Source organism: Thermobia domestica, chromosome 2 (assembly GCF_964235325.1).
Source record: "Thermobia domestica chromosome 2, izTheDome1.hap1.1, whole genome shotgun sequence".
NCBI classification, from domain to species: Eukaryota; Metazoa; Arthropoda; class Insecta; order Zygentoma; family Lepismatidae; genus Thermobia; species Thermobia domestica.
In genome coordinates, this window is record NC_137455.1 from 370,448,834 (window position 1) to 370,593,012 (window position 144,179).

Genomic DNA, 144,179 nt, shown 5'->3' on the forward strand with positions numbered 1-144,179 from the left:
TGACACTACCAGTTTTTGGTGACTGATACCTACGAAAGAATTAAAATTTTGATTTGAATTGTCAGACCGAAACTGTTGTATAAATGACAGCAGATTTTTCATTTGCAAGATATAGTTTAAACTTCGTTAGGTAGTACAAAAACTGCAGCTTGATGATTCATCAAAGAGTCTCGCGCTTTGTGAAAAGTTGATTTCCAAAATCGAAGACGATAAGAGTTTGTTGGAACTAATAGTCATGAATAATGAAGTAGCATTTCATTTATACGGTAAAGTCAACAGGTACAATATCCAGCAATAGGCACCAAAGAATCGCCTCGCTACCATTAACGTAGAATTGGCAACTTTAAACTGAATGTTCCGTTTCTGAGAGACGTGGGTTTTGCTTTTTATTTTATTTATTTATTTATTTTATTTTTATTTTTATTTATTGATTGATTTATTTATTTTTTGAGGACACTATCGCGCGACAGGTGTACCTTGACATATTAAAAGGCTAGTTAATAAAACACCTTACGGAACAGGAGGAACAGGGCTTCATTTTCCAACAAGACGGGGCCCCTCCACATTAGCATGCGAATGTGTGTGGATACCTAAAATGACCTATTAGGAAAATGGATTGGTCGTGCGAAGGCCGCAGATAACACATTCTGCATATGGCTGCCACGTTTACCGGACGTCACAGTATGTTACTTCTTCTTGTGTATTTTCGTGAAGGACAATGTTTACATCTTGCACTTCCAGTTGAGTTGAAAAAATTAAATGAAATCTTTAAGTTTTACGTCCCACGATTATTCCGGCTAGGCTAAAGGAGACGATGATGATGAGAAATGAGTGAAATGGTGGAATGAAGAAAGTGTAAGGAAACGGGATAACTCCGAGAAAGCCCACGCCCACAGTGTTTATCCACGATTAAGTTCACTTGTCACAAGCTGGGATCGAACCAAGACCCCATGCACCAGAGGTGAAAACTCTACCACTGAGCTACCACGGACCGTCTCCAGTTGAGTTGAGTTGAGAGTAACGTACCGTAATGTAAACCACATGAACTCCTCATGGGAATTGAACCCGGGTCTTGCACGCCAACTTGTATACTAACCGCTTAGCTACGGAGGAGCTCCCCTGCACTTCCAGCTACACTGTTACGAGTATAATTGAGAGGACGCCTTATCGAAAGCATCAAGAACATCACACCAGACACACTTGATAAGGTTTGGCAGGAATGGGTTCATCACTTGGAAGCCTGCCGTAATACAACTAGAACCCACATTGGGTGCATTTGAAGTCAGAATAAAACTTCAAACTTCCCTTTTTCCAATGACAATAAAATCGTGTATTTCACTTCGGTATTACTGAAAATATTGTCTTCAGAAATGGTCCAGTAATTTAGTTGAGTTGATTTTGAGTTTAACGTCCCTTTCAACAGTGAGGCTATATGAGACGGGACTACTGATTAACGTGGAATCCGAACAACATGAGTTCCCGCCGGGTCCTTCAGCCCAAAGGTGGTACGCTAACCACTTAGCCACGAGGAAGCTCTTGTCCAGCAATTCGTAACCACTTTAGGAACGTCTTTCTTTTTTCTTTCTACCTTTACTTAGTGTTTGTAACTAACTCACCTTGCATGGCGCTAACACTTTTCTTAAAGGAATTTTTACAGTTCTTCCTCAACTCGTAGTCAAGAGACGATCTGCGACACAACTTGAATGATATTTCCGAAAGCTACCAACTTTTCAAGTCAAGTCCAACTAAGAATAGTTGTCTTACGTAGTAGGAGTTGATACTGAACACAGGCTTATAAACACTGTTATTAGTAGAGATAATCTTACTTAACACATATAATATAGACTCTTCGTTATCTTGCAACTTGCTACTTTTGAGGCATTCTGGAAGAGACCTGTTTATTACACAACGACACTTAACCTTCCCTATACTTTGACTTTGAAAACAATTCAGTGTTGGTGACGTATTCATAATTAGAACCTTAAAACTTTACATGTCAAAATTTCAAGTTAAAATTGCAATAATTTGTAATCATAGACGCACATTCTTTTTCTGCAGACAAAAGGAGTTTTTCAGGAGTTACCAGGTACTTAGCTTTCAATTATCTCAAATAGCAGATAAAGGTAAGTAAATACGTTTACAAACTATTTAGAATTTTCGTACTACGAACACTTTGAGTAGACTGAATAACATATGGAGAAAATATCTGAAATGAGCTAGTTAATAAGTGGTTGAAAACCAATTTCATCATAATTAACACTTAAGTTGTTTTGAAAACATAACTGTTAAGATTATTTTATTTTTTCTGTTTTTGAGCAAATTGACAAGAAAATAACATTTCCTTTATAGTTTTGTTGGTTAAAAAAGAAATGGAAGAATCTTTTATGTTCTTACGTTTAGAAAAGTGAAGAAATATCTACTACTACTATTGTATAAGATTGTCCATCCTCCTTACTGTCCAATGGCACACTCTCTAAAAAAATTGATCTAATGGACTGGTTCTCAACTGGTATACCGTGGCACGCTAGTATGCCGCGAGATTCAATGTCTGTGTGCCTCAGAACTTTTGATGCAATGTGACAATGAAAGTAGGAAATAACTAAAAAGTAATTTAAAGAAAAAGAACAAGAAAATTATTCCAAAAGGTTAAAAAAAATATTTATTTTCTAGACATATTCAAGAATAGACACTAGGAATTAATGGGAATCTGCTGTAGTGTATCTAACACTTACGTAGTGTTTCGGGGATACACTGAACAAAGAAGACTGTGCTGTGACCAATAAAAGGTCAAAAATCACAAGTTTACTTCAATGCGCGCTAAGCTTGCCTACGCCACAAGATTAAGAGTCTGTATTACTGCGAAATTAAAATACCGCTAATTTTACAGTAATAATGTGATATCTTCAAATAGATAAAAGATAATCGAAAAGTGGATCAAGACCACCCTAGACGATGTTATTTTGCATGAGTTACCGTTATCAAGAGTCACCTAGTAGCTTTTCGTTTGCTGTTATTTAGAAACGCGAAAATAAATGCCGATTTTCTAAATGGCTGAAAATCGAAAGCACATAAATGAGTTGTGATAACGGTATCTCACGCAAAATAATACTGTCTAGGGAGGTCTTGTTCCACTTTTCGATTATCTTTTATCTATTTGAAGATATCACATAATTACTGTAAAATTAGCGGTATTTTAATTTCGCAGTGATAAGGCCTCTTAAGATTGTCTCGTCTCGAAAAGATTCGTGAAAGCGATGTCTCGGCTCGGAAAGTGTACGTATTTCTTTTCTCTTGGAAGATCTCTGTCCACACTAAAGTGTATTATGGTTCCCTACCAGACAAGGAGAGTCGAAACTGTCTTGTCTCGACTAGGTGTTGTGAAAGTGACATCTCGCCTTGGAAAGTGTCAGTTCTTTCCGTTTGATAAAATTAGTTTTGTAAGTAACTTCTGAATGGAAGGACAATTTTAAGTACAGTTTTTGGTAAAATAAAAAGAATGTAATTCTCTGTACGTTGCAGCCTGGGAAACGGTGTGCGTTTCACCATTATTCCCAAAATAAATTTTACAAAACGAAAAAAAAAAAACTTTTGTCGCTGACTGTACAGTTAGTCGCTAAGGTCCACTATACACTATGAGATAAATCCTAGGAAATATCAAGATTTATCTTACGAAAAATGTTACTGCATATCTTGTAGGAAATCGGACCCTTTTGTGCCATACACGTGAAGATTTTTCCTGTTTCAGATCCTCCGAAGAAGTGTTAGGTCTCACAACGCATACTCGGCCAGCAATATTTTCCAGTGCCTTCTGCCTTGCATGTTTGTTGTGATAGAACATTGACTAAGTAATATATAAAAATATATGCTCCTCGTACGCACTAATAAGTGTGCAAATAGCATCTTTGCTCCAGCTCATGATTCCTCGTTAAAGATCGTGCACAGATCACTTCGTGTCGTGGGCAAATTGTTTTCATTTTCTTTCACCAGATGTCGCTTAAATCGAAGTCTTACGAATTTTCTTTCCGGGTGTCTTCCCACTTGCGACAGTCCTATTAGCGACAGGAACTGTTAACTGTCCTATGAGAGACCGATTCGATCTGTTAACTGCCCTATGAGTCACCGATTCGTTCATACTAAGATAATGGAAGAAGAGAAGGTTCTCTCTTCTTTAACTTGTTTTATGGTAATGTGATTTAGAACCTAACAAAATGCACTATGAAAAATTTCGCTCTACCTGAATTTAATACGTGAAAATGCTCTCATTACATTAACAATCTTTTATACGCTTTTCCTAATATTATATTTTTGAAATCATTTCTATGAATACATTAACTCTATCAAGGAAAAAACTAACTAAATATTTAGAATAGCTCCGCTTTTGTCTATGATACTAATATAATCAAAAATTTAATGTTAAAATGATACGGAGCATAAGTTTAGATTGAATATGTTTATGGCATAAGAAACAAATCAGAAAGAGGTAAGGGCGCCCGAAGAAAATTTTCTAGGGAAGGGTATCTCCATGGTTGCTGGGGGCCGCGGCGGCTCCATGGTAGAGTGTTCACCTCTGGTGCTTGGGGTTCCGGGTTCGATCCCAGCCCCTGCCAAGTGAACTTTGTGGTGGACAAACACCGTGTGCGTGGGTTTTCTCGAGGTTCTCCCGTTTCCTCCCACTTTCTTCATTCCAACCATTTCATTCATTACTCATCATCACCGTCTCCTTTAGCCTAACCGGCATAACCGTGGGAAGTAACACTCAAAGATTTCATTTCATTTTTCCATGGTTGCTGTATCACGTCTGGTTGAGTTGAGTTGATTTTAGTTTAGCATCCCTTTCAGCAGCGAGGCTATATGAGACGTGGACCTACTGATTAACGTGGAATCCGAACCACATGAGCTCCCGCCGGGAAGTATCACGTCTGGTATATCTGTTATTTAATATACGTTGTTTGCTATATTACGTATACATTTTTGTGAGCCAGATTGGCGACCCTTGCCTTCCCATCGGGCGCCCATAGAAAAAAGGTGTTCACCATTTGAGGATATCAAAAAAATATTAAAAAACACGGTGTATTCGAAGAAATTATTACACAAGTTACAAATCTCTCGCAGGACTTAACAGTTCGTCTAGTTATAAGGGATTATTTCAGATTGCTACACGACAAGCTTTTATGTATAAGTCAAAACAAGGGAGGAAGGCAAATTAAGCAATTAGTTTACGTTTTAGTAGCTTACAATAGGGGGGGAAGGTAGTTTAAAGAGTTTGTTTATCTTTTGGATTGTTTAGAGTGAACTGCATTGTAATTGGTGGGATTGGTTGAGAATAGCCAATCAGATGTAAGGGATCTCAAAAGCTATCTTTTATCATTGACATTTTTTAAAAATTTTATTCATAGAGTCTTAGGAAGTCTAAAAAGTAGGATAGATAGTTGGCGAAACTGTTACACGTTTAAGTTTTTCAAAATAAAATATATTACTAGTGAGTAATTAGATTTGAATCAATTTAAGAACAGAAAACAGAGCTTTTGAAGAAAGAGGATATTACAACTGGATTTTCAATAATTACATAGGAATATACTTTTCATGGAAATATCCCTGTTGTCTCGTTAAGTTATTTGATATGTTTTATGTCAAATCTAACTCAAAATTAAAATAAGTTTTATTTGCACTCACAGTAGAGGAAATATAAAAATATTTGACGAACAGTATCACTGGCGCGTACATATTTCATACCAAGGTTGTTCGGGCGTTAATAACACCAGAGGCAAACATATTTTACGAGATGGGATCATATCATCTTCCATCATCTCAATGTAAATGAATCGGTCGCTCATAGGACAGATAACAGTTCCTGTCGCTAATAGGACTGTCGCTTCTGTTACTAATTCTCTTTCCGAAATAGAGCATGCTCTAAACAAGAGAAATCTCGTAGGATCATTCAGATCATAGGAAATGAAATGCGATCTGATGCCATACACGTTGAGATTTTGACTAGGAAAAATCGTAAGAGATTTCCTAGGATTTATCTATAGTATATAGCAGACCTAACTTACAATCGATTTCGGGTACAACTGGTCGGTCGTAAGTTAGCCAGTTGGTAGCCTACTACTGCTCTACACACACAGCCCCTCTTCTCGCGAACAAATCGGTTTACAAGTAAGTTTTGTGAATATTTTTTTTCTTAGGCTCACGAACAATATTTCGAGGTACGAACGAATATACACACCTGTACAGCAAACTGAGGCGCTCAGTTGTGCTTTTGTGTGTTTGCCGTAAACATTATTTGTTAGTGCGATGTGCTCAAATATTATATTTTTCTTCTTTTTTCCGTAGTGTTGTTTTAGCCCTCGAAGTGGTTGGGCTAGTGCGAAGTTGGCCCAGCCACTTTTGTTGTGCCCTAACTCCTCATCGAGATCAGCGACAATTCTGAGAATTAGTCACTAATTAGCACTAATTCCGCACTAATTCCTGGCGTAAAAATTTTTCGATTCGCAGAAACTAGTGGGGCCAACTACATATCCATATACTGTCGTCCTTGAAAAAAAAAATCCTTTCCATTGTTATTCTTTACAACAGGGAAAAAAAAACTCAAATATATTTATATATAAAATACAGTACCATGTTGTTTTCTATGGCTGGGACAGATTCATTTCAATGGGTAAAAATAAATTCGGTTTAATGACTCAAACTGGCATTTTAAGTTATTTTCTTTTTCAAAAATAATATGTTGAAATCATACATTCAGTGAACATAATATTGTCAATTGATTTCAGATCTATTACTTTGATAACATTTTTAATTTGATTTTGCAAATCGATTAAGCATAATCTATTAGTTAGCATTGGTTCGGATCAGAAGGCTAGATTTTCTGGCAGAGGTTTAACCAGAGTTTCTTTTCCCAGTTTCGTCGGGCGAATGCTCAAACGTTAATGTTAATAATAGGATCTGACAGTCTTTCCTTTCGTTTGCACACTCACATTGATCTTTTTTACTTCATATATCAGATCCCTGAAACTTTCAAACATGCGAAATTGTAACTTGTACAAATGTTTTCCAACGGTCCCTAGGCTGTGAATAAGCCAGAGTTTGCGAAATGTATTTTCCAATTACAGCAGACCTGAACAAAATATTTTACAATATTGTCATTATAATAGTTTGAAAAGAAATAATAATAGAAACTGATAATAGGAACATAGATGAAGATTATACAATTATTTTTCTAATAAATTATTTAAAAGCGGAATAGCTATGGAAGCAAAAATACATAAAATTAACACACTCATAAATAAACATGTTAGAATACTTTATAGAAAATTATAAAACCATTTTGTCACAGTAATTGACAGTAGGTTTGAAATGACACACTAAAATGCAATTTTTGTGAAATAATACTATATGTTTTGCACATTCGAACCAATGGTGAATTTCTGTAAATCTCCATTCTAGGTGTATCATATAATAATAAGTATCTTTGTCGAGTATTTGCCATTTTTTGTATTAAATTTGAACAGACTCAAAAACGAACTATTGGCATATATATACCTTTAACCATTTTGTATAAAAATATTTGGTAAATTATTTTTTGTCTAGTAGATAATTTGGAATAACAAAGTTCATTTAACAAAAATTTTCATGTAACATACTGTCCTATAGCTAAGACTTGATATTTCAGGAAATATAAGTAACGTAGAAACGTTTCTGAACTGCTTCTATTTTATTGGAATGGAAGAAGGTAAAGTTGTTCATATCAAGAATCCGTATTCCAACTTACTTCTTTACTAACTATAAAATAAAGCTTTACTAGAATCAATTGTTTTAGAGTTTGCTATATGATGAAATGTGATCTCTAAAGAGAAAAGAAGGATGGGCAATTCTTACTCTATATATATATTCGTAATTCTGATATTTATATATTTATGTGGTAAGAGTTAATTACTTAGTATTTAACATCCATATCAACACTCAGGCTGTACAAGACATTGTGTATATTTTGCTCTTTGTGAAGCTTCCCTGTCTTAGATTTTTCCTCTTATTAATTTTCTACTCATGGTTATTCCTCTAGAGCAGTGATCGCGAGCTACTAATAGCTTGCAGGGACGTTTTCCGTAGATTGCGTTAACGCTTCAGTTGGCTAACCTTGATTCCTCCACCTGATAGGCAATAAACAAATGTAAGAATTATAATGAAAAAAATTGATAGTTCTTTCGGTTGGTAACTCAGAGTAGGATTTAAAAACGATTTAGAAACGAGTAACTCAGAGGCTTTATAAGTTTGGCGACCACTGATCTAGAATCATGAGTCAAAATTTGAAAATGATAAACTCCTTTGCTCTAGGTGTTAATTTCTTTCAAACGTATGCACAATTTTTGGTTTGTTTCCACATATTTGAATATTGTAAATTATAGCCATACTTGGTGTGGAGTATGAGAGAAATTTTGATTTGTTCTTTCCATTTTCCCTTTCTGTTTCGTTCTTCCATGAGTGCACTTCTTACATTGAGATTTTCACTAATCTTTCAAAGAGTGTAATTACAGTTTCTTTTATTATTATCATCATAATAGTTCGTATTGTTATTCAGTTTGTTAAGAATTTAAAGATTTAGTAGTGATATTGGATAGAAATTTACTTTATCAGAAACATCTTCAAGTAGCAATATCTAAAGCCAGAAAGAATTTAGGGGAGACCGGGGCTGGTTGTCACAACAGCAATTATTCAGTTTATAGACGACGCAGGGATCTGTGCCTCTCTTCGGTGACGTGTAATTATACAGAGTGCATTGTGAGTTAGTTGCAGGAGGAAGACGCCAGAAGTGTTTGTATGAGACAATAAAAAGTGTTTTGTTAGTGTTCAAGTAATTTTTGAGGCTTAGATTGTGCGTCGTATTTTGCTTTTCACCTAGGAAGCTTGGAAGTTTCAATATGGTATTATAAATGTTTGTTTATAATGCTATAATTTTAATAATTTATAGTTTTTTTTTTATCTCGCTCCATGTTTCGTGGAGGTTGTACAAAAAAAAAAAAAACATGGCGTGTGGGGTTGGTTGTCACGTTCTGAATAGGGTTGGTTGTTTCATGTGACTTTTCCAGAGCACAATGACTCGGAATTTCAAAACATCAATCAAAAAAGGAGAAGTCCCGCCCGATGTTATGTTACCAACAGCTAAGAGTGTTAAATTGGAAGGACGTTCAATTTAACAGGCTGCCAGAGACTTTAATGTGAATTATAAGTCTTTATCTCAATACATACGGAAAATCCCCGACAGTGATCTTAATGATAAGAATGTATCGGCACCAACAATATCCATTGGATACATAAAAACCATAATTTTTTTCCAGATGCCACAGAACAACAGTTAACTGTGTACTTGCTGCGTGCCACCGATGTTTACTTCAGATTGAGTACAAGAGAAGTTCAAGCTGCTGAAGCAAGTAACCTTAAAATGCCGTCAAATTGGCATGAAAATAAAATGGCTGGTACAGATTGGTTGACTGAAGAGGCGTCCTAAACTAGCTCTTCGTGTATCAGAGACAACTAGTTTAGCAAGTACTTCAGCGTTCAACCCCAAAAATATAGAACGATTTTTCCGCAATCTTTCTGACGTCCTGAAGAGGCAGAAGTTTCTGCCGCAAGACATTTGGAATATGGATGAAAGAGGAGTAACAAATGCAGGAGACCAAACAAAGTAATCGTTCGAAGAGGATTCAAGCATGTGGGGACCATTATTTTGGCCGAAAGGGGAAACTTAGTAACTTTAGCTAGAGCAGTTTCAGCAGTCGGAAATCATATACCACGCTTCCTTGTCTTTCCGCATATTTACTTCAATGATCATTTTATTGCACGTGGGCCTCCAGACTTCAAGGGATGTGCTAACTAGTCTGGATGAAAGACGGAATCACGTTTGGTTACATTTATCCAACACTTAGTTTCTGTAATTCGATCCTCATCTGAGAAACCAGTTTTGTTGCTCCTGGACAACCACATTTCCCGCTTAAGCATTGAAGGTCTTGACTTCGCTAAGGAACACGATGTAATGATGTTATTGTTCTCGCCACATTGTTCCCACCGTCTACAGCTCTTGGACCGAACTTTGTTTGGACCACTCAAAAGAACATTAAGTCTGCATGTGACTCTTGGATGCTCAACAATCCTGGTAAGACGATGACTATTTATGACATCCCTAAGATAATGGCTACTTCTTATCCCCTTGCTATGACACCAGCAAACGTTCAATCTGGTTTTCAGTGCACTGGTATTTACCCTTATAATGAACATATTTTTTCGGAAGCCGACTTCCTTCCATTGTATGTAACTGATCGGCCAGAATCACAAATGGAGTTACCTCATAATATTTACAACCAAATTGATTCTGACGTTGGACCTAATCCTGAATTTTCAACTGATGACAACCCTGGCATCCAGACATATCCTACCGATCAACCTCAACTAACGAAGAACTCTGAAATACATAGGCCTACCCAGAATGAGGTAATTTGGCCGAAGATAACCAGTCCAGTTGGAAGCTCTAATGATGTAGTAAGCCAACCACTACAAAAAGCAGAACAGCGTAGTACAAATAATAATAATAATAATAATAATAATAATAATAATAATAATAATAATAATAATAATAAAAGACACTCGCCGAAGAGAAATCGCTATCTTAACAAACACTCCAGTGAAAAGAGAATTGGAAGATGAACAAAAGAAAAGAGAGCACAAAAATAAAAAGAAAGGATTGAAATCAGACAACACTTCCAATGAACAAGGACAAAAATCCAAAGAGAGAATAGCTAAAATTTCACAACAACTTTCAAGAAAACAGTTATTTTCTGAAAATGAAAGTTCATATAAATCTGCAGCCAATTCAGGCAGACGAGATAGGCCTAGAAGGATAAAATCCCTACATAACAATGACATTGACACTGAAAGTGACGAAGGAGAATGTTATTATTTAGTTTTCTAGAATCATAAGTTTCTCCAGATAAGATTGGGTGCAATGTATTGAATGTAAAGAATGGTCGCACGACCAATGTATCCATGATCCAGGATCTAGTTCTTATGTTTGTCATAGCTATGAGTTTCTATTTCTTGCGCAGAATCTGACTAATGGGCTAAATCACAGCCTTTTATTCTTATTTCGTACTTATATTTTAGTTACGTTAGTAGGCCTATGAATCAGGTAACACAAGCTATTTTGTCTTTAAATTCTAATACGCGTTATTTGTCCTTCTACGAACTGCATTATGTCTAATTCACATTTATTATTATTGTAGGCATACAATTTGCTGGTTTCTGGAAGCCCTTTTTTTTTATTGTGGCATAATAAAGGTTAAGTTCAATTTTAAGATCTCTAATCCCTGAAACAACTGCCCTTGCACAAAATATGTCTTTTGTGTTGTGTTTTATAGTTTAAAATTTCTTACGGATGAACAATTTTCTGAGTTTTCTTTGCTGCATTTATGAAATAAATCACGTTTGTTAAAGTTAAAATGTACTGAATTTTCTATTTAAAATAGCTGGGACAACCGACCCTGTTCAGTGAGACAACCAACCCAGAGACGGGGCAGGTTGTCATATACGGAAGACATTTTTTAAACATCAAAAATGCCTCTTTCGTATAATGACATTTATCAATGAAAACCATGGTATTGTGTGAAAGAGATACCAAAGTTAACACAGAACAATCGATACTTTCATAACTTTCTTTCCTGCGGAGTTACATTCCCAAACCCAAAAACTGTGACAACCAGCCCCGGTCTCCCCTAGCTATGTTGAAATGGCTCTAGAAATGTTAGAAATATCAACACTTGTAAAATCCTTTATGTGTATATTATGATCACATTTGGAATATTGTACAGTTGTCTGGAATAGTGAAACTGGATATTTGGTGGTTTTATGGGATTAAATCAAAGTGCTTTCTTATTTCGGCTACGATGGAAATTTAAAGAATTAGGAGAGAATATGAGGAAGGATTTAAAACTTATACTTTTGTCGGATAGGCGTTCTCTGACTTTTTGGATAAAAAAATCCAATATATTTCAATCAAAAATGTTCTTGTAGGCATTATATGGAGAACTACATATAGTGTAGCCATCCCAAACTATCACTTAACTCAGTATGATGTGCTTATTCCGTACAAAATACAAATACGAAAACTAGATTTAGGGGCCGTTCAAAATTTTTGTAGCCCCTGATCCAAAAAGTAATTATTGGTCAAGATCGCAATCTTTTGGTGCATTTTTTGGGTCATTCCCAAAATTCTTGTTTTCACAAAATTCTTTATGGAGATTTTGTTTTATAAAATTTTCAATTAATAAGTGTTCCTTTTATCAAAAAAGAAAGGAAGAAAACTTTAAAAAATGTTCCTTTCATTACCAAGAATTTGTTTACAAAATCTACCATTTGTAATAATATTGTGAAGCAAATACATTTTATTTTGTATCAGACTTGTTTCAGTAGAACTTCGATAAAGTTCGTTTTCAATTCTTTTAAAAATGCTTTAAAAATTAATATTTTTCTTCACTCAGTACTTTTTTCTAAGTATTCTCTCAGCTTGGTGTCATTTACCTGTTTTAATCTGTTTTGTGTTTTTCTTTTACAATGTTAGTAACGTCTCCTTTTTTCATTTTTCTTTTCCATTTTCTTCGTCTTTTACTTTAGATTTAGAACTGAAGTTATATTTTTGAATTGTTTGGTTTATTTCGTTTTAAATGAAATACTGTCTTTGTTTGTAACTTGAATTTTGTGACTGAGTTTATTTTTACTCAATATGTTTTTGTCAGAACTATTTATTTAATTTCGTAATAGAAACTATATGTCAAAAATTGATTACTTTTACTTTAATATTTTGTAAACTTCTTCAATAATATTGTGAATGATTATGTATTTTTTTTTTTTTGTTTTTGTACATGCATGCTTAATTTTTTAGTTTGTAACAGATACTGCATGATTGCTGTTTCTATAATTAGTTTTCTATACATTCTATAATCTAATTAATATTCTGTATAACGAGATGCATTTTATACCTTAGCATGATGTTTATAACCTACTTGCATGCTCCTTATGCTTGAAAATATTATACACACACACACACACACACACATGTGTGTGTGTGTATATATATATATATGGCCGTGCCGTGGAAAATCAGCGCCCGGGGCGAGAGTATACGACGGCGCCCCCATACATATATTCCAAGTAATTTTTCCTTTCTTTTGCACCTTTTTCTCCCGATTTTTTCGTCCTCCCCACCCCCCGCGGCACGGCCCTGTATATTATATACAGGACGCAAAATTTCAAAGTCAGACGCACTCGTCAATCTAAAACTGATAGTCACCAGTATCTCTCACGTACAAGTTATGAGAGTTCCTCCCACCCCCATCCACAACCTTTGGCTTGACAAAGAAAGAGATTACATCAGGGCATAAAATTTCAAAACCAGACAATTAGATTCAGGATTATCAATTTTAAATTGGATAATCCACATACCTGTAAAAAATATCTTACCTTAGGACCTCACGTTTTGGTAACGCTCTCTCTGCACTGAATTACCAGTTGTCGATTGTAGTTTTCGGATCAAAGTCCTTAAGTGAAGGGCCCTTGATGGTCATCCAATGTGTCAGTCTTCAGTGAATTCCTGTAGGTAGTCTTAACTCTGTCGAGATTGCTGAAGCCTCTCTCACATGAAGCAGTACTCACAGGTAAAACTTCACAAAAAGTGACAATTGGAAGCAAATTTGAGAATCTCGTAATGAAGTTTTCGATTGAGGCTGAGAAAGGAGGAGCAAATTACAACGTTGTGAAGACTTCACATTCCGTGTTTTCTCTCACTCACAAGGAGACTTACGGAAGTGTCACTCAGCGATTTGAATGAAACTCTGCATACTTGTAGAACCGAAAAATAATAAATACGCATTTTTTATTTATTTCGGCAATGGTTCAAAGGGTAGAAACCACCCTTCGAACGGTAGGGGTAGTCTCCAAGCATAAACAAAAAAAAATCATTTGATGTAGAAGAAAAAATACTACGAGGAGGTTTTAGAACAGCTGATGCAGAATCTGACGTCAAAATTCAAAATGGCGGATCCAATATGGTGATTACAATTACAAACAATCTTCTCTTTTTAAATGCTCTGCAGTTAGGCAAGAACAATCATAGTTGGGAAGGGTTACTGCGAGAAGGTTGCTGACCGAATTGAAACCCCTTTCTGTACGTATTTTAACGGGATGCTTGATTAAAGTGCGTCTCTCCGCCTCTTACTATTAGGGTGCTTATTTAAAGTGAGTCCTCTCGCCTCTCACTTTGCGGGGTGCTTATTGAAAGTTAGTCCCCCTACCTCTCACTATTATCCAAAACAATATCTTTAAATCTGAAAATGTCCTTATGCAAGCATTAAATTAGGGAATATTAACATCAAGTCTTGTGAGATCATGGTTTCAAGAAGTTTCTCTCACAGCGTCTAATGGAAACTCCATTTTGTTATTTGATTCGTGGAGTGATCACAACTCATCAAGTTTGAACCTATTTTAAGAACAAAAGAGTACCTCAAAATAGAAATCCTTCCTACAGGAACAACTGGTAGGATTCAGTCTCTTGATGTGTTCTTCTTCCACATGATGCAGTAGCAAAACTTCTTGAGACATTATTCTGACATCGTCCTTCTCTACAACTTTAACATAAATTACATCTCCGTAATAATATAAAAAATATCCAATCACTGGTTCCTAATCAGTGTTGTTCTCCCAGATTTGGAGATCTTATTAGGTAAGCATGGTATAAAAGCGGTAATTAAAAAAAAAAAGTTTGAAAATCCCGTAACATTTTGTTTCAAAGATTCAGCAGCATTTTGCGATTTGTTTAGACGTATTTCCGTAATAAGGTGTGCGTGGAGTAAACGATATTCATATATCATACACTTTTTTCCGGAATATCATTACTGTAAAAAGTTTTCTCGATAAATTCATAATTATGACAATTGAGGATATATGAAGTTCTGACGTAGTGAGAGGTTAGGAGACTCACTTTAAATAAACACACCGACTAGTTAAATGCGAAGGAATCGACTTTCAATAAGCACCCCGAATAGTAAGAGGGGCTCACTATAAATAAGTACCCTTAATGAGAGGTACAGAGACACACTTTAATCAAGCATCCCGTTGAAGTATGTTCAGAAAAGGGTTTGAAATTGGTCTGTAACCTCCTTACAGTAACCCTTGCCAAATTGATTGTTCTTGTCTAACTGCAGAGCATTTCAAACCAGAAGACTTTTTGTAATTGTAATAACCATATTGGACCCGCCATTTTGAATTTTGTACTTTTGACGCGAGGTGGGGGCGGATCCAGGGGACGATCGGGGCAATCGCCCCCTCCCAAGAAGGGGAAACTTTCTTATTTTTTTATATATAAATAAAACCAATCCCAAAGTTTGGAGCCCTTAAAAGTAGCAGTATGACAACCCATCGCCCCCGCCCCCAGAAGTCGGTCCTGGATCCGCCCCTGGAGCGAGCTGGGATCGAACCAGGGACTCCATGCACCAGAGGTGAAAAAGTAACCTTTTGTGTTAGAAACTGTATCTATTATATTCACCCGTGATTCATTTTGTGCCTAGAGCAAGATTAGTTCTTTTAGGGCAAAAGCTATGATAATTTTCTTGCAGGAGGAAAGCCACGAAATTAACGAAGAGAAAAAAAGAGGGAATTGTCACGTTGGGGAAAAGTCACGGGGCCGTGTCAGATGGAATCTACTGGTTAAAATAGGAACCATTGTTCAAACGGGACCACTGGCGTAATCCTAAGATAATTCATTGCTTTCTATACATTACTTATATTTTCAATACAGGAATAGTTGCTGCGATTGGGATTAAATTTTGGATCACTGAATCTGAATGAGGAAACCTTTGTGTATATTCCTTACTGCTGTTGCAAAAATGAAATGAAATTTTTGAGTTTTACGTCTCAGGGTTATGCCGGTTAGCCTAAAGGAGACGGTGATGATGAGTAATGAATGAAATGGTGGAATGAAGAAAGTGGAAGGAAACGGGAGAACTCCGAGAAAACCCACGCACACGGTGTTTGTTCACCACAAAGTTCACTTGGCGGGGGCTAGGATCGAATCCGGGACCCCAAGCACCAGAGGTGAACGCTCTACCACTGAGCCACCGCGGCCCCTGTTGCAAAAATGAAAACATTTCAGTTGAATATCCCACGATCGTGTCCTTTAGTATAAGAGAGAGAACGATTAAAGCAACTGAATGATGATGGAAGAATTGGTGGAATGATAAAGTTGGAGGCAACGTTGATACCACGAGAAAACCCATGGACACAATGTTGCCCACCACAAACATACTTGGGCGGGGATCGAATCAGGGACCCTACCCACCAAGAGGTAGATAACCGCTCTATCACTGAGCCACCGCACCCCTTCCCCATGTTCCGTACCATTTTTGGAATGCTACTTGTAGACCTACCAGACAGATGAATGTAATCATTCTTTGATTTCCCATATTTACACTTACCATATTTTGAAAGCCCTAAAAAGTTTTTTTTTTTTTAAGTAAAATAGCTCAATTTACTGTAGGCCTTTAGGATTTACTAGTAATTTAACCTAATTCTCATTTTGCTTAACACTTTATCAGCTATTATTCACAGATAAAAATCACAATCGCTATTTTAGGCGAAATACGATTTCTCATTCTGTTTACCTATTGACACACTGTCAGGTTTTTATCATCAAAAATTCACATCGCAGCCCCATCCGCTGTTATACGACTTTGTCTATTGGTAAAGGGCTGCGAGTTTACTATAGACAGTGGCGTATTTACGATTTTCTTTCAGGGGGGGGGAATGCAAATTTTATTCCTAAAAATGTGACAATTATGCAAGATATTTCATTTACTTTAAAATAATAAATAAAATTTCTAGGGGCTTAAGCCCAGAAGCCCCTTTAAATACACCACTGATTACAGATGTTCACATTTTAACTTACACACACAGGCGGCTCATAGAGAATTACACCGGTAAACATTATTAAAAAAAAAAAAAAAAAAAAATAGTAGTTTGAAAAGTGTACTAAGTACGGTATTGTATGCAATAATTAATACATTACATAACCTCAGTTTCAAGCTAGAAAACTTAAATTTTTATCATTGTGGCTTTCTTCACGACCTGCGTCTGCTGATATTCATTTTGAGGTACGACTTCATTACTCGTTCTAACAAATAATTAATATGTTTATAATTATTTCCTCAAAGTACGAGTACTTATTTCTTGTATGTCATTTCTTGTGCATTTAAAATAATTTGTTATTCGAGTAGCTACTAAAATACAACATGTACTGTACTTATGACAAGTTAATTATTGTAATTGGAATGTTCTCTATGAACGAAGCTGTCACTATCAGTGTGTTATATCACTTATTTATTAGCAGTACAACTTTACTTCCACCGTTTTCCAATAGATGGCTTTAGTGGTAATGGTAATGAAAAGAAACAGATGAAGACGTTATACAATAAGCTTGGGAATTTGTCAACATAACCAGGGATAAAAGTAGATCTCAAAAGGTAGGGGATGCATGACGTCACGTCGTTCCCGGTGCCCGTCTTCGCTCATTGTAATTTTGTAGGAAGTGGAGGGACGCCATAGATATTTTTAGAAGTGGGGTAACGGCATACCTCGGCGTTCCCCCTCACTTTTACCCCTGAACATAACTACATCGAAACATTAGTCGATTTGTATCCGCATTGTAAAGGTATTCTCGATTGAAAATTTCAGTTTACGAGCCAAATTCTCGTTATTTGCGGGATTTCTTCATTATGAAGAAATTTACGGTTGAGACTCATCAAATGCTCTCAGGTGCTTATGGCGAGACCGCTATTAGTGAAAGAACGTTTCGTGAGTAGTTTCAACATTTCAAGAACAGTAATTTTGACATCGAAGACCAGCATGGCGATGGAAGAGAGGTTTTCAAAAATGTAAAATTGGAGGCATTACTTCTTGAAGTAGGGCGAACATACGTCCCGTTTTAGTGGCGCGGCGTGTCCCGGCTATCCCGTCAGTAGATGGAAAAAGTCTTATTTGCCCCGTTCTATGCAAGTGAAACTAAAGTGCCATACTAAAGAGTCGTCTTACATATTTTCCTGCAGTAGTCAGGCCTTTAGTATGACGCTAATCATACGTCAAAACGACTCTGCATAAGGCCCACTACCTCTTCTCCTTGTAAAGGTATTAATAATTAATAACAACAAAGAGGCAAGAATTGAACTGAAACTCCCTACATTCAACATGATCTATAGTTCGCAGTACTGCTCGAAAGGCAGCAGATGTTTTAGCAGTTACTTGTTTGTTGAACAAATTTCAACGTCTGTCCTTTTCGTATCAAATTATTTGACCGCGCCCTGTAGCAAAGAGAGAGAGAGAAACGAGGGGGGGAAAGTTTTGATACCAGGGCGCTGATAAGAGCAAAGGTATGCCTAAAAGTCCAGGGTTGCTAGTTCAGGACCAGTTGCAATCGAATTAGTCCCAGAAGCGACACTCCTATTAGCGACAGGAACTGTTATCTGTCCTATGAGCGACCGATTCATTTTCATTGAGATGATGGAAGATAAGATTCTCTCTCGTGAAATATGTTTGCCTCTGGCGCTATTAGCGCCCGAACAACCTTGCTACGAAAAATGTACGTGCCAGTAATGCAGTTTATCAAATATATTTTCCCCTCTACAGTGAGTGCAAATAAAACTTATTTTAATTTTGAGTTAGGTTTGACGTAAAACATGTCAAATAACTTAGCGAGACAACAGGGACATTTCCATGAAAAGTATATTCCTATGTAATTATTGAAAATCCAGTTGTAATATCCCCTTTCTTCAAAAACTCTGTTTTCTGCACTTAATTTGGTTCAAATCTAATTACTCACTAAGCACAGTAATATATTTTATTTTGAAAAACTTAAACGTGTAACAGTTTCGCCAACTATCTACTTTTTAGACTTCCGAAGACACTGAATAAGATGAAAAAAGTCAATGATAAAAGACAGCTTTTGGCACTTGGCAAGGGAGGGTGTTGGCAACACCGCAAAAGTCAGTATAATACAATATAAATGTATCAGGTACTGCTAAGGTAAACAACAACTAATTTACGCACTGACCGGTTTCTCATTTGTCATGATTTTTAAAAAGCCGGAACCTGTCCCGTTTTCAGCTGAAAATTTTATGGTCACTATCTTGAAATTCTCGGGCAGGAAGAATTGGCAGAATCATAAGTGACTCACGAAGCCATTCAAAACACCTCCAAAAGCCATAGTAATGATTCAGAAAAAGAAAATTGGGTGCCGTATGAGTTGAAGTCGAGATATGTTGAACGGCGTTTGTTTACTTGTGAACAGCTGCTTGAAACTGAAAGGCAAAGACGAAAGGAATTTCTGCAATGCATTGTGTCTGGGGACAAAAAAGTTCATTACGATAACCCCAAGCGCAGAAAATCATTGGGACGTCCTAGCCTTGCTTCCGCGTCGACGGCTAAACCAGGTCGGTATAGTGTATAATGAGATTCTGAAACCGACTGAAACAATCACAAACAATGCCAAGCATTGAAAGACAAACGGCCGTAATACGAGAGACACGATAAAGTGATTGTGCACCATGACAATGCTCGACCACATATTGCAAAGTCGATCGAAACATAATTGGAAACGTTGAAATCGAAAGTTCTGTCCTACCCACCGAAGTCTCTCTAAACATTGCACCATCTGACTATCACTTGTTTCGATCAATGGGACACAGCCTGGCTGACCAGCACTTTCGTTCTTATAAAAAGAAGTCAAAATTAAGATCGATATCTGGTTCGCCTCAAAGGATGAGCAGTTTTTACGACGCGGGATTCGTACGTTGCCCGAAAGGTGGAAGAAAGTAGTGGGCAGCGATGGACAATATTTTAAATCGTAAATGTGTAAGCAATTTGTCTAAATAAAGCCTCGAATGTCGGAAAAAAAAAAACGGCGGAAGCAAAGTTGTACACCTAATAATATATATATATATATATATATATATATATATATATATATATATATATATATATATATATATATATATATATATATATATTCTTCCATATAATTAGAGTTTAACGAAAAGTGTACAGCGATATATACCAATTGATAATAGATCTAATCGAATTGAATAAAATGAAGAAAATGATGAGTTGTAAGAACTCATGCTGAGTTTTCAAAAATAAAATGAAATGAAATCTTTCAGTTGAACCCCCCACGACTGTGCCCTTCAGGCTAAGGGAGACGACGACAAAGGCAAATGAATGATGGAAGACTTGGTGGAATGAGAATCTTGGAGGAAACGGGAGTATCCTGAGAAAACCCAACACATCCCTCGCTCAAAAGAAATAGTAGAGGAGTCCGGAGTTCGTTGTGACAGACAAGATAACTTGCTTTGTAAATTAAATTTTATTGAATTTCGGAACTTTTTGTAAAAAATTGTTCAAAATATCATTAGATATTATTAAAGTTGGATTGTGCCATTTCCAATGAAACAGCTACAGTATATCACTCCAAAAATCCCATGCTCACAACCTGTGCCCTGAAACCAGAAGCGGATCCACGGGGGCGATCGCCCCCCGCTAGAAGAGGAAACTTCCTTATTTATATATAAATGAAACCCATCCTAGAGTTTGGAGCCCTTAAAAGTAGCTCCAACTAGCAATATTACAATCCACCGCCTCCCACAGAAGTCTGTCCTGGATCCGCCCCTGCCTAAAACTGCCTGTGGGCACCCCTGCTTTCATCCAACAATTTCGTTCCTCTAGGTTTATAAACTTTCTCGATCACATCCCTTACTTTATGAATTTGAAATTGTTCATAATTCATCCATTCACTAAATAAATAAAGCAGTAGATTTTTCAGGTTTTATTTTTTCCTTATTAGATACAGTTACAGACCTAATAATAATAATAATGCTGACAACATAAAAATCAAAAACAGCATTTTACACTCTATCGTAGTAGTTTATGTAAAAATATATATATATATACATAAGACACATACATTACTAGGATTAATTGTTCATACATAAGCACTCTTGTATAATGTATACATATAGTCTTTTAAAATATATATATTTTGCATGTGGATTTTTAATTCCACATTTTTGTTTCGTTCTTTGTCGAGCTACTTTGCTCGAGCATACATATTTATATATATTAGTCTTATCACAGAGTTTATTTGTACGTTTCAAATTCGTTGTTGTCAACTTGCCGAATAATTTTTTGAATTTGGGAATACCAAGCACAGAATACCACTTCCTGTAAAGATGGAAAACAAAGTATATATGTTAGTTATTCTCTTGATGGTAAAACAATATTCTTTTTTGTAATTGTGTAACATTTACAATGTGAACATAATTTTTATTGGTTCCTTAATTGACATAACAATCAATAATACATTTTATGTTTCTTAGTAGATTGGAGTTTGCCAACTGTAATTTACACTATGTACGCATATTACTGAGCCTATAGTGTATAATTAGTACTTATCAGGCCCGCAACTAGAGGGAGGGCCTGGCCCCCCTAAACATTTCATGGCCCCTCCAGACCTCAATACAAAATGCTATTATTAATACAAAAATCACAATTTAGATATTTGTAAGAGAATTTTTAATGACTTGGCCCCCCTATCTTATTCATGGCCCCCCAAACTTCTGTGTCTGATTGCGGGCCTGTAGCCTCATAGTTGTTTCAGCATTGGTTCACATTTTAGATTTTTTTTTCAAACAGTAATTCCAAATAGGTATTCTATAACGTTGATCTACGTTTTAGAAATGTTACAAGCTATTTCCTCATATGTCGGTTTAGATTTTTATTATTAGACTTATTAATTACAGAAATTGCAAATAATTTAAATTAAGAGCGAGGAAGGTGGGTCGTAAAGCAATATTAGAAATGTGAAAATATGAAGCAAGTACCCACAGCATGGCAAGGAGCTTTAAGTATTCTGCTCCTAACTTTACGCCTATCACATAAGTAATAAATTTGAAAGCACAAGTTCGGTAGTTACTTTACCCCCGATATCTGGTCTTCGTAAGACTTCTATGACTGGAGATTATCAGATGAAAGTGACTAACGTTTGTCAACAGTTCAAAACATATATACCCACGTCCTGCTATCGCTTACGGCTGCTGTACATGATCCCTTCAAAGGCGATCCTAATTGCCAAGTTTGGAGCAAGAACTTTTTGATAAGATCGTACGTGCTTCAAATTGTCAGGCCACGTGAACAGGCACAAGTGCGTGTGCTGTGCAGTTAATAATCCTTGTGTTACCATCATTTCCTAAGTGAACCAGCCTAACATTATAGTGTGGTGTGCAATGTCCAGTGAAGGCGTTGTCGAATCAGTTTTCTTTGATGAAACTGTGGATTGGGCAAATTGTCTACAAATGTTTCGTGACGAGGCAGTGCCATAACTCAGTACTAGAGTTAACTTCTCCGAACTGTTCTTTTCACCAAGACAGAGCATCTCTCCATTATGCTTTAGCAATAATAAAAAAAAATCTACCTTAACCAGATCTTTCTACAGCGTTGGTTCGGAAGTAGCTGCATCAAATGGGCACTACGTTCACTTTACCTAACACCAATGGATTTCTTTTGAGGGGTTTAGGAAGAAACAACTTTTACGAGAGAAAACCCCATACAGTGGATGGTTTTTTAAAAAAATATCTCAGAAACATATATTGAAACTGATGCAGATAAGATTTTGTGACGTATTGTAGGCCTATACCATAATATTGTGGAAATGTTCAAAGTATGATGCAATGTTGAAGGTCAATTTGAGCACTTAGGAGATTACACTGTATTTAAAAAAAAAAAAAAAAGTAAAGTATTAAGTGAATATACATAGACAGTACTCAACAAATATGGCTGTAACAAATATCTATAAATGTGTCATGCACTGCACAATTATAAAAAGTGCAATTCTATTTTTGGCTCTTTCCGTATAACTACAGGTGTATTGTGACACTTCTTTGGCGGAGCATCAGCGCGTACGAATTATTGTCCTGGTGATGAAGATTTGTTAACTGACATTTCTTGATTCTTAATTCGGACGCAAAACACATGAGAGCTTCAGCTGTCAAATGTTGTCTAACTTGCTGCGACTCATAACCTAAAATTTGGGATATGGTCTACTAACGCCATTTCGTCCCAAAATTTACTATGTACCGTGTATACAGGGTGTTTCAAAACAACACGGACAACGTTTGGGAGGTGATTCCTGACACCAAGATAAAACAAAAAGTACAGACCAACCTGGATGCACAAATGATTCCTTTCGGAGTTATAGGCTGCCGAAAATATGAAAAAATGAACTTTAAAAGTCCATAGCTCCAATACTATGGGACCTACCGTAGTCGGGTCAAGACTTCATTTAAGAACTAGTATGTGCCCTATCCAAATATCCATGTTTCAGAATCTTGCGGTACTTCTGCAACAGGTTTTACAGAGATAGTTGGTGAGTACTTCAAATTATATGTCCTTAGTCAAATTCGCTCTATAAAAATTGTTGCGTGAGTACACTCATATCTTATACCCTCATTTCAAACCAGTCTTCGCAAAGTGTTCGTGGGTAACGATTGGTGATGAGTCTGTCAAGGAAAAAAAATGTGGAGGATAGATAATTCTAAAATAGAAATTTGCGTCACTGATTTCATCTAAAAAAAATCAGTAGATGTGTAGCTATGTCATATCAAATATTGCAAACTAAAAACCAATTTTCGTTGCATTGACGTAAACTGATGTGAAATGAGCCCACAGAGGTCCTTTTCTTTTTTCGATTACTTCGTTTGAAAGTGCAGTTTAGACTTGGAAAACATATTTGCAGTTATGATCATCAAGTTTAGTACGTTATTATGATTATTAAAAAAAAAAAAAAAAAATTGGTATATTTCTTACTTTTCACCACTTCTCGATTTTGATGTCTGTTTTATTTCTCCAACAAAATTGTCAAAAGGAAAAGAAAACCAAGCTGATATGCTTTTAGTGCAAACCCAAATTTGCGTTTTGGTGAAGACCAGAATTGAGAGAATTGAAGAAGCAGTTAAAGGTAGTGAACTGATGTCTAAAAAGCCAAAAAATAATGGTACTGATACACTATGGACTGATCACGGGATCTCCCAGTGGAAGTATGGCATATGGACAATCATACTACATGGATTTAAAAAATGAAACGAAATCTCTCAGTTGACGTCCGACGATTTTATGCCCTTTAGGCTAAGGTAAACAATGATAAAGACAAGTGAATGATGATGAGAGAATCAGTGGAATGAGCAAGTGGTAAGACACGAGAGTACGTCGAGAAAACCCACGATTGCGATGCTGTCCACCATAAACTTACTTGGCCGAGAATCGAACGAGGGACTTCACACACCAGACTTCATTACTGAGCCACCGTACGCCCCTGCCTGGATATCATATGGATAAAGGAATTCCTCATATCTTCCTTTCTGAATTTGTTTCTTTTGCTTAATATGGTTTTCAAAATATTTTGTCTTCAGTCTCGTGTCCCTCTGCATATTTTATAAATTTGACAATTATTAATTACAAGAAGCTTGGTTACATTAATATCATGAAATTGTTTTTATTCAACTTACCTATAAGCATGGCTCCAAATAAAAACATAGGGACGATGCAATTTAAGTCAATGAGGAAACCAAATACCACGTTCCCTAGTAACGCTCCACCTCGTCCAAAGATCAGAGAGAGTGCCACTGCCATTACCCTGAAACAAAGTACAATATGAACATAGTACGTATATACTAGTAGTAGCGTACTCAGAAATCCGTCGGACTCTCAAGTTCCTGTAATATCAGATGTTTGTGTATATACAGCATGGTCCAGAAGTGGGCGTACCCCTAATTGTATTTCTTCGAAGACAATGTTAATGGACATTCTTACCTGGAGATGCTTAGTGGTGATTGGTGCCTCAACTGGAAGAAAATGGTATCAAAGACACTGTTGTGATACAGCAGGATGGATCACCAGCGCACACTTCGCGATTCACGTGCGCAATTACCCGAATCAGACATTTCCTGGCCGCTGGAATGGAAGAGGTTGTGCATCTTCACCAGCTCCCTTTGCCTGGCCTCCAAGAAGTTCCGATCTGACGACACTAGACAATGCTCTCTGGGGTTTCATAAAGCAACAAGTAAGAAACACTCGATATCACACAACGCAGGAATTATGAGTAGCTGTGGAACACGTCTTCCCCTTCGTGATTTCGGATATGTCCGCAAAACATCTGCGAGAGCTTAGCGCATAATTCAGCTGTGTTACGACATGGATAGTGATCATACCGATGTTTATGACTCTTTAAGACTTCAAGATAACTTGTTCTATCATAACATTCTACCATAAGTAACACTATACTGTTGAAACTAAAGGGGGGTAATCCCATTTCCGAACCACCCTCTATATACCGCTTTATCGCTAATCTACATGAAGCACCACTAACACTCACTTAAATGAAAATAAGTTTGTAATTACTTACATATGAAATGAAATGAAATCTTTGAGTTTTACGTCTCACAGTTATGCCGGGTAAGCTACAGAAGACTGTAATAATGAGAAATGAATGAAATGGTGGAATGAAGAAAGTAGAACGAAACGGGGAAATCCCGAGCATACCCAGAACACGGTGTTTGTCCATCACAAAGCCCACTTGGCGGGAGCTGGGACCGAACCAATGACCCCACGCACCATACGTGAACGCTCTACTATTGAACCACCACCGTGTCTTCTTATTTATATAAAATTCACATGTAATTATTTCATGCCAAGCATAATATAGGCCCTAAATTAGAACTAAGCTAGTCATTACATAGAATTCCGTTCAACCACTCAATTTCATTTCCTTTTAGGACAAGCCTGTTTCTAATATACATATATATATATATATATATATATATATGTATTAGTAACTTCCCACAATTATGCACCGAGGCTAGGGAGACAACAGGAACGTAGAGTCCATTAAGACATTAGGGCTAAGGGTATTCAAATATTAAATAAACTCAAAATAATAATCCTAATCATTAATATAACATATTTTATTAATATACGATATATTTTATAATGCTCAGTATACAGGGTGGTTTAAAAGTGCGGTAACACGCAAATAGAATTAAAACCTAGTGTTGCCACGAGACTGACAGAACCATTCGAAACGAGACAAGATGAGACGAGCAAATCTTTTCAAGACGAAACAAGAGATGAGACATGGTTTGCACGAGACGAGACAGAACTATTTGAGACGAGACGAGCATATCTTTCCGAAACGAGACGAGAGATGCTTTGAACGAAACGAAACGAGACAACCAGAATTCTCGTCTCGTCGCAACACTATTCTCTTCTAAATATAAAAATACTACTTGAAATACTGGTTGTGCTTCCTGTCTCTACAGCTTCGGTTGAACAAAACTTTTCGAAGCTGAGACTAATAAAAACATATTTGAAGAACAGAAAAAGATAAAATATGTTGAATGAACTTGCTTTACTATCTATTCACAGAGACTCAATTTTACATATCACTATCGATTGTCATTGACCATTTTACTGGATCTGAAAACGCAAAACATTTATAATTCGTGAAAAAGATACACTAGCAGATTGCATTATTGTCTGTCTAGCACCTTCTTACGGTGACACAGATGCTTCTAACTGTGGCAGATACTTCTACAAGTGACACAGATACTCCAAGTGACACAGATACTTCTACAAGTGACACACAATTATAACAGTCACCCACATACGTTTCTTGTAACAATAGCTAATAAATGAAAAATATGACCTTACCTGAGACTTGTTGGAAATATGTCGACCATAATACAGTAAATGGCACTGGAAGCGAGATTGGTAAATGCTCCAAATATGCAGGAGAGAACAAGATTTTGGTCGGCATTTTCGACGAAATACATTCCAAAGGCACAAGCACCAGATATAATATAACTTAATACTGGAAAACAAACAAACAAAAAAAAAATCATTAAACTACATCTTCAGCACAGTCTTAGCATATTAAAAACAAATAAGGCCATCTTGTCTCGAGTTATTTATAAGTATGTACCAAATGTTTTTAAAAAAATGTTAGTTTCAGAGTTCACGTCCTATCCACCAGCAGGAGAAACATGAGCCAAATATAGTAATAAAGGATATCTTATGTGTTTCACTAAGTAATTGGACTTTTATTCACTGGCTGTGTGAAAGAACTTCTCTGTGTTTTCTGAATGTTGACATCAGTCACAATATGCTCTGCTGAACATGGTATTTTCTATACATCTTTTTTTCTTTGTTGCAGGGCGATCACTACGCGCAATGCTGACCACTGCTTAACGTGATGCCACTCAGCAATGTCTACCTACATGTGTTTTGTACGTAGAGCTGCAACGTAATTTCCTGTCAAGTAATATCAGATCTAAGAATAAGACGATATGGAAACTAGTAAGTTCAAATGGACTGGTATGGTTACTGATGAGCAACGAGAGATCCGGAGCAGATGTGGAAGTAGCACGTGAATCTACTAAATGCAGTTTTAAATCTGTACGTTCTCTCGCGCGAAAATTAGTCATCTACAAATCCACAGTGAGTAACGTACATCACCTGTACAATGAGGTCTGTGAGGAATGTGTGTGAATGTGCATTGATCCGTTAGAAACCCTGTTGACCGACGAATTAATAAGACATGTGCTTTTCGGCAATAAATCTATCCTCCATTTAAATAGACACGTCAACCAGCAAAATTATTGCATTTGGAGCGACAGACTATAAGTGGACTTTATTGAACACGTATGAAATAGTTCCGAAGTCAATTTAAAGTGGGTACCACACAGAGAAAAGTCTATGGACCATTGGTCAAGAAACTGCGTTATCTGGACATTCTAACCGAATTCATGTAACCTCAAGTTGAACATGATATCCTTAACACAGTTGTTTCAGCAGGATGGTGCTCCTCTTCATTACACTGTACGGGATTATTTCAACTAAGTGTTTTCAAACTGCTGGATAGCTTGAGAAATCATGAGCAGTGCGGTCACTCAACTTTACCTCATTTTTGTGAGAGGACTTTCCCAAGTGCACTCTACAACATATCGCATATACCGGTACGTACAGTACATCAATACCTTTGAGAACCTCAAAGATCGAATTTGTCATGCAGTGTCAGTGGTCATGCTTCCACTTCTGGGAGAAGCATTCCGTGCAACCGTAAATAAGTAGAAATCAGGCAAAGACCATTGATGGGACATATGCCGAAGGAAACATGTAAAGTTATTACCCTTGGAACGATTATCAGTTATTTCAATGTTTCCCCTTAGTAACCGTTCCTTATTTTTGGAACACGCTGCATGTAAAATCAAACTAGTTAAATTAAAATTTCTCATATTTTGGGAGAGGGTTTTCCTTAATCATTTTGGTTAAACTTTAGCGTATGAAATATTATTTAGGCATGGAACTTAAAGAAGATGGATTAAAATCGAAGGGCATAAATAACTATTTTAATTCACTTGTTTTAATATAATGCTTATAATTATGCAATTCTTCACAATAATTAACAGCAACAGTTGAGTACCATCAGCAATAGTACCTCAGACAATTAAGTACACACAACACATCGAAAGCAAATACCAACATGCTTTAAATTAAATGAATTTACCTAATTTAAACAGATAAATGACTTTACCTAGTTTAAACAGATACAACTGTTTAAATTATCACAACCTGCACTAATTGAGTCTTCCAGGTAGTAATAAACGTGCTGTACCATTAAATTCAGTAAATATGTTGTACTAGTAAGTTTTTTTTTTATACATAGTAAATATGTTGTACTACTAAGTTGATTATTTGTCTTACAGTCTGTAATAACATTTTTGGATTTAAGTCTTATTTTTAATGATTTGTATACCACTGCAAATAAATACGTATACATATACAGGATGGCACCGACCCGACTGATACATTTCAAACTTGCGCAAGCGTAATAGCTTACATTGGTTGGCTGGAACACAGAACATTGTGTTACCTCAGTTCGTAGTAATTACGAAACGAAGTCTGTGCCAGAATGCGGGGCTTCAATGTTGGTCGACTTGGCTCTGTAGGGATGCGCACGAGACAAGATTTGTGGCTGTCTCGTCTCGAAAATGTGCTGTAAAAGTGATGTCTCGACTCGAAAAATATATATTTTTCTATTGGAAGAGCCGTGTCTCGACTCGAATTTTGTCACGAAAATCCTGTCTCAACTCGTCTCGTGCGCATCCCAATTGGCCTGAGTGAAGATACATCCTTGGTTTGAAGAAACTGGTAATGTATTGGATGTGAAAGAGAGCTCCAAGAACAGTGCAAACTTCTAAGAATGTGGAGAGAATGAGAACGTGCCGAGACCAACATTAAAGTTTCATCTGAAAAAGAAAAAAACGTTGCACTTCTGGCACAGACAGTTTCGTAATAACTACGGACTGAGGTAACACAATGTTCTGTACTCCAATGCCCCATTGCGACTGACCATATAACGTGTTCTTTCCTCTTTCGGTTTCCATCTCGCCAACCAATAAGTTATTATGCCTGTGCAATATTCAAGTTTGAAATGTGTCAGGGCTCAGCGCCACCGTGTAATTCTTAAAAAATAGTACAGAATTTAAAGACTATATTTAATACATTTAAATTTCTATTTTATGTTAGATGTCTCCTCGGTGGAAAATCAAACCGCCGTCTGAAGTTTTTGACTCGTGTTTATTATAAAAATCATTTTCGTTTACTTAATATGAGAGATCAACTCTCGAAGTATTTTTCGAGTATTTATTATTACTATTAACAATACAATATTGTGTACTACGTAATAGTATGTAGTATTTATTAATAGAGTTGAGTTGATTTTAAGTTTAGCTTCCCGTTCAACAGCGAGGCTATTTGAGACGTGGACCTACTGATTAACGTGGAATCCGAACCACATGAGCTCCCGCCGGGATTTATTAATAGAATTAGTATACTGTAGAGTCCCTAAAACTCGGCACTCTATAACCTCGCACTCGGGATGACTCAGCCATACACTGTCAGGGTGAAAAAACCGCACGCGCAGACTCGTTCAAGGTCATTTCCCGTGTGCGTGGGTCTCCACTTCCTCCCCCATCATCATCATCATTATTATTATTATTATTATTATTATTATTATTATTATTATTATTATTATTATTATTATTATTATTATTATTATTATTATTATTATTTTCGCGTCACACTCCCACTTCACCACCATGTCTGACGCCAGCGCGCGCTCAGCCGTTCAGTCTACCTGCAACCTTGGAAGGATTAGTGGATTTCGTAACCGCGTTGCGTAACTCGATGTGAGTGAGTGTACTGTATTGTTCAGAGTTGTTTCAAAGTGTGTGGGTGCTGTACACTACAGTATTGTATTTTCTGAGGAAACAGTCTTACTTATTCTTTTTTGACCCCATTCCCGATAACCCGGCATTTTCACAAACTCGGCCACCCTTCGGTCTACATTAGGCCGAGTTTTCGGTACTCCACCGTACTATTTAAAATGCGGAATCGAGCCAAGTTTTGCCAGAGTCCGAACATAACACGTAAGTTATAATTCCCTAATGTAACATCTATCAAAAAACAACCTCGCAGTGATTCCTCAAATACACGACTGAGGCTTCATTATCTTCAGAGGTCGGGATTTTATGCTTCACTTTGGCTGCACAAATGTATTCAAGATTTTTTTTCAGTCCTTTGAGCTATTGACGGTACATTCGACGGAATGATGAATGTGGACGTTGGCTCTTTTTAGTGTTCCGTTCTTTAATATTTTCATGTCATTCATTTACCAGTAATTACGCTATGAGGAACTTCATTCTATTCGAAATCAAATATCGTATGTTTTCCTTTTCTTTTTAATCCATATTGTTCCACTTTCCTAGCTGTTGGCGGTATATTTGACAGAACGTTGAATTCGGACTCTTACTCAGCCGAATGTATCATTCCAAATCTTTCTTTCACGTAGTTCTGTTTAATATATGAGGATCCTAAAGCAGTCTCTCTCGATTTTTTAGGGCCAGGGTATGGCATAATATCCTTTATTAAGTGTATTCGCGGAACATTAATATACGTGTTAGCAAGACTGCGACAGATTCTCACTAATTACTAGTGTCCTATCTTAAGCATCTGTTGAAAATAACTAGTTTTAGGCCTTTGAAAATTTTATATGCTATCTTTTTTTAAAATCTATATTGTATTATTTCCATTTATTTTTCCCTTTCATTGTCACATTTACCTCAAACGTTCTACTGTACGACACACCAGTTGAGAATCACTGTCCTAAAGCATCCGTTGTAGTTAAGAGCATCTCCTACAAATGATGTTAAAAATACGTATAGAACTATATCAAATTTAAAATTCTTCAAATTCATGTTGTTGAGTTGAGAATAGGTAATCGTGGTGTCGATTCAGATACTTTAAGCAAAAGGCAGGCCTGTTTGCTTAAAGCCTATTTTGTTCGAATTTTTCCAATATTTTTTCACTCTTATTATTAATTCACATTTGTTTTCGATCGAAAGAGAGTAGTAGTAGTAGTAGTTGTTGTTGTTGTTGTTGTTGTTGTTGTTGTTTGTTTATTTCTGTGCTTTCAAAGTACAGCAAATTTTAGACCTGTTTCAATTTTACATGAATCATGTAGCTGTCATAAAAAAGTCTTGAAACCCTATAATATTTCTCTATGTAAACCTAGTATTGAAAGGGAAATACATTTTTTCATCTTGCAAGGAGTTAAACCATGTGCAACTTTCTGGTTCGTCTTGCTTGCTATCTGCTATCGCCATCTCGCTGAGAAAGGAGAAAGAAAAAAAAACAGTTTCGCTGCTTCCGAAACAACGGAATTTTTTGGACAGGAAGGGAAAGCGTGCCAAAATACACGTTTTTAATGAGAAGGTACACTATTTGTTCTCTAGAGTGTAGTGCTGCATGGATGGAGATACCTTTCTTGCTTTCAGAAAGTTGTAATGTGTAAACAGTAAATAGAAAGATCTGGTTGCAAGATTTTTTTTTATGACAGCTACAAGATTCATGTAAAATGGAAACGCGGTCTTAGTACCTGAAAATTTACAATGCTAACGGAATATACCCGTGTTGTTATCTGAACTTATGGTTGGGAAGGAAGGAGGGTGATTGATTTTCTCCCAGTTTTTAAGAATTTTTCCCTTTTTGTGATTAATAGTTGGGAGAAGGTTTTGTATCTCGTCTCATCAGGTATGATAAATGGAAGGTAGCATTAGAATTATGTTCCCTTTGTGTGTCAGAATATACCAGCAAACCCACGTTGAGCATAAACAGAAATATGTCTTCTCGGGAAATTTTATAGCAATAGAGGGAGAATTTTCTTCCAGACCACTTCCTGAAATAATTCTTTTAAGCCTTTTTCTCCCAGTTAGCAGGGATCGACATGTTGGATCGTTGTCCTCCATCTGTTTCTATATAGTGTAATATCCACTGTGGCACCCCACTGCACCATGTGGTTCTTAACGCACTACTTTGGCCAGGCTCAGGCTAGTTTCTTCATTCAGTTCTATAGCATCCATTCTTGGAACTACGTATTTTCCAAAGGTTTTCTTACATACTCAAACGATCGCAGTCTACTTTCTTGCAGTTTCTACTACCTTTATCTTTCACCTTTACTGTTCCTAGGATCACTTCATTCTTAATTTTGTCCTTCCGCGTCACTACACACATCCACCGCAGCATCCTGAAATTAGCATTGCTTATATGGATGTCAAAAGAAGTAAAAAGACGAGGAGAATAAGAAGGTAATTGGTGTATGACAAAGGGCATTACTCTTACATCAAAACCAAGAGGACATGCTTCTGAATCCGAAACATGTGATCTGCCATTGATTGAATAAACTTAGTACTGGTACTAGTAGTAGTAGTAGTAGGAGAAAGAGGGTGGTACTAATGATTATAATTAGTACAAGTAATATACATACCTAAGAAGAATTTTATGCCAAGCTTATTGACACACAAAGGAAGCCAAATACTGGGAGGTATCGAAGCTAATCCTACAATAAGTGTGTTTCGATAAACAGAATTTTCAATGCTGTCTGCGCAGAACATCTCCTGAATGTCAGTCGTATTCTTCAACACAATGGAAGCCACCTCACACACGGAAGCCGTTCTGTTTGGATATTGTTGATAGAATGCGTCAAATCGCTTAAACAGTTCAGGAAACCATAACATCAGTGTATAATAGCTGAAAAAAGAAAAGCAGTGTTAAACACAATGGCTTTTGTTAAATCTTATGGTTTCTTAGGAACAACTTTGGACATAACTCAAACTCCTGTAGTATTAGATCCGTTTTCCACACTGTTTTATCTTAACTTTCTTTTCGAAAAAAGTACATTAGGAAATAATAGAAGCATATCAATTGTTTGGTTGAAGGCTTACGTTCTGAGATAAGATTGCGTATATTGCTTCATATGTGATCCAAGCCACGACTCGGAAAGATGGAAATGAAATATTCAATTTTACGTCCCACGATTAAAGGACATTGGTAATTTATGAGAGTGAATAATTATGAAAGAATTCATGGAATGATAATATGGAAGGAAACTAAAGAACACAGAGTAAATCCACATATATTATGATGTGCACCAAAAATTTGCATAGTCTGAGGTAAGCGCTTTACCACTGAACATTTCTACGGTCAATCGCTCAAGCACCGCTCTTACAATACCGGTGGATCTACCTTTAGATGTAAAATGATAAAGTATTTGTCATGCGTCATATTACGATGAATTTCAATTTAGTTATCATTATAATTATGTCCTTATTGAATTAGTTACTTTTCACTGGAAGACAGGATGAAATTTGAAAGCTTCAAATCAACGTAAAGTAGGACAACTTAAAGGAAAAATAAAATAATGTAAAATTCGACTGTCTCGAAAGTCCTACTGCAATTAGTATAATTATAAATACCCAAAAGTACCTGAAGACCTATTTTCACTTACAAGACTCAGCTCATGTAACAAACGAAAAAGAAAATGGAGGCCTTGCAAGTAAAACGTAGACAAATTCACCAGTGTTCAGAAAATGCTGTCTACAATGCACTGAGCAGAGTAGTTCAGTGGGTCAGAATGGGCCACATCTTGTTGACTCACGTACCACTGACCCACTCAGAAATCTTGACTCACTTGACCAACGACCCACTCCGTCTCTGGATACGCGTACAAACAGATAGGTGATAAGTACTGATGAATAAGGACTGATAAAATTAGTTGGTGTGGACGGATAAGAAACATTTCTTAGAAAACTTATAAATATGATATCGTCCACCAGTAGTTTCCATGGGCTGGTTTTGAACCTACTCGTAAAACAATCGCGCCTAATGTGAGAGCTTTACTATTGGTGCAGGAGATCCTGATTCGTTTCTCTATGAAATCCTAAAGAGAGTGGATTGCAAGTTAATCACAAATCGATGCCTTACAGATACAGGTACAAGGGATACTTATTTTGATTCGAATCAACCAACCTTCTTGAACTGAAATATTGTACCTCAAATGCAGGGGCGTCATTTAGGGGGGGCAGGGAGTGGCATTTGCCCCCCCCCTGAGTTTGAGATGTATATAGATTTTATCAATAGAATAATAGTAAATCAGTGAAAAACGCGAAATTTTACTTATATCAAGGGGTCTTACCCCCCCCCAAGCAAAATCTGAAATGACGCTCCTGCTCAAATGCATACCATATGACCATCAGTTTTAAAACTTGCACTATTTATATTTCCTCTAAAATACCTTCATAATCGGTTATTGAAAGACTTTCCATAATCTTTAAAAAAAATTATAACTTCAGAAGAGTAACATTCTACGAAGAAATTATCTTTCAGCTGAGAAAGCGAAACAAGATTTCACCCACATTGTCATGGAGAGTTACCTACCTTGCCTATAATGTAAATACAGTAATGTAAGAGTGACTTTGGTCTGACAGAATATGATCCTGTTAGGGTCGCCATTTTAACAACTGATGTGGAGCCATTTAGGCGACACTTACGGAAGTACTCTTATATACTACTGAGAATCTCACTCAATGATCAAAACTTTTTCTACTGTTTATAAATACATATCATAGAAACTGAGTAAGCGATTGCGGCAAAATTTCTTGAAACGAAAGGTAGTGTTTCAAAGAGTAATCTAATTTTAAAAAATCCATTTCTAGGACAATTCAAACTATTTATAAATAGATTTCAATTATATGATCTTACCTTGTCATCAAACCAAATTGTATTGTGCATGTAAGTACGGTCCATTTTATCATTGGATACTTGAACAACCCTTTGCTTTGTGTCCAAATATCTGCTAACAACGAACATGCTGCCTTCTCACGCTTTTTGCAATGTCCAAAATTTGAATTTTTGTCGACTGGTACGTCCTTCTGGAGATTTTTAATCTAAAATAAATAAAAACAATAAAATATAAATTACTCTTTTCTCAGTTCCCACTTAACTAGTCAATACAATGTATTAAGTTTAAATGTTCAGAATTTTAAAGTCACGTAATGTCGAAACATTTTATACGGTTTTATAGTTCAACCACTAGAATCTTCAACGAAGGAGTAACTAACACATAAATATACTTTGAATCTTTATTATATTCTCCATATTCATAATATTCAGCAATTGTCAGGGAGAAGGGTCGCTGAGATGAAGAGTGACAGTTCCGATGACGTTTAGCCCACAATATTAATATTTAATTTTTACTGTCATTTTTACGAGACACATGACGTAAGGAGTTGTGTATTTCAAGTTTTTATTTCAACCCAGCAAAGCGGGTAATCAACACTAATGTATGTACCGTATAATTTGTCTGTGCAATGGACTGTTTTGCCAGTGCTTGGATATGTGACAATTTGTTACAACAATATGGTGCTTACAGTTTATAGTTCATATATCGTGTGACGAAAATTGTAGAGATACTTAAAGAAACAAAACACTCTTTTTAAGATGTCCCGTTTCGTGGAACATCTTAACTTAAAGTTTGAAATTACGATGTAAGCTCTTTGAAGTTCGTCCAGGAGGTTAGATATACAACGGTATTGTATATCTATGCAATAAAATACTTCAATTTTCGTATCTTGATTTTGGGCAACGATGCGTAAAAGTACACAATCTGTTGAGTAGAAGAAGAAGAAAAGAGATAATATGTTGTTGATTCTAAAATATAAAGAAATAAGATTTAATCGTAGTAGCTGAAAATCTATGTTTGTTTTAAATGTATAAACTGTATTCCTAGTTACCGTAACAGTAAATAGTTGTTTAAAGGTTGCTATGACCACCGAAAAAGATGATTATTAATGTGAGTTATTGAAAAGAATAATAAAAAGGTAATAGAGATATAAGTGACGTGTCTGATTTAGAGTAATTTAATCGTGTTGATATATTTTTAAATCTACACGAAGTGTGGGCTAAATGTAACGCGTAAGAATAATAAGTTAATAATCGTTACATTTTAGATGGTAGTTCCTATACGTTACAGATACTTAGTTGAGACTTGCAAGTGAAGATATTTGAAGTAGACTACACATTTTTAACGTGATAAATATGTTATAAAAAGATACGTTAATATAGTTATTAATTCAAAGTTCACAAGGCATAAAATAAGGATTTCTTTCTTTTTTTTTTAAATAAACTATCTGTATCAAAGTACTAAGAAAATAATCTTAAGGAAAATAAGAACACTTACTGGATACCAATCTGCAGGATTTCCCGTATTAATACTGTAGATCCTCCTGAAAACCATAAGAGCTGCTGAATATTGTCCACTGTCCATCAGAAACTTTGGTGTCTCTGGGAGGAACGCAAGACACACGGCAATCACCAATGATGGAACAGCACAAACAGCTACAAACGCATTCCAGGATTTGAACATAAAAATCGTAGATTGGTAACTCCAATCTTGAGGAATAACAAGCCATGCAAGTCCTGAAAAATAGTTAAGAAAGAAGTTGTAGATACAGTTTTATATACTCCTTAGTGGCTGATGAACTCAATATTACTATCCAATCGAAATAAGCGTAATATGTAGCTATGACTTAACTCCTAAAAAGATACATTGAACATGTTTTTATAATAAATACAGACAGAAATAACCTATCCCTGTGGTTAATACGAAGGGCAATGAAAAAGTTCCCGGAATTTCGTTGTATAGGAAAGGGGGGCAAGAGTACGCAAATTTTAATTAAACTTATATATTTTGGTAAAAAATAGTTACAACTGAAAACTTTTACATGGAACACAAAACTTGAACTCTCCTTTACCAAATATGAACTCAACTTTTATATACCTCTGTCCTTCGAAGAACTATAATTCGTAAAATGAAAACATTCAAATTCGTACTCTTGCCCCTATATGTGGGGCAAGAGTACGAAATCAAAGGGGCAAGAGTACGCACCCAAAAGAGCATTAACAATTATCACAGATGAAGGTGCCTACTCCTTTATATGATGTGCATTGTTCATGCCACCATTCATGGCATCTTGCGCACTTGATCCAGTCTTCTATTGGTGGATCACTGTAGATGATATTGCATAATAGACACTCGTATACTACTTCCTCACTGACCTGAGTTGTAGCTACAACTTCGGTTGTAACTTTCTTGGTGAAAGATGATGTTTACCTTTGCTCTTTGGAGGGTGCCGTTTCGGAAGTAAGTTCTGCTTGAAAGGAGAGGATGTCAGAATCTCTGATTGACCCCGAGAAGATCAAGGTTTTTTTTGGTTGAGTCGGAGGAGGACTGACAACCACCAAAGGAGTGCATGATGTGGACGGTCCACATGGGCCCCTGCTTACCTCCAGTGAAGATCCAGCTTTACTGGTTGGAGGTTTGGTAACCGATGAACGAGCAGCCGGCAGAGAAGTGCATGAGCTGCATGAGTTCCTGCTTGCTTCTAGTGACAATCCAGCGTTACTGGTTGAAGTTTAGGTAACAGATGAATGAGAACGAGCAACCGGCAGAAGAGTGTTTGAAGTGGACAGTTCGAACGAGCTCTTGCTTGCTTCTAGTGAGGATCTAGCATTACTGTTTAAAGGTTTGGTAACAGATGGAGGAGGACGAGCAACTGGCAAAGGAGTGTTTGATCTGGATGCACCGCATGGGTCCCTTTTTACTTCCAGTGAATTATCGGATGAACGATTTTGGGCTCTATTCAGGTCTGATGCTTGATTTGTTGCTTCAGGAATGCTTTCGTCTTCAGACCTGGCTTTTACATTTAAGTCTACCACATTCACAATAGAAGGAAGAAAATCTTCTTCAGTGAACACATATGGATTCAGTAGGACAACTCCAGATTCTTGAAGGCTGGATACCAATGGTTTCAGCTTTGCAGTAAGCCTCAGTAAACAAACTCGCAACTTGGAATTAGGCGGGATGGATGATTCCTCATCCATTTATCACACTGTTGAACACCAGGATTTCAGCGGGTCCAAAAAGGAGCGATCTAATGGTTTCAAATTATGACTGGGATTTGGTGGTAAACTCAACAATACTATCCCATTTTGCCTACAGAAATCAATCGCTTCGATTGAAATACGAGAGGTCTGATTGTCAACAAGTAACAATACCTTTTTCGTAACCGAATTTGATCGTACATGTTGGTGTAAATAATATAACCATTCTACGAAAAGTTGTGAGTTGATGAACCAGAATTAGATATTCCCACAGAACCCGGCGGCGAGCCATCGAATAATTCTTGTTTCATTTGTTTTGTGGGAAATATCTGGGGAATAAAGGAACCAGATGCACTCACCAGGAAACAGCTGTTATTTTAACTCCAAAATTACTAGATACAGTTTTATTCACAACTGATTTTTAGTCGACTTTTGGAACTTTATGAGGAACCGTATTTATGAGAGTTTCGTACATGTTGTAGATATCCCGTGGAGAAAAGCCGTTTTGTCTTACAAGATCTTTTAGACAATTAAAAAAACATTCAACTTGTGGCTTGCTAAAACCACGAGCTCTCCCCAGATCAGTCTTTGAAGGCTGTCGCAAAGCAATTGTTAAATGTCTACGAGGGAAAGACTCTGTCCAATCTCTTCCTGCCATTCGATTCACATGGCTAAAGGATATGGGGCAAATAGTTACGTTCAGCAAAATTATATGCCATTCTTCTTAGATCTTTTAAAGTTGTCATAGAAAAATTAATCCAGTAATGTGATATATTCCACTAATTCGTTCTCCATTTCTTCGGTAAATAGGCCTACTGGCTTTATTGTACATAAGACGTTGCAGATTCTCATTTAAAAAAGAAAAAAATCCTTAATTCTCCTTATATCAGTAATGGGAATGCATAGGATACAAATAATCAGATAATATTTAGACCCTTTATAAAAATATATTTCCAAATTCACTTTATTCCTTCAGTTACAGAATGCTTGTCACCTACGACGGTAACTTGAAAACTTCTCGACCTATCCTTGATGAAGCTACATATTATCAAATGTTAGGTTAGGTTAGCTTCATATATCTTTATAGGATCCCATACCAATCATTGGACTGATACCGCCTTATACAGAGTCGTTTTAACGTATGATTACTAAAGGACTGACTACTACAGGAAACATATGGTAGACGAACATTTTAGTATGGCACTAATCACGCGTCAGAACGACTCTGCATAAGGCCCATTGAAATTTGTTACTGAAAACTACTGACATTTAAGATAAAAGAGGACAAAGCATAGCATTTCTGAAACCTGAATAAAATAAGCAAGCGTAACGTTATTCAATAACTGCAGATTTAACTATCTCACACGGTAATCTGTTTCGAAAACTCAAACACCACCTTAGATATTTTATGTAAGGAGTGGTATTTAGAATAACAATTTATCCCTCGTACATAAGAAAATATTAGGATTCTTCAGAATTCTTAACATATGGGAACCAGTATTCGTAAAGTTTGCCGCCACTCTCTATTACAACGGAATCCACATTCTTTTTTGATTGTTAGATCTACATCAAATTGGATTCTTTTTCATAAAACAGAAGGGGCAAGAGTACGCACGCGTACCCTTGCCCCGTAGGTATCTGCGTACCCTTGCCCCCTCACTACACAATTGACTTTCCCGTGATGTTGTACAGCCAACTGTTGGAAGAGAGGCAATTTACTCCATCCTGTAAAACAATGGATATGTTAGAAACTAACGTTTTATAGTCCTTTGAAATCGTGAAAAAATTGTATAGGTTATTCATTAACTACTTATGTCCCAATATTATATCAAACTATTAGAAAAACATAAATAGTTACCTAGATAGCTTGTAGTTTGCAGCAGCACACTCAAACTTGTTTAGGTTCTAGACGCCATTAACATCAAACTCCACGTGACGCATTATTGCCATACGCGAATATATTCACCTGATTTTAGGGAATCGTATCCTTACCCCCCACGTACTCTTGCCCCCCTCTACTCTAACTATATTAAAAGAATATAGGCACTTAATCATCTTCAAGATAGGGTTGTTGAGAACACACACTCTTGTTACACCGCTTTTGCCATTGCTGGAAACAATGCGTAAGCTGGATCACCACCCGGAAGTCAGTAGATATTTTAGCTCATTGCCTTAACTACTGCGCAATGAAACGTTACATCATATTAATATTGTACTATAAGATAGAGTATTGTTTCAGCTACATCACAAGACCCTGATCCATTTGGTTGTCTCTCCTAATATCGAAAAATGTAACAAATAAACATTCGAAAATATTTAATTCGTTTTACAATGAGCACACAAGATGGCACTTGCTGTAAGATCTTATTAAAAGTGCTCAGTTATACGAAATGTTTATTTGTATGTGTAAAGTATTTTAAAATAACGACCTTATTACGAAATAGATATATTGTTTGACCGTTTTTCGTGTTATGTTTCATATTTTATTTAAATATTAATTTACATTTAAGGAAATAGATTTTGAGACGAAATTTGCGCAGAGCCCCATAATGCGGGAATGTCAAATTTGTACATTTACTGTAGTAGTCAGAATAAGAAAATTCCTGGATTCTAGGGTTGCAGTTCGAGAAGAGGAATTGCGGTAAGGGTCGAAAAATAATTTCTCCAGTAAGTATCTAAGCAGAATTCCATGATTACTCCCTTTATTATCTAAAATCAGCAAATACTCGACACTATCTGGCAATGCCGCACTATTCAAGCAGTGTTTAGCATAGCACAGAGAACACCTAGGGATCCACCTTAAAGCCCTATTTTGGTATGTTCCGAAGAACGATGGCAAAAGTGCTCGCAGAAACGAACATCCCGGATTTAGCAACAGCGGATTTCTGGCTTTTTCCCTGGATCAAAAAGGGCCTCAAAGGTAACAGTTTTGTCACCGTAGAAGCCATCCAAACCAAGGCGACGGCTGTAGTTCGGAACATTCCAAAACAGAACTTTCAGCGTGGTTTCCAGCAATGGCAGTTGCGGTGAAACAAGTGTGTGTGTTCTCAAGAAGTCTATTTTGAAAGTGTGGTGATAATTAGTTACATCCGGGGACTTTTTACTGCCCTTCGTAGATATCCTTTCTATCTGCATGTAGAGAGATCTGTAGTGTTTGGTTGAAATCACATCCTTCGTTAGGCCCAGTTATCTAGTTCATTTCCTATTTCCCATTTGTATGATCATTACAGTAATATCAAAATCAGAATCTTCCATACACTTTGATTCTCCAATAACATTACAGTTATTTCAAGATTTGATCTTTATCTTGCATAGTTTTTATATAAATTATAAATACCTGGTAAAGCTATAATTCCTGCAGTCCAAAACATCTGCAACCAACATAGGACTGTACTTTTCAGCCTTGCAGGTTGAAATTCTCCCAAATATGGAAATACAATACTTGTGGCTCCTGACACACTGAAAAATAAGATTAAACCTAATTATTAATGGGAATTCTATGGATATTTCTCTAACACTAGTTTTCAAGACATGATTTTAGAAATAAACGCATTGATTGTCAGACGAAGCTAGATTAACATAATGTTCAAACATTTATTGACGTATGTACGAGTGTACGAGATGCGTTCGGAAACTAACGTCCGATTAGTCACTGTGCATGAAGTACTGGGTGCAGCGCTATCATCTTTGCACAAACGTGCGCGGTAGATCATTCCGCATCCAGTCGTGGTAGAGTGAAGGTTGTCTGATCACTAGTTCCACTTTTATAGCGTCTCAAAATGTGTGACGTAATAGCAAACCATGCCAAGTGAGACATGTTATACGTTTTCTTACGGCTTAACAATGTTCGGCAGCAGCAATTCATCGGAAACTTTGTGCCGTGTATGGACCAAGTATGATGAGTGAAGGAGTTGTTCGTGAATGGGTTCTTTCATTTAGTAGTCACTGATGAACTCGTTCAGAAAATTGATGGAAAAAATTCGTGATAATCGATGTTTCACAATCTCGGAGCTTTCCGATGAATTTCCATAAATTTACAGGACTGTGATATATATATGACATAGTGACACAGAGGTTAGGTTACAGAAAGTACTGTGCACGATAGATGAGGAGTTGAAAGATGCGGTCACAGGCTGGCTCTACGCACAGACGGGAGATTTTTATGTTGATGGGATATTTAAGCTAGTGAAGAGATATCATAAGTGTTTGAATGATTTTTGGAAACTATGTTGAAAAATAGAACAAAGAAGTTGTTTTCAGATGTAGGTAATAAATTCTTATTTACTTTGGTGTTTCTTTCTTAACCAATCAGAGGGTTACTTTCCAAACGGCCCTCCTATTTTGTCATCAATGATATTTATTCGTAATTTTAAAAATAAGTAATTAAATCATCAAGAAGGCTTTTAACGAGTTAAATGTACTATAATATCGGGGAATTTAAGATGGTTAACTAAATCCACAGCAAACATGGATGAAAATTATGCTTATTCTTTCCAAATCCTGTAGGCATTCTTGTTCTTGGTTGAAGCACCCATTATTACAGGGATGCAAATAAGCAACAAAATTTTACTAGCCAAAGAAAAAAGCTTCTAGCCCACATCCCACAGAAATAATTTACGAAATAATTTATTTCGGTATGATATTAAATACTCGCTCGCACCGATGAACCACTCGCCCCGGTCGAGCGGGCAAGTGGTTATTTGGATCCCTGCATTATTATGGCCCAACTTTCTCATCTACCCACTCTCAACGCTTTTACACTTCTTTGCTGCGATTAAGTCCTCTCTGATTCTGATGGTCGCTTCTACGAATCAATGTTACACCTGCTGACTTGTAATTGCATTTACAATTCACACCAGCACTATGAACACTGTCATTCAAATAGAAATAAAACAAGTAGCCGTGTCACGTGTACAACACGTGTAAAGTGTTTTGTTTCTTTGGCATGACATTGTCTTAATATTGAAATCAGAAGTGATACTAGATCTCTACCACTTCCGGTTTTAGTAGAGACAGATTGAAGATTATTCTTTGGGTGCTTAATTGACTGCAGAAAACCAATTCTCGCTATCAATTACCGTTCATACTCTGCAGCGATCAACGTTGATATCGGAAGTAGTTGATTTATGTCACTTCCGGTTTTAGTTGAGAGATTACAGTGAGGATGGAATTTATTCTTAAAACGCTCAGTTGATTGAAGAGAACAGGTTCTCACTATCTATTACAATCATAGGGGGATCCAGTTGGAGGGAGGTCATTCTTCGGCAAAACCACCAGTGCTGCAAAAGCCCGGTGACAGAAAACAGAATCTTTCACCACCACCCGCAAGAATTCGTCCTAGATCCGTTCCCCGATTAGTTTTTAGTCTACAGCGATTAGCGTTAAAATAGGAAATGGTTGATTTCTGATTTTGCAGCCACTTTCGGTTTGTATAGAGGCTTAAGAGATAAGTTGGTAGTCATTCTTTGAACGCTAAAATTGGTAGCAAAAACCGCTTCTCGCTCTCTCTTATCCCTTTGGCTCTGTAGATCTATATAAAACCAACAGTTGTAGCGGATATCTATTATTCCCGAATGTATTTATTTAACAATCACCAGATACAGTACCGATTAGAAGCCATTTTATACTGGATACCTAACAACAAAACAATGGAAAGAATTTAGGCAAGTTTGGGCCAGGGCCTGTTTAGTAGGTACCATCCCGCCATTTGCCTAGTAGGACAAGTATAACCTGGAAAACCGTAGTCAAGATGATCGGCAGCGGGAATCAAACCCATGACCTCTCGAATGCGAAGCTAATGCCCTACCACTTAAGCTACTTTGCTCGGTAATTTTTATCTAGAAAGCTAAAGATGGAGACAAAATTTATTCTTAGGACGCTTAAACGATTGTAGAAAACAGTTTCTCGCTATTTATAACAGTTCTTGCTCTATAATTATGAACGCTAAAACCGGAAATGGTTTATTTCTACCACTTCCGGTTTAAATATCACCTTCTCAAACAAACTATGTTCTTAGCCTTTAAACCTCTACATAGGAGCTAAAATTGATGGTGATCTGTCAAGTATTTCTCGAGATTCATTGTCACTTGGCCGGACGGATACATGGATAAACTATAAATGTACACTCATGTCCAAAATTATTGTCGCAGATCTACAACAACTGTTGTTCTACGAATATAATTTGATAACTAATTCGCCCGGAATTTCTTATAATGTTAATATGCGTATAATCGGCAAAGACATGTATGTGGTAAATTTCATGTCAAAAGAGCAGTAAATAAGAACAATAAAACGAAAACAAAACTTTCTTCTCCATTTAGCAATATTTTGTCTTACTCATTTTAATTTTCGTATTTATGATTCTTTTTTATGAAATTTATCACAAGTATACATTTCCCGATTATAAACATAGTATCAGTATTAAAAGTGCCCTGCAACATCATTATCAAATTATATTCTTACAAGAAGATAGTTATAGATATGCGACAATCATTTTGGACATGAGTGTACATAATTGAGCTTTGGTAAACCACATTCCTTAAAAGTTACTAAATGGTTAAGTTTCTTATTAAATATGTTAACAATGACTTACGCAAACCCATTGAAAAATCTGAAGATGAGGAATAACCCAAAATACTGGGAAATGCTTGATGCGAAGCCACAAACTGCATCCAACATTAGAGCTCCGAAAAGAAGCCACTTGCGTCCTTTTACGTCAGCCAAGGAACCCCAGAAATACGAGCCCATAACCATACCTGTATGGAGGAAAAGTAATAACATTAAGTTCAACGAAAATTCATTAATTTCTTTTCTTTTCGCAGGAATTGAAAAATAAAGATTTAAAAACGAAAGGAAATTTGGATTTGTTTAACCCTACGTACACCAAGGGATTACGCGTAACGCTGCACACCAAGGGACCGTTTAAAAATGTCCACCACATGAATCAGTAAATGTAATATGTTTCTCTAATTTGTGCCTCCAGCTTTATAGTTAGTACATAATGGAGACGAATATTACATTTTCTGGGACAGAAAATAATGATTTATGTGACAGACACTTTTTAACACTTCCTTGGTGTCAGGCCCGTAGCCAGCCCAAAAACTTAGGGGGGGGGCGGCTGAAGTTAGGGGGGCCCGATCCAACCATATGATAGTTCATCACCATATTATAGTTCCTTTGCAAGCCTACTGTAAAACTTTTAGGGGGCCGGAAAAAATTTAGGGGGGCCCGCCCCCTGGATACGGGCTTGCTTGGTGTGCGGTGTTACGCGTAACACCCTTGCTGTACGTACGATTCCACTATTAATATCATTACTCTGAAATCAGAAGGTTTTTTCCGTTTAGGGTACGATGCTTTGCGTCAGCTGTACCCGTAGCGACGCCTAGTGTCAATCTTCAACTTTAACTGGATATAATCTCATGCACATGATGGTAACACGTTACAGCAAGGGAGGGTATTTTATGTTCACCATTATATACATATTTTTTTTTTAAATTTCGGGTTATTTTCTAGAAAAAAAAAAGAAATATTGAATGCCCGAAATTAAAATTTATATTCTTTTCGACACAGAATTTAAGTTACTAAGAACATGATACTAAAGAAACATCCATAAAAATTCTTATCCTAATAAAAGTGACTTTTTAACCCACCTTGGTGTACGTTGGGTTAAGCAACATGTACTGTAAAAGTACTTTATTTTAGTTCGGGGGAGGGAAAAACGAACAGTGGTGCAGGAAAGACTACCCCGAAAGTATACCCCGACTAATCTTGGAAAATACATCTCTGTATTAAAAAAAAAAAAAACACTGTCTTGTCTCGTCTCGTCGCATCTCGTCTCGTCTCGTCTCATCTCGTCTCGTGGACAACCTTGAGTACTCCCCCCCCCCAATATTTTATTTTCGCCGGCGCTTATGACTAAGAATTATTTAGAGAAAAATCACACTGAGAGCCAAAGATCATTCCATTTATAGATGAGGAAGACGATATAACTCACCTAAAAGAGGTGCTGCATTTAGCCATCCTTTATCTTCTGACGCCATCCGGAAGTCGCATTGTGCTGATGGCAATACAAATGATAGAATAGTGATTCCTATTGCACTGTTGAAGTACACAGCCCCGCATAGCAGAAGTAACAAGTAGTGAAATTTTCCATATTCTGAAATGAAATTATGTTTTTTTTTTTTTTTTTTAAAAAGCAAGAAAAAACATGAAATGTCAATCTTTTAAAACTTGTAATATAGTGTAAAACTGAAAGATTTGAGAATAACCTCTTAAAATGTATCTTTCCTTACGAAGTAATATTTGTAGAACTTGTGATGCGAATTATCAATTAAATTAAGTACGGCAAGAATGACAGAGCCATGGTGGCGTGGACTGTAAGGCACGCACTTGGCAGTTGGGCAGCTATTTGTTCTGCGCCCAGTGTACGGGAAGCAGTAATTTATTTTCACGATCTACCATAGTTCCAATGTGGTTCAAGGGTTAGTCAGAATCTGTAAAATGTGTACCTGAGACCGGATGGGTAAAGGCCATGAGAGGGTAATGCTGAATTGCTGAATACGAGCGTGTTTCCAAATGTTTCTGGTCTGACATTGAAATATTATGCCACAGATAATAAGCTGTTCATAGTATACAATGGAAGAAATAATGTGTCAGTTTCAACTGTTTAGCTGAGTCAGTTCCTTGGAAGCAGTCATTTAAGTTATTCGCTGTTCGTTGAACTTGTACCCTGCATGACAATGCTCCAGTTCACACAGCTATCATCATCATCATCATCATCATCATAGATATTCTGCCTTTATTGGCAGGTCACTTGCCGCAGCTGAGAAGCTTCCATGCTCCACGATCCTCCGCTAACCTTTTCGTCTTCGCGTATGATCTTTCTGTTTTAATATCATCCATTAATTGTAGTCTCCTTCGCCCCCTCCGTCTCTTTCCCGCCACCATATCCTCTAGGACGTCCCTCATGATACAATCTCTTCTTAGGCAATGTCCCAACCAGTTTCTCTTCCTCTTCCTAATAATATCTAAAAGTGTTCTTTTCTCACCCACGATTTCTAACACCCTCTCATTCGTTTTCCGCTCTACCCAACTAATTCTTTCCATTCTTCTCCACACCCACATTCGAAGGCTTCCAGTCGATTTTCGTCACCTTTACGTAATGTCCACGTTTCCGCCCCATACAGTACAAGGGCTACAAATATTCGGAGATTCATCACCCACAATACAGCTCAGGTTTAGCACTATAGATTTGGCAACAACAGCTGTGTAGACTGGAGCATTGTTATGGAGGAAGCGAGCTCAAAACACAGCGAATGATTCAAAAGACTGCCTCCAACGAACTGACACAGCTGAACAATTGAAATTAATTCATTATTTCTTCCATAGATGGCACCGTATGCCATTAACAGCTTATTATCAGTGGCGCGTATTTCAATGTCAGGGCCGGAAACTTTTGCATGTACTGTCGTATATCACCTCCTGGTGCGTGAAGGTTTACTCAGTCCTAATTCCAAATAGGAGATATATTTTACCTTTCAAGGCAGGGGTGTCAAACAATGGAAGATTATGATGAAATAAGGTAAAAAAAATAAATAAAAGGAGTCGAAATAACTAGTTATAACATACAAACCGGTTAAGTAATAAACTGTATAAAAACTATAGTTTATACTGCAAGAGAAATATGTTTTAACTAATACCACGCCCAGGGATTGAAAACGGATGATATAGGAGACTGGAACCATAGGATAAGTTTAAAAGTGATATTGCTTTTCGGGAGGGGGGGGGGTGAGAAGCATTTCGAAAAGAATTTAGAGGACACTATATTTGGAATTTTATGTATGGATATATATGAAACAGTAATTGATTTTTTTTTTAATTTTTAAAATTTACTATCCCATTCAGCACGCTATATAAGACGTGAACTTACAGCTAAACCTGATATCCGAACCATATAGGTGTGTATGCTAATCATACACTCACAAGTGAGTTTCTATGAACATTCCCATTTATAATTTGTTCTAAATGATTTCCACGTTAGAAATACACGGATGTATTGTGATTCAGTGGTAGGTCGCTTTCAATTCACATGCCTTGGGATCGAACCGGGGTGAAAGAGATCTCTAGTACGAACTATTCCAGGCTATATGCGTCTGTAGTGGACTATATCCTGCCTGTGTGTTATCTTAGATTACTCTTTTCCAATTTCCATAATGATTTATTTTCATTGATTATCGGTCTCCAAACATGAAACGTAAAACTAAATATTTCGTTCTATTTCATGTTTACTATGAAACATAATGGTAGAACTATATGAAGTGCTCTCGGGGGCCGCAGTGACTCTGGTAGAGCCTTCACCTGTAGTGCATGGAGTCCCTGCTCCCGCCAAGTGAACTTTGTGGTGGACAAACACCGTGTGCGTGGGTTTCTTCTGGGTTCTCCCGTTTCCCCATTCCACCATTTCATTCATTCCTCATTGTCACAGTCTCCTTTAGCCTAGCCGGCATAACCGTGGGACGTAAAACTCAAAAATTTCCTTTTTTATATGGTCCTCGTTGTCAATCTTTTCTAAATTAGGACTTACATTGAACGGTTTTAAATATCATGGGACCACACAAAAAATCAAATGAAATCTTTGTTTTACGTCCCACGGTTATGCCGGTTGGGCTAAAGGAGACGGTGATGATGAAAGATGAGTGAAATGGTGGACTGAAGAAAGTGGGAGGAAACGGAAGAACCCCGAGAAAACCCACGAGCACGGTGTTTGTCCACCACAAAGTCCACACGGCGGGAGCTGGGATCGAACCAGGGACCCCAAGCACCGGAGATGAACGCTCTACCACTGAGCCACCGCGCCCCCACATATGGGACCACACAAGCTACATTATTAGAGTTTGAAGTATAAGCAACATTAAAACTAAAAACATGAAAAAATTAAAAGATACTGAAATTTAAAACTAATCATTCAACGAACGAGTTTCTTATTCATTAGTTATAGATTCGATAGAGCTTGTTATGTCTTGTTGGTTTATGCTAGAATCAATGGCGCTAAATTTAACCAGTAACTCTGAACTAAAGCTTGATATTTACTTGATAAATTTAAGTGTGAAATCCCTTTTCACACCGTATAACGTAGAAAAGAAGAGTTACTTCTTGAGCAGTTTGTCGAACAGCCATTGTACAGTCCGCAGCAAAAAACCCTGCAACATGAACATGTAAGTTTATTGTGAAACGACGAAGTCATTTGCTCCAAAATAAGTGTTCAGGGGAGGGCTCCGAGGTTTCTCCTGGCCTGATTCATGCCACTTAGACGTTATGTTGATTCCTTGCGCTGTTAGCCGTAGTTTCACAATAAACTTACATGCTCATGTTGCAGGTTTTTTGCTGCGGACTTTACATCTGGGTTGTCCATGATGGTACACTTCGTTATAAAGTTAGAAAACTGTCAATACTACAATTTCTTTCAAAGTGTATAAGAGCGAACACGTGTAGCCCTTTAGGCTAAGCGACACTGATGATTATTGTAAGTGAATGATGATGAAATCAATGGTGGATGAGAATGTAGGAGGAAACGGGAGTACTCGTAGAAAACCCACGACCACCATGTTGTCCACTACAAACTTACTTGACCGGGGATCGAATCAAAGACCCCACGCGCAAGAGGTAAGCGCTTTACCACTTACCCACTGTACCTCTCTAAGTAGGACATAAGAAACCAAAAGTTTACACAACCATGTAAACAAGTTACAGTGTAGAGAATTGTTAAAATTAAGCATACCTGTGGAGCTGATAGCAGTTTCAAAATCAGCACCGATCCCTTCTGAAAAAAAGATAAAAATATGAGTTTTAGGTTTTACAAGAATATTTTTACAAGAACATAAATAAAAGTCACTACTCCCATATGCTCAACCCTTAATAGAATTTCAGTAACCCAATAAATAGTCTTCACTATCACAACAGTTTTATTACTTTATTTTTCTGTTTGAGTTAAATCTTGAAATTCAGACATTTCGATACTAATTGCATCTGTCAGAAGATATTACAATATTTTTTTTTTTACACATTTTTGCTTTACCTTATCATTTTAGTACAAAATTACATAACTTCTTTGAAACTTTAGACGGCGTATATACGTAGGCGACAACAGATAATTAAGCATTACTTCAGTAGATGACAGCGTGGTTCAGTGCTGATCAGAGTAAATGGAAGTTATACTAGTAAAGACGTAGTAGCCATTTGCGGGGTGTCTGAGAATTGTTACGGGACATCTTGATTGGCTAATCGTCTGTTTCAGCATTCATCACCGACCATTCCATTCTCGAGTGAAGAATGGATTATCATTACTCCTACAACTTCCATTTACTCTGGTGCTGGTTAGAGACCTTTATGTGGCGTCTGTAAGGGAAAAGCTTGGAGCTATCACCTTTCACAACAGCTATTTTTTTACTAAGTAACTTTTCTGTTCGTTTGAAATAATTAAACTGTTATAAGTATTTTTAATCAAGCGGGCTGTAGCCATTATATCAGGTACTATCCCGACATTTGCCTAGTGTAAATAAGAAAACCCCAGGAAAATCTCACTCAGGATGACTAGCCTGAAAAAGCTGTTACACTTTTTCGACCGAGTATTCCTACCAGGAATCGAACCCCGGATCGCTCGCACCAAAGGCGAGAGTGTTAGTGATTACGCCACCTGGGGCTACTCAATGATAAAGAATTTGTTTATTTCTTGTTTAAAATATAAAATTGGAATTACAAGGCAGTGTGTTAATTGTAAACAAAGCTTTTTAAATTGTTCCATTTTTATCAGAGGGGCAAAATACATAATCTGACCATTAACATTAAAATTTGGTCCCCGTTCATTGTAGGGGAATGTCCGATTTGTTTTGAATATACTCTCCAGTGGCGTATTTAGTGGGGTCTTAAGCCACCCCCCGAACTCTTACTATAGTAAAGTATATGAAATATCTTGCAGAATTTTCACAATTTCAGGCAAAGCCACCCCCGAAAGTTAGCAAAGCCCCTCCCGAAACAAAATCGTAAATACGCCACTGATACTCTCAAATGGGCGGACAAATGAAAATAGCCCAAGAAAACCCACCGACACGGCGTTGTCCACCATAAACTCAATTGGCCGGAGATCGAACCGGACTCTCCACGTACCAAAATTAAGCACTCTACCACTGGGCCACCGTGTCCCCTTTATTCAGAAACAGACAAATCTGAGGAAATGCTTAAGTTGGAAGTGTGAATTTGGTACACAATTTCTTCATTAAAAATGGCCACTTCAGTGTTAAGAGGCCTCATCACTATTGTAAAATCAATTAATAACATTCATAATATTCTTGCTATTCAACTCTGTGTAGGTTCCAAATTAATTACATTGGTAGGCGTTTATAATCCACACAGAAGTAATCAGAAGTAATATTGAAAACCTTTTAGGAGACCTTGAAGAAATAACTCATTGTTTTAGTAACAGTATAATGTACATATTAGGTGATTTCAATGTTGATACATTAAAACCAAAAGAGAACGAAACTATATATTATAATTTGTTTATTAATTCAAATGGTTTATGTCAGGCTAATGTAAAATACCCAACAAGGGTTACTGATAAAAGTGAATCTTTACTTGACCATGTCATTATTAACAAACTGGAACATGAGGTGCAAATTAATAATATAGCAATAGATCTTAGCGATCATAATATCTTAATTATGAACACTAACTTAACTCAGGTCCAGTCTTCAGCGACTAAGCTAGAGGTTCAAAACAGTTGTGCTAAAATTGATTTTAAGAAAGCAAATGATTATTTTTTAAGAAAGGAGTTGACTTTTGATGGGAATAACATCGATGAATGCTATAATCAATTAATTTCGTATATAAATGTTGGAATTCAAAAAGCTACAATTAATCGCAAAAATATAGTTAAAACTCGTAAGTATTACAAAAATAGTTGGATGGCTGAACATTTATTATCACTAATACGTAGAAGAGAGAAATATTTTGTTCTTACAAAAAAAAAATATCCTGGAAATAATTTCATACGTGAAGAGTACAAGAACGTGAGAAATTTAGTTACGAAAGAGAAACGAAATCTAAAAAATGCGTTTTATCACGAACAAATTATGAATAATATAAATGACCCTCGAAAATTTTGGTTAGTAGTTAATGAGATTTTAACAAACACAACCCAGCATAAAAAATCAGAAGTGGCTAAATTACGTGTTGGTGAAATAGAAATAGTTGACCAAGAAGTACCTAACGCACTTAATAAATATTTCACAAATGTAGGAATAGACTTGGTATCTCAAATCTCTAAAGTACATGACCAAGAGTACGGTAATCAAAGCAGAGTTAATTCGTTTTACTTCGAGCCTGTGACTGCTGATGAAGTTTTAGCTGTTATTAACTCACTAAAGATGAAAAGAAATACGGTAAAAGATAATCTTACCAACGAAATTTTTAAAAAATGTAAAAATACATTAAAGTACTGTTTAGCTGATTTCATTAATCTTTCTTTTGAGCTTGGTTCATTTCCGGCTTTGTGTAAAGTAGCAAAAGTTGTACCAGTTTTTAAAGGGGGTGATAAATTACAACCAGGTAACTACAGACCTATTTCCATTCTAAACTGTATGTCAAAAATAATAGAAAAGTGTGTATACAATAAGGTAGTTAGGTATCTGGAGTCATTTAACTTCTTTTACGAACACCAATATGGATTCAGGAAAAAGTGCAGTACATTAAATGTAACTGTTGATTTAGTAATTGAAGTAGAAGAGGCTTTAGACAACAATAAACTAGCAGCAGGGTTATTTATTGACTTAAAAAAGGCCTTCGATACAGTTGACCATGCAATCTTGCTTAAAAAATTGGAAACAACTGGAATAAGAGGAGTGACTCTGAAATGGTTTAAAAGTTACCTGAACAATAGAACACAATATGTGTATGTTAATGGTCAAGAGAGCATTGCATTACCAGTTCTTCATGGTGTGCCACAAGGGTCAGTTTTAGGTCCACTATTATTTTTGATTTATATAAATGACATAAAGGAGTTAAACCTCAAAGGTAAACTTGCCTTATTTGCAGATGACAAAACAATACTTTATGTTGAAAACTCTGTCCAAGAACTATTGTGTAATATAAAATATGATTTAAACATTTTAAGTAGGTGGCTTTGCGAAAACAAATTGGTGCTTAATCCCTCCAAAACAGTGTTTCTAGTGTTTCATAAGCCTTCATTTAAAACACGGATCCCTGACAAACTACAGGTAGATGAATTGACTATACTCAGAGCACGTACTGTAAAATACTTAGGTCTGGTACTGGATGAAAATATGAAATGGGACAAACATATATTAATGTTAACACAGAAGATATCACCAGTTGTGGGAGTTCTCAGTCGTTTACGTAATATCGTACCAAATTCAAGTGTTAGAGCAGTATACTATTCACTCATTCAATCCCACCTATCTTACTTATCGGTAATCTGGCAGAATGGTAGGCAATCAGATATAAAGAGATTAGCAATTCTCCAAAAGAAAGCAATAAAGTCAATGTATGGATTACCTCCCAGATATTCCAGCAATAGTTTGTACATGGTCTCAGGAATATTACCACTAAATTTAATTACAAAAGTTCAAACAAGTATTTTAATCTACAAAATTATAAATTCCCAGACACATATTAATCTCAGGCTTCAAAAAAATAACGATATTATGAATACAATACTAGACGTAGAAATGCACTACATATAAGAAGAATGAACTCAACTAACTATGGCCCAAAGAGTGTCAAATACAGGCTACTCAAAACGTATAACGACCTTCCAGATAAACTTAAAAATTGTTGTAGTGAGTATATATATTTAAGAAACAGGTGACACAGCATTATTGGGAGCAGTTTATAGCTCATTGTAAATAACTGTCACGCTATATGATATTTCCCTAAATTTGTTGTTAATGTAAATTACATATATAATCCATAACTATAAAAGTTTCTGTTCATGTATTTCATATATTGTTATTCAAGTTAACATCTTATGCAATATTTTGAATTTCTATTATTGTTCCGTGTATTTAGTAGTTACCATGTATTTCCTTTTATATATATATAATATACTTTATTTCCATTATTGTTTATTTTTTTCTTTATTTTATTTGTCTCTTTTTAGTCTATGACAAACATATATTGTCATGTTATATTATTATCGAAGTATGTACGTATTGGATTGTACTGCCCCTTAATGTGAGCATTAGCTCGTTGGGGCCAAAAGAAAGTGAATAAATAATAATAATAATAATAATAATAATAATAATAATAATAATAATAAAATTAAAATACCGCTAAGTTTACAATAATTATGTGATATCTTCAAATAGATAAAAGATAATCGAAAAGTGGAACAAGACCTCCATGGACAATATTATTTTGCATGAGATACCATTATCATGACTCATTTATCTGCTTTCGATTTCCAGCCATTTAGAAAATCGGCATTTATTTTCGCGTTTCTAAATAACTGCAAACGAAAAGCTACTAGGGTGACTCGTGATAACGGTACCTCATGCAAAATAACATCGTCGAGGGAGGTCTTGATCCACTTTTCGATTATCTTTTGTCTATTTGAAGATAACTCATAATTACTGTAAAATTAGCAGTATTTTAATTTCGCAGTGATAGGGACTCTTAACAGCTTTTCTTGAAAATTCCGCTTCTGAAATTGGAAACTAGCAATTTCTACAATATTCAAATCTCCGGTTTTATACCGGATTTATTACACCTTATTCTCCTCGTGTTCCCATGAAAAGAACAAGCACCTCCGGGTTAGTTGTTTATAATTTCATAAAGAATGCTAAAATACATTACAATACGGTTCTAAACTTTTATATATGTTCGTTATCAAGTTATCTGCTCTGTTGACAATAATAATTGACTCATACATTTTTTTCTTCAATAATAACAATTAATAATGACATTGACTGTGTTCCTGACTTGTAAACTTGCTGAAATCTTGTATGTAGTTATCAATAAAAGTAAGAATATATGACGTACTCATTGAACTTTACATTATCTACGTAAAAAAATGTTCAAGTAACAGGAATTGCACAACATTCTTTAAATACTTATGTCGTGAAACATGGAAAGTATAAAGTAGCCTAGTTTAGGCTTTTTTTTTTTTTAACTGTTTAATGTTCACAGCGTGATAAACACAGATGAGGTATTTTAGTTCGATTATGGTCGAACAGGTCTTATATCTGTTTCTATCCACTTTTTGTCTTTTTTCATAAAGAATGTTACAAAACTTTCAGTTCTCAAGTTTAATTAGCAGAAGACAGTGGCTTCGATTACTGACACCAGGTTTCATATCGCTTTCTTTAAGTAATCTAATCCTAATCCTATTCTATATATAAAACTACATGAGCTGACAAATAATTGAGCACGTCCTGTAGGGTTACAATGATTAAATTTAGCACGATTGTTGCTTTCCGGAACTAACCCACAGGAAAATTGCCAAAAGTGAATATTTTTAATTTTTAGGGAGTCTAAAGAGGGGATGAAGAATTTCCCTATGTTATTTAAATGGGCATTTTTTTGGACCTATAATCTCATGTTTTAGGTACTTAGAATTAGAATAAAAACTTGAAATTCGGTATGCCTGTACGTTTTCGTTAGCACTACCTAAGTAAATAAGTAAAAATAAAAAATCCAATTTTAGAGTGGTTTTATAGGGAACTGAAAAATCTTTCTCATGTTATTTATATGGGACACACTTTACACTCCCAAATTATTAAGCACTTCCTGTAGGGCTACAATGATTAAGGGGGAAGACTACTAAATATTTTTCAAAAGCTAATAATTTTTCTTTTGCCCATTTTTTGTAAGTGAAAAGAGATAATGAAATGTAACTTACCCCAATAATAGATATGCTAGTCTACGCCCGAATATACAAATCGGAAGAGTTTTCAGTGTTGCCATCCATAGAAATTACGGTGTGACCAGAATTTGAATTACCCAAAAATCTAGGTTAAGACAGCAACTAGAAAAAAAAAAGTCAACGGTAATTGATGACTTATCAACCTGTCTGTTTCTTATCTACTTTTTAAATAATATTTGTATTTGTTCTGTAATAAGTTATTTATTCTGTAATAACTTGTGTAAGTTATTACAAACTAAATACAAATATTATTTAAAAAGTAAATAACAAGAAACATAGCCAGCATTATAAGTCATCAATTACCGTTGAGGTCATTTTTCTAGTTGCAGCCCTAACCTAGATTTTTGGGTAATTCGAATTCTGGTCACACCGTAATTTCTATGGATGGCAACATTGAAAATTCTTCCGATTTGTATTTTCGGGCGTAGAATAGCATTATCTCTTAATGTGGTAAATTACATCTCATTATCTCTTTTCACTTACGAAAAACGGGCAAAAGAAAAAGTGTTAGCTTTTGAAAAATATTTAGTAGTCTGCTAGCTTAAATTTGGCACGATTGTAGCTTTCCGGAACTAACTGACAGGATAGTTGCCAAAAGCGAATATTTGTAATTTTTAGGGAGCCTAAAGAGGGGTGAAGAACTTCCCCATGTTATTTAGATGGGCCTTTTTTGGGGCCTATAATCTCATGTTTCAGGTACTTAGAATTGGAATAAAAACTTGAAATTTGGTATGCTTGTACGTTTTCCTTAGCGTTACCTAAGTGGATCATCAGAAATAAAAATTTCCAACCAAAGAGTGGTTTTATAAGGAACTGAAATTTCTTTCCCATATTATTTATATGGGATGTCTTCTACACCCCAAAATGTTTAGGCACTTCCGGCAGGATTAGAATGATGAAATTTGGCATGATTGTAGCCTTTCAGGACTAACGGATAGGAAAATTGCCAAAAGTGAATATTTGTCATTTTTTAGGGGTCTAAAAGGGGATGAAGAAATTCCCATGCTATTTAAATGGACGTTTTCTTGGGATACAAAATCTTATCTTTTAGATAGTTGAAATAGGAAAAGACAATATATATATATATATATATATATATATATATATATATATATATATATATATATATATATATATATTTATTTGAATTGTGGGTTCAAGAGGTGCGAGGCCGTGGGCTGACTAAAGACAGCGAGTGGGGGCGAAGCCCCCGGATGGGCAGATTCAGGAAATTTGAAGTGCAAGTTCACGAAATTCACTGTTGATACAAAGACCGATAGATAAGAAATGTGAAGCAGGAGGCGGGGCAGACTCGGAGGTCTGGGGGCAGAGTCCCCAGCTAGCCAAAAGCGGTGGGGTGCTGACTGCCACAGCCAATTATTGGTGCTGATTGCCACGACTGGCGCTAATTGCCAATATCAAGGTGCTGACTGCCACGATGGCGTGCTGACTGCCACGAGCCTGAGAGAAAGTTGCTAGGCGTAACATTACCGGACGCCAAGAAGCATGAAAGAAACTAGATCCTTAGGATCGTGTTGTTCAGACCAACACCTAACAAAGGTAAACAGGTCTCTGTATGTACACTCATGTCCAAAATTATTGTCACACGATTATAAATATGTTGTTCTAGTAATATAATTTGATAACGAATTCGCCTGGTATTTCTTATAATGTTAGTATGTGTATAATCAGCAAAGACATGTATGTGGTAAATTTCATGTCAAAAGAGCAGTAAATAAGAACAATAAAACGAAAATAAAATTTTCTTGTCCATTTAGTTACATTTTGTTTTACTCATTGTGATTTTCGTATTTATAATTCTTTTCCTATGAAATTTATCACAAATATAAATTTCCTGATTATACACATAATATAAGTTTTAAAAGTACTCTGCAAAATTATCAAATTATATTCTTACAAGAAGATAGTTATAGATATGCGACAATAATTTTGGACATGAGTGTACTTTCAGTTTTGTCAGGGAGGGTGCGTACAAAATTGGTACGATTTATGTATTCTCACTTGAACTCCCTATGTCAGAATGAACTGTGTACAGCTGCGCAAATTGTTTCGTGCAGCTCTTGAAAGTTCTATCAAAAAAGCACTGCTGGCTGTACCTCACAAGGGAAGTTCAGGAGAAAGCACTCGCCTGCAGAGAAACTAAGCATGCCATTTGAAGTCCCAATTTATGCTGATTATAACAAGGTAATAAAATTTCTGTACGGTTAAGAACGGTTCGAGATATTCAACTTGGAAGTTTATATGAGAAAATGAGGATATGCGCATTTATACGCGTTAAGTACAACATAATTAGTTACGAATATTGACATACGAATTGAAAGCTATCGGAAGTAACAGAAAAAAAGTGTTTCGCAATAACTAACGGGTTTGTTAGATACAATTGGTCATTACATTGTTCACAATAATCATAGGTTAGAGATGAAAATTGATCACTGTTGTTCTTCTGTTTTATGAATAAATGACGCAGGTAAAATACTCCCTTGCACCATGAACATTTTATATGTGCAATTGTGTTGCATCCGGCAAGAGAACAGTTCGCAGAACTAAAGCAAAAAGCAAATTCGACAAGTGATTCAAAAGTTAAAGGCCTATAATTTGTTCGTAACCTGCCTTGCAGAACGCAAACTGAAACAATCCTATGTATCGCGGTGATCGGAAGTGATTCGTATGGACACGAACTTTATTTGATTGTTTCGTTGGTACATTATAACGTCCAGATGAAGAAGATTCATATTATGTACAAATCTCCTGCTATAATCTTTGATTGATCGGAATCAAAACACATCAAATGGTTGCACAAATCGTGTGCAATTCTTTGGTATCTTCTCAACCATTAGGTCTTTGCCATCCGTCATGCAACTTGTAATGGACAATTTGTCTGTGAATGGACCCCAGTGATCAAGCAATAGCAAGTTCAAACCATCAGGCTTCGCCATGGGTGAGAATACTTAACGTATTGAAACGTGCATCCACTCATTTTCTCATATAAATTTCCAAGCTGAATATCTCGAACAGTTCTCAACGTACAGGAGTTTTATTACCTGTTGTAATCAGCATGAAATGGTCCTTCAAATGACATGCCTATTTCTCTGCAGGCGAGTGCTTCTCCCAAACTTCCCTTGTCAGCTGGCTTCAGACCATCATATCCATTAAATAATACAATAAAACAATTAATATAAACAATGAAATGTGCAAATTGTACATATAACAGAAAAGACAATCCCTTTATAAACATCCAAGTGTATGTCGTTCCACTTCGTGAGCAACTTTGTAACTTATAGGATGCCACATAGATTTGCTGTGATGATTACTAAATTAATCCCTACTAAGTTAATTAATAATCATAAATTTAGAATGAGTATTTAATTCCTCTCTTTCCAGATACAGTTCCTCCCAGGCTCGTGGCAGTCAGCACGCCATCGTGGCAGTCAGCACCTTCATATTTGCAATCAGCGACAGTCGTGGCAGTCAGCACCAGTAATTGGCTGTGGCAGTCAGCACCCGTGGCAGTCAGCACCTATCCGCCAAAAGCTAATCTAATATATAAAATTGAAAGTGACTATGTGACTTCGTAACTTCTTGAACCACTTGACTGATCTCAATCAAGTTTTCAACATGAGGTTTAGAACTGGGAAGTTATTTATCATTTCATTTTGACGGTTGAACTTAGAGACGGGAGGAAAGATACATAAAAATAAATAAAACTTAACTCGAACCACCCGACTCATTTTGATCGAACTTTCAACATAGATGAGCTTCGAGCCTATAATGATTTTCATCATTTTACTTTGACTGTGCAACGTAGAGAAAGTGGAGCGGAAGATATATTTTTGAAATATGAAAATGAAAGTAAGTGACTGTAACTTAATGATTCTTGAACCACCCGACTGATCTCGGTCAAATTTTAAAAAGTAAATGAGGTTCGAGCTGGGATAGTTTTTATCATTTCACTTCAACGGTGCAACTTAAGGGAGGGGGAAATATATAAAATTGATTGAAAATAACCGATATTAGTGTCGAATGTATAGTTTTCGGGGTCGTTACGATGAACAATGACACTTCAGATGCCGTTTAAATCCACATTCAGCTCCCATTAGTACCTCTAAGGGAGGACGGTGACAAAAATAAAATAATTGAAAATGACCGATATTCGAACTCATAGTTTTTGGGGTCCTTAAGTTGATTGGTGATTGTTTAGGTACCCTTTATGTCCAAAATGAAACTTATCCTTCCCGTGCGAAGAACGGACATTCTGCTAGTGCTATGTAAATAAATAGGAAATTCTAAAAGTCAATATTTTAAGAATTTTCATCAGTTCTCCAAAATTGCTTCTGGTATCAGGTAGCGTTGTCACCTTTCTAAAGCAAACTGTATCTACAGTTTATGCAGGTCACACCGTTATAATTTAAATTATTATTAATAAAAATGAAGCAAATGTGTCGCGATGTCGTGGACTTTCAGTGCCGTCAGTTAAGAAAGTTTGTGAACCACTGGATAACCTTTTTTTCAAAGCACATTTCATTTTATCTTTTTTTTTTTTTTTTTTTTTTTTTTTTTTTTTTTTTTTTTTTTTTTTTTTTTTTTTTTTGTAGCGCTTATGTCACTACCTATGATGAAGTTAAGGGAAATTACTGGTATTTTGTTTCTGTTATGTTTAGTTTGAAGTTATGATGTTGATAACTTTTCAAACTTTCGTACAAAAGGGAAAACTTCAATCAACAGTGCCAACTTTACAGACACATTTCATATCTCGGGAATAGTTTGAGATATCAAATTGATGTAAGCAGTATTATGTTTCTTACATTTACTGAAAGTCATTTACGTGATTTAATTTTATTAATTTATACATTTTTCTGTGCATTACTGGCATGTATGGCCTTAGCCCCGAGATGCATGAGGGATGACATTCCTCGGCAAGCTCAGAGCTCCTCCGTGGCTAAGCGGTTACCGTACGCGCCTTTGGCGCGGAAGACCCGGGTCCGACTCCCGGCGGGAGCTCATCTGGTTGGGATTCCACGTTAATCAGTAGGTCCACGTCTCATATAGCTTCGCTGCTGGAAAGGGACGTTAAACTCAAAATCTGCTCGGCAAGCTCGGGAAGGGAGAAAGAAGGCCTTGGACTTGTATGTTAGATACCATCCTGGCATTTACCTGGTTTGAATGAGAAAACTCATGAAAATCTCTCCCAGAATTGCTTACCTGAAAAAGTTGTTACACCTCTTCGACCAAGTGTCCCTACCTGGAATCGAACCCAGGCTCGCATCGAAGATGAGAACGTTATCGACTATCGTAACACGGGGTCACTATGTGATTGGATGTGATACTTATTTAAGCACTTGATACAGGGCCCACTTTTTGCGGCCATTTTTAAAACGGTGGCCCAAATCGAAAATTGTTTCCTACAAAAGTTGTTTCGTTTTTTAAGGACTACCGAATGAGGTATGATTCAATACATGTTCCCATTTGAAAATTTAAAGTTGGGCCCGTTGAAGGAGGGCCCTGGGAGTCACCACAACAACACCATGTGAATATATATATATATACGAGGAAGGATCAGAAAATAAGATTAAAGGCCGATATTTCCTGTTATAGAGGAATGAGGAGTGAGAGGTAATTTTAATACATGGAGTTGGCAACTGTGCAGTTTCAGCTATCCGCCACCTACGGCGTTAGTTGTAGGTAAACACAAATGTCGACTGGAAAACTGGTCTGTTCAGTAATTCGATTTTTGTGGGTGAAACATGTAACCGCGACTGAAATTCACCGGCAGCTGATTAGAGGTTTACCGAGAGACTGTAATGTCTCGTCAATATATCGCGGAATGGTGTCGGAAGTTTGCGGCTGATAGAGAAAACATCACTAATGAGGAGTGCAGCCCAGAAGCTGCTGTTGAAGCAGTTTCGTTGGGACATCATCGATCACCCTCCCTAGAGCCCGGACCTCGCTCCAAGCCTATTCCCGAACTTGAAGGAACATCTAGAAGCACGTAGCTTCGCTTGAGATGAGGAGCTCAAGCACTTTGTGACAACTTGGCTGAACACGTAAGTACAGGATATTTACCAGAAAGGAATCTTCAAACTCATCCCACGATGCGACAGGTATCTTAACCGATATGCAGACTATGTCGAAAAATAACTTAATCTATGTATTATCTGTTGGCTGTATTCGTTGTATGAAATAATATTTACACGTTTGACTGTAATCTTTGTATCCTTACTTTCTGAGCACTCCCTGCATGTTGTGTTGGTAACACTATTAATATTGATATTGCTTAGTATGTCGAACAATGTTCCCCTGTCAATATTAGCATGTTTTTCGTCAATCAATTTAAACTTACAAGGTTGTTTGAAGACAATTGGTTCACCCTGATAAGGGCTTCTTGATACACAGAACCATATTCACTTCCATGAATGCTCAAAATTAGAGATGGACACATTTTTTTCGAAAAATAATTTTTCGAAAAACGAAAAATTTCTCGAAAAATAAGAAACGAATTTTTTTTGCGGGGGGGGGGGGAGAACGGAAAATTTTTCGAAAAACCTAAAAATGAAATTTCCAAAAATTGAAAACCAGATTTTTCAAAAACGGCCAGACCCGTTTATGGAGCTTCAGAAAGCTGTTAACAAGAATTTGCACAGTCAGTGACAAAAGTTCTTTCTGTTTGATGAAATTGTTTTCGTAAATAACTTCAAAATAGAAGGACAATTTGAATACAGTGTTTTTCAGTAAAATAAAAGGAACGTAATTTTCGGTATGTTGCAGCCATAGCACCGCTGATTAAAGAACTAGCACCGTTAGTCCCAAAATAAATTTTACCAAACGGAATGAACTGTTGTCCCTGACTCTACATTAGGTAAGCTTGCTTTCGTTAGTTTGTAACAGTAAAATTCAAATTTTTACCGATGTGACCCAGGGGCGTCATTTAAGGGGGCAGGAAGGGCATTTTCCCCCCTGAGTTTGATATTTATATAATTTTATCAACAGAATAGTAGTAAGTCAGTGAAAGACGCGAAATTTTACATATATCAGGAGTCTTACCCCCCCCAACCAAATCTGAAATGACGCTACTGATATGACCTCCCTTAAAAGGGGGCTTCCCAGGCGTCCCAGTTTACCCAGTCCAGCCCCTGGATTTACATCTGACATTTCAGCAAGAACCAAGTACATAACTATGAATATATTGAAAATTTTTGTAGAGTGCCCTCAGTGACGTGGATTTCCGTACAACTTTGAGGAGGGACGTTCAGATATGTGTATTTCATTGTCAGATTACAAGAAATCAATGAAAATTTTGTTGTAAATACGGCAGCCTCAGAAAACTTTAGGGACGCCAAGGCCCCCCTCGACCCTCCAGAATTGGCGCTCATGGATGTTCCGGTTTTTTAATTTAGGAAAATGAGAACCCTACTCAAAACCCGACACTGGTTATGAGCAGAGGAGTCATTCGGTGCTTCACGATGGTACCCCCCGCCCCTAAAATTTAGATTATACTATAACAACTAATGCTATAATAATAATATGGTATTGAAACACGTGAAATTCTACGAGTACTCGTATAAGAGAATCTTGCAGCAGGATTCTAAAACACTGGTCCGCATCCCCATGGAACCATAATAAAGGAGGTAGTCAACCTGCCTTCACTCGCTAGGCATTACTACTGTATGCGAATAGAGTTGAGTTGATTTTGAGTTTAACGTCCCGTTCAGCAGCGAGGCTATATGAGACGTGGGCCTACTGATTAACGTGGAATCCGAACCACATGAGCTCCCGCCGGGAATCGAACCCGGGTCTCCCACGCCAAAGGCGCGTACGCTAACAGTATGTATGCGAATAGAGTATTGAGCTTTGATAAAGAAACCATCCTGGATACTAATCCACTTTTAGCTATGTATGTGGACCAGAATTGTAAAACCTTCCCTTCCCGAGTCTTGCCCCCCCCCTCCCCCGCAAACAAACTGAAATTACGTTGTTGTTTAAGAGTAACCTTAAGTTATTGTAAGGTTTTAGCAAACTAGTTCTCCCGAAGACATTAATTTTGTAATGGATAGTGTAATGTTTGAGGGGTTTTCCGGGTTTTCTCCATTTCCTCCTTCCCTAATCGTACAATATTATTAATCATGAGTCCAGGGGAGTGAACATCCCCAAATCATACCTTCTCCCCAAATTTATAATGTTACCCCTCAAATTAAACCTTCTTTCCCCCAAATTTACTGTTTCTCCTCTTTCAAATTAACCACCCTATTCTTAGGTTTAACACTCTTGAATTTAATTGTGCAATTTTCAATAAAAATTATGTTCCTCTTGAAATAACCTCATGAGCGCAAACTGTTAACTAAAACCCATTTGTGAGCAATTCCTGTATCCGTTTCCTTTAGCACAATAGAGGTAAACATGTGCCATTAAGCTAAATAGTATTTAATTTTAGTTTTGGTCTAACTAACACCGCCATTTCAGAACAAAATTACATTTAAGTTAATACGAGGTCTAATATCAATACTACAGAGTTTTAACTAATTAAAAATAATTTACAGCATTTCTTTTTTTTAAAAAAATAGAAATGTTTGTTAATATTTTACAATAAAAATAATTTAAACTAGATTATTTTCTCAATCTTACGTACTTACCCATGTTTAATAATTTCGTTAAGTCGAGCGTTGACTCCGAGATTGATAAAAAAAATTTCAAACACTTTACTTTTAACACAGCTACCTCAACCGAAGATGTGTTTCCACTGGTACGAGTACTCGCTTTGATTTCTCACCAATCACAATCATATTTCGTTTCGCAGGGGTCTTGACGTCATCGAATGATCCATGTCATTAAAACGAAAACTTTTTTGTTGTTATTCTGTCCTGCCCGTTGTCGAAGAAACAACGAAAAAAAAAAGCTGCCCTTTGTAATAAGGAGTGTTTGTCCTTTGGTTAAATGCCTTGTTTAAGATAGACCCCTGTTAATAGGTAGTTCTGTTTTCTTCTGTTCTTGTGTGAGCTGGAAAGAAAACAATATGTTAAGTAGACGGTTGACATAAAGTGTTTATATTTTTTAAATAAAAACTGCTTGCTATTGCACATCCTACTAAATTCTTTTGTCTGGCAGGTTAGTACCAGTTATGAAGGTCAAGCAAAAAGAATAAAAAAACTATTTTAATAAACGTGATATATATTCATATAAACTAAGCATTAAAATACCCTTAAGTTTAAAACTTTTATTTAATAAGGAATTGTTTTACGTTGTTATCTGTTGTTTATAATAACAAAATGTCTTTAAATAGACTGTGTTGTAGTTTTTTAAGGTTGATTGTTTTTAGTCAAAGACGATATTTTATTCTACTTGTTTTGGCTGTGAATGGATTACATCAGACCCAGTGCTGAAATGTGAATTTAATTTCGTTACGACATTTTGTGATTTAGAAGCAATTTATATCTTTTTAAAAGGAGTCACGTTGTGAAATATTTTCATTTCACATCGGTTAGTAGTATCTTGGGTTATTGTGTTTGCCTCTATTGTCAGTGGCGGTGCTGCTCTTAAGTACACTTTCTGGAGCTACCTAAGTTTGACTTCCGAGGGTAATCAGAATTGTTGGGAGACCCAGCATTCTGAATTGTAAATTAATTTTAAAAAAATGCAATTTTCAGTTTAACGCAGGGCCGTGCCGTGAAGGGGGGGGGCGAGTGGGGCGACGGTTCCGGGCGCCGAAGTAAGGGGGCGAAAAATTCGGGAGAAAAAAGGAAAAAAGATAGGAAAAATTGCTTGGAATATATATGTGTGGGGGCGGCGTCGTATACTCTCGCCCCGGGCGCTCATTTTCCACGGCACGGCCCTAGTTTAACGTCCCATAAATATGTCTGTTAGGCTAAAGGAGACGGTTGATTAAGGCAAGTGAATAACAATGGAATAACTGGTAGAATGAAAATATGGGAGGAAACGAGTGTCCCGAGAAAACCCACGGACACGATGTTCACTACAAACTTACTTAGACGGAGATGGAACCAGGAATCTCATGCATAGGAAGCAAGCACCCTACCTCTTAGCCACTCCCCCATGAGGTAATTGTGAAATTACGAGGTAACAACACTGGTCTTCAAGACGGAAATAATAACGATGAGAAAAGCTGATGTTCTGACTTAAGACGCGGGAGACCACTGGCGTTGTTAGCTTTTTAAATCGGGGGTGGTCGGACGAATCAAAATCAAAATCCTCTTTCCGACAAAACTTATATATACACAAAGTAGTATGGTTTCTTTAAATATATTTGACTAAAATCTAGGAAGGATGCGTGCCCCCGATTTCCCCACGCTAACGACGCCCATGGCAAGACCCGGATTTAATTCTCGGTGGAAATTCATGTGGTTGGACCACGTTACATATACCGGTAGTCTCGGTGTTGAAAGAGACTTTAAATTCCAAACAGTGATGATTTCAGATTTTCTCTGGGAAGGACTTCACATAAACGGGGCGAAAGTAGTAGTCTAGTGCAAGAATACTAGTAAGCCAGGTTGAGCCCGATCAGAGAAATGGACTGAGAGAATTTCGTAGCTCCGAGGGATTCACCCGGGGATATCCCTGAAATTATCATTCGCACTTAACCGATGTCCTTATCACAATAAAATGAGTGTCTCCTTGTAGCCCAGTGGGTAATGCACGTGCCTTTGTGTTCTCGTATAAACTTGGGTGACCTAGTGTTCCTCATGAGGCTCATGAAATCTCGTCTCCTCTTGCTTCTTGTCTCGAAAGCGAAAAGTGAATTGTCATACTTTTCGTCTCCTCTTGTCTCGAATTAAAAAAGAAATCTTATCTCATTTTCGAGACAAGACCAGAAATATGTTTTTTGAGTAACACTAGAGTACGTTTGTTTTATCTTGGCACGCTTCCCACTTAAACGAAGAATCTGTTTGCAACGCGCGTTATTACCACGCCAAGATTTAAAAAAATGAAATGAAATCTTTAAGTTCTACGTCCCACGAATATGCTGATTAGTCTAAAGGAGACGGTAATTATGAGAGATAAGTGAAATGGTGGAATGAAGAAACTGGGAGGAAACGGGAGAACTCCGAGCACGGTGTTTGTCCACCACAAAGTCCACACGGCGAGAGCTGGTATCGAACCAGGAACCCCAAGCACCGGAGATGAACGCTCTATCACTGAGCCACCGCGCCAAGATTAAGTTGACAGTTACAATGCCCTAGGAAACACAGCAAAATGCGACGCCACTCACAAATCAGTGTAACACACTTGTTCGCGTGCGGCAACTAAGAACTTCAACTACCCGCCAAATATCAATGACCTCATTTGATGGGCTGGCTGACAACTAACGTCACCTAGATGAGAAACGTCTATTGGATTAAAACGTTGACGTGAGTGCTAGCAGAAAATACTTTAAAAGCCAACCAAGTTCACTGGCGGGAAGCATGCCAAGATAAAACAAAAGTACTCTAATCATAAGACAACTTTTGCACATCCAAAAAAGAAATGTTTCAACATCATGAAATCAAAGGCAAACCCAACGGATGTTCCCGTTACCCTTAGAGTTTCTACTGCTAGTCTGAGTGACAAGGATAGGTGCTGACTGCCACGGGTGCTGACTGCCACAGCCAATTATTGGTGCTGACTGCCACGACTGTCGCTGATTGCAAATATGTAGGTGCTGACTGCCACGACGGCGTGCTGACTGCCACGAGCCTGGAAGAAACTGTATTTCGAAAGAGAGGAATTAATCCCTCATACTAAATTTATGATTATTAATTAATTTAGTAGGGATTAGTTTAGTAATCATCACAGCAAATCTATGTGGCATCCTATAAGTTACAAAGTTGCTCACTAAGTGGAACGACATACACTTGAATGTTTATAAAGGGATTGTCTTTTCTGTTATATGTACAATTTGCACATTTCATTGTTTATATTAATTGTTTTATTATATTATTTAATGGATATGATGGTTTGAAGCCAGCTGACAAAGGAAGTTTGGGAGAAGCACTCGCCTGCAGAGAAATAAGCATGTCATTTGAAGGACCAATTCATGCTGATTACAACAGGTAATAAAACTCCTGTACGTTGAAAACTGTTCGGGATATTCAGCTTGGAAATTTATATGAAAAAATGAGTGGATGCACGTTTCAATGCGTTACGTATTCTCACCCATGGCGAAGCCTGATGGTTTGAACTTGCTATTGCTTGATCACTGGGGTCCATTCACAAACAAGTTGCATGACGGATGGCAAAGACCTAATGGTTGAGAAGATACCAAAGAATTGCACACGATTTGTGCAACCATTTGATGTGTTTTGATTCCGATCAATCAAAGATTATGGCAGGAGATTTGTACATAGTATGAATCTTCTTCATCTGGACGTTATAATGTATCAACGAAACAATCAAATAAAGTTCGTGTCCATACGAATCACTTCCGCTCACCGCGATACATTGGATTGTTTCAGTTTGCGTTCTGCAAGGCAGGTTACGAACAAATTATAGGCCTATAACTTTTGAATCACTTGTCGAATTTGCTTTTTGCTTTGGTTCTGCGAACTGTTCTCTTGGCGGATGCAACACAATTGCACATATAAAATGTTCATGGTGCAAGGGAGTATTTTGCCTGCGTAATTTCTTCATAAAACAGAAGAACAACAGTGATCATTTTTCATCTCTAACCTATGATTATTGTTAACAATGTAATGACTAATTGTATCTAACAAATCCGTTAGTTATTGCGAAACACTTTTTTCCTGTTACTTCCGATAGCTTTCAATTCGTATGTCAATATTCGTTACTAATTATGTTGTACTTAACGCGTATAAATGCGTATATCCTCATTTTCTCATATAAATTTCCAAGTTGAATATCTCGAACCGTTCTCAACCGTACAGGAATTTTATTAGCTTGTTATAATCAGCATGAATTGGGACTTCAAATGGCATGCTTAGTTTCTCTGCAGGCGAGTGCTTTCTCCTGAACTTCCCTTGTGAGGTACAGACAGCAGTGCTTTTTTGATGGAACTTTCAAGAGCTGCTCGAAACAATTTGCACAGCTGTACACAGTTCATGCTGACATAGGGAGTTCAAGTGAGAACATATAAATCGTACCAATTTTGTACGCACCGCTCCCTGACAAAACTGAAAGTACACTCATGTCCAAAATTATTGTCGCATGTCTATAACTGTCTTCTTGTAAGAATATAATTAGATAATTTTGCAGAGTACTTTTAATACTTATATTATGTGTATAATCAGGAAATTTATATTTGTGATAAATTTCATAGGAAAAGAATTATAAATACGAAAATCATAATGAGTAAAATAAAATGTAACTAAATGGACAAGAAAATTTTATTTTCGTTTTATTGTTCTTATTTACTGCTCGTGTGACATGAAATTTACCACATACTTGTCTTTGCCGATTATACACATACTAACATTATAAGAAATACCGGGCGAAATCGTTATCAAATTGTATTACTAGAACAGCATATTTATAATCATGTGACAATTTTGGACATGAGTGTACATACAGAGACCTGTTTACCTTTGTTAGGTGTTGGTCTGAACAACACGATCCTAAGGATCATCTAGTTTCTTTCATGCTTCTTGGCGTCCGGTAATGTTACGTCTAGTAACTTTCTCTCAGGCTCGTGGCAGTCAGCACGCCATCGTGGCAGTCAGCACCTTGCTATTGGCAATCAGCGCCAGTCGTGGCAATCAGCACCAATAATTGGCTGTGGCAGTTAGCACCCGTGGCAGTCAGCACCCCACCAGTGACAATGGTATATAGTAATTATAAGAATATGAGGGACACCAGGGCCGCGGTGGCTGAGTGGTAAAAAGTTCACCTCTGATACATAGAGTTCTTGGTTCGATCCCAGCTCGCACCAAGTGAGCTTTCTGGTGGACAAACAACGTGTGTGTTGGTTTTCTCGAAGTTCTTTCGTTTCCACCTACTTTCTTCATTCCACCATTTTATCGTTTCTCATCATCACCATCTCCTTTAGCCTAGTCGGCATAGCGTGGGACGTAAAACTTAAAGATTTCATTTCTATATTCATACTTTTACACTACAAAGGAAAAGTGCTTCTGCTATTTGGATGACGACAGAGAAAGACATGGCGTGGTAAGAAACGTAGTATGGATTTGGAAAAGGCAAATATAAATTCAGCAAGACTGATGAAGTCAGTTGACCTGTTCTAGTTAAACTACTTACGTTTGCTGGCTTACGTTTTATAGTTGCAGTAGCAAAACATCAAAATGCTAACGAAATTGAAGAGAGTTTTATTATAGGCAATTGAGACATTTGTTCAAACACGTGCACCGTTGAAGCTGAATATTTCTTCTCGTACTTATTAACCTTCTGAAACTGGTATTGCTATGAGACAATGCGTAGTGGATTACCAAATGGAATTACAAATGGATAACTTTAAGACATAAATTCTTCTCGGGGATGTTCTCAATATATATATACAAAGAACCATCAATAAGTTTTGCACAAATGGTTATAATCAGGGGTGGATCCAGGACGGACTTCTGGGGGGGGGGCGGTGGGTTGTAATACTGCCACTTAGAGCTACTTTTAAGAGTTCCAAACTCTGGGATGGGTTCTGTTTATATATAGAATAAGAGAAAGTTTTTCCTCTTCTGGGGGGAGGGCAATCGCCCCGATGGCCGTTCCCCCTGGATCCGCCCCTGGTTATAATATTTTTATTAGTTGCAATAGGATGATGAATTTTTACGTGCACATATTTTTATCCTTTAGCTACAAAATGATGATAATTATTGTTTCCTATTCTTCACAGGTAAATCCACAATGGCCACTGAAGCAGACATCAGAACTAGACAATAGTGAGTAACGGAATTCCTGTTCAAAGCGGGTGATGAATCGGCCACATCAATTCATAGGAAGCTGCTTCAGGTTTATGGGGATCATACATTGGCCAGAATCTAATGTTGGTAGCATTGGTTTAAAAAAAAAAAATCTTGACTTTCCAGATCAAACCAGAAAATTATGGCTTCCTTTTTCTGGGATCAGTGCGGTGTCATTTTTATAGACTTCATGGAACTTTGCTCCACAATTAACAAGGAGCGTTATTGTTTGTCACTGAATAAGGTACGACGTGCTCTCCAGACCAAGAGACCGGAGCTGCAAGATAAGGTCATCAAACTCCATCATGGCAACGCCAAGCGTCATACAGCCATGATGACACAGCAGAAAATCATTAATATGGGATGGAAAGTCATTCTTCATCCTTCTTATAATCCAGACTTAGATCCTTCAGAGTTCTTCCTGTTTGGTCGTCTGAGGGCCCACCTACGAGGAAAAATAGTTGACAGTGACAAGGCTGCCATTTCTTGTGTGAAACAATGATGTAAAAGGCAGTCACCTCAATTTTAGCAAAGTGCATTCAAGGCATGGAAATAAATCATTGAACGAGACGCGTCATAGTAAATGAAGGTCACTTTGAGTGACGTGGTCTTGTAGCCAAAGGATCAAAGTATGTTCACCTAAAAATTCATCATCATGTTGCAAATATAAAGGTAACCAAGAAAGTTAATCCGCTTTTTCTGGAGGTCTGTGTTCAATTGGCCCTCACACCGCGAGATGAATGCGAATGGAGATAAGACAAAGGTCAGTTGTCGATGTGAGTATATCCAACATACTACTTGGTTGTGACAGTTCAGTTACACCGTGAACTTGCGTAAAGACAGAGTGAACGCGGGACCTCCACAGAGCGTCATAAGGGCGAGTATGTTGTACGAGTTCAAACTGGGGTCAAAAGTCACTGCAGCGGGGAGGAAGATATGCCAGGCCTTTGATGAGCGTGTCGTGAGTACGCGGACAGTACAGCGATGGTTTAACAAGTTTAAGAACGGTGACGAAACACTTGAAGACGCATGACGTGAAGGAAGACCACGCATGTACAAAATGATCTTCAGGCAATAATTGAGGTGAATAATGACCAAACATGTAAGAAAGCGGGACTACAATTCAGTGTGAGTGGAAACACCATTCGGAAGCACCTCTATCAACTTGGGAAGCACTACAAGTTGCGTCGGTGGGTTCCACATGATTTGACTCCGAGCCAGAAGGCAACGCGAGCATACATCTGTGTTTCTTTGCTGTCTCATCCGAGGAAGGAGTCATTTCTGGATAGGGTTTGACATTTGGTGAGAAGTAAGTCCTGTATGATGTTCCACGGTTGGAACCATCTGTCATCATTGGTTAGCATCCCATGAACCGATTCCTAAACAGCCGAAACCAGCATTTCATCAGAAGAAGGTCTTTCTATATGTTTGGTGGACTGCTTGCGGCATCGTGTATCGGGAACTGCTACCAGCTGGTCAGAGCATCAATGTAACTGTGTACTATCAGCAGTTGAGCCGTGTTCAAGAAAAACTCAAAACTCAGAAGCCAGCATTTCTGAATCGCAAAGGGGTCTTCCTGTTACAGGACAACGCTAAGCCCCACGTGGCTAGATGACCTGGGACACCATTCTACGCCTTGGATGAGAAACGCTATTGCAATCGCCATACTCTCCGGATATTACAATGTCCGATTATCACCTGCTCCATTCCTTGGACAATCCCCTTAGAGGACGCCAGTTCAAATCCCTAGTAGATTTCCAAAATGCACTTGATACCTTCTTCGCTTCACTGTCCGCAAAGTTCTACCGCGACGGAATCCATTGCCTTCCAGAACGTTGGCAGAAGGTTTCGATGCTGATGGGGACTATTTTGATCTTCCAGGTACGTCTTAGGTGACATCGATGTTCGAAGGTGGTGGGTGAAAAAGTGACAGAACTTGCTTGGTCACCTTTATAATAACAATATTATAACGATCTGTGCAAAACTTATTGAACACTCTTTATATTTTATTTATTTATTTTGCCTATTCCATCTCCACGGATCACCTATTCTTGTTCCCTTCGAGAGCAAATTTATCATGCCTCCAAACCATATACAGTGAAACCTATGAATAACGGCCACCGATGGAAAACGATTATTTGTCCGTAAAAGAAAAGAGAGATTACACAAATTTAGTTTAAGTTACTCAAATTTTCAGCTCAAATGGCAGTTATATGCATTATGCAGTAAACACTTGAGACGTAAATGTAAGTATAGGCTAATATCGAAATACTGAATTCAATTGTTCGAATTACTGGTAGAGTGAGGGAACCCCCACTCTCCTCCTTAATAATAATAATAATAATAATAATAATAATAATAATAATAATAATAATAATAATTTATTTGTACATTACACCCAAAGGCAATTACAAAGTACAAAGTTTGTACATCATTATCGAAGGATATGCAACCCAACTCCAAATATGGAACTAACATTGGTAACACGAAATAGTACTATAAATCAGTGGTGCCCACCCCCCTCATGTCCATGACGCACCCCCCCTCAATTGTCTATCCGTAGGTGTTCTTCCATGAAAAAAAAAAACTTTTCAATTAATTTTTACCCCAACTCAAACATATTTATATAGATTTTTACCCCCCAAATATTTCAATGACGCAGTTTGCGTCATACCCCCCCCCCTTGTGGGCACCCCTGTATAAATATTTTTTTCTCTTTCCATATGCTGTACAAAAATATTTTACAATTTATTATTTAGTAGCTGAAAACACTTTCGCTTAAAGGTCTTAAATTCGTACTGAAATAAATCAAATCCCATAGACTCAATTTTGTTACTTGCATCACATAATTTACCCAGTGGTGAATTCCTGTTCACATTTATTCTGTTTTCAGGCATATAAAAAACCTGTCTACCTCTGTCTACCTCTCCTTTGTAAAGAAAGAAAAGAACTCTGGGGGAAATGTGTTTGTATAGGCGTGCACTACAAAGTTCTTTTGTGATCATTTTCTTCTCAAGCACAACTCATGACAAAGTACTTCAATAAAGTTATTTAATTAGCTTTCTGCCATATTAAAAATAACCCAGTAAGAACATGTATTATTGTCACTATTATTATTATTATTATTATTATTATTATTATTATTATTATTATTAAAAACTGGAAATGTAGACAGAATGAACCAATCATGACGGTTTATGAATTTCTTTTAAAATAATAATAATAATTGTCTGCCGATATCGCTGTGGTCAGAATCTTCTGATCGAAATTGCTTGTAAGTGATGAATTAGTTGAAGGGATTAAGTGTAGATTTATTTTTACTTTGCGGAAAGTATTTTCTGTAGCAAATAACTATGAGTTGAGAATAATTTAGACCCTATATCCATTATGAAGATCATCATCATCATCATAGGTGTTCTGCCATTATTGGCAGGTCATCTGCCGCTAACGAAGAAACTTTCATGCTCCACGGTCTTTCGATAACCTCTTCGTCTTCAGGTACGATTTTTCTGTTTTGATATCGACCATTGAAATTACTTGGATTGAAATTACTTGGATTGAAATTAGAGATAGCATTAAAAGTTCAGCAATAGAAAAATTGGGACACGCGGAAATACGTAGGAACAAACCATGGTTCGACCAAGAATGCATTAAACTAGCAGAGAAGAGAAAACAGGCAAAATTACGGTGGCTACAAAATCCGAATGAAACAACTACACAAAATTTCGCAGATATCAGGCGGGAAACTTCCAAAACGGGATTTTTTGAAAGCTAAAATTAAGGAACTTGAAGATAATAGTAAAAATAAAAATATTCGGGACATGTATAAGGGGATCAGCGAATTTAAGAAAGGCTATCAACCTCGTGCTTATATATTAAAGAAATCTGACGGAACAGTTCTCACCGATACGGATAGCCTCTTAAATAGATGGAAAGATTTCTTTGACGATTTGCTGAACACGCAGCCAAAAACTAATGTGCGTGGAGAAAAGGAGATACACACCGCAGAACCGTATATTCCAGAACCCAATCGAATAGAAGTGGAAGCCGCTATAAAGAAATTGAAGAAACATAAATCTCCGGGTGTAGATGAAATTCCGGCTGAGTTAATTTTAGCTGGAGGCGAAAAATTGTGGAACAAGATACACAAACTCATTCTCCTTATCTGGAACAAGGAAGAATTGCCACAAGAGTGGAAAGAATCAATCATTGTTCCAATTCACAAGAAAGGCGACAAAACTGACTGTAATAATTATCGAGGCATTTCTCTTCTGTCAACATCCTATAAAATACTTTCAAATATTCTGTTAGCAAGATTGACCCCATACGCAGATGAAATTATTGGAGATTATCAGTGCGGATTTAGACGAAATCGATCAACTATCGACCAAATATTTACCATTCGCCAAATACTCGAAAAGAAGTGGGAATACAATACCCCGGTACATCAACTATTTATTGATTTTAGAAAGGCTTACGACTCGGTTAGGAGAGAAACATTATACAACGTTCTTACAGAACTTGGAATACCGAGAAAACTAATTAGATTAATTAAAATATGTTTAAGTGAATCCCAAAGTAAAGTCCGCGTAGGAAAATTTTTGTCCACGAGCTTCCACGTCGAAAATGGCCTGAAACAAGGAGATGCGTTGTCGCCATTATTATTTAACTTTGTGCTGGAATACGCCATAAGGAAAATCAAAGATAGCAACCAGGGCCTAGAGTTGAACGGCATTCACCAGGTTATGGCATATGCTGATGATGTAAATTTAATAGGGGATGATAGGAGAACAGTAGAAATAAATGCAGAGATCTTATTAAACGCTTGCAGGGACATGGGTTTAGAAGTAAATGCAGAGAAAACTAAATACATGGAAGTGCGTCGGGACCGTAATACGGCAAATTGTGGAGGCGTTAAAATATTAAATAATGCTTTTGATAAAGTGGATACTTTCAAATATTTAGGATCAATATTAACGGACGGAAATTATATTCACGAAGAAATTAAATGTCGACTAAAAGCAGGGAATTCGTGTTACTATTCGGTTCAAAATCTCTTGTCGTCGCGAATTCTGTCGAGGAATTTGAAGCTTAAAATATATAAAACGATAATCATGCCTGTTGTTCTGTATGGTTGTGAAACATGGTCGCTTACTCTGAGGGAAGAACATAGACTGAAAGTATTTGAGAACAGGATCCTGAGAAGAATATTCGGACCCAAGAGGAACGAGAATGGGGAATGGCGGAAACTTCATAACGAGGAACTACATAGTTTATACGGTTTACCCAACATTGTTAGGGTCGTCAAGTCTAGGAGGCTTAGGTGGGCGGGTCATGTAGCTAGAATGGAAGAAAGTAGAAACGCTTTCAAAGTCTTGACTGGTAGACCCATAGGAAAACGATCATTAGGAAGACCTAGGCGCAGATGGGAGGACAATATTAAGTTGGATCTCGCAGAGATAGGAATACAAAGTAGAAACTGGATGCAATTAGCTAAGGATAGAAGTCAGTGGAGAGCTTTTGTGAACGCGGCACTGAACCTCCGGGTTCCATAGGCCATAGAGTTAGTTAGTTAGTTAGTTAGATATCGACCATTACTTGTAGCTTCCTTCTCCCCCTTCCTCTCTTTCCTCCCACCATACCCTAGTATGTACCTCATGATAGAGTTCCTTCTTAGCCAATATCCTAATCAGTTTATCTTTCTCTGCTTAGTAACATCTAAAATTATTCTTTTCTTTCCCACCATTTTTAACACTCATTCGTTTTCCGCTCAAACCCAGTTAATTTCTCACCGCTCTTCTTCACACCCACATTTCGAATGCTTCCAGCCTTTTTCATCATGTTTGCGTAATGTCCGTGTTTCTGCTCTTTACTGTAATGTTGATGTAAAAATACAATATTATCTGTGTCCATATCTGAGACTGCCCGTAAAAGGTAATGTTTCCACATTATTATCGTCAACTATTAACCAACTATTAACTATTAACTAGCGCAAGAGTCTTGGTCTTGCAGTTTTTGCAAGAGTCTTGCATGCAAGACCAAGACCAAGACCAGGAATCCCGATGCAAGACCAAGACCAAGACCAAGGGGTGCAAGACCAAGACCAAGACCAAGACCATACCTGCAAGACCAAGACCAAGACCAAGACTCTTGCGCAAGAGTCTTGCACAAGTATGGTACTACTTGATTTTTTATAGAATGTAAAAAGGAAGTGGAAAAATCATTACATCTTTCACGTGAACTTCTTGGCTCCAGTAAAAATACCGCCGGAGTGAATGTGTTCCCAGTAGTTTATGGAATCCATGTGAGTCGATCTGCTCCTGTAACATATAGCTACAGTATGTCGTTTTTTGAATCGGTTGTTCACGAGACGACCGACACATAATTCTATGAATTGTTACAAGCTATAATAACTTCAGTGTCATCATTTGATCATTCACGACGGCCCATGATTAGATTTTGGGAAATCATTCGAAGAATAGTTGTGTCCATAAGAAGTGGATAAGCAAAAATAAACTAGAGCATGTTATGGACACGGTAGCTCAGTGGCAGAGCGTTCATCTCTGGTACATGGGGCCCTGGTTCGATCGCAACTTGTGCTATTTAAATATGTGAGCTTCTTTGGTAAACAAACACCCTGTGCGTGGGTTTTCCCGTTTCCTCGTACTTTCTTCATTCCACCATTTCTCATCATCACTGTTTCCCTTAGCCTCAGTGTAATAATCGCGGGACGTTAAAGTAGATATTTCATTTTATTTCAAAATATATTAGTGGTGTTCTTCTTCCAAAACTAAAGAAATGTAGTATTGAACATCGGCAATTCCGTACAACATAGGTGCCGACTACATGGGTATGGCCTTGGCTCTGAGGTTCAAGCATCCGTTGGAAATTTTTAATGTGTACTTATAAAATTAATATTGAAATAACATTTTCATGACATTGACAAAAAGTTAGCGCATGTGACCGCAAGTTTGATTTCATAGGTGGATGCTTATACGTTGAATAATTGTTTATCAATATAACTTATAGCCCCCTTAGGAATACGGCATATCTAGGATTCAACGATATAACATTATACAACAATAAATAATCTATATTCACAACTGAGAGTGATTTCGTACTTATTTCAAATAACTTGAAGTTTGATGCCGTTATTATGTATTTCTAATGTAGGTCAAAAGTATTTATATAAATTGAGTTTACACAAAAGACATAGGCAGTTGTCGTTTTCAGTTTTCACTCAAATTATTCTAAACTATTGGGGCCGCGGTGGCTCAGTGGTAGAGCGTTCAGCTCTGGTGTTTGGGGTCCCGCGTTCGATCCCAGCCCCCGCCAAGTGAACCTTGTGGTGGACAAATACCGTGTGCGTGGGTTTCCTCGGGGTTCTCCCGTTTCCTCCCACTTTCTTCTTTCCATCATTTTCATTCATTTTTCATCATCACCGTCTCCCTTAGCCTAGCCTTCATAATCGTGGGACGTAAAACTCACAAATTTAATTTCATTTCATATTCTGAAATATGAAGAGGTTTAATTATTATTATTTTTATTTTTTCTCTCTTTTTTGGTCAATATTGCAAAACATATCGTCATAATAATAGCTATTCTGCCATTATTGGCAGGTCACTTGCTGCAGCTGAGAAGCTTCGATGATTGTGGTCCTCAGCTAGTCTCTTCGTCTTAACGTAGCAATTTTCTGTCTTAGTATCTTTCTTCAACTACAATCTCCTTTGCCCCCTCCCTCTAGCACGTCCCTCAGTTCCTCCTCAGCCAATGTCCTCCTCTTAATTACATCTAAAATTCTTCTTTTCTCCCCTACTGCTACTATTTCTTAAACCTTCGCATTCGTTTTCCGTTCACCCCAGCTGATTCTCTCCTTTTTTCTTCATGCCCACATTTCGAAAGTCTAATTGTTTCATCGTTTTTGCGTAATGTCCTTGTTTCTGTCCCATACAGTACATATTAGAATCAGTAAAACAAAATTTCAATATTTAATTGGGAGTTCGTTCAATACAAAGATGAGCTAATCGTGGTTGGAAAGAAAAAAATCTGACGCCTTTAGAGTGTAAAAATAATTTTGCAATTATGGTATTTCAGTAATCTGTGTCGTCTTGATTTTCTTTCATGCGTCTCACTGTCAGGAGTAGCCTCCCCAGTTTGGGAACCAGTGGAGTATTGGATCTGTTAAAACATAAAAATATTACGAAATATTGTGATTTATCTGATGTATATAGTGAAGCGTGATCACCCATTGATAAAAAAGTAAAGGTCATCGCCTATGTTGTACAGTATCATCACACTTACACGAAGGTCAAATATATTACATTTAGAAACATACATTGTATTTCCCTCACTATTGACGCAATGTAGGATTTATTATCCTTTATATCCAGAGTAAAATTTACTTATGAAAATCATAGATTTCTTAAAAGCAAAACTTGCAAGACTCTTGCAAGCAAGACCAAGACTGGGTGTGCAAGACCAAGACCAAGACCAAGACTAGGTGTGCAAGACCAAGACCAAGACCAAGACCGAGTTTTCCAGTGCAAGACCAAGACCAAGACCGCATGTGCAAGACCAAGACCAAGACCAAGACCACCCGGGTCTTGGTCTTGGTCTTGCATTTGCTCATCACTATGCGCATCCCTACTTGGCTGGGGATCGAATAAAGACCTCACGCGCAAGAGGTAAGCACTCTACCACTGTGTTACCGTGTACCCCGTTTTTCAACATAGATAGATATATATGGAACAACTGTGTTATTAAACGTTAAGTTGCAGGATAAGAAAGTACTAAAATAAATAAATAAAATAAGTAAATAAGACGGTTAATTGGATATGTTTGCTTTTTTTTTTTTTTTTTTTTTACAAAAGTAGGAAAAAACAAGTATTTAATGCAATTTTTCTCTGGCTATTTGAATATAATTTTACACGCGTGGAGAACGTCTACTGATGTGATTTTATGATTATTAGACTTTCGAACTATACTATTCATAAGTGTCTTATAAAACGGCTATGTCCGTCCGTTTGTTCATCGGTCTATCCGCCTGTCTGTCTGTCGACACGTTTCAGAGCAAACACGATAAAATATATCGAGAAGTGTTTTTTTTTTAATCCATTCAGCGACCCAATAATAGGTTCCACCTCCTTCGTTAACATTCCTTATCAAACCGGAAGTGAATGAAATTAACCCTTTCCGGTTTCAACGTTTATTGCCATAGAACTAAACTGGCAATACGCTGCTGAAGTCGTCTGCTGTGAATTTTACTGGGCGCAGCCATATTGGTTACAAACAAACTGTTTCTAAGGTGGTTGCTAAGGGCGTTTCAATGGCGTCGTATGTAGCACCTGGGAGTCTTGTGAAATAAACTTAAAATTATGAAGAAAAAACGGCAATTTTTTCATGAATAGTAATGAATATATTTACTCTATGCGTATAGGAAAGCTATATTTATCATAATATGAAAGAAAATTACTCTACATTTTAATTGCTGCGATCGCTAATATCTTGCTGCCGTGATTGACAAGTGACTGGCAACCCCAAGCATATACACGAGTGCCTAATAATAATTATTTTAGATTGAGATTAATTAAAATTATGGAAAATTGACATGCTACATACTTTTGTCATATTGTTTGCTTATCTTCAGTGAAAATGTTTAATATGAAAGGAACTTGATTTTTTTAAATTAATGATCAGATATTCGGAGTAAAGGAGTAATTTCAGAGCTAGAATAACCAATGCATTTTAAAATATACAATTATGAATACCTAATGTCAGAAACTTAGCATCTCTTTATGAGAATAATTTCCTAATTTATTCTTCATTCTTTTGTTAGCGAGTGTCCATACCCTGCATTGCACGGGTAAAGTTGAAAGGCGCCGCCAGAAATAATTATTGAATAGGTATAATTCTCTAACTATCCTATCTATACGTCTGCCACGAACGGCGTATAGATTTGTAACATGCCAGATACGCATTATTAAAACTCATAAGGAAAACACGTACCAACTTACGCTGGGTGGTCACTTTACGTAACACTAAATCTATGATGATTCAGGGCAGTTGAAGCTCGAGCGCATGTAAGGATGCATCTGTAGGTAGCAGGCGGATCAGTGAAGTTGGGTATGCGTGGAAAAAATGGTACGAAAAGCGTACACCAGTCTGGGCAAGTAATCACCACAAGTGGATTTGCATTTCAATTTCTTAGTAACCATGTCACTTTTTTTTAACGCTGTTCCTATGCTCTCCTTCTGCATAAATACTTTTGTTGCACAGAACTAATTTTATAGATTAATTTTCGAAAAATAATCCCGTATTCTTCATGACTACTTAGTGTAGATCGATAGGATGGAACAATTATAGTTTATATCAAACGAAATCAGAAAAATTAACAAGTCCGGTTTAAAGTTTACTATATTGCCTGTACTATACTCTTACCAACATTCATATGTGGTAAGGTACGGTTAGGTTAGCTTGTACTTATTTAAATGTGATTGTTTTACATATATATGTAACGCCGATTTACCAATTTTAAAATCATTCCTTGCCTGCAAATCTCAATTGTTTCAAGAGTTTCAAATGTTTATGTCTAAATGTTACCACAAGGGTAAAATTATCAAACTTGCGGTATTGACGTATCACACTCCAAGCTGGGGCATACACTGTTCGAAGATTATAGTAAGTTAAAAAAAAAAAAAACGCGTGATTCAGTTATCACTACTAAGAAACGATATTACAGTGTTCCAGGTATTAATATGTATTAAATAGTTTGTGAAATTAGCCTTAAAATGTCATACAAGAAAAGACAGAGCAAGGGTGATATTGGTAAGAAGAAAAAAGTATTTAAATTTCTTTGTGGCAGAATATGCAAGGAGAGAAAGTGTCTAAAACACTGAGATATTCATTTGTTCACCCAATCGTTTGTTGTATAGTGTGGCTTTGTTATTGTTCCTCTCGTATATTATATAGTACAATATTTCTAATTTCATTCTTGATATAACAAAAAAAAAAATGCATGTATCTTAAACTATTGTGGTTATATCCGAAAGCGAAACAAATCATTTTCAGAGGCGAGTACATAAACTTCTTTATATAGCCCGCTCGAAGCTGGTTTGTTTGTAACCAGCTAGCTAAACAGGAAGCGGAAATGACGTTTTCTTCACCAGCGTATAGATAGCGACTTTTTTTTTCAGTCGATTCAGCATTTCAAGAGAACATATCGTCACCACCAGCAACACTCCTCTAACAAAAGTTGAAGTGGTTTAAGTTTATTATTATTTCCGGTTTCAATAGTATTATTTTCGGGTTCAGTAGGGCAAAAACCGTAAAAATATATCGAGAAATGGTTTATTGCAATCGATTCAGCATCCCAAGAATAGGTTTCATCTCCTCTTTTGATCCTCTAATAAAACCGGAAGTAATAGAAATTAACCATTTCCGGTTCCAAAGTTGGTCCAACAAGAATAGAAACGGTAATAGATATTAAGAAGCGGTTTTATGGGATCGATTCAGCGTCTCAAGAGAATATACGGTCATTACTCATAACTATGTACGGAAACCGGAAGCAGTTGAGATTAACTAATTCCGGTTTCAATATTTATCACCATAGAACAAAAGCTATAATAGATAGCAACATGTGGCTTTATTTGCAATCGATTTAGCATCTCAGACAAAGTATTATCACCGCTCGCAACACCCTTAACAAAATCAGAAGTGGTTGAAATTTACTCCTACTATTTCCGTTCTCAATACTTATTTCTATAGAACGAAAATGATAATATATTTCGACAAACTTTTTTTTTTTTTTTTACACAGATTCAGTGTCGCGAGACTGAGTTTTGTCTTGACTTTCATCTGTTTGTTAAAACCGGAAGTGGTGAAAATTGCGATTTTTCGGTTACAACATTGATTGCACAATGGATAAAATAGAAATAGATAGCGATGATCATTTTTTTTTTTAATATAGATTCAATACCACAGTATATGTTTCACCTCTGATGTAATTCCTCTATTGTAATCGGAAGTGACAGACATATATTAGCACTTACGATTTCAATATTCATCTCCATAGAGCCAGAACAAAAACGAAAATTGAAATGAAATCTTTACGTTTTACGTCCCACGATTATGCCGGCTAGGCTAAAAGAGACGGTGAGGATGATAAATGAATGAAATTGTGGAATGAAGAAAGTAGGAGGAAATGGGAGAACCCCGAGAATACCCACGCACAAGGTGTTTGTCCACCACAAAGGTCACTTGGTGCAAGCTACGATCGAACCAAGGACCTGATGCACCAGAGGTGAACGCTCTACCATTGAGCTACCATGGGCCTCTAGAGCCAAAATAGTAAGAGATAGAGAGTAATGGCTTTTTTGATGTACTATATCAAGTCTGAGTATAGAATTCACATGTTTTGGAAGGCTACCGTAGTTTTACATTGTGATACGAGACTCATTATTATTATTATTATTATTATTATTATTATTATTAGTAGTAGTAGTAGTAGTAGTAGTAGTAGTAGTAGTAGTAGTAGTAGTAGTAGTAGTAGCAGCAGCAGGCCGATAACCATCCTAAAATTGTAGTAGGGGCCGCCTGAAGTTAGGGGGGCGATCCAACCATATTATAGTTCATCACCATATTATAGTTTATTTGCAAGCCTACCGTGAATTTTTTGGGGGTAGCAAAAATTTAGCGGGGCGGCCCCCTAGACCGTCCCTGGATGTGGGCCTGAGTAGTAGTGTTTGTATAACTACGTATGTTTAACACCAATGTAAATATTATATTTCACGAATTACATAACTAAGGCTTTACATGTCAATATTAATTACGTTAAAATTAAAATTCAAAGGATTGAACATAATCGTTCATTTCGAAAATGATCAGGAATTATTATTGTGAAAGTACACCGTAATAAAAAAAATAAATAAAATAAAAATAAACAAAATTTCACTGCTAAAGTTTAGTTGTAATAGCCCTCATGTAAGCGAAGCACTATTCTCTCAATTCTGAAGAATAATTTTAAGGTATAATGAGCGAAACATTCAGGATGACGGAATTGGCTAAATGAAATGGCATGAAATGAAATATTTTAGTGGAACATTCTACGTTTATGTCCTTTAAGCTAAGGAAAACGATGATTAAGGCAAGTGAATGATGATGGAAGAATTGGCGGAATGAAAACGTGAGAGGAAACGAGGATACCCCGAGAAAACCCGCGGACACGATGTTGTCCACCACAAATTTACTTGGCCGGTTATCAAACCAGAGGTAAACGCTCTATCACTGAGTTGTTGAGTTGAATTTCAGTTTAGCGTCCCTTTCAGCAGCAAGGCTATGTGAGACGTGGACCTACTGATTAACGTGGAATCTGAACCACATGAACTCCTGCCGGGAATCGAACCCGGGTCTCCCGGGCCAAGGGCGCGTATGCTAACCGCTTAGCCACGAAGAAGCTCAGCTCTATCACTGAGCCGTCGTGTTCCAACTGACTAAATGAATAAGGATTCTTGTTAGAAAAAATGAAAAAAAATGAAATGAAATCTTTAAGTTTTACGTCCCACGGTTATGCCGGTTAGGCTAAAGGAGACGGTGATTATGAGAGATGAGTGAAAGGGTGGAATGAAGAAAGTGGGAGGAAACGGGAGAACCCCGAGAAAACCCACGAGCACGGTGTTTGTCCACCACAAAGTTCACTTGGCGGAGGCTGGGATCGAACCCGGGACCCCAAGCACCAGAGGTGATTAGAAAAAATGAAATGAAATCTTTAAGTTTTACGTCCCACGGTTATGCCGGTTAGGCTAAAGAAGACGGTGATGATGAGGGATGAATGAAATTGTGGAATGAAGAAAGTGGGAAGAAACTCGAGAACCCCGAGAAAACCCACGAACACGGTATTTGTCCACCACAAAGTCCACACGGCGCGAGCTAGGATTGAACCAGGGACCCCAATCACCGGATGTGAACGCTCTACCACTGAGCCAGCGCACCCCCAAGGATTCTTGTTAGAGGGAGTTACAGTTTGTCATTTTATCCACCAGAATAAATTCGCGAATTTAGAGAGGAGAGTTGTGACTTGTTAAGTTCTTTTCTGATATAGTCTTGGATTATTATTTCGTTATGTCTATTAAACAAGAAATATTTTCTTTTTTTTAGTTTAACGTCCCACAATTATGCTCCGAGGCTGACGGAGACGGTGATGATGATCATGAATGAAATGGTGAAATGAAGGAAGTGCACGGAAACGAGAAATTCCATGCACACGGTGTTTGTTCACCACAAAGCCCACTTTCGATCAGGAACCTCACACATCAGAGACAATCGCCCTACCACTAAGCCACCACGGCACTATAAAGTTGATTAAAATGTATCTGAATCCATAAGGACTCCCAATCCAAGACGACTCCCATATTTTTAATAAAGGTTTACGAAAAAAAATACTGTGTGTACAGCACAAACTGGATATACATAGTATATTTTAGAACGTACTATAAAACTATACTAAAAACCAAATCAAATACAGTTTCTTTAGCCTTTCTCACTGGAAGGAATTCACTGAATCTGCGAACGTTTAAAATAGTAGCCGAGGGAGAGGGTAAAGTTAAAGCTTAATACCGTAGAACTTCGTTATTCTGATCAATAAAGAAAAACTCCACATCATCGTATGTCGCGAAAGCATGACAATCCCATAATTTCGGGCACGAAATTATAACAAAAACTTTTTCGATTCAGAAATACTGTATTTTGTTCTTACAAGGAGAATAAATAAACTTTTTTATTCCATTGCATGTGCAAGAATATGTTATACAGGCCTTTCTAAATAAATAACCTGCTTACTTCATATGGATATGCGCGCCCCACATAAGAGCCTTTCGTGACTACCTAGATAAGAGGTGTCGTCTTTAGTACGGAAAACTCAAGCATGATTCCCGGTATGAGCTGATATAGTTCAGATCCCACGTTAAAAATGTCGCCGCACTTCTCATAACTATGGTGCTAGAAGGGACACTAAATCTCAAACTGACTGTCAAGTGATTCCAACCTGAAACCTTCTAAAATCCCATCTTGAAAACCAGAAATTCCCATTTCGCTTTTAAATTTCCCACGAGTTATACTAATTACAAAATTTTCAAAATTTATAAGATATGAAAATTGAAATTACTGTATGTCACTTGTTTTCAATATTTGAGTGGATTGTTTGTAAAATTCGATCTTCTAAATTCCTAATAAATAGTTTCTTTAATTTAAAAAAAAAACTATTAAAATTGTTGATGAAAACATTTTTCTGTCAGAATTTAGTATTTCCATCACAGTTTTGTGTTATAATGTTCTACTGAACGTAATGAAACTAAATAAACAACATTATCCAATTATTCCGTGTGAGACGTTTTACAAATTGATTGTTTTCTCATTTGATAATTTACTTTCTTCGGTTCACGATTTTTTAAAAGAAAAGTCCAGAGTACAATTTACGTTCCTTGTTGCTTGTTTATGAGATTCACAAGTTCGTGTATAAATAACTTTCACACCAATATATACTTTCTAATAACAACATTTGGCAATTTAGTACTGATTTCAAGTTGATTCAAAAGTCATTAGCATACATCCTCCTCGTGGAGAGTTTTGTTGCATCGATGAAGTAAATATATGAAAAATCTCGTCTGTGATGCCAATTTTGACGAAAATTCCTTTTGGTAAAAAAAAAAAAAAAAAAAAAAAAATCCCACAATATACAGTTTTCCCCACGGGTTGGCATCACTGTTCCTTTGCGGCCAGTCAGTGAGGCGAAAACCATTGGGAGTATAGGAGTTTTTAACTATTTTCGAAGTTTTCGTGTTTGTCTGTCTGTCATATTGGATTACGTAAATAGTTAAATAAGATTCATTAGATAACCGTGGATATAAGCTTCCCAGTTGGAGATATTTTTTTTTTTTTTAATTTAAAAAAGAGACAAAAAGTCACTTCTGTGCTTGCTGTTTAGTTCGCGGGTTCCGGATTCCCTTCACGATGGGTTGTTTGCCACGACACTGAAAACTGACGTCAAGAAACACTACAGTCAATCAAAATAGAAACAAACTCCAACGCCATATGCAAGAATACATTGTTTTCATAATTATTATGTAGTATGTAAAATGTTACCTTTTAAGTGATATTATTATGTCCTCTTCTTAAATAACAACGTGATATTCCTTACAGTCTTTCTTCTAGAAATAGCTGTAATACAAGAAGTTCCGCTAAATTTTCATAGTGATATCAGTTGCTGATTTTTAATTTGTCTTAATGTGTTTCTATTGCGTTTCTATAGCAAAATATAACTCACAAATACGAAATTATTTTAGAGTACATAACTTTCTGATTAATTTCGCATTTACACTTCGTTTTGTATCACTTAAAACTTTACACTCGGACGCCTTGATTTTTAGTTAAAACTAACACACAAATCTTCGATTGCTCGTTTGGTGTCAAATGCCTTGATCCACTTGCGTTTTATGTTGATTCGATAGATCTAGCTAGCTACTGGAATGGGACGAGCCCATCTGAACTAACTGGTTCTAACTCTGGAAGAACCAAGATACGAATCATTGAAAGAAATACAAATACAGTCACTGCTCATTGTGAGATGATGGCCTACGTGCAGGTACAACATTTCCTCAAGGCTTCAAATGGCAAATTTCACTTCCTCGGAACGGAATTAACACATTCTTTTGGGAACTCACTCTTCTTCAAGCAGCGTCCCGTTATGTTTTACTTAGGATCTCTGCAGGTGGGAGGGTGGATAGTCATGTTTTGTTTAGTTACGGCTAACTCTATCGTGTTATCAATCATAGTTACTTGTTCCGGAGTTTGGCATCCTTTTTATAGTGCCGAGGTTATATGAGACGTAGAGGTGCAGCTTTTAGACACATGAACTTCCACCGGGATCTTGAAAATGAAATCTTTCAGTTTAACGCAGGGGCGGATCCCAGAAGAGGAAACTTTCTTATTTTTATATATATATATAAATAAAACCCATCCCAAAGTTTGGAGCCCTTAAAAGTAACAGTATGACAACTCCCCCCCCCCAGAAGTTGGTCCTGGATCCGTCCCTGGACGTCCCACGTTTATTCATTCTAGGCTAAGGGAGGCGATATTTAAAGCAAGTGAATGATGATGGAAGAATTGGTGGAATGAGAAAACGGGAGGAAACGGGAATACCACGAGAAAACCCATGGACACGATGGAACCAGGAACCCCACGCACCAGAGGTAAGCGCTCTACCACTGAACCACCTTGCCCACGGGAATTTGAACCTGGTTCTTTTATGTATAACGCGAAAACTCTGATAATTTAGCCATGTCACATTTCTATTGTCAATAATTGTTTTTGTAATGTCAGTTGATTTATTTATTTATTTATTTATTTGAGTGTTCTATCCAAAGACAGGTTCTATTCCATTTATCCTACTAACGTGAGATGATAGGAGCGGTAGATCTACCGCTGGTTTAGTGACTAGCACTTCCGCCTTTGATGCACGGGTCCTTGGTTCAATTGCCGGTGACAAAGCACTTTAAGTCATTATGGTGGCTTGGATTCCACCCTAAACTTTAGTTCTGCGTCTCAAATAGTCTCGATACCCAAGAGTAAATTTAAGCAAACAGACTTACAGGATGGCCAGTTTGTTTCCTCCTGATTCCACAAGATATATAGAAATCTGAAAATTTAAAAAAAAAAAAAAAAAGTCTCACTCGATAAATTCCTCACTCACTCGATAGTCAGAATTAGGATTAGATTTGATTTGGGTTTAGCGTTCCTTTCAGTAGTGACACGATATGAGATGTGGACGGACAGCTTAACGTGTGATCCGAACCACATAAGCTTGCATCGGGAATCAAACCCTGGTCTCATACGCCAAAGGCGCGCACGCTAACCACTTAGCCATGAGAGAGCTTAATTAGGATTAGAAATTAACACTGCGTAAATTAATACTTGTTCCATGTAAAGACTTCTTATAATAACGCACTACGAGATACTTGATAGTGTAATAGAGGCCACGGTGGCTCAGTGGTAGAGTGTTCACCTCTGGTGCATGGGGTCCTCGGTTCGATCCCAACTCGCGCCAAGTGAGCTTTGTAGTGGACACACACCGTTTCCTCGGGGTTCTTCCGTTTCCTCTCACTGTTTCATTCATTTGTAATCATTATCGTCTCCTTCAGCTAACTGTCATAATCGTGGAGCGTAAAACTTAAAAGATTTCATTTTTTTTTTTTTTTTTGGATAGTGCAATAAGTAAGAAATTGTAGAAAATACACTAAAGTTAAATTGTTTATTGGCAAATACACTAAAAATTTTATATTTTATTTATATATCACACGATTTATCGTATTTCATTTCATTTGCATGTTTCATTAGCTTAACAAAACACGAGAAATTCTCATGTAGGCATTACAATAATTGTCAAAGTTTAAAATCAAAATTAAAAATGCATACAATAGTGTCAAGTAGCAGAGGTACACATCATATTGTATCTACGTCTCTTTCTTAAATACAAAACCATAAAATATGATGTATGAAGTATATAAACATGACAATTTACATCGTAATTAGATAATCGTTTGTACCACACCGGGCATGAACTAGGAGTAAGTATCTGTTACCAATTCTTCATTTAATGAATCACTTAGATATTCCTTAATAGTATAATAGCACTTTGTACAAGTAGGTTAAAGCTTCTTACGAAAAATGAAAACATTAATCATATTCCTCAAGTACATAGGAAGTTTATTATACAGCCTTTCACAATTCATGTACACGGTTTTACTTATATTAGCATATTTTTGATTCAACACAAATATGACTACCTTGTCTTGTATTATGGTTATGAACATTTTTGTTAAAGATAAAAAAGATGCCTGTTTTTTTGCAGTAACAAGAAATTTAGGAATGATCTAAAAAAAATGGATCAAAAGATTGCGCTCTTGGCTAATAATTAGTTGTTGGATCAGGGATCAGTGAATTTTTTTTTTTTTTTTTTTTTTTTTTTACGGAATTAACATATAATACTGAGTTAAGTGATAGTTCGGGTTTAGCTACACTGTATGTAGTTCTTCAGATATAAGGCCTACAAGAAAATTTTTGCCTGAAATATATTGCATCTCTTGATCCAAATTTAAAGAGGAGATATGAGAGAACCGTGAGAGATCGTCACTTATGATTACACCTAAAAGCTTTGTTTGTGGTACAAGAATATTGGAGTAACTGAAAAGATATTTTTTTGTTGGTGGTGGTGGTGATATACGCGGTTTCCCTGGAAAATAAAAGTGTACGAGAATCGATTTATCACGATTTATAATTAACCTGTTCGCTGTTAACCATTTTACTAATTTGTAAGTGAAAATGGCAGATTTCCTCTCAACTTCTTCTATTGCCTTTCCTGATATAATTATATTGATATCATCAGCATATAGAATACATTTTGCTTGGTACATATCGTCACATGAAAACCAGAGGAACGTAACTCCAAAAATGCTGTTTTCGTTTTCTTCATATGTTTGGACATAATTTTGAAAGCCCCACTTGGTGTAAATCGAACGTAACGCCATCTGTTCTCCTTGTCCATCATCTGTTGTAATGTAGCTCAATTACCATCTTATTAAAAACACATCTTTCTAAGGAAATAATATTTTTGTCCTCTCATCTGTAAACCTACAAAAATGGAGTTACGCTCCTCTGGTTCTCATGCGACGATACATTCTAACACGTCATTTGTGTATCAAAAAGAGAAGGGACCCAAAATGGAACCTTGGGGAACACCTCTGATTACAGCTAATAAGGACGATCAAGTTGTTTGCACCCATCTACAGCTAATTTTGATATTTGTACTGCTTGTTGTCTACTGGATAAATAAAAGAGAAACCAGTTGTGAGCTACACCTCTAATGCCATAAGCACCTTTCTTATATGGTTGAAAACAAAATTAGGAGTCAACATTAATTAACAAGTTCAATTAATACATTTTATTATACATCCATAGGAAAGAAATATATATAAAATGGACACGAGTTCAGTTTACTGGTGCTTTTAGAAGATTCCCCTCCCTTACTATGTCTTCAAGCGTTTGATATATATATATATATATATATATATATATATATATATATATATATATATATATATATATATATATATATATATACACAGGGGCGGATTCAGGATATGATCAAGGAAGGGGCTAAACCATATTTTGCAGTTTTATCCAGTGTAAAGCAGGATTGAAGCCCATTTTATCCAGTGTTTACCTCAGCGTCAAGGGGGGGCTACAGCCCCTATAGCCCCTCCCTTGGATCCGCCACTGTATATATATATATATATATATATATATATATATATATATATATAGATATATAGATAGATAGATAGATAGATAGATAGATAGATAGATAGATAGATAGATAATTCAACGATATGGTATAAAAAATGCATTTTTGCGGTTGCATTGGCCTGTGATCATGAAAGAATTATTAATTCAATCATGTGATTACAGTTTTCAAATATGGGTTGTTTACTCAGCGGAGTATTTTGTGGTTATGTAAAACAATCAGCCCGTATCCAGGGGGTCTAGGGGGGCCGGGCCCCTCTAAATTTTTGCTGGCCCCCTAAAAGTTTTACAGTAGGCTTGCAAAAGAACTATAATATGGTAATGAACTATCATATGGTTGGATCGAGCCCTCCTAACCTCATCCCCCCCTAAGTTTTTGGACTGGCTACGGGCCTGAATACAATCCTACCGTTTGTTCAAGATTTTGTCTATCTTCTGTTTTGAGTTTGAAGTTTCTGCTATTTATTACATTTTAGAACCGTACGAACAAAGTATTTTCTTTTATTTCAGGTATCGATAAATAAATTGGAATAATCGTGGAGAGAAAATTTAGTACTATAGACGTGAAAGCTCCTGCAAGTAAGAAGCAAAGGACAGTTAAATGGGAACTGTGTGTCTATTTTGTCAGCAAAACACGAAAGAAAGTCTTAACGTGCCGTGCAAACATACCAAGAATTGGAGAAGGCTATAAAAAACCCTAGCACTTAATAGGGTCATTAATAGGAAAAGTTCCAAGAAGCTGGAGTGTTGCCTAGTGAAATAACTTTCAATGTTCTAGTGCTATTCAACATTTTTTTTCTCGCGTACCCTTAGACACAGTTCGCCATACAATTGTGTACCCCTGAAGCTGTTTGAAAGAAATTAAGTCGAAATGTACTTATTAATTTAATACACATCGCCTGTTTATTTCAAGAACGGCATAATTCAAAAATCGCTCTTATTGACTTATGGGTACAAAATGAAGGCTAATTTTGATGTCTCTCTCTCGTTAAAAAAAAAAAAAAAAAATATTCACAGATGTGCTTCCAAAGCGCTAGAGAGCACTTTGTGTCGTTCTTGCGACCACTTGTTTTCATTGCGTTTCGAAACTTTAAGGTTAAAGTAAAGGGACAAATTTTGCCGTTAGATGTCACTACAGTCTTCGTATCACTCCCATGTATTTGGTCTAGGAATTAATTCGTGCGGTTGGTACGCACACATTGAAGCTGTAGTACAAACACAAAATACATAAATACCTTAAGAAAAATATTGTCCATCGCTAGCCACCACTTTCGCCCATCTGTCAGGCAATGTACGGATTCCGTGGCGAAAGAAGTCCTCATCCTTGGAAGCGATCCAGTCAGAGACCCATGTTTCGATATCTTCTGAAGAAGTAAACCGCTGTCCAATCAAATCGTTGTTCATGCAATCGAACAAGTAGTAGTCCGAAGGAGCAACGTCTGGTGAATACGGCGGGTGGGGTAAAACTTCCCATCCGATATTTTCTAAATAGGTTTTGACCGGTTTTGCGACATGTGGGCGAGCGTTATCATGTTGAACAATAAGTTTATCATGTCTGTTCTCCCATTCTGGTCGTGTTCTGGCCAGAGCTTGCTTCAAACGCATTAATTGTCGTCGATAACGTTCTCCATTCATAGTTTCACCCGGTTGCAGCAGCTCATAGTACACCCCACCTTTCATATCCCACCATATGCACAGCATAACCTTTGCACAGTGAATATCTCGTTTTGGTTGTGATGGACCTGGTTCACCTGGTTTCACCCAGGCCTTTTTTCGTTTAGGGTTCTCGTAATGGATCCACTTCTCATCACCCGTAATAATTCGATGCAGAAACCCCTTTCTGCTCTGTCGTTGAAGCAGCAATTCGCAAATGTTTTTTCGTCTTTCAACGTCTCTGTCTTTCAATTCATGTGGAACCCAATGTGACATCTTTTGAATCATTCCCATGGCTTTCAAGCGTTTGGAGACTGTTGTTTGATCAACGCCTAATGCTGCTGCAAGTTGTTCCTGCGTTTGACACGAATCCTGCTCGAGCAATGCTGTCAATTCTTCGTCTTGAAATTTTTTTGGCTGTCCAGCTCGCTCTCGGTCTGCCAAACCGAAATCACCACTTCTAAACCGTGCAAACCACTTCTGACACGTTCGCTCAGCTAGAGCATGGTCACCATACACTTCCTCCAAAATACGATGACTTTCAGTCGCACTTTTCTGCATGTTAAAGTAATGCAGCAGGACACCCCGCAAAAACACTTTATCAGGCACAAATTGCGCCATGTTCACTTAACTACAAACTGGTGTTGTTGACGCTTTAATCCACTGCCCTATACTACGAACGATACGCGATGACAGGGGTTTGCAACACATGTGTGGATACACGGAAGTGTGGGACGCTCCGTTCGTTGCGCCATCTCTTGTCCACCCGCACGAATTAATTCCTAGACCAAATATTTTTTTTACCTTTCACAAAAATTTACAATTTCTTTTACAAATTTCAACGTAGAGACTTCAAATTTTTAGAGAAGAAACTTCATAACCTATTAAAGGGAACAATCCGTGCCGATTTTTTTATTTAGATTTTTCTTCATTGTGGAAACAGTTTCATTGCTAAAGGTTTGGATATCCACTTCAACAATCAAGACATTTCAACAATGAAGACAATTCTAAATAAAAAAAAAATCGGCACGGATTATTGCCTGTAATAGATTATGAAGTCACTTTTCTAAAAATTTGAAGTCTGTAGGTTGAAATTTGTAACAGAAATTGTGAAATTTCGTGAAAGTTAAAAAAAAATACATGGAAGAGATACGAAGATTGTACTGCCATCTATCGACAAAACTTGTCCCTTTAAACCAACCTTAAACGCTTCTCCTGAAAAGTTGGGAATTTTTAGTTATGACGTTCTCGAAATAAACAGGCGACATGTTCTGTTGATTAAAAAGGGGACAAATAGAGACCCAACAAAAGAACAATCGGTGTACCAATCAAAAGACTATTTACAGGGGAACAAAGTGCACATCCGAAAAACTTAATATTGAAAACTTCAAAACATATGGGAGACATCTAGTTCTACTGAGGAGGATTTTCCCCTCATTCTCCCTGATAATTCGTGCACTGAGGACAATGTTAAAAATTCAAAAACTGAAAGTAACTTTAGAACTAATCTGTTAATGAGATGACTGAGCTTGTTTCTGGGACGACAACTTCTCGATTCTTGGTTGAATCTTCAAGAGTGCGAGAATCAGAGCTGATTTTGGATTCAAGCTGTTTCTGCACTTCGTTTTTATTGATGTTAATGCAGAGAAACCCTGTTCACACAAATATGTTGATGAAAATGGAAGAAGTTGTGAAATAACCTGTTACTAATTTCATTGTACTTTTTTAGAGTATAAAAAACAACATTCATAAATTGACAAGTTATGGAATTTCATTTGCAGTGAACTGTCAACAAACATTTACAGCAAACCCCCACAAGCGGCATTACGTACCCCCAGAAACATCTTCATGCACCCCAGGGGTACACTTACCCTCGGTTGAATAGCACTGTTCTAAATAGTGGATCATTACTAGTAACTCCATCCACCTTGGCTCTGAAATTATTACTTTAATAATTATTGTTTTTCTGACCAGAGTATGTACTTCTTTATTAAGATAAAAATAAGTCGTAACAGTTTCAATAACAGAATGTTATCTTCCTCAGACATTACGTTATTGAAACTGTTACGACTTATTTTAATTTTAATAAAGAAGTACATGCTCTGGTCAAAAAATATTATTTATTTAAATCATAACTAGATAACCTCTAAAAAAAATTCTGCAAAATTTCATAAGAACTGCCGTGCAAAGTTTACTAAATATAAACTGAATAGACTGTTACAAGCTAAAAGTCGACAAAGAAATAGTTTAAGCAGGATGTGTATCTAACCATTTCACTAGGTCAAAAAGTGAGACTGCAAATTATATTAAACAATGTTTTTGTGAGAGGGACGTGTACTACATGCAGTAACAACCAAGCATTTGTGGGACAAAATTTGTTCATTTGCTACTGCTATTCATGACCAGAAGTTTCTAACTAAGGTATGTGAAGGAGACTTCGTTTAAAATGAACCACATTGCGCATGGAACGCTTGAATAGTTTTTTTTTTTTTTTTTTTTTTTTTTAATAGGAAGCGGTCTTCAGATAGGGCACAAACAAATCAATCTGACAGTGACAAAGAAACATTTGCAATTGCATTAGCGGAACTGTTATCATATGTACAGGATGTGATTATTAACAGTACAGTGATTCCCATATTTAAATATTAAAAAAGCTCAATTGAACTGTTTGAAAATCGCTTGGAACAACTGACAGGAGAAAAGTGACACATTCAGGACAACTGACACATTCAGGACAACTGACACACTCAACTCGTGTCAAGGACAAACTCCTTGAAGCGATTCCTGATCTGACTTCTTTCAACAAAAGCAAAGATATTTCTGATCACTTTGAAAGAGGGAACGGATAAAGCAGTACATAAAGCTTGTGAATTTGATGTGAAGTGGGATATCATGAATACTACCAAACTAATTAGAAAAATACGATCACAAGCTTTTGACATGCAATCAGACAACGTTTGCCCATTGGATGAGACATACCAATTAAAAAAAAAGTGTCCCCTATTTTACTGTAATTGGTAAAGATGCTTTTATATAGTCCAAAAACGTCAACAGCAACTGACTTATCGGCTTCAACATGAAAACTAATACCCCTTCAAATGACAAGCTGCGTCACAAACGTTGTAAAGAAACAAAATTTTTCATTTACATATGTGTCCATACATATGTGTCTTACATATGTGATACAGTCTAAAACAAGAAGGAATGATCTAGTTGACAAGCTGCATATGTTCGGAATAGAAATATCGTATGCTAGAATGTTGCAAATTTCCTCTGATCTCAGCATGTGAGTATTTTCAAGAAATAGGAGTTGTTTGTCCTCCTCAATTTCAGAAAAGAATATTTACCACATGTGCCATTGATAATATAGAGCACAACCCTTCATCCACAACCTCTGTTAATTCTTTCCATAGGACCGGAATTTCACTTCAACAGCATTTTATATAAGATAGAAACAAAATCGATAGGCCACAAGTAACGTTTAGAGAGCAATCAACTTCCAGAGAAGTTCCACATCTTCCTGAAAACTATACAATAGTTAAACCACTCTTCCAAAACCAGCAAATTACAACTATGACAAAATGTGATAAGCCAATACCTATCAGCTATATTCAGTATGATTGTTTACAACAAACAGAAAAGTGTGTTCAAGATGTAGTGTGAGATCTCAAAAGGTGCACAACAACCTATTCAGAGTATTTCGTGGGGGAACATTTTGTGCTAGATCACTTTTGGAGGACAGTAGAGAAAAACATTTAACTCACTGTGGATTACTGTGTTTTCAGACGTTGCGCATTCACCTGCTATGATAAACCATTCATTGTCAGTAGTAGCGGATGCTGTAAATGATCTCAATGAAGGACAAACAGCCGGTATTACTTGTGAGGTTCCCCTGTATATTATTGCAAAACGTATTCAGTGGACATTTCCTGAAAAGTTTGGTGAAGACAGATATGTTGTGATGATCGGGGGCCTATATCTGGAGAAGGCTATCATGAGTGTACTCGAAGATCTTTAAAATGAATGTGAATGAATTGAATGTATCACTGAAGCTGGGTTATAATCTTCGGGTAGAGCTCAGTCTTATATCAAAGGGCATCATTACAAGAACAGGTACGCACATCAGGTGATATTATGTGCTCTGAAACAACAAAATTGAAAAATTTGTTGTTTTTGTATGGTAAGTCATCATGTCATAGCACAGTTAATGTGTTTAGGAAAAAGCTCTTTACAAAGAAAGCATGTTCCATGGAATGAATACCACCAACAAAAGCAGATTTCAACATGTCTTGAGGAGTGTTTATCAAGCTCAGGCACGTAGCCAAGGGGGGGGTCCGAGACCAGAAATGAAAAAAAATAAGGAAGGATAAAACGAAATGAAATGAGAAAAAGAAGAATCGGCGTTAAACATTAAAAAGAAAACTACAGGAAGCTTTTGCTTACTCTTTCTTACTTGCAATACATGGTGGCGAGGTGAGTGGGTTATCCGGGAAGAGTCAGGGAATTTGAAATTTCTGGAAGTTACGCAATTCTTAGAATTTCTGCTACTAGTCAGGGAGATTTCAAGCTTCTGAAAGCATAATGCCGGTTGTGTAACAGCGTGGACAATTTTGATCATAATTTTTCGTCATCGCATCCTTGCAGTATCAAACATGTTATTTCAAAAAAGCAATTTTCTACTACTCCTTTAACCTGTCATTTGGAACAGACAGAAGTTAAAGGAATAACAAAAACAGAAAATTATGTGAAAAGAAAGATCTGTTAACAGTTCATTCAACAGAGAAAGGAACGCAGATGTTGTAAAATATTTTACAATACATTATTGAGTTTGTACACTCATGTCCAAAATTAATGTCGCATGTCTATAAATATGTTGTTATAGGAGTAAAATTTGATAACGAATTCGCCCGGTATTTCTTATAATGTTAATATGTGTATAATCGACACGGACATGTAAGTGGCAAATTTTAACAAAAGAGCAGTAAATAAGAACAATAAAATAAAAATAAAACTTTCTTGTGCATTTAGCAACATTTCGTTTTACTCACTCTAATTTTCGTATTTATAACTCTTTTCCTGTGAAATTTACTACAAATAGGGTCTATACAATTCCCGATTACACACATGGTATCAGTATTGAAAGTACCCTGCAAAATCATTATCAAATTATATTCTTACAAAAAGACAGTCATAGACATGCGACAATCATTTTGGACATGAGTGTACTTTTTATAATACAGTACAACTCCTCAAATCCGAATCCCGGAAATCCGAAAACCCGGCAAATCCGAACACGTTCTCAGGAGAAAAAAATAACTACAGCTGGAAACTGAAAAAAAAATAAATAAAATAGATTTAATCACACAAATTTAGTTTTTAAAAAGGTTTTAACATTTTTAGACTTAATGCTTATTCTAAATCATTATCTAATTATATTCTTACAAGAAGACCGTTATAGATATGCGACAATCATTTTGGACATGAGTGTACACCCGCCAGTCAAGGTCACTGCCCTTTCGACCACTGGGCCACCCTGTCTAACCTCAGTCGTTGTTTTACCGCCAATTCAGTGACGAAATAAGTACGTAATATTATTTCCCGGGTAATCCGACAACCCGAAATCCGAACAGGCTTCAGCCCCAATTAGTTCGGATTTGAGGGGTTGTACTGTAGTGAATATGTACTTTTTATAATAGTTGAGGTTATAATGAAAGGAAACTTGTTATATTTGAATGAACAGAGGAAGAATGTAAATATTGTAAAATTATTTTGAATACTTTTTTTTTTTTTTTTAAATTTTACTCGAGATTTTTTCGTAGTTTGTTATTAAAATACTTACCAACAATTCTTCCAAACCAATATATGTGGATAGTAAAGTAGTTTAGCTTGATTGGGCCTTCAGTGTTTCATGTCACGTCCCCCCCCCCCCCCGATACGAAATCATGACTAAACGAACCAGTATATGTTCCAGTAAAATAGTTTAGAATGATCAAGCCCTTGGTGTGAAGACCACAGTATTTTATGTCACGGACCCCCCCCCCCTTCACGAAATCCTGGCTACGTGCCTGTCAAGCTGACTGTTGTTGGGTACAGTGCTTGGTTAAACAACCTACCTTACCTAATCCAGGCCTTTGGGGTTGACACAGATATAAAACTGGAAGCTGGGAGCCAACCTGGACAACTCTTCCTGGAGCAGCTCGTGCATGTAGGTAAAAGAATGTGACGAACAATGATTAGCAAGTGTACTGACTGTGAAAAGGAAAGTGAACAATTCGAGCTTCCTACTTTTGTTGACAGTAGTGATGATGATTTTAACGGCGTTGAGATTGACATTCAATGTGGTTTGTTACACGATTGCATAAACTGCAGCACGTTGCAAGAACAAAAGTTCATGGATGCAGTGTTCCAAGGCTTTGCAGGTGTGCTCACTGTGGAAATGAAAGTTAACAATTCGAATTTTCTACTTGTGTTGACACTAGTGATAATTTTGACGACGTTGAGACTGACATTTAGTGCGGTTTGTTACATGATAGTAGTTTTACTTTTATTTTAAAAGTTTTTTAATCTCTAATACTTCACGTTTTCTTTCTAATGTGTCAGATAAGAGCAGAGGTGTTTGTTGTGCCACAGTAAAAAAAAAAAATAAATAAATAAAAATAAAATAAAATAAAAGATAATAAATAAATAAATAAATAAATAAAACGCGAAGAAATGAAATGTTATAAATAATTTTCCTTTATCTCTCCAGGTTTCAAACTAAAAGGTGTCAAAAGACCCACCCTAATGTACAGTCCGCAACAAAAAACTTGCAACCTGAGCATGTAAGTTGATTGTGAAACGACGGTCTTTTGCTTAAAAAAAAAAAAAAAAGTGTACAGTTGAGGACGCCGAGGTTTCTCCTGGCGTGATTCGTGCCACTTAGCGTTATGTTGATTTCCTGCGCTGTTAGGCGTAGTTTCACAATTAACTTACATGCTTATGTTGGAGGTTTTTTTTTTTTTTTTTTTTTTTTTTTTTTGGCTACGGACTGTACAATTGTATAATTAAGAGGATTGGAAAATAATTTTACACTACGTTACTATATAAGATATTGGAATGATATCTGGCAGAAACATTTTCAATACCCCAATGTACTTTTCAGGGTACATTAAGGTCACGTGCTTTCACCCGGGACCATCATCTAAAGGTTTTCATATATATTTCCCGATTTCCTCCAAATTTCCCTTTTCCCATACCTCACAGGAGCATGGACAATATTGCAATTGAGAAGTTGTATAATTTTAAAGAAAATGCCGCACTAGCCATGAAATTCGTCGGAATATTAATTTATCCAGAATTTTTTTTAGATCACAATTTTCCCTATTAGTGTTAGTTTTCTACTTTCAAACAGGATTAGGATTTTTTTCTCACGTCATTATATAGGATATTCGAATGTTATTTGGCAAAGAGATTACCATAACTCCTTTATATTATTTCAGGGTATATTAGGGTCACGTACTCTCATCTGCGGCCGCTCTAGGGGAGGGGGGTTAAACTTCCAAAAAGGATATTTTTAAAAAATAATTCCCAATTTGCTTCAAATTTTACTTTCCTTGTACGAAATAAGGACATGTGCCATGTTGCATTTAAACTCCTTTTTTTATTCTGAAGAGAATGACGTATTAACCATGAAATTCGTATGAATAGTGTTGAAGCAGTAGCTACTTGAAATGGATATTCAGAAAAATGGCACTATTTCTTAAGATGGCGGCCATTTTCCAATATGGCTGCCAAAAACTTTGGGCCCTATCTCTAGATTTCTTTTGCCAGGTGTAAACCAGTATTCTTGAAAGGTTCAGCTTTGTTTTCCAGAAGTGCATAATTGTTATAGAATTGCCCACTTTAGCTCCGTTCTAATAAGGATACGTCTGCCAGACTCAATGGAAAAATAGGTTTCATTGATCATCTGACCAGCCCGATATTTTTGCTCTCCGCTCATAATTGGTGATGAACAAGTGCTTTCGTTCTAAAAGCGTCACGGCGAAAAATTGTGAGAGAATTAGGGTTGATTGTAATGGGGATACATACTGAGGGAGATTGGATTGAGGGTTTCTGAAGAGACTTTGTAGATTCTATATTCAGAAAGCAAATTGTCCTAAAATGGATGGAGCATAGTCAAAAAGCACGTAAGATCAACATTAATGTCAATGGAAAATAAATGAAAAAGTGAATTCGTCCACATATCTCAAAAACTAATATAATGAGATGGCTAATTGAAAACTTATTGCGAAGATATAATGAAGAGCTTAAAAAGGATTATAGCACGCAAGGTAAGTATGCATAGAACCATTGTCAAAAGTCAAGTTATTTGAGTAAAATCTATAATAACGATAAAGTATATGCATCTTTTTGGAATAACTCAGGACGCCTCATGCCGAGGTCACGTGCTTGAAATATCTCACACTTGGGTTTGAAATCTCCAGACTCGAATTAGTACGCAACGTGACTTTTGACCTGATTGCTTGACACAATATACTCCTTACGGCAAACTGGATAGGCCCTTTGTTCTTTCTGTGATAGCCGTACGTACAGTTATGTAAGCTCATATATTTAAACTAGGAATGCAATGTATATACCCGATTGCAATGAAATGAGCTGAGCGAGCTTAAACTACGTAATCAGGAAGCGTTTTTCGGTGATTATTCCTCGATGGTACATCGGATTTTTGATTTCGACCTATGTTGTCACTCAGCACGACATACTCTATCAGCGTGCTAAGTTTGGTTGAGATCGGCCAAACGGTCTAGGAGTAAGCGTTTTTTGGTGATTATTCCTCGATGGTACATCGCATTTTTGATTTCGACCTATGTTCTCACTCAGCACGACATACTCTATCAGCGTACTAAGTTTGGTTGAGATCGGCCAAACGGTCTAGGAGGAGTTCGCGGACAACCAAACGGCTAACCCGAGTATAAGAGCTTCGCTTCGCTCAGCTCAATTATTATAATTGTGATTGTTAGTTTTGTAACATATAATTATTGTCCTTATTTTTATATTGAACTAAATCACTGTTTAATGTTACTTACGTCTTTATGAGTCCAACAAACAAACAAAAGTCTTATATACTCTAATATAAATTATCAGTAATACAAATTAACAGTAGTCTACAAAAAAATCCCTACTGGAAATTTCCACCAACGGATCACAAGAACACAAAGTAGGCCTTAACCACTTCACAAACAAGGAAAACTGTGAGAATATCAGTTTTGCCCAGTGATTTAGTATGTATAACCTAGAAGTTGCAATACCGGCATAAGCTTCGTAAACAACTTCTATCTACAACTTACTTCTCGATCATCTTAAAGTTCATAAACAGTATTGCCAAATAAACAACACTTACCATAAAATTAGGATATTAAATGAAATGTAATATTTTCAGTTTATTGTTCCGCAAGTAATAATGGAAAGGAATATTTGATGTCAGTATTTCCCAACTAGTGGTCCGCAGATCCTTGGCAGAGATGGAGTGGGTCAGTGGGTTCTGGGTTAAGTGGGTCAAGATTAGTGAGTGGGTCGTGGTCAACAGGATGTGACCCACTCTGACCCACCACCTACCGTGACCCGCTCTGCTCAATGCATTGCAGACAGCACCTTCTGAACACTGGTGAATTTGTCTATGTTTTACTTTGAAGACCTCAATTTTTCTTCCTTTTTTTTTTTTTTTTTTTTTACCTGAGATGAGTATATCTAAAGGAAAGAAGAACTTCAGGCACTTTTGGATATTGATATTTGTAATTGTAATAATAGCAATAGGACTTACTGCTTGGCTTTCGAGGCACAGTAGATTTTACAATGTTTTTCTTCTTCTTTCTTTCCTTACATTCGCCTACTTAACCTTGATTTGAGACTTTCAAATTTCATCCTATTTCCCACTGAAAAAATATCTGTAATTCAACAAATTCATCGTAATATATAATCCATGACAAACACTGTACCATTTTATATCGTAAAGGTCAGATCCAACGTAACAGAGCAACGAACGATGGACCGTAGAAATTCAAATTCCGATTAGTGATAATTTCATAGCCTTGTTTTATTACAAGTGTAAACTCACTAAAGTCAGTGGAGAGGAATGTGTATAGATCATGGGTCAGAGTTGATAACGATATGTTTTGGTGGGTCAGAATGGATCATGATGGGTGTGGGTCAGAATGGGCCATAGTGGGTGGTGGGTTCAATAGGTCGTGGGTTACAGGTGGTGAGTCATGGGACAAGTTTTCATTGACCCACGCCGTCTTTGATCCTTAAAATTCCTTGCAATACATTAAGAGATTCGTAGTATTCTTTACATCATACGTTAGATTTTTTAAGTAAGCACTGTATATTGTATGCTTATAACATAAACAAAGGTTTGTTACATACTTTTCAATTACTATTACTACGCAGATGCTACAAATTAAAGGTGTGGAGCTCGTACCTTGCCTTAAAAGTAAAAAGAGATTCGGCCACTCTGCAGTAATTCTGAACCATTGCTCTCTGCAATAAAATCTAAAATAAAAGATACGGGTCACCGTACGAAACTATTCGTTTCCACTTCTGAAGTTAAATCATGATTCCTGCAATATCGTAGGACTATTAATGATTTATTTTTCTTTTATTTATTTATTTATTTATTTTAGAGAAGTATGAGCAAAATCACCAGATTCGCCTTCAAGAAAATTACATAGAAAGAATTCCTGATTTTTTTAACTTCGAAACTATGCAATGCGTAACTGTCAGAAGGATTATAGAACGACTTTCTCCATCCGTCTGTCTGTCTCTCCACAGGATCAGAGCAAAACCAGTAAGAGATATCGACATGCTGTTTGTTGGAATCGAGGTATAATCCCAATGATATGTTCCGTCTCCTCCGTTAGCTTTCTATTCTCCGTTAGCCGTCTCCTCCGTTAGCTATAAGTGGTTCAAATTGGCCATTTCCTGTTTCAACCTTTGTTGCCATAGACTGAAAAGCATAAGGCATAACAAGTAATGGCTTTCTGATATGGATTAAGCGTTCGAGAAACAGATTCCATTTTTGATGTTATTTATTTATTTAACAATCACCAGATACAGCCATTTTACACTGGATATCCAACAACAACAATATCAATGGAAAGGATTTGGGAAGGTATCGACCAGGGCCTGTTTAGTAGGTACCATCCCGGCATTTGCCTGGTAGGACTGAGGGAAACACTAGAAAACCTCAGTCAGGATGGTCGGCAGCGGGATTCGAACCCACGACCTCCCGAATGCGAAGCCAACCCTCTACCACTTGAGCTACTTCGCTCGGTAAAGTAGACTAATGTTACTAATGTACTGCAACCAAAAGTGGAAATTTAACTAAGAACCATTTTAAAACTAGTTTTGAACCGATGTAACGAAATTGTGCTGCCTGAATTTTCTCAAGTCCTTCGTTTACAAATGCTCCCAGATTCGATTCCTCGTTTTGGGACAAAGCTCCTTTCGGAGCCATCTAGGTGCATGGGTGGTGTGAGATGTTTAATATTTGAATTTTTGTTTTACTTCTTCCATGCGCCTGGATGATACTTGCAACTTTTTTATTAAACAAAAACTACAGGTACAAAATCAATAAATATTGGCCTTATTAAAGAATTTTAGAATAACGCTATAAGATTTACATGTTATTACGAAACAAAATGCTAATAATATGATAATATTCATAATGCCATAGTAAAATACTTAATGATACAGGTCTAAATAGACACAGTTGTAATATACCGTATGGATATAATCACGCTGTAAACAGGGTACGTAGATTTGCATTACAATTACAATATTATTTAGCTCTTGTTTTGATTTCTTTATTTACTTTTGTGTATTTTCTTGCCCTTCTTTTTCTGTAGATGGTTTCATATTAGGGATGGGCAAAACCGGTTTTTATAAAACCGAAAACCGGTTTCTATAAAAACCGAAACCCAAAAAACCGACATTTCGGTTTTCACCGAAAACCGGTTTCGGTTTTCTCCAAAACCGGTTTCGGTTTTCTCCAAAACCGGTTCGGTTTTCACCGAAACTAGTTTCGGTGAAAACTTTTCTAAAACACATAAAACTATTTGTGTGGAAATGGGTTCGGTTTCCGGAGAACAACGAAACACCATTCTGGTCAGAAATAGAACAAATTTTGGAGAAAACCGGAATCGGTTTTGAAGAAAACCGAAACCGGATCAGGTGAAAAACCGAACCGGTTTTGGAGAAAACCGAAAACCGGTTTCGGAGAAAACCGAACCGGCTTTGAAGAAAACCGAAACCGGTTTCGGAGAAAACCAAACCGGTTTTGAAGAAAACCGAAAACCGGTTTTTTGAAAATTTTTAAAAACCGGTTTCGGTTTTTCTAAAAACCGAAAACCGAAAAACCGGTTTTTTGTGCCCACCACTATTTCATATACAACAAATCATTTATGCATGTAACCTCTATATAGTTTTATTTTGTACAACCTTCTTACCTTCTTACCTAAAGTTATTAGACCTCAATTTTCCTCATTTTACATTTTACGAAACACGTAAAAATTGGAAAGGAGAACAATCTAGAACAGTGCTGTTCAACCTTTTTCCCCGCGTACCGCTAAAAATTTAGAATTTTAGAATAATTCATCGCCATCCAATTATATACTCCTGAAGCTGTTTAAAAGAAATTAAATCGAAAGGAACTTGTTAAACTTAACACTCATGTTCTGTTGATTAAAAAGGGGGACAAATAGCAGGACAGTCAGTGTGCCAATCAAAAGAAAAATTGGAAGAAATAAAATGGAAGTTTTACGTCCCACGCTTATGCCGGTTAGGCTAAAGGAGACGGTGATGATGAGAGATGAGTGAAATGGTGGAACGAAGAAAGTGGGAGGAAACGGGAAAACCCTGAGAAAACCCACGAGCACGGTGTTTGACCACCACAAAGTCGACACGGCGCGAGCTGAGATCGAACCAGGAACCCCAAGCACCGGAGGTGAACGCTCTACCACTGATGTCAATCAAAAGACTATTTACAGGAGGATAAACTTTACATCTGAAAAATTAACATGGGAAATTTCAAAATTTTCTTCAACTATGATCACTCAATAAATATTGGAAATATGCTTATTTTAGGATTACATACCCTCAGAAACATCGTGTATCCCCGGTTGAATAGCACTGAATGCTTTAAAATAGCGAGGAAAATTTCGAGACTATTTTATCTTGAGATACAGGCCTACAAGAAATGAGCTATGTCATCATATATTATCATGTCATATTTCTAAGCCAAAAATAGCGTGAGAAAATTTGTTTCTACTTTATTTCGTAATACATTCTTATAGACAAATTTCTTTTCCAAATTCTAATATTGTCTTTTTGTTTTGCAGAAATTTTGCAAACTACAAGGGATCATTATGTCATGGATGTGGCGAGTGTCTTGGTATGAGATTATATGCATTTATAATTAAAAGGGTAAAATCTTCGACAGCATATAAATTTCTCTTGACACAATATCCGATACCGACAGGAATGTACAGTCTTTTGAAATCGTATTCGATTACGAACGAGGATCATTGATCCCAAATTGAGATATAACCCGAGGTATCAGTGAACTACATTTGTAATCCTGTTTCTGTTGGTCACGTGTAAGAATATGGCTCTGCGTAGCGTAATCACTAACGTTCTCGTCCTTGGTGCGAGCGGTCCCGGTTTCGATTCCCGGTGGGGACACTTGGTCGAAAAACAAAGCTTTAAAACAGTTGTAAAAGCTTTTTTCAGGCCAGTCATCCTGAATGAGGTTTTCCTGAATTTTTCTCATTTTCAGGCATATGCCAGGACGGGTCGTAACATAAAGGTCCCAGTCCACTTCTTTTCTTCCCTTTCCTCGGATAGTCTGATCGTCGAGGAACATCATCCGTCATACATGACGGATCTAACTCCTAATCTTAATCTTACACTGAGAAAAAGTGTAGGTGGCGTACTTAAAAAGATAGGTTACATGCGTAATTCCTGTAGTTTTTGGACTTAACGTACAGCAGTCGTATAACTGAAAAACGCATGTTTTATAATACATTCCGTATAAGTGTTCCAACTATACGTAGGTCTACTTTCCGTATGAAACAAGTAGGCGGTCAGGATCTCACATACAAATGAACGTATAAAACATATAGCTGAGGAATGTAACTGAGATATACGGAAAACTGTTAGATGTCAAACATCCTCCAACGGCATGATGTAACATCTAAGGGCAGTGCGTATGTAGCATACGGATAACGTATGCTCCATACTGATTTCTGTAGTAAGCAGGAGGATTCCGTATATTTGTACAATATACCGCTGTCCGGAGAACACATTTTTCTTAGTGTAATCAAGTGTAAGAATGACTAATTAGAAATAAATCGTTTACGATGTATTACGTTAGAGGACCTAACATAAGTTGCTACAATAAGTTAGTTTGAAAAGAAAAATTTTCTTTCATGTGTGAAATATCACTTCTCACTTCTCATTGATAGATTGATTTCCCTCGTTATCTTCCAACCTCTATACCACGGATCCTACTGTTCAAAGCATGATACAAACAAATAGAGTTATACTTAGGAGTGCATTACCGTGTTAAGGGCATAGCTGCATTGCCATTTCTCATTTCCTGAGAATAGGCGTTTTGACACTCGAAGTTATATTTTTCTTCAGCTGGTAACATTTTCAATGCTGGGCATTTTGCCACGAATCAGATACATTTTTAATGTATGTGCATTCTGTCACCAAGTCATTACTTTTATCTCTCCTATCGTTGCTCGAAAGTAATAAATAAATAAATGAATTAACATGTGTTTTTCAGCTTCTTTTGTTAGATTCTCTCATATTACTGAATCTAGAAAGTTCCAACAAAGAAAATATGTATAATGTATTTTAGGGTGGGATAGCAATACTGATTGTTTTTGGTGTTTCCTTCTCTATGCAGTGGTGTGTCCATTTGTGAAGTTTTCGTAATGCTAACTGCTAAATTGTTTGCTCTCTAAAATAACGATATTCGTAAACATTACTTGAGAAGTGAACTTGATTTTGTTTTGCGTTATTGTGTAACAGTTGACTATATAGGACAGGCCCCGTAATTAGGAGGAGGTCACAATCACTGTGATTCAGGTTTGTATCCAAAAGGAGATTTTGATGAGATGAATGAAGTAGTTAAGGCTTAAATGGGAAGTCAGCAGACTGAGACGTGTTGTCCAAATATCCGAGATAATATTTATTTATTTATTTAACAATCGCCAGATACAGCTCAGAGGCCATTTTACAATGGATATCCAACAACAACAATAACAATGGAAAGGATTTGGGAAGGTATCGGCCAGGGCCTGTTTTAGTAGGTACCATCCCGGCATTTGCCTGGTAGGACTGAGAGAAACCCTGGAAAACCACAGTCAGGATGGTCGGCAGCAGGATTCGAACCCACAACCTCCCGAATGCGAAGCCAACGCTCTACCACTTGAGCTACTTCACTCGGATATAGTATATTTCCCAGTGTTTGACCCTTGAGAACACGCGCACAGCAAAAGAATGTGCTAGTCAGGGGCGGATCCAGGACGGACTTCTGGGGGGGGGGGTCGGTGGGTTGTAATAATGCTACTTAGAGCTACTTTTAAGAACTCCAAACTCCGGAATGGGTTTTATTTGTATAAAATAAAAAAAGTTTCCTTTTCTGGGGGGAATCGCCCCGATAGCCCCCCTGTATCCGCCACTGGTGCTAGTTAGAAAACTAGTGCAATTACTCCTAATAATATAATAGGCTTAACTCTAGTAAATTTTGCATATTTCTCTAACGCAGTGAGGGGCACGGGCTCAGTGGTAAAGCTCTTTCCTCTCTTGCGTGCGGTCTCTGCATGGATTCACGCCCAAGTAAGTTTGTGGTGGACAACATCGTGCCCGTAGGTTTTTTCAGGGTTCTCCCGTTTCCTTCCACATTCTCTTATTCCCACAATTCTTCCATCATCATTCACTTGCCTTAATCATCCGTTTCCCTTAGCCTAAAGGACATAAACGTGGGATATTTCTCTTACCAGGCAAACCCGGAAACTTTTGCTAGGAGTGGTCCAAAATTTTAGTGGGGGTTCAACACAATAACTGTTGGGCGGAGTCCAAATTTTTTATTAGGAGGTAGTATTGAGCCGTTGTTATAATTAAGACGATAAGTAATTAAGACGAAAGTAATTAAGTAATAGATAAGCCGATAAGTAATTAAGTTCAACAGGCAGGGACGTACGTAGGGGGTGGGTCCTGGGGTCCGGACCCTCCGAAATTTCGACTTTTGGTAAATTTAGCCTAAATTTAGGGAAATTTTAGAAATTTTAATATAAAATACCCACATATTGAGTTTGCACCCTTCCCGAAATAAATTCCTGCGTACGCTACTGACATGTATAACCACATACAATCTCAGGGGAAAAAATGTTAGAACTGGGTTGTTTTGCATAAGAAAAGAAAGAGTACAGTTGAAGTGTTAAATCAAATCTTTATGCCACATCAACTATTTCTCTCTTAAACAAGAATAAATTTATTAGGAAAATATACACATATATGCCGAGTTACGAAAATTTTTTTGCGGGGGGGGGCGCGCATGAGTGCGTCTCTACTGGTATTCAACCTTTTAACGCATATCCCTAACGACACGTTTTCATTCAAGCAAATTTAAGTTATCCTCTATTCAAATTGTAGGTAATACACGAAAATTAAAATAGGCCTATCGAATTCATTACTTATTCTCGGTAAAATTTTGGATCAAAAAAAAAAAAAAAAAAAGATTCGCAATAAAGTAATATTTAAAGAAGTACAGCAACGCGCAGAGTTCCGCGCAAGCGCAAGAAAATATGTTAATGTGTTTAATTCGCTCTAATTACAGTAGTTACTAATTAGCTGGCTTATTTGATTATTTTTAAAAAGTCATCCTCTCCCACCCCCACCCCAAAGGTCGAGATGAACTTAAACATCATGAAAACTGATACCATTAAACCATGGGCGCCCGAAGAAAATTTTCTAAGGGGGAGGGGCTCAAATCCCTGGTTGTTATAGCATGTATGGTACTTTTTATTTGTATTAAGAAAAATCTTAAGAAATTTAATATATTTTCGTGAGTTAGGGGGGTCTCGGGCCCCTCCCTGCCCTCCCCTTCGGGCGCCCATGCATTAAACTCAGCGACCTCGAAAACTATGAATTCAACACTAATATCTGTCGTTTTCGTTTACTTTTAAAAGCTCTCCCCTTCCCTGGGGAGTGATGTGTGACCTTGAAGTTGAATTGGATTAAAACTGTCACTATTCATCTCAGCGCCCCCAAAGCTATGAATTCAACTCTAATATTGGTCGTTTTCGCGTGGGGGGGGGTATTTTATGCTGTGGCGGCAAATTGTTTAAAGCACAGGGGCGCACAGTATATAAATACGGGGATGTAAATACCTGGTCGATACTTGATCGATTTCATAAGAATCTGCACTGATAATCTCCAATAATTTCACTTGCATAAGGGATCAATTTTGCTAATAGAATGTTTGAGAGGATTTTATAGCATGTTGACAGAAGAGAAATGCCTCGATAATTATTATAATCAATTTGTCCCCTTCCTTGTGAATTGGATACCTTTAAGCCATATCTCCAATATTTGTTTCAATTCATATTAAATAATTAAAATTGTAAATAGCAAATTTATTCATTTTTCAGCTTCAAAAGCTGGAAATAGGGCCTAAAACTTCTACCCCCAAAATTAAATTATTTTAAATTAAATATTTCAAAAGGCTTCAGTTTGCTTGCTCTAAAACATAACAGCAAGACCGTCATGTTATAATAAGGACGCAAAACAAGAGCTGAAAGACTTCCTATTCTGAAGATAATTTATAGTGTCCCCCATGATTGGTCTAAGGGGAAAATTTTCCACTAAATTATTGAAGATATAGGTATAGCGTGTAGATATATATTTTTTGTATCAGATAAATATTTTTGTACAGTTTATGTTTCTTCATTTTTCGAAAATGAGATGAAATCTTTGAGTTTTACATCCCACGGTTATGCCGGTTAGGCTAAAGGAGACGGTGATGATGAGAGATGCATGAAATGGTGGAATGAAGAAAGTGGGAGGAAACGGCAGAACCCCGAGAAAACCCACGCACACGGTGTTTGTTTACCACAAAGTTCACTTGGCGGGAGCAGGGTTTGAATCCTGGACCCCAAGCACCAGAAGTGAACACTCTACCACTAAGCCACCGCGGCCCCTGTTCATTTTTTCGAGTCTCCTGTTAATGATTTTTTTTCATTTTTCGCTAATTTTTTTTTTTTCTTTCTTCATTCACGGTATCATTTCTATATTTCTCATTTACCTTGTAATGCTGAGAGAATGTTACTAAAAATCCCTAGAAAATTCGATATTTTTTGAGAGGCTAAACAGTCAACATTGTGTAGGAGCACGACGTAGAGATACGTATACGTATATTGATGTGGTGCGCGTTTCTGATTTGCAACCGGGAGGAAGTTGAATACCTCTTCTGGCCCGTCCAATCTCCGGACGTGAACATAATTGAACATTTATGGTGGCGCTGAATTTCGTCTACTCCAGTTACTATCATTCACGAACTTTAAGTTGATTCCATTTCACGTCCCACAGGAGTTATTCTGAGGGTGAAAGGTGGTCCAACGCCCTGTTATTCTTATATATTGCATTTTTTCAGGTAGTTCTATTAAATCAATGTCTATGTATTGGCATTAGAGTTGCCAACTCTGGAAAATAAAAAAAAAAAACCGCACTCCCTCAAAATTACCTATGATATAGGTCTACGTGTGAAGTATTTCTGTTCGGACCCATCCATGGGAAGGAAATGTAATACTATTGTGGACAAATTGCATTAGCACCTGTATTCTGCATAACCTTAGTACATTCACTAATAAGCTTAATAGATACATTGTGCTATAAAGGAAAAACTGAAGTCCGTATTAATCATTTTATTGTATTTAGCAGTACCGTAACTGGCGCTTCTTTAAAATGACCGGAACAGATGAACAAAAGTATATTAATCTTTACGTGACAATTTTGGATTTAGAAAATGAAACTTATTCTTTAAACTTATATTTCAACTACAGTAAATTGCTTTAAGAAGTCCTTTTTCACTCTCAATAAATGTATAAAACTTCTTACAAGTAAATTTCAATTTTTTCTGATACAGTCCCTGTCATCTCTTTTAAATTATTTAAACAGATGAACAAAATATATTAATCGTTTATAGATGGTGAAAGGTGACAGTTTTGGATTTACGGAATGAAAGTTACTTTTTATACTTCGAACCAGGGGCGAATCCAGGGGGCAATCACCCCTTCCTACAAGAGGAAACTTTCTTATTTTATATATATAAATAAAACCCATCCCAGAGTTTGGAGCTTTTAAAAGTAGCTCTAAGTAGCAGTATTACAACCCCCTCCCCCCAGAAGTTCGTCCTGGATCCACTCCTGCTTCGAACTAGATACAAATTAAAAAAAAAAAAAACGGCCATAAAAGGGCAGATAAGAAGTTTGTACCGGTTACAGGTTTCAATCAAGATAACAGCAATATTTCCGGTGAAAAACCGGCCAGTTGGCAACCCTAATTGGCATGAGCAAGATTCGAAGGCGCGAATTTCTGCTCCAGACGTAAGATATATCTCTGAACTACCATGAATTTCTGTGTGTACGTGACCCATGACAAGTAAATATTTCGTGAAGAAAATAACCCCCTAATGACACAGATTATTGTGAAAGAAGTCTTGTTTCGGCAAAGTAAATTTTAATTGATTTTGAGAGGCTCCCTACCACCTTTAGATTTACCTGTCATCTTTCAACGCTGATTTCCTCTTTAGGTGAAAGTCTATGCGTGATTTTTTTTCTTTCACTCTCAACTGTAAACATTAAAGAGAACGGTTAGGTGGTCAGACGACGCGTAACGGTTTTGTTGGTCACTGGAGACAGCGATGAGAAATCGAAGATCAAAGCATTCGACTCAAAAGGGAGCCGATACTTCACAGGATTGTACTCGTCTCAGCCGAGTGACGTATTAAGCAATTTGTTTTGAAATGTTGCTTAACAGGTATTCGTACGATACTTCTGTATTTTTCCAGCATAATATTGTTGCTGCATAATAGCATCAAGAAATATTTATTTATTTAACAATCACCAGATATAGCTCAGAGGCCATTTTATACTGGATATCTAACAACAATAACAATATAAAGGATTTGGGAAGGTATCGACCAGGGACTGTTTAGTAGGTACCATCCCGGCATTTGCCTGGCAGGAGTGAGGAAAACCCTGGAAAATCCCAGTCAGGATGCTCGGCAGCGGGAATCGAACACGGGATCTCCCGATGCGAAGTCAACGCTTCATTACTTGAGCTACTTCGCTCGGTGTATAGTAAGTATTTAAATTTGCAATATGATATCATTTACACTTTGTATTTATACTAGGGATGGCCATTTCCGGGTTTCCGGAAATCACATTTTCCGTTTTCCGTTTTTCAGGAAAATTTTCCGTCTTCCGAATTTTCGGAAAATTTTCCGTCCTCTATTTTCCCGGAAGATTTTCCGTCTTTCCTTTCTAATTTTCCAGTTTCCGGAAGAATTATATTCCGTTTTCCGTTTTCCCTGAAAATGTGGTCATCCCTAGTCTGTAGGAAGTTTAACCTTTTTAAGAGTTCTGGTATATTTATATACCATAGCGTACTACAGTCTCTGACCGCTTATTTAGGTTCTATAACAGGTATTTAAGCCGGGATTTTTTTTTAATTTTTCAAGTCAGGGATGGACCAAAGAACACCGCAGATGCGTTTTGGAACCGGATGGTCAACATGGCGGCGCCAAGTGGTACGAAGGGACGTGACTTTTTTTCTTAAGGCAAATTTCAAAACTTTTTCACGCCTTTAGCTTTCAAGATATCAGATTGAAACTTTGCATAAGGATTGTGTGTACCTTTGGGTATTTATCAATTTTTTTTTTTTAGATCCCTACGTGAAACAGGGGCCGGGCCCGATGGGCGCAAGTGTTACGAAGGGGTGATTTTTTCAGAAAAATTCCGTTTTTTCCCGATTTTTCCGGTTAAGCTTTATGATACGGACACGTGGTAACGTTGGTAAGTATGCTCTATCGTGAGAAAAACGAGGTATGAACCATGATCCTACGATAAATAGTAAGGAAGCAGTAGCTGTTTGAGTGAAAGTCTAAAATTTACGTCAGAAAGTGGAAATCCTTAAAGGGTTAAACTTCTTGCAATCTGACGCCTTTGTTACATTTCTATCTGCTAATTCATTGTTAAGAGCTCTTCTTTGTTCTATCAATCTCTCAAGCATTACATGTACGCTGTTCCACCGAGTTTTAACTTGCTGTATAAGGAAATGTACTGCCAATGCTAATAACCTTTACTGTTTTTCCAGTTCTGACGTTTCCAACGTACTATGTTTAAAGTGGGAAACAATGCGACTAGCAACACTTAACATTTTCTCGATTTTTTTCTATTGCAAGACCTGTATTTATAGAGAGTTATAGGGTCCGTGCAAAACAACATATGATTGAATGCGGAAGTTCTCGTACCGCACTTGTGATATTACTAGCATTGTCATAGACAATTGCATGTGTTTTATCTGAAATGTTCCACTACTCTGCAACATGTGCTAAGTGCTGAGTTAGGTTTACCCTTATGTGCCTCACTTATATTTCAATTATTTGAAGGACTGAACTTATTGAACTTAGATGGAAGCATATAGTGGACTGTGATTGTAATATAACTTTCCGTAGCCTGCGAAGTCCAGCTATCTGTTGTCAAATCAATCGATTCCGCAGCCACACTTCTCCTTAGAAAACAAGGCTTCAATACGGCGAGTCTCAGTTTGCCTGGAGGTGAGTGGTAACTTGGTTCTACTTCATTCATAAATTCAAGAAACCGAATTGCTTCAACGAAAGGCAAAGGAAGAAGATCTTTTGATACCATATTACTTGTTTTACTATCAAGCACCTCTGCTCTTGCGGAAGAACAAGGTTAGGGGCTCTGAGATAAGACAGAATTCTGTTTCTTACGTACTACTATGTTCCCTTATTTGTAAAACATTTTTCCTGGGATCTTTCTGTTACTTTAGATGCATTTGAGCGTGCGCCAGGCGAAGCGATAATCTGAGATATAGAAAAAATAGAGGTAGCAGCACCTAGATTATCATCTACGTTTCTGTAATAATAATAATAATAATAATAATAATAATAATAATAATAATAATAATAATAATAATAATAAAAGAAACACTTTGATTACATTAGGAGTTCACAATTTAGTAACAAAACATGAATATAGAATAATAAGTAAAGCAACCCACATTATGCTTTATTTTTGTTTAATTATGCTTTATTTTTTTTCCAAATTATGTTTTATTATGCTTTATTATTAATTTCAATCATTGTTTTACATTAATCGTGTATAACGTATAATATTTACTATACATTAAATATTCTAAATATCTTGATCTATTTATTAATATTTTATGCTACCAGTTTCTGTCATATTTAATGAACTTTCTACCTAATGCACTGTAAAGAGATGAATTACTCGAGTCTTTTTTTTTTTTTTTTTTAATCACTTGTGTGCGCCTTAGAGCTGCATATATACAGAAAGGGAAAGTAAAAGATGCCACCAAAAAGTACAGAAAGTGCTCAACTTCAAGAGGTACACATAACAATATAGAGTGTTCTTGTGTACTATTCATTGTTGGCGGAAGTTTTTTTCTTCTTGTCCTTTTTTTTTCTTTTCTCCACGTCAAAAGATTAGACCAAAAAGTTTACAGAAATAAAAATAAGCTTTTCATTGTTGCATTGTTATGTTCTCAATGATTTTGCATTGTAAATATTGGTTTTTAAAAATATTAATACAATATGTTAAACTTGTAGTTAAAGAGATTTTTTAAAGAATTGTGCTATATCTTTTAAATTATGCTTTATGCTTTATTTTCTAAAATTATGCTTTTAAAATTAATTTCTTCTGGACCCTTAGACAGCCACAATCATGTTCAAGGTACCAATCATATGTGTAAATAGCTATTATGCTTTGTATGCTTTCGGGTTGCTCTAATAATAAGTAAAACTTTCAAATGCATACAGAAACATAGATAATAAGTCAGCATTGAGAACTGAATTGATGTATGACTAGGTGGAATCGTCCTTCAGTTTAAGAGAAATTAGCGGAAAAAGTTACCAAGAGAATTATGTGGAATAGATCATTATCTGAATAGCTGGCGCTAGTTTCAAGTAGTGCTACATACTATGGTATTTATAGTCAATAGTACCGGTATTTGGAATTTGTGACGCTTATAGTTGCAAGATAGTAACACTAGGGTAAAATGTAAAATTGAATTACATCAGTAGAATTGAATTTATCTCAGGGTTAAAAAGTCTATGGCACAGGTCGGATGTAACTGAGTAATAAACTTACAGAAAAAAGGAAAACAGTCGGGACGGTAGGGCGCTCGAATCGAACATCGGTCTTCTAAATGTTAATCCGATGTCCTAACGCCTGAGCTCAGTTGGAATACGTAGTGTACTCCCGCTCATGAAATAATACAAGACTACTGCGTATGGATTCTATAGAATCTAGGGCGCCGATTTCTCTGTATCTTTGGGGATCCATTCAGATGCAGAAGATATATATGAAGGTTTTAAGACAAACTGAATTCAAATTGTGCAAAATATTGTATATTTATAAATACAATGCGGGTCCACATGAACTTTGAGGGGGCTGCCCCGGCCCCCCAGGATCTGTGACCTTGACAGATCAACGTCATGATAAGCAATGAAGAAATGGTTGGAATAAAACATACCAGTTGTACTATAGATATGCTACATTGATTTGATCCCTAGTCTTCCGTTGCAAGCGCTGCTATCGGCTGAAGGAATTCCACTCGCTTTCTCTCGCTTAGCAACAGCTGAACCCTTATTGGCTCAACGCATGGGTGTGTGAGGGTGTGAGCGTTAGTTCGCATTTTTGCCACGGCTCAAGACATTTTGGCAGCACAATAATAACACACTGCCAGCTCTCTTTACTTCTAGGGTTCTGCCCTCAGGTACACGCATAATCGGGGGTTCCCCGAAACACACGCATGATCGGAAAATCCTGGTGCAAACGAATGATCCGCAAGCCCTCACGTAAATAAAAAAAAAAGTACATGATTAAGCAAGTGTACAAATAGATGTAGCAGGAAGGAATGTTTCGTCGCTGATTTACTCGACCTTTCCTCTCCTATCCACTGTTAAGTTTGAGTTGCGTTTCTATAGCACTAGATGGTGAAGAGCATTGCCTCATTTACTTGTTTTCGCGTACCATTTTTCGTTATTTTTCTTAATGTAAGACGACCAATGTCACTATTCCAAGTGAACATTTTCATTTTCCAGAAAATGTTTCGTCTTCCGTTTTTCCGGAAAATTTTCATCTTCCGTTTTCCGGAAAATTTTCCGTCTTCCGTTTTAATTTTCCGGTTTCCGGAAAAAATATTCTCCGTTTTCCGTTTTTCCGGAAAATGTGGTCATCCCTAATTTATACTGTGCCAGTGGAGTAGGGAAGGGGGAAGTTTCAGGGTTTAATCTACCCTCTTGAGTAAGACATTATGAAAAAATAAACATTTACCATATTTAGATATACACATACACAAAAATACGCTTCTCTTAAAAGGACACGATATTGCGTGCTTGAACTCCCCTTGGCGAAATTCTGCGTACGCCACCGTGCTGCTGGGGTTTTGTTTCTCTTTAGTCTAAGATAGAATAAGAGCCACCTTTATGGTTCACCGGGAATCGAATCCGGGACCGCGAGCACCAAATTTGCGCCACTAGGCCAACGGGGAGGGCATGTTGCGCTTTCTTAATACAATATTGTTAGCTGGATGACATAAACTGTCACGTGCCTTAAACTATCTTATAACGACCACTAAATGTGTATTACTATGAAAATCACCAGTTTGTAATTTGTTTAATGCTTGTGTTGCATATTTTATATGTCGTTATAGCCCTCAGTCCGTATATTTACATAATCTAAGTTACTGCTTTACCAAAATCCATCTAAACATTTCATTTAGATATTACCTTTTTTATTTGTAGTACGTAATAAGTTAAACATTTACACACTTTTAAATAATGTATATGTATATATCACAAGGTGGATTCTCTATATATTATATGTTTTCCGTTGCTCTGACGACTTACAAAACATGTCATATCACTATCACAAGAGAGCGTCAATCATAATAACAGAAAAGAAATTACATCTATTTCTCTTTTTAATTTCTTCTTCTTCATTTGAACAGCTTGTGCATATTTTAATAGCACATTTTGCCCGTAAATACAAGTTATTATATAAAAATTGCACAATACCCTTACAATCTCATTTCAATTTGGAAGGTTTTTTTTTTTGTTATATGTAAAGTCAGTGCCCATCATCATTAAGGGTCTTCACTACAGCAAAATTAAACTACCGCTAATTTTAGAGTTTTTCTGTAATATCTCCAAAACAAATAAAAATATTCGAAAAGTAGAAACGTAGTGAACTAGACAATACAATTTTGCACGTGATACCTATCAATTACCACAATTCACCTATCTGCTTTTTGTATGCCGCTATTTACAGAACCCGTAAAAAATGCTAAATCTATCTACAGTTGCAAATCGAAAGCAGATAGATGAGTTGTGATAACAGTATCACATGTAGGGATGCGCACGAGTCGAGACATGTCTCGAATCTCGACTCGACTCGACTCGAATTCGAGTCGAGATTCGAGTCGAGACACACTTTGTAAAATTCGAGACGAGTCGAGACAAACGTGTTTCTCGACTCGAATTTTCGAGTCGAGACAGCTCATAAAAATCTCGACTCGACTCGAATGTCTCGAAAATTTTTCTAAAACTTTTAATATTATTATGAAGAAATTATTCACTCAGGAACAGCCTTGAAACCAATACCAGCATTTATTACTTTAGAAAGGTACAGAACGTATAAATTTAATAGTTAATCTTCCGAGATCAAGATCTAATTTTCAGCTCAATTCAGTTAATTAAAACTAGTAATTAATGTCGTGATATTTGATTGTACTTCAAATATAATAATAATAATAATAATAATAATAATAATAATAATTGATTATCTAGTTTGTATAAAACTATTATCCGTAGCCTATATCTAGTCTGTATAAGAACATTGCAATAAAGTGAACATCATAAATTGTCTGAATGAGCAATTGGCAGTCTATAGTAATTTAGCATAGTTATAACTATTGTGTTTTTATTTCCAAGAACGATATAGGGCTACATAACTTCTGGACAGGGCCAGATTTAAGGGGGTGCAAAGGTGCACGCTACCCCCTTTGTTGTAAATATACCTGTCTAAAATGAGAAGCTAGCAGTGAAAATACCGCGACATTGGTGTGTCGTGAATGGGCCACTGATGTACCGCGAGCAGTGTTGAATTCAGACATTTTCACCCGGGGGGGAATGTGAACTCCTCGGGGGAGGGTTGTTTTTCTGTATTTTTACAAGAAAACAGCATATTTAACAATTTCATTCACATGCACATCTTAGCTAATACTGAGACTAATTGCTGATGAATGTTCAATGTGAGATTATAATTTTCAAAAAAATCCTCTAATTTTATCTAAAACATTAAATAAAGACTGGCAAATATATTTTTAGACTAACCTTTAACTGCTATTTACAGTAGCTATTTTGGTTATTTTTCCCCTATATTCAGTAGTTACTGTTTGTTAAAAAGATTTTAAAAAGATTTAAATTAACTCAAATATTTTTTGTCCTAAAACAAATATACATAGGACTATCTTAACAAAAAGTAATCATTTTTTCTCACACTTCTGATTCTAAATCAAGTATATTAGCCTTGGTTTCTTCACTGCACACACATCAATAGTTTAGTTTACGAAATCTTCAGTAGGATTAGTGCCGTGTCGTGCGCTTGGGGCGAGACTATATGACGGCACCCACGTACATATAAGTGAGGTCGACAGACCAGCTGCGAAAGGTGAGAAAGTTTTAAAAAGTAAACCCTGATTTTCCTTGATTTTGAGCACTTTTTAGTACTTTTTTCCTTTCATTTTATATATGTGCACATGTGTTTCATTCCTCTCTTTTTTCTTTCCTTCTTTTCTTTTCTTTTTCCCTCCCGATTCGTAGTAGTAGTGGTCCGCGTATGGCGAACTGAGTCAGCAAAAATTTTTGTGACGTCATAGGTCAAAGGTCAATGACCTTGGCCCGGGGTCAATGACCTAGGGGTACCTAGGACCACCCCCTCTAAATTTTGGCAGGGGTACCTTGGCCCACCCCTTAAATTTTGGCAGGGGTACATAGGACCACCCCCCTTAAATTTTGGAAATTGCCAAATTTAAAAATTTGGTATGGTAGCCTAGGACCATAGTATGTACCTCTATCAGTATTGGGTGTCTATGTCGTTCCCTTTCATGGGTAAAAAATTGCCAAAAATTGAAATTTCGGGGGTTTTTGACCTAATTTATCCCCTTTGATGAGGTGTTATTACCTTATATAGTTATATGGGCGTATACAGGGGTTCATTACCTTTTATAAGACATGGGTATATTTGTGCACCCCTTGAGAAATTTGGGAGGGGTACCTTGGCCCACCCCTTCAATTTTGGAAATTGCCCAATTTCAACATTTGGTATTATAGTACAGGACCCTAATATGTATTATGATAAATTTGGATGGTCCACCTCGTTTCCTTTTAGGGGTACCAAATTGCCAAAATATAAACGTAAGCAATACGTTGTACCACGTGTTTGGTTTTTGGCTCAATTTATCCCCTTTGATGAGATGTTATTACCTTATATGGTTATATGGTCATGTATAGGGGTCCATTACCTTTCATAAGACATGGGTATATTAATGCACCCCGGGAGGGGTACCATGGCCCACCCCTTAAATTTTGGAAATTGCCCAATTTCAACATTGGGTATTATAGTATTGGACCCTAACATGTATTATGATAAATTTGGGTGGTCCACCTCGTTCCCTTTTAGGGGTACAAAATTGCCAAATTTTAGTACAACCACATGTTTGGTTTTTTGGCTCATTTTATTCCCTTGGATGAGGTCCTATTACCTTATATGGTTATATGGTCATGTATAGGGGTCCATTATCTATTATAAGACATGGGTACATTGGTGCACCCCGGGAGGGGTACCTTGGCCAACCCCTTAAATTTTGGAAATTGCCCAATTTAAACATTTGGTATTATAGTACAGGACCTCAATATGTATCATGATAAATTTGGATGGTCCATATCGTTCCCTTTTAGGGGTACAAAAATTGCCAAAATATAAACGTTGTACCACGTGTTTGTTTTTTTGGTCCATTTTATCCCCTTTGATGAGATTCTATGATTACAGGGGTTCATTTCTTATCATAAGATATGGGCACCCTTCTTAAATTTTGGCAATGGGGGTCCACTGAAATTGTCCAATTGAAGCATAGTACAGGACCTCAATATGTTTCGGTGGTCCTATTACCAAATTTGTTTAGTACAACCACGTGTTTGGTTATTGACTCAATGTATCCTATTTGATAAGGTATTATACCCCTTTCAATTTGGTAGGACCCTTCGGGTGTAGTACAGTCACGTGATCGATGATTTGGTTTTGATGCGCGACGAGGTCCCTGGTCAATGTTCTCTAGGAATTAGGTGGAAACTTTGAACAAGATTCTCGTCTTATATCGCACAGTTCTTTAGGAGAATCTGATAACGTTGTATGTGGAATGGACAATAAAAACACATAGGTCAGCTTAAATTGTATTTTATTTATATTTCTGGTTTCTTCTTTTTCTTTCTTATTGACAATGTTTGTATATTGAGCTGGGTTTCTTCATTAGACCGCCTCCTCTTCTTGATTGTAATGATTTGTTTCCATGTTTTGCAGCATAGCACCCGTTTGCAAAGCTTCGTATTGTGAATTCTGTAAAAAAGAACGAGGAAAAAGATGATTAGTATAGAAATAGATGATGATTAAACAAATACATTTGCAATGATAAATATGATAAAATTACCTGGAAGGTATATTGCAACAGTCTACGATCATTAACCGTGGGTACTGTTGTGAACAAATATTGAATTTCACGCAGAGATTTTCCTTGGGCTTTACAGCACAAATAAAAATAAGCATAATAGCCACATACGGATGAACCAAGACTTTGCATTTGGCTATTATTATATTTATAGTATATACAATGAAGTTTTAAGAATGCAACATGTTGTGGTACATAAGGAGGAAGGCCATAGCTGTCAAAATATTCTCCAACACCGCGATGATCAATATAAATTGCAATCCAATGACTTCCTAGTTTTGTGGATGGATCTGTATTTACAATGATTGCCAGAGGAAGAGAAATCCGTGAGGGCAACTCATCGCTTGCAAATACCCCGGTAAAATGATTTCTGAATAATGGACTACCGTGTAAAGCACTAGCTAATTGTAATGTATTCAACATCGTGAATGGAAATGATACATAACGTATACGTACCTTGTAATTTAAAAGTCCAGGATAATGTTGCGCTGGTGGTCGATCTCTAGGAGTGAGGAAAACTCTCCATACACAATACAGTTTGCAGGTGCTGCTAATTTCTCTTGGAAATGAACTTCCAATCGGATGGCTCCATGTCGTTGTAAATTCCAATAGCGACAATCTCCAGCAGAAGAATCGGGAGTTAGGTCAAATACAAACAGTGTATATCCATTCTTGTAGTCGGCTCTTGAAATTGTATTTCCAGTATTGGTAAAATGTATGCCAGAGCCTGAGAACAATGTGTGGTACGATGAAATGTAGAGATTTTCTTCAAAGTTGGGTTGCAATGGTTTTGAAGGTACAGCTTTTCCATCCACGTACAATGTAAAGAAATTAATGTTTAGATGTTGAAATTCAAATGGATTGGTGGTAATAGTTCCACTGGATGCTTCATTCGATGTAAATCCTACAATAATACGATTTGGCAATGTTCCCATAAACAGGTTATCAATAGTTTTGGATTGTATATCCTTCGGGATGGTAAATGATTTCATTTGAACCCTTGTCAGAGGATACTTTGCCGGTGTAGATTGTAAAATTTTATTGTGTGCCAATTTGACACTAGGGCTGATGCTGACTTTTTTCACCTGCAACGATGCATCTAGAATATTGATTTTTGCATTGACACCACTTTCACCGGCCATGAGACAAAAGTTTGGCTTTGCAGGAATAAGTTTCACACGTAATTCCACTCCATGAATTAAAAATTTATCTTGATTAAAAATGTCACAATGAAGATGTCCAATCATATCGAATTTCATACTTTGTTTTGTCAGTTCATAGCGTTGTTGAAATCCTTTGTTCTCACTTGTGGTTGCGTTCATATGACCAGCCGTATCTTGAAACCACATTGCTGTTTGCAAATGTGTATTTTTAGCTCCATCACTATAATTGAGCAGTTTTTCCATGTACGAACGATATGGATGATTATGTGACGGAAATGAAATCAGTTTATTGTTCAAGTAGATTTGTACTTCACTAAACATAGCATTTAGAAAATCATTGACAGGTGCAATTGCTTTATCCGTATTGATGAAGGAGGAACCATCTGGTTTCACAATTTGTGCTTGGATGTATAATAAGGTTTGTGGTAAATCAATATATTCATCACTGCTACCACTCACTACAAATTCTATTGGTGAATTTTCAGCTATTGAACTAATTGGTTTGTAGCCAATAATACGATTGTCCAGAACACTGGTTTGCGTGGGCAACGTTGAAAAAATGTCCAATTCACTTTTTACACATTCACAGGATTGATGATGTAAGAAAGCCATCGTTGAATTAATCAAAAATATCTGGTGACGATGCCAATGATCTCTTCTTCTTCTTATGTGATAATTTACGTCTCTTTGTAGGATTGATGGTGTTGTTGATCTTTGGAAGGTCAACCTCAAACTGAGAGCAGTCATCCCATTTTCGTTTATGATATCCACTTCCCAGCATAGTTTTCAACTTGTTTTTAGCTTTTTCTTGTAAATTTGATTTTGCCTCTTGCATACGTTGATGAAACGATTCATCCAGCGGTTGATTCGAGATCACAACATCATTAATCATATTGGCACCTGATTTCAATAATTCTTTTCCCACAGTTTTAGCGCCTTGCTTCACAAGTGGTAACACTGAACGAAATAAGCCACCAAGGAAACTTCCAATGCCATGTCCTGCTTGATAGGGACTTCCCACATAGACGTTGCCGATACCGGATAACGCTTGTTTTTGGTAGTATTGCAAATACGGATCAGTCATGACGACGACGACGGAAATGTAGTTTTGTACACACCGTTCCAAAGGTGAATGGCATAGGATGACCTGTGCTATCCCTTATATCGATTTGTATTTGCTCAAAATTCATTTTTTCCACCGGAACATAATGTGCAGGATTAAAGATTTGTACTGCATGACTTCCAAAAGTATGATTCACAGGATCCATGTTGACAATTCGTAGCAATGGTACCATTGTATCTCCAACAATGACAGATTCAATAATGTCACAATAGACGTACATTTGTGATGGTAAGCCTAATCGTACATCCGGTGTATATTGTCCCTTTTCCATATCTTTTAAATCACTTTTCGGGTCAAATCCAAGCATTAAACTAACACTTGGTGACAATTGTACAGAAGTATGGATTTCCTTTTTGGGATGTCTTATGAGGCATATATTATTAGTTGCGTCATGAGATATAAATAAATTGGTTTCTTTATGATGTATATTAATTGCATGAATAAGATCCCGTATATTGTTATAATAGCGTACAGGGATCGTTACAACCTTCCACGGTTCCTGATCATTACTACTTGATGATTTGTAATATATTTTATTGTTTTTACTGTTAATGTTCAGCAAAGAATGTGGATAATGAATCTCTACAATTGCCACATCCCATTTCTGGCGAAACTCTACACGTCGTTGTAATTTCGTAATATATGAAGTCAATGTATTTTCTGGAAAATAATCCATGGAACTATTACTGGGAAGTGTAACGTAAAAATCTTGATCAGGTTCCATTCTTCTTCTTCTTCTTCAATGAAATTGCAGGGATCCACGAATTGAATGAGGAAGGATATCCTTTCCACTGGACGAGATACTCCTTTCTGCGACCTTTTGTTCTTGTACGTAATATTTTATCGATGAGGAACATCGAAGGGAGCGGTACTGGTTGTAATTCTTCTCTGTAGAAAACACCATCGATAAGTTGATGATTTAAATCCTCTAGTCGATACACTGGTGGGTTTCTTGGTACAATGGCTTTTACTCTGAATATTTCCCAAGTCCAGTTCTCGAGGTAACCCTTGTCAAAGATACGTTTTGTTTTACTTATACGAACAGTATCACCAACAGATAAATCCGTATCTTGTTTTGAACGTTGTAGCTTTTTGTCGTATAAGTTATGCCACACCTCCAGTAAATTGTCCTGAGAAACGTTTGCAGGTGCCATTTTAATACTGGAATGCCGACTTTCATTGTATGCTTTTACAAGTAAAGGCAATACTTTGATGTAATTGTATGTTTGATATTTGGTAAAGTATTTCCACATACGATGTTTCAATGTCTGATTAAATCTTTCTGCGATGCTGGCTTTAATATCTGGATCCTTTGTTGTAACATGTTGCACGTTGTGTTTCCTGAAAAACTTTTGTACTGTCTTGTTGGTAAATTCAGTTCCTTGATCACTACGTAGTACAATTGGTTTCCTGTCCTGGAAAATCATTTCAAATGCATTCACTATATCCTCGGCACTTTTTGATTTTAGTGGTACAGCCCACCCGTACCGACTAAACACATCAATCACTGTAAGAATATAGCGGTAATTGTCATTATAGTTTTGAAGTGATTGTAAATCATTTAAATCACATTCCCATTGATCATCAATATTGTTGACAAGATAAAAATCTCTACGGAAACGACGACGTACAGGACGATGTAACGTGTAGGTAGGTTGTTTGTTTAACCAAAGTTTTATTTTGGCTAGAGGTATAGATTTTCCTGTGGCTTGCCATAATTTCTTTGCAGTAGAAAATGATGCAGGGTGTGCTGGATTGTAATAAATGGATTTCAACTTTTTGTTCATGGTTTGTACGTTGACCATTGTGGAATGATACCTTTTCTTTTTGGTCGGACTTCTAAAACATCATCATCATCATCTTCTTCTTCTTCTTCTCCGGAAGAAAATAATTCAGGTGCCGGTTTTGGTGGTGCAGATCCTTCAGATGCTGTTGTACTATTATGCTTGACAATATAGTTTAATCTCCGTGGATTACCAATCAATTCTTGAGGTGTGTTTGACGATGCAAGGTAGTTGCAAAACAATTCCCAGCCTTGAGGATTAGAATGTTTCCTCGGTCGAGTCACATCGCACATTAAGTCTACAATATTGGATCCATGTAGTTTATTGTCGTTGATGTACACTGTTCCTTTATGATCCCACGTAATTGCGTCATCTTGTTTTAAACGACGGAATAGTAGTTCGGCTTTCTTACGATACATTTGTGGTATTGCGGCTAAAATTTCTTGTTTCGTGCTATCGTCAACATTCGGGACGTCACCATCAGGTTTCATTGATGTAATTGTAAGTGGTATTGGTTCTTCTTGTTTACGTATCACATAAAGATATTTCTGTAATATTCTATTGTACTGATTCCATTTTTCTTCATCACTTGGATACGATGTATTCAATATGGATTGCATTTCACGATCAAGATTAGATTCTCGATTTTCACTCGCACGGGATGATGATGCATGCATTCGTTGAAGCATTTCTGGTGGCACTAAAACCATCTTCTTGCTATGTTCCATGATGTTTATTGTTTAAACAAAATACTGGATAACACACTTCCTACAATAGGTGCAAGTAATGCAGGTAAGAATCCTCCTTGTTGTACGGCTAAATGTTTCTTCTTTTTATCCAATGATTTTGTATTGTCTACGAGATAGCGGAGCGTGTTCTTGTAACGCTTTAATCTTGACTTCTGCGCACTTGTCAGTGGAACATTGCCTTTTAAGACATTATAACAACATTCACAAATACTATGAATTAATGAAGCGTCTGCATTGGCAATAATAGCTTTACGCAATCTTGGTTTAGCTTTGTGCAGAGCACGTAGCAGATCAGCGTGTTTCACTGTAGGAGACATCGTGACAGACTAAGTCATTCTTTTCGCATGCACAATAATTTAAACATGTTTTGTTGGTACGTAAACATAATGATGCAAATCGTCGGGAAAAATATTTGTACGAAATCGCATTTCATCGGATGTATCTTGTTTAAGATCCATCAGTAAATAACCATGTGGATTTCTTGTTGCGTCTGCATAACTTTCTTGTAGAAACAGTGGATGCTCAGGCATGATTTGATAACTCATATGCTTGATTTGTGACTTGTCACGTGGATTTTTAAACAACACCAAATACGAACAATTTAAACTCATATTTCTATTTGCTTTACTTTGATGAAATACATTTTGTGTTATAAAAATCACACTAATATTTCGATGATGTGATTTTTTTGTGAACATATCAACAATATCACTATTCACTTCTCGCATATGGTCATCAATAATAATCAAATGTGGTCCATCGTGAGGCTGAAAATCTTTCATTCGTGGAAGTCCTTCGTGAAATTCTACTGGAACTGGCATTGTTGCATACACGTCTTGCCATTCTGCATAATACCAATATATCTTACGAAATTTTGCATTGATCATGGTTGGGAGATGTGACAGTAATCGCTTCACAAAATACGTTTTTCCACACCCACTAGGCCCTGCGAGAATACAGGTAAATGGATGTTTCCACTGTGTATCCATGATGAACACTAACACCTTGTTTCAAAAATGATGCGTATTTAAAGCGAGTACAAATTTTCTTTTTGTTTTAGATTGTAAACTCTTGCACTCACTGGTGTGAAAAGGTTAAAACCGTTCATCTGTTTATCGAGTAGTTGAAAACCGTTTATTTGTTAATCGAATAGTTGAAAACCGTTTATTTGTTAATCGAATAGTTAAAAACCGGATAAAGTTTAACGGTTAACCGTGAAAGCTGATCACTGTTTGATTTAAATTCTATTTGAAAAAATTTTCGTTTGAAATTTGTTTTGAAATTTTTGTTTCAAAAATTTTGTTTGAAATTTTTTTTGTTTCAAATTTTGTTTAAAATTTTTTCGTTTGAAATTTTTTTTGTTGAAAATTTTTGTTTTGAAATTTTTGTTTTCAAAATTTTGTTTGAAATTTTTTTCGTTTGAAAATTTTTAATTTTTTTTTGTTGCAAAATTTTTTGTTTAAATTTTTTTTGTTCGAAATTTTTGTTTTGAAATTTTTCGTTTCCAATTTTTTTTTGTTTAAAATTTTTTTTGTTTCAAACTAAAAAACTTTTTGTTTGAAATTTAAGTTTAAAAAATGTTCGAATTTTTTGTTTAAAATTTTTTGTTTGAACATTTTTGTTTCGAAATTTTTTCGTTTCAATTTTTGTTTTCATTTTTTTTTAGTTTGAAAAGTTGAAAAAAAAGTTTTAAATGCCAAGAATCTTTCCTAGAGAACATTGACCAGGGACCTCGTCGCGCATCAAAACCAAATCATTGATCACGTGACCGTACTACACCCGAAGGGTACTACCAAATTGAAAGGAGATACCGTCCATACCTTATCAAATAGGATACATTGAGTCAGTAACCGAACACGTGGTTGTACTTAAAAATTTGAAAATAGGACCACCGAAACATATTGAGGTCCTGTACTATGCTTCAATTGGACAATTTCAGTGGACCCCCATTGCCAAAATTTAAGAAGGGTGCAACAATATACCCATGTCTTATGATAGGATATGGACCCCTTGTAATTATAGGATCTCATCAAAGGGGATAAAATGGACCAAAAAAAAACAAACACGTGGTACAACGTTTATATTTTGGCAATTTTTGTACCCCTAAAAGGGAACGATGTAGACCATCCAAATTTATCATGATACATATTGAGGACCTGTACTATAATACCAAATGTTTAAATTGGGCAATTTCCAAAATTTAAGGGGTGGGCCAAGGTACCCCTCCCGGGGTGCACCAATGTACCTATGTCTTATGATAGATAATGAACCCCTATACATGACCATATAATCATATAAGGTAATAGAACCTCATCAAAGGGGGATAAAATGTACCAAATACCAAACACGTGGTTGTACTAAAATTTTGGCAATTTTGTACCCCTAAAAGGGAACGAGGTGGACCACCCAAATTTATAGTGATCTATATTAGTGTTCTATACTATAATACCAAATGTTTAAATTGGGCAATTTCCAAAATTAAAGGGGTGGGCCAAGGTGCCCCTACCGGGGGTGCACAAATGTACCTATGTCTTATGATAGGTAATGGACCCCTATACATGACCATATAATCATATAAGGTAATAGGACCTCATCCAAGGAGATAAATTAGGTCGAAAACCAAACACGTGGTACAACGTATTGCTTACGTTTATAGTTTTGGCAATTTTGTACCCCTAGAAGGGAACGAGGTGGACCACCCAAATTTATCATGATACATATTAGGGTCCGGTACTATAATACCCAATGTTGAAATTGGGCAATTTCCAAAATTTAAGGGGTGGGCCATGGTACCCCTCCCAAATTTTTCAAGGGGTACATTAATATACCCATGTCTTATGAAAGGGAATGGACCCCTGTATACGCCCATATAACTATATAGGGTAATAACACCTCATCCAAGGGGATAAATTAGGTCAAAACCCCCGAAATTTAAATTTTTGGCAATTTTTTACCCATAAAAGGGAATGACATAGACACCCAATACTGATAGAGGTACATACTATGGTCCTAGGCTACCATACTAAATTTTTAAATTTGGCAATTTCCAAAATTTAAGGGGGGTTGTCCTATGTACCCCTGCCAAAATTTAGGGAGTGGGCCAAGGTACCCCTGCCAAAATTTAGAGGGGGTGGTCCTAGGTACCCCTAGGTCATTGACCCCGGGCCAAGGTCATTGACCTTTGACCTATGACGTCACAAAGGTCGGGGTCAAAGTCCAAATTTTCCTATAGTCAGGCCATTACTACTTTCGTGCGCCCCTTACTTCGGTGCTCGGGGCCGTCGCCCCGCTTGCCCCTCCTTCGTCACCTTCAATAGTAATCTTTCACTTATATACTACTATTATATTGATAAATTCTATATAAATCTTTAACCCAGTAGGGATAACTGCTCTTACCCGATCCATTTAAATGACACCCTCTGAATCTCACCCTTTAACTGACTCATTTTTACTTAAGAGTCTTCATCCCGGCGAAATTAAAATACCGCTAATTTTACAGTAATTATGTGATATCTTCAAATAGATAAAAGATAATCGAAATGTGGAACAAGAGCGCCCAAACAATATTATTTTACATGAGAAACCGTTGTCACGACTCACTTATCTGCTTTCGATTTCGAGCCATTTTGAAAATCGGCATTTATTTTTGCGTTTCTAAACAGCTGAAAACGGAAAGCCACTAGGTGACTTGTGATAACGGTACCTCACGCAAAATAATATTGTCTAGGGCGCTCTTGTTCCATATTTCAATTATCTTTTATCTGTTTGAAGATATCACATAATTACTGTAAAATTAGCGGTATTTTAATTTCGCCGGGATGAAGACTCTTAAAGAAAGGTGTGTTTACTTTAACAATCGTAAAACACATTTACGTCTGTTACTTCCGATGTGAGAAATGGGATTTAGGCTCTCTATTACAAATAATGCAAGAGCTGTACATTTTCAAGAAATGAAGTCTGCTGACATCAGAGATCATATAGAATGATCGAAAGATCTTCCCTATTTTTCCTTTCCTATCTCAATCTGTGCTAGTGCTACCTACTAATATATAATATAGGGCGAGAGTATAGTCCCTACTAAAATACAAACGTTTCTTCAACAGTTGACAATTTCATGTTCTGCCAAACTCGGTCATAGCGTTAAGAAATAAAGGTTTTATTGACTATTTGGTATTCTACCTTAGATGTTGCATGTTTAATATTTATATAGAATGAGTCTGCGTCATTTATATGTATATTGAGAGATCGGATTTCGTCTGCACGTGCACGGAAAGAAAAACAAATAATTGGGTGAAGTAATTTCTACATTTTGTGACTGAAATTTTGGGAGTTTCTCCGGGGGGGAATGAAGTTTCTTCGGGGGAGATTCCCCCCGGGCTACCCCCTGAATTCATCCCTGACCGCGAGGATATCAAAACAAAATTATTAATTCTATAGCAATCAAATTGCAAAACGTAGGGGAAAATGTATATTTGTATTGCACATTACTATGAACCTCTACTATGAATCTACAATTTTAAGTTTCATGACGTGTTACTTTTCTGTACATTTCTAATGTTGAAAAAAGTATTTGTTATTGTTATGACCATTATTGCTTCTTTATCGTTACAGACTATTTCGTAACTTGAAAATTTAAAATATCATTCAATCCTTTCGATAAATTATTTACATTTGTGTTTTAAAAGTAAAATAGATTTATTTGTTCGTTCGTTATTTAATGATCTTCATTCTTAGTAAAAGGTAGGATACAGTTTTCGAAAGAGTAAGCGTATTTTTAATAACCTGAGTCCAACATTTCATTGCAGTTGTTTTCTCCTTTTAAATTAGAATGAAAAATAAGCATAGTGATTTACCACGAGGAAAACCCAGTGATCGAGCTTTCTTCTCTGTGCGAAGGAGATCAGTAATCAAAGAAAAAAATACCAGTGTTTTTTATATTTACAAATAATAATATCTATAAGTGTGCCGCGAGAATCCATGTTACACCCATAGTGTGCTGCAAGTTGAAAAAGGTTGGGAAACGCTGGTTTAGAGGAAAGAATAATTGGTACACTCCCTCCTCCCTGCTCTCTCTCTGCCTAGTATATTTTCTTTATTTTATTGTCTCCGAAACACCATTCCAGACAAAAGCTTTTCGGTAGAAAAGTTAGAAACAAACCATCCCGCTCTTGGACAAAGTGGGCAACATGCGGTAGTCAGGTCAATGAACCTGCTTTGGAAATTTTCGTGCAATTTAGGTTACTGAGAGGGTGTAGTTTCTTCAACTAACTATAGCTCTACTATAGCTCGTGCCATAAATAAGTCATCGTCTGATCATATGGGAAACACCGCTAGTTGTCCTTGCCTGACATCTGTTTCATATTCATATAGCAAATGTTTTTTTTTTTTTTTAATAGACGGTGTTGTATCTATCCAGAGAAATATCACCCGCCCCTGTTCCCATTTGAAATGTTGCGGTTGACCCCCTTGAGCCTTAGGGGAGCGCGGTGGCTCAGTGGTAGAGCGTTCACCTCTGGTGCTTGGGGTCCCGTGTTCGATCCCAGCCTCCGCCAAGTGAACTTTGTGGTGGACAAACACCGTGCTCGTGGGTTTTCTCGGGGTTCTCCCGTTTCCTCCCACTTTCTTCATTCCACCATTTCACTCATCTCTCATCATCACCGTCTCCTTTAGCCTAACCGGCATAACCGTGGGACGTAAAACTTAAAGATTTCATTTCATTTCCCCTTGAGCCTTATGATGGGAGCCCTGGGGGACTTGCTTCTTACAAAGTTCTCTTGACCCTCGACATGAGTACATTCCTGTGCAATTGGATTTGCAACATCTCTTTTCGCTTCGCAGCAATTTGAGAGCACATTGTTCGATGCCATGTTAAGACAGCACATATTTGTGGCGTCCATTTTGAAAAACATGCTTCATATAGCAAATGTTTCCTATATATGTTGTTGCACATTCCATGATCAATCGAGAGAGGTAACACTCGGTCCCTGTTTCCTTTCGAAAATTTGAAGTTGGCTCCTGGGGCCCTATGTTGGGGATCCTGGGGGCACTTGCTTCTCACAGACTTTTATCACCCCCTGACATTGGTACGTTCCTGGACAACTGGATCCGTCACATTTTTGTTCGTTTCGCAAATCTTTCAGGCCACAAAGTTTGATGGGACACCCTGCATATTCCCACATACGACCCAACCATGACATAATGTTCACTACTTCTATTATCGGTTGTTGGCTCAACCCAACCATTTCATGTTCCCCGACTTGACATTGCCTCAATCACTCTAACATTGATGCATTCCGAGTGATGCATGTTGCCGGTATTTTCCCAGACAGCAATTTAAACTTGCTGCAAGTTGCCACAAACTTGCTGTTGCAAGGTAAATTAGCTTGCCGCAAGATATACTATGCAAGCCAATTAGCTTGCTTTAAGCTTGTGGCAAGCTAGTTAGTTACATCTGGGCAAGGCTTGGGGCAAGCTTGTCTTCACAAGTTAAACACAAGTCAAATTATCTCAAACGCAAGCCAATTTAAGCGTATTCTCATCAATGGCAAGCTTTATTAAGCTTATTGCAAGCGAAAAACAATCCAAAGAAGTTATATGGAATCTTGCACTAAGCGAATTTAGATAAAACAGTATGAAATCAGTATAATTTAACCGTCTGACTAAATCTATGCTACAATATATTGTCCCCTCACCACCCCAATTATTGGAGCATATGCACAACCATGAAAACACCCAAGTCTCCCATCCGCTTTTGCAAAACATCAAAATAAGCATAATTGTTACGGTTTAGTTGTGACACGCAACGGTCACGGTCACGGTAATGTTGAAGTTTTGTGAAGAGTATCGGGCCGAAGCCCCTGACTCCATGAGTAAGATGGCATAAAGAATATATATAGATGTGCTGGTGGCTAGTTGGGTATTACTATTGTTTTGTTATGTCTGGAAGTCTACATCTGCAACTGTCGCAGAGTAGCTGATGTTGTTATTACGAGCTATGGAAAGATATTAAATGCGTGGCGTGCGATGAACATTCCGTAGAGCGCATTCGGTGCCGATGGTGGCTATAGCTGGATTAACATGTCTTGGTAAAGTATGCCAGAACTTATGATGGAGATGCCGTAGAACTTCTCTAACAGGAGGCAGCTCTAAATCTTCCAGAATTTGTCTGTTGCGTGTGTATCTGTCGTGACCAGTGATGATGCGACCGGCTCTCGTTTGCACACTTTCGAGTGTTTGTAGATAGCTATTAGAAGCATGTTGCCAGGCAGGACATGCATAAAAAAGTGTGGACAGGACTATCATCTTACATATGTGCACGCGAACCTCATGAGAGATTGAACTGCAGCGAAAAATGGGGTACAAGGCCGAGATTTTCCGTAATGCTCGTTGCTTTATATCTTTGATGTGTGGGGCGAACGTGAGCCCATGATCTAATGTCACACCCAAATATTTCGCATGCGTGGCACGAGGAATGTGTGCGTTCTCATATATTAGATTTCGAGGGGCGCGGATGCGTCTTCTACTGTGGATGACAGCGCAACTTTTGTCGGCATTTACTTTAATTCTCCAGCGCCTTGCCCATTCCTGAAAACTGTCTAGTTGACGTTGCATATAGATGTAGCACTGTGCAAGTGAACTACTTGTTGTGAAAAAGGCGGTATCATCGGCATACGTTGCGAAAAAGCAGTTTGGTAAAGTCGGAAGATCTGCTGTATAGAGATTATATAAGAGCGGTGAAAGTACAGCGCCTTGTGGGACACCTGCTTTAATTGGCCTAGACGAGGATTTGACACCATCAACCGACACATGAAATGATCTGCCAATGAGATAAGAGCGAAGTAAATGCAGAAAACGATCCGGAAAACCTTGAGTGTATAGCTTATATAATAATCCAGCTAACCATACTTTATCAAATGCTTTTGACACATCCAGGTATACTCCAAGGGTGTGGTGTTTTCTATTGAAAGCCACGGTTAAGTGATCAACTACTCGTACGAGTTGGGTAGTAGTGCTATGTTGAGCACGAAACCCAAACTGATGGAAGGGTAGAAGATCACTGTTGGCGACATGTTGTTTTAACCTCCAGAGGAACACACGTTCAAATAATTTACTTAAGTGTGACAGAAGACTTATCGGCCTATATTTTTCCGGAAGTAGCGGATTCTTTCCGGGTTTAGGGATTGTGATGATACGAGCTTCCTTCCAGGTCTTTGGGAAGTAGCATATTTGAAAGATGGCATTAAATAAATATGCCAAAAAGACCAGTAATTTTCGAGTTGGATGTTTCAGTATCTCAGGTCGAATCCCATCAGGCCCAGATGCTGTCTTTGTCGGTAGACATTTGATGTGTTTTTCTATTTCCCGAGGTGTAACAGGGTTGATGCCATGTGTAGGGTTTTGAGTTCGTATACTATATAAGGTAGTTCTAATGTGCTGGTGGAAATAAGGATCAAGTTGGCCTCTATTGGGCTGGAACTGTGCTTGCAGAGAGTCAGCGAAAGTAGCTGCTTGCAACTGCGGGTCTTGAGTCAGTCCTTGTGGTCCTTGGAGGACTCTAGCTCTGGAAGCATTAGTAGCCCGTTGGAAGGATTTAGAGTATGTCCAAATTTTACGATCATTTACTGTGAGGTTGCGAAAAGTATCTTCCCAGTACTGTTGGTTTTGTCGCTGAGTCAGCATCTTGATCTTTGCACGCAGTTTATTCCACAGTGTCTTGTAGGCAGGATGAAGTGTGTGCTGCCAGCGACGTCTAACCCAACGTTTTAAATGAATATAGAGTTGCAGATGTAGACTGTCGTATTGACCTGTTTGCGTTGGAGAGATGGTAGTAGTGGAGCTTGCTGCCTCTGCTGTACGAAGTGCTACAGTGATATGAGAAACTGCCTGATCGATGTTCTGAATGGTGGCGGGCCGATCTCTTAGGTCGATCAGTGTGTTTAATTCTTGTTTAAACAAATCCCAATCAGTTTCTATGTGTTTAAGAATAGGAGCAGTGTGGGCGATGCTGCGGTGGGAGACATGAAAAATGACTGGATCGTGATCTGAGTCTAGGTCCGAGAGAACATATGGATGAATACTAAAGGATACGTTTTTGCAAAGAGCAACGTCAAGCACGTCAGGTTGGCCGCCGAATTTTGGATAATGAGTTGGATCTGGTGGAGCACTGATGATAAAGTTGGACGTGAGGAGATATTCGTGCAAAGCGTCTCCAGCAGTGTTTGGAGTAATGGAGTTCCATTCTCCATGCTTTGCGTTAAGGTCACCAGCTAAGATAACTTTGGGCCCTAAGTTTGCGATGATGTCGAAGTCAGTCGGTTCTAGGTGTGTGGCCGGAGACCTATACCCAGTGACCAGTACTAATGGAACTCCTGGAGTTATTAGCTCAACACCAAGTGCCTCTAAAGTAAGTAGTGGTGGTATTGTAAGCGACCTTACTGGTAATGACTTTTTGATTATGAGTAGCAATCCTCCTTTCTGTCTACCCACTCTGTCCTGTCTGTATACAATGTAATTAGATAGGCGCCAAGAAGTGATGCGAGCAGTAAAATGTGTTTCTTGGATGAACATGACATCAACTCTATGCTTTATTAAAAAGCGAAGAAGCGTTTGTTTCTGCCCCTCAAGACCATCTGCATTCCACGTGGCAAGTATAAGTGTGTGGTGTAGGACGCCGGATTTAGAAACAGCCATCGTCAACCATTTCCGCTATTGTTTCGATTACTGCTGCAGCCTTGGAAGCTGAGTCAGCAGCTTGTCGAAAACGTGTAATACCACGTTTAATGTGTGTAAGTATTTTACGGAAATGTAAGCCCTTGAGAAATGAAAGAACTGATTTTAAGTCAACATCGTCGTTCGAGTTCTCGTGTTGGGCGGCAGTAACTGGTTGGGTGTGAGAAGAAGTGGGAGCTTCAACATCATTGTTATCCTTAGGCACGGGTTGTATATTATCAGCAGTGGGAATGGAAGTTTTCTCTGAGGATGATGTGTGGAAATTTTTCTTAGATATACCTGGGGGTTTGTTCGGTTGTTGCACCGGCAATTTGATAGCTTCTGAATAGGATTTAAATACCGGACAGCCTCGGTAATTTGCTGGGTGATCTCCCTGACAGTTTGCGCAGGTGGCGGGTGTGGATGTGTCTGGTTTAGTGCATGACTGTGTAAGATGTGATTGCCCACATTTGAGACACCTCGGGTGGGCTTGGCAGGTGTCTTGCGAATGCCCCAACCGTTGACATCTGTAACATTGCAAGACTGAGGGAGGCTTGTAAGGTTCAATTTGAACCCGGTAGTGAAGCAAGTTGTTTATAGCGTATATTTCTTTGACTGCTGCAGTACGTTCTAAAGCAACCAAGAACAGTGGCATCATTATTTTCTTGTCATCCGTCTTGCTTTTACGAGACATTTGGTGGACGTTTATTGGTTTGTAACCGAGACGCAATAGTTCTTCCTTCAGATCGTCTATGTCGGTGTCTATAGGTAGTTTTCGGATAACTACCTTAATAGGCCTTTCATTTTTCGCCACGCCTGTAGCATACTCAGTTTTTGTTTGTTCACAATAAGCCTTGATAGAATTGTAGTCATCTTTGTTTTTCGCTTGAATCCGAATGCGCTCCTTATTGGGCTGAGCTAGAGGGGGCTCCTTCAATGCTCGTGACAAGGTCTTGATAAAGGTATATGTGTTTGTAATTCCATATATGAAAATTGGAGGGGGCTTGTTATTCGGCGCAGTGTTGCTACTGGCACTCTTATTGTCTGTTTGTTCGGATGATAAAACAGCGAACTTATTACTAGTGGGAAGAGGTGCATATTCTTGAGTGTTATTAAATAGTTTTTCAGCGTTGTTGAGATTTTCCAAGGAAGACCTACGCCGCTTAAGTGTTCCCACTACTGTGAAATCCATGTCTTCTGTGTTGCCATTCGACGTTGATGGCTGCGAATTACTTGTCTGTTTAACTGTAGGAGTTTTCAATTGAGACTTCGCTGGAGCGGTCGTTTGCTTGTTTTTACCTAAAGGCACAAGGAAGTCTTCTGGTTTATATGTTGATCTTATTATTTTGCCCCTGGTATTAGGAATCTTAGATGATTGGGCCTTTTTCTGAGATTTCACTGGTGTCTTCTGAGAGACCATCTTTATACTTAAAGTAGGAGATGGCGCCAGCTTACCACAAAAGGGGGTAACAGTGTACCTTTAAATGGTTTGTTCTTAGAGCAATGCTCTAAGTTTGTAGGTTGTTAATCTGCTTCCTCCGAAGAGGAAGCGCAAAAAAGTAATCGGTAACCAGCAGAAATGCCTAAGTCGTCAACTAATTTCGCTTGTCTCTTCCTCCGAAGAGGAGAGTATCAAAATAAATCGTTAAGCCGAGAGGAATAGCTAGGTCGTCAACAGAAAAAATCAGTTTGGTGCGTTAACCTCCGTGGAGGTATTAAATATAATTCGACGGTTGTTTCCTCAGCCTCAAAGAGGCAAGTACTTCAACCGTATATACGAAGATCGCGACTAAAATAAACCAATGGGGATGGATCGCCTAAGTGACTAGTTTATTTTTCTCCGCCAGCTACGGATACCCTATTTTTTTTACCTGGTTAGAGATTCCAGGTGGCCAGTTCACACGCAACGCCCCGTTGCTTCTTACAAATGTCTAACATGTTGCTATATTAGTGGCGAGTACTTGAAATTTCTACCTTTTTATATAAAAACTCAGAAAAATGTTTATACTTTAAACACAGCGTTCAGATAAAGTTTATAGTAAACTGTAAGTTAAACTTGAAGTTTATATTAAAATATCTGCAACAGTTCTGTATTCTTTCGCGAAATAAGTAGGCTCAAATCTGCTGCCATCTATGTTCACATTTATGCTTTATACGTAAATACTACAATTCGTTATGCCTCATAGTTACCGAAATATGAGGAAATAAAGAGCGATATTATAAGTACGTGGGACTAGAGTACTAGAGTACTAGACGGAACAATTAAAAAAAATAATTAAGTTTGTCCTTTATTCAAGCTGAATGCTAACAAGACACTAACAACGCAAACACTACCTTATCGCCGAAAGTAAGGAGGTCAGCGTCACGTGGATTTTGAGAACAACTGAAAATCGAACGCGCGCTGGCTTTTTACTTCAATCTAAAGAAAAGCGTCTCGCAAGCGAAGCGTGGGTTGCCCGCACTACGGCTTGCGCTAAGCAGAAATAAGCTTTTGTGTATAAGCCAAAGCGAAATAAAATCAAATAAAAGCGGCAGGCAAGCTTGCGGCAAGCAAACATGCTGTCTGGGTTCTTTTTCTGAAGCGAGTGGCCTAACTATATTAGACTTGTCTGGATGTTCATGGCCAGTCTTGCCAACTTTGGAACTCGTTTTTCTTTTCGACTCTAGGTACGTCGGTTTCCTGCATATTCGGTGCTTCTTGTTTTGTTCATTCTAATATGTACAGCCCCTGATCAAATGTGGCGCATTATGGCCAACTCCGTTTTTTCCGTATTTTTCGTACTTCTGTTTTTTTCTATTTTCTTTTGTTAGATTGTACCACTGATTAGACACGCCATATCTTATGTTCTACATGACAGGTTGACACTGAATATTGTACTCACTTCATATAGTGCTCTTTGCAAAACATGTACTTTCCATTGCAGTTGGCAACACTGTTAACCCCACTGGTGGCCTTCATTTGTTCCCTATTGTGGCAAGTCTCTTTCTATACATCACTTGTCAGCATTGTATTTTGCCGTGCCCCCCTTTTTTTGTGGAATTTGCACTTTTCCCCCTTGTCCAGCCTTGCTGTTCCCGAACTTCCACCCCTTATATTTCCTGAGCCTATTGCTATGGGCAGCTAATTTTTTGGGAATGCTCATCTCTGTTACAGCTCTTTCAATTGGCATAGGCCACACCTTTCACTGCAGCTATCATTTTCGGAAGGTTCCCTTGTGAGATCCGAACGAGACAATTGTGTTCGCATTGGATATGTTATAACTAGACGAATCCCGAAGTTATACGTGTCACCGGGTGGGATATCGTGAGTTACAACATATTCAACGAACTTAAAAAGTTCGTTACTGAATTCTCTATGTCTGTGTGTCTATCTGTCCGTCTGTCTGTTATTTGCAATTTTTTCAATTTTGTACACTGCATTAGATAGAGCATCAAAAACTATTAGACAAAATGATTAAATTTTTCGCGTCAATCTAACCGTTCGCAAGATAGTGGCCAAAAAATGACCGATTTACAGAAATTTAAGCAGCCATATCTCGGGAACCGTAAGTCATAGAGAGATCATATTGGTGTTGATCAATATCTAAAAGGATGGTAAACATTTTGGTACCAAATAGTAGCCGGTAGTCACTGTCCAAGTGGCCAGTGGTTTGGCCAATGGCCACTGATTAATATCAGGACAAAAATGTTTAGCATTCTATTAGGGATTGATTACCACCAATATCATATCTCTGTGGCTTACCGTTCCCGTGATATTGGCCAAAAACATGGTCAATTTCTAGATATTTAAAAAGCCATAGCTAGGAAATTACCTGCTAGAATAGTTTGAACCGAGTCATTTGTTCGGAAACGATTGGGTAAATGGAAAACTCGGTGAACATGTATCCCATCATTTTCAAGGCGACACTTTTTTGGGGTAAAAAGTTTGCCTTAGGGTTCCCCGCAGGGCCCCAGACGGAATCCAACTAAAAAGTTTCAAATGGCAAGGGGGGTTAAGTAGCACATCGTTTGAAATCTGTTGTAAAATGAAGGAAAATGGAGCAAGTCTCGACTCTCTACGACAACCCTGTGCAAAATGGCGGCGGGTCAAAATGAAAACAAAAGCTTAATTGAAAAGTCCACGGCCACCCGTATAAATCGAAAATGGTGAGACAAATGTAAAAACAAGAAAGGACGTGTGGCATTACGAGATCGAGCTGAAGAGAATTTCACAGTAAATATCAAGCTCAAGCTCGAATTAGTGAGAAACTTGACTAGTGTGTTCCTCATTGAGATTAGCGAACGCGAGCTCCATTGAGGATAGAGAGCATGAGCCCGAGTGAGTCACGGTTGCAAAATTACCAATTTTACTTCTTTCTTTCTTTCTTTTCTTTTCTTTTTTTTTTTTCCTACTCCAATGCGTAAGGTTTATGAACAGCAGAAGTGCTTGCTAGAAAGACCTTAATTAGCATTGCTTGAATTATCCATAGACTAGGAACTGCTTAGATATCTAATGCAACTTAAGTTCGCATTTTAACAATTCAGGTTGTAATTAAAACCTTGAATACTGAGCAGATGAGTACGCAGAATGTTTTGTTGGGGTGTATTTCTAATACGCAATTAATTCTTCGTAAACAAATACAACTCTATAGTATCTGAAGCGGCTTTAGTTGGATTGAATGAAAACGTGAACATGTATTCGAACTGCGCAATGTATTGTTAATTATCATGAACTGGAACAATTAGAAAAAAATGGAAGCGCGACTGATGAGCACCAAACATCAAAATTTCACAAGGCATGGTCAAAGCTCACACCTCAAAGACCAGAAAAAAAGATTGCCCCATCAACTAACCGTTGTCTTGTCCAAGTCAGTTGCTTCTTTTCATTGTGAAATTTCCTGCAAGTTAATCAGAATGTTGAAAAATTCCTACATTTTAAATTTATTTAGTATGTACTGATCAGTCAGAACATTATGACTACCAACCTACTATCGATATAATTTCCGTCCAGGCGATATCTGTGTCACCTGCCGACGAATGCCTGCTAGTCAGTCACGCGTACGGTACATGTAGTATCAGTGAGAGTGCTGGCCGTGTGTAGAATGGGGAAGGCGCGCGATCTGAGTTTGACCGAGGGCAGGTTGTAATCACTCGCATACTCGGCAGGAGAATTTCGGAAACTGCAGGACTTGTCGGATGTTCGAGGAGTGCTGTGGTGAGTGTCTTCAACAAGTCGCGAAACCAAGGGAAAACGACGTCCAAACGTCGAGGGGTTGGGCGCCCCCACCTCATTACAGATGTCGGACGTCATAGGCTGGGCAGACTGGTAAAACAAGACAGGCAGCGAACTGTGGCAGAACTAACATCATACTTTATTACTGGGCAAAGTATAAGTGCGTTTGAACACACAGTGCACCGAACACCCCTAACGATGGTCCTCCGAAGCCCATGTCCCATCTATGTGCGAATGTTAACACCACGACATCGGCAACTACGACTGAAATGAACACATGACCATCGTCATTAAACCTTGGCACAGTGGTAGAGTGTTGCATTGTATAATGAATCCCGATACCTTTCTCATCATGACGATGGGAGGGTGCGAATCCGTCGTGTTTCAAGAGAACAGTTCTTTGACACCTGTACTGCGGGACGGAGACAAGCTGGCGGTGGCTTAATTATGCTCCGGAAAACATTCACGTGAGCATCTATGTGTCTAGTGAAGCTCGAGCAAGGCACCATGACGGCCAAGGCGTATCACACACTGCTTGCAGACGACGACCATGTTTCCCAACGGTAGTGGCATTTTCCGAAAAGATAATGCACCATATCACAAGGCCAGGATTGTGATGGAGTGGTTCGAGGAACACAGGGACAAGTTCCAAGTGATGTGCTGGCCGCCCAACTCGCCTGATCTGAACCTAATGGAACACAAATGGGATGTGATTGAACATGACTTCAGAGCGCATCGCCCCTCTTCCCGGAATTTACGGGAATTAGATGACCTGTGTGCAAGGGAGCCGATCCTGGGGGGCCGAGGGGGCTCGGGCACCCCCAAAGCTCATGTGAGCCCCCGTATTGTATTTATGAATATACAATATTTGGCATAATTTGAATACAATTTGTCTTAAAATCCTCATATATATGCCTTCTGCATCTGAATGCCCCCCACATGTACAGAAAAATCGGCGCCCTTGCCTATGTGTACCAATCAACTCTCTCCAGTGACCTTTCAAGGATCATTGCGTCCATGCCAAGACGCGTCGCCATTGTTTTCCGTGCCAAAGTTGGACACACTGACAATAAGGTAGGTAGTCATAATATTCTGGCTGATGTGTGCGTATATTTTAACTCGTATATTTTGTCTCGACTCGAATTTCGAGACGTCTCGACTCGAATTCGAGTCGAGTCGAGACAGAGACTGTCGAGTCGAGACACGAGTCGAGACAGAAACATATTTTCGAGTCGAGACACGAGTCGAGACAACATTTTCTCGAGACGAGTCGAGACAGGCTTAAATCTCGACTCGAATGCATCCCTAATCACATGCAAAATCGTGTTGTCTACTTCACTACGTTTCTACTTTTCGAATATTTTTTATTTGTTTTGAAGATATTACAGAAAAACTCTCAAATTAGCGGTAGTTTAATTTCGCTGTCCCGACTATTGGCACGTCACTTGAAGCTTTCACGTACCACGGAGTTCAGCTAACGTCTTTGTGTTGATGCAGCGATCATCTGCTTTAATACTGTCTAATAAGAGATGAGTTAAGCATGACGTACTTCCACCATCCTTCCTTTTCGGTGGGTTCCGAAGAAATGTTCTACATCTGGGACTTGAAATTGTTATGTTTTCAATTGACCTGTAATAAAAGAGATTATCATCATCATTATTATTAGTTTAAATTTCAGAAACAATAATCTTTAAAGCTAAGATATGAGAGGGATCAAAAATATAGAAAACGTGAAAACGTATTGCAAGAAATAAACGTTATTTGCCTGTGCTTTCTTTTTCTAGAAGGTATGCAATCAGGGCTGGCCCTAGGCAATTTAGTGCCCCGTGCAATGGCATCATTCATTTGCCGCCCCCTTTTCTCCAAAAAGGGCAATTCTTAAAAGTCACGGTTTTGAGTGTGGTACCTCATCATGAACAACGAAGGGGAGGGAAAGAGCACTCGCACTCGCACTCGCATAAATCCTAAACACTACAAGTACAATCTGGTTGAGTCTGTTTTTTAATTTTTAAATAATAATCTATTATGTTAGTGAAAGATAAAGCAAACATGCCTGTACAGGAAAGA

General features: G+C 37.2%; 1 protein-coding gene across 2 annotated transcripts; it reads right to left on the reverse strand.

Annotated features, from left to right (window-relative positions):
• Window positions 1-21,207: 21,207 nt before the first annotated feature.
• Window positions 21,208-102,360, reverse strand: LOC145678837 (synaptic vesicle glycoprotein 2C-like). Of its 2 annotated transcripts, none has more exons than XM_081749391.1 (12): window positions 102,342-102,360; window positions 65,050-65,413; window positions 50,246-50,287; window positions 46,463-46,624; window positions 45,062-45,224; window positions 41,807-41,928; window positions 36,767-37,005; window positions 35,290-35,474; window positions 33,017-33,279; window positions 26,842-27,001; window positions 24,642-24,769; window positions 21,208-21,303 (listed from the first exon to the last, which is right to left on the reverse strand). In XM_081749391.1, exons 2-12 carry the CDS (start codon window positions 65,051-65,053, stop codon window positions 21,248-21,250), a joined length of 1,524 nt encoding a protein of 507 aa, XP_081605517.1. In that variant the 5' UTR covers window positions 65,054-65,413; window positions 102,342-102,360; the 3' UTR covers window positions 21,208-21,247. The 2 variants fall into 2 exon arrangements, with proteins under 2 accessions (XP_081605517.1, XP_081605516.1); XM_081749390.1 differs by lacking the exon at window positions 102,342-102,360 and adding an exon at window positions 87,409-87,902.
• Between the last annotated feature and the right edge of the window lie 41,819 nt (window positions 102,361-144,179).

Coding starts and splice junctions, on each gene's coding strand:
- LOC145678837 (XM_081749391.1), bottom strand. Junction 27,002..33,016: donor TGGCATAAAATTCTTCTTAG/GTATGTATATTA, acceptor TTTGTTTTCCAG/TATTAAGTTATATTATATCT. Junction 24,770..26,841: donor ATATTTCCAACAAGTCTCAG/GTAAGGTCATAT, acceptor ACTTTGTTTCAG/GGTAATGGCAGTGGCACTCT.